The sequence below is a fragment of the Indicator indicator genome, chromosome 20 (assembly GCF_027791375.1).
Source record: "Indicator indicator isolate 239-I01 chromosome 20, UM_Iind_1.1, whole genome shotgun sequence".
NCBI classification, from domain to species: Eukaryota; Metazoa; Chordata; class Aves; order Piciformes; family Indicatoridae; genus Indicator; species Indicator indicator.
Window position 1 is genome coordinate 17,571,245 of NC_072029.1, and position 140,656 is coordinate 17,711,900.

Genomic DNA, 140,656 nt, shown 5'->3' on the forward strand with positions numbered 1-140,656 from the left:
TTATTAAATTCAAAGGCTCTTTAATTTTATTATCTTATAGTTGTTAAGGCATTCTTATTGTGAAGGAATTGAGTTCCCTGGGTTCCAATGGAAGAGAGCTATTGACTTCTTCAGTACAACGCAGACTCACTGGACACCTATCCAAAAATCTAAGGGAGTGTTAGTCAAAACTAACTGGCTCCTCCTACCTGTCATAGCACTTCTAAGGGAGGAGCACCAAGGAAATTAAAATTAAAAATTATTATAAATATTATTTATTTGCAATCAGTGTTTAGACAGTGTTGATTGAAAACAGACCCTCATTATTAAGTATAATTTAAAATTCATAGCAAAAGAGAGTTTCTGTCCAAAAAGCTCACAATCTGAAGAGATGAAGAAGACAGGAAAAGAGGAAAGTGACACAAGGCAGGACATATAACTGCCACCCTCAGGAATACATGCTGAAGAGAGTAGGCAACTCGTGGAGCACACAGTTGCAAAACCCAGTTTCCTTTTTGGCTGAAATCAGTGTGAAGGGAAAAGCTCACCTGAGCCTCACCAGAACCTGCCAATTCCAACAGTGACCACACAATTACAACCTTACATTTAAGACAAATAAAAAAGCATCTTACACTAGCTCATCTGCAGTGTATTTAAAGTTGACATCAGAAACTAAAATATGAAGGTTAATTTTTGACTACGTCTAGTGCGCGGCGAAGGATAACACAACAGTCAATAGAGAGCAAAGTGCATCAGCTGGAAGGATCTCCAAAGTACATGTACAAAGGAGAAAAGACTGCATACTTTTTGGGTGTGTGGTTTTCAGAGAGGCTCAAGCTAGTAAGGACATGAAGAACAACAACGAACTTTGTGAGGAAAATGTGATGAGGATCACAAGAGACTACATGCACACATGGTTTCATGAGAAGTAGAATTTAACCCTAGACTCAAATGCTTCAACCTAGATTTCCTGGTTGTCCCCATGACTTGTACCTTATCTTCCTCTAATCTTTGCAGGAGAGAGAAAACTGGTCCTCCCATCAGAGAAGCACAGGCAGGAGGGGGAAAGTCTCTTACCACCAATGGGACACCTCTACCTTAGGTCACAGCCTTATTCTATGGCCATGGATGACTCACCACCATGATCAAGAGCAGCTCAGATGGAGCCCATGTGGCACTCCCCTACCTGGGTGTCTGATCTCTAAGGGAGTGAGTGAAGTGATGCTGCCAGTTTCCTCCAAGCAGAAATGCTTATTTGTGTCTTTTTCTGTTTCATTGGCAGGAATGAACTTGAGTGTGAAATCACCATTCTGTGAAGCTTGAGGAAAGTGTGTAATAAACACAGTTTGGTATGGAGTGACTACCATACAGCATGGCTGCCTGCACCTCTCTGCCAGAGGAAACCAGGTTAAAATGAATGATCCTCACAGACAAAATACGAAGCAAAGTTGTACTCAGCTCCATACAACTTCTGTAGGACTGAGTTGCATTTATTATTTCATTCATCTGCAGTAACATAACTACAATAGGATACATGCCATGACCTGATTCTGTAAATCAATCATGTTGGAAGAAGTCCACTACAGTGTGGCATACCTGTGGATCATGCAGTGGCTATGTTTGTGGTACAGCAGTCCTCAAACATACAAAAAATAATACAAATAAATCAGTACAGGTTTATAATGAGAGCATCGATTAGGAATGGACTAAAGCAAACTTTAGCTCCTTTCCTTTCAGTAATTTATCTTAACACTGCCATGTTTTTTGGTTTCTTTTTTTTTCTGTTCTTCAGTAGATCCATAGGTGCTTGGGCTTTTATCTGCTGCTTGAGCTGGGGGTAACGTCGGCAGAGGTTACCTGTCACTGCTGGGAATATGCTACTGCACTCAGGTACTGTGGGACTGGCCTTGCAGTGGGGTGCCCTTGATCAAACAAATCCAAACCCCTTCTCTGCATATGTAGAATACTAAACAAAGCAGAGCTAAAGGCTGTGGCTTAGCACCTACCATGGCTAACTGATCCCGATCAACAGACATGGTTTAACAGGGAGGCTGACTCAGCTGACATGTATCAACTGCTGTGGATATTCAAAAATATTACTAGCAACAGTGTCACCAATGAACTATTTCATGTCTGGAGCTGGTTGATTACCTGCCATTTCTCCATTCTCAACCACCAGATTGCTACTACTAGCTCTTGTGACGCTGTCATACGATGGAGGAAAGGATGCCGAGGACAACGTTTCAGACTTGTCAGGACTCCTACCATAGTGTTTATCCATCATAGCTGCAATAAGTCCTTCTTTTTCTGGAGCACCATCTCCAAGAGTGTCAACACTGCAAACTCTGTGATGGTGCAGGTAAGAAGCCTGCTTGATGGAGCGCAGGAACAAATGACTCCTATAGGCACGCTGGATGACAGTGGCAGAAGCCTCCTCTTGTCTGTGTCTGAGTGTAGTAGAGATTGGCTCATACAATTTTTTGGATGGATTGGTAGCCATGAATTTCTCCTCCATTTGCACTTTTAGAGTATCCAGCACCCCAGAATCTCCTAACACTCGTTTGGTAAAGGCAAACAAGATATCCAAGCAGTGGATCCTGTCTCCACTGACCATAGGCAAGTCCATTGCTATGAGTTCAACTTTGTTTGGTTTTGGTACACGTAAAGGTTCAGCTAGAGCATCTGCAAAGTCTGAAAGCTCAGAGAAAGCTATAAACTGAGTTGCCTCAGGATCAAACTTCTCCCAGATTTCATAAAAGATGTCAAAATCATCTTCCCCTAAAGGCTCTGTACTTTCCTCAGTAGCAGCATTGAAGTTCTCCAGAATAACAGCTATATACATGTTTACAACAATGAGAAATGATACAATGATGTAACTTACAAAATAAATTATACCTATGGCAGGTTTACCACATTCACCTATAGTACCATTTATGTTTGGATCACAGTATGGTGGCCCAGTGTTTAAAATAGGACTGAGAAGCCCATCCCAGCCAGCTGATGTGGTGATTTGGAAGAGACACAGCATGCTGTTAGCAAAGGTTTGGAAGTTGAACATGTCATCAATGCCATCGTCCATCTTCACATAGGCAAAGTTAGCCATGCCAAAAATGGCATAAATGAACATGACCAGAAAAAGCAAGAGGCCAATGTTGAACAGAGCAGGCAGGGACATCATTAAGGCAAAAAGAAGAGTTCGGATTCCTCTGGCAGCCCGGATGAGCCTTAGGATCCGGCCAATCCGAGCCAAGCGAATGACTCTGAAGAGTGTAGGTGGTAAGATATGTTCAAATGCTTTACCAATGGTAGAAAGCAGTGAGGCTAAAATGGAAAGGATAACAATTGGTTAGAATATCACATTTCTGCTTGACTAGTAAGTAGGATGAAATGATAATACCTATACAGTTGAAAAATATCTGATGTGTATGCCAGGACCCCAGGAGAACAACTTTCAATAGAAGCTAGAGTTGGGAAAGAAGAGGCAGAAATCAGCAATTATAAACTGCATCCTTCAGCCACCAGAATACAGTGCTAAGGATGGCAAGCACCTTCCTGTGTACAACTTCAAATATCCATCAGTCGACACTCACAGACTGATGGTTTTCTTTGACATTATTTTAGTGAATACTTCAGCAGGTGAAAGTTATGTATTTGCCTTCTGTATTTGACTTCAATTACTGACACTACCAAGCCAAACAAAGAAAAGAAGATACAACAACAATGTCATGTTCATCTTTTAAATAACAAGAGATGTGTAAGCAAATCCAGTGATGAACATGGAATTTGTGCTTGCCACTCTACAATGGCTGGAAGTTCCTCCAGGGCCATAGGTGCACATGGATGTTATTTTATCTTTAGTCTACATGGAAAAAAAAGTAACAGGTCTAGTACCACTAGAAGAGGTTTGACTTTTCTGAGACTAGATATTTTGTATGCATTTTTCTGGATTTGTCCTTGTTTGCCATATTATTAATTTCATAAATTCACAAATTCTGTAACAGTCCTCCAGGAACTGAATTTCTCAGTGAAAAAACATATTCTTACTGGAGTCTTACCTGCCCAAAATATAAATCATACTAAAGATACTAAATATTTTTTTTCATGCAAATGCTTTCTGCTATTTTGGCAGCACTGTCCCCAGGAACAGTTAAACTGGCAGAAGAGTTCAAATGGGTGGAAGATGCCTCTACCCCATTCTTCCACTGCAATCTCTTCAAATAAAAGTCAATACATTTATGATGTTGGTTTCTACTCTGTTACACACTGTGAACAGTTATTTTTAATCAGCTATGCCTGAGTTTCCAGAAACTGAATTCTATAGTCTATAATCTAATTCCAGTCTTTCTATTCTCTCTATATTTTAATTCACTGTTATAAACACAGTGACAAAACCCAGTAATTTTTATCTGATGAAAGATTTCTTAGTCGGCACTAAATTTGTAACAATAGAAATTACCATATAATGTGGTACTGGTATGATGCATTATTCATTCTGTCTTTCAGACTAGGGGAAAACCACCTAAAGAACCAACACAAAAGATTTTGCATAACACAGCTACTTTTTAATCCTTTTAATGCTTTTGCTGATAAAAAATAGCAGAAGTTAAAAAAAATCATCTTAATATAATCATGGTGGGGGGTTTAGTTCTTTTTCCTCAAGACTTCACAGTATTATGATTTCCATTTCAACATTCATTTGCAGTGATAAATGTTACTTTTTTTTTTTCCTGAAGAGAATAATTGATTTAGTAAAGTATTAACCAAACCAGTTTCACTTACCAACAAGTGACATGATCACCACAACTAAATCAAATATGTTCCAGGCATTTGAGAAATAGTACTGCCTCAGAGCCACCAATTTCAGCACACATTCTGCAGTAAAGATGGCAATGAAGAGTATATTGAATTTGTTAAGTATGTTAGTCTTCATTTCACTTTGCTCATAGGTCTCCACCATCATGACAATCATGTTGAGGCAGATGAGAAACATGACGACAACGTCAAAAACTTGGCATGTTACAATATCAAAAAGGAACCTTTGGTATTTGTTCTAGAGGAAAAAAATACATCAGTTACAGAAGTAAGGAATGCTCATCTGTACACATTTCCAACAGCTCCACTTCTTATGTTGCAGTCACTCGACTGGAGCGAAGTCAGAGAAACTTAAGAAAGGCAAAATATAAAAATGACATTAAAAATCCCTTCCCATCCTGAAGTTTAATCAGTTCCAAGGTGAATCATAGAATGGTCCAGGCCAGAAGGGACCTCCAAAAATCACTTAGTCCAACCTCCCTGCAGTCAGCAATGACATCCCCAACGAGATCAGGCTGCCCAAGGCCTTGTCAAGTCATACCTTGAGTATCTCCATGGAAGGGGCCTCAACCACTTCCCTGTGCAACCTGTTCCAGTGTTCCACCACCCTCATAGTGAAGAACTTCTTCCTGATATCCAATCCGAATCTCCCCTTCTCTAGTTTGAAGCCATTGCCCCTTGTTCTGTCACATATGTAAGTCCCAACAATATTTATGCAAGGAACTTAATAAATATTTAACCTGTAAAGTCTTCCAGTGTAATTTCTTTGGTATGGACTTGACCTTAGTCTGAGTATCAATGTAAAGTATAAATAATTTCTCTCCAACATACACACTTTCCAGTGAGTTAAATGGCACTTTTGCAGTATATTTTCCTTCTGAAGAATTCATGTAGTCTTACCAGTGGTCTTGGAATGGGTTTTTGAGGTTTCTTGGATCCCAACTTTTTCATTGCATTGTAATATTTTTTCTGTTCTTCAGTCATAAAAATATCCTCCCCCCCTAAGTATATAAATAAATGGCACTGTTATTTGATGAGAAAATAGCATTTTTGGTTTTGTAGTTGCAAAGTCTAAAGGCTAAAATGCTGGAAATTAACATTCCTTCCTTTTTCGCATCTTGCTGCTACTGACCTTTCTCATAGTGTGTAAATGTGTCTGCAAAAAAGAGTGACACAAACCATACATTCACAGAGCAGAGGTCCTGGGGTGAAACCCAGGTAAGCTCAGAAAGTATGAAAATAGAAAACAAAACACCTACTGAAAAACTGGAAACTGAAAAACTGAAGAACAAATCTTTCCCTGGCTTGCCACATCTTGATCTTGCTGAATAGCCAAAATAGTCACCAAAGCATCTGTACCAGACTTGCTAAATAATGAGGCTCTGTCATGTTCAGTTCCAAAAAAAGACTAAATTTGCCTCTGAAATGCTGGGGAAAGTATTAGGTGTTCAGGGTAAGGCAGAAAAGAAAGGAGGAAGAAATTGACCTTGGGTGTTACTTCTGATAGCTTAATTACAAATGTTCTTGCAAATGCCAATAGAAGTTTTAGATTCTATATGTAGCAAAGACTTTGCTCTCTAAAGGTGTTGCTTGAGATAGAACAGGTGCCTGGAAGCACAAACAATATACTTATCTTTTTCTTTTGTTGGTTAAAGTTGTCAATAATAACACCCACAAAGAGATTCAGGGTAAAGAAAGATCCAAAGATGATGAAGGTCACAAAGTAGAGATACATAAATAGATTGGACTCCATTATTGGCTGCTCATTTTTCTGCAAGAATGAGAAGCAACATGAAAAATGACCAATAACAACATTCGGAATAATCTTCATTCTGCAGACCCTCTTACTTATTGAATCCAGAAAGAACTAAGATTTACAACCCTACTGATAAATCTGGTAAAATTAGTAGAGTTTCAAAGTACCAGTAATGCATAAATCCAAATATTAAATGTATACAGCTCTTTTGGAAGGGCAATGGAATGGTGGAAGACAATTACATTCATACCATGACCACTAGATGCACCAGAATTCTAGGACCTCATAGGGAAATTATTGCTCAGATGTTCACTGCTATCCCTTTTGAAATTAAACATGAACCTTTCCAAATGATACAGCAAGCACACCACTTGGGAGAGAAATGACCAGAAAATAGGGCTCAAAATAATAACACTACACTGTGTTTATTCTCTGGCAATTTGTTCATCTGAGTTCTTTTAGAATCTTGGTTTGTGTAGCTTCTGCAGAACAGGATCATTTCATTAATGCCGATATATGTGCATGGAAAAAACTTGTAGAGCAAAACTTAGTCTTTGACTAATGCTGAATGAGGTTTGCTTTTATGTTAAAATTTTTTTTTTCATGAAAGCTGATTGAGGTGGGTTTTTTTCCCTTTACAAATCTGGCTTAAAATCCTGCATTTTGCAATTGATTGAGGCCCCACTAAAGTCAACAGAAACAGTTGCTGAATTGGGCATTCTTGACATGATTTTCACAAGCATTTCAGAAGCATCAATTCAGCTTTTTCCAGTAAGAGCAGGAGCTGTAAATTGCTCATCATCACTTGAAAAATCAAGAAAATGATTCAGAAGTCTAATTCCAAGACCTTGTTATTAAAAATCTTGGCCTAGATTTTTTTTTCCCTTCTTAGTCAAAAAATTCTTCTATGGCTATTACAGATAAGAGCAAAAACAGAACAATAAAAACAGTTTTTCAAAGTGAAGCACACAAAAGTGCCCCATTTTTATAGATGGCTACTTTTAAATTCTTTGATTCCTGTGAACTACTGATCAAATTAAGATATCCTCTTCATTTCAAAGTCTTTGCCTCCAAAGACATAGGACTTTGTTCTGTATAACATTGGATGATACTTCTGATAAGACAGCAAACACAACTGGCAATATAAGCAGCAGACAAAATGCTTCTAGTAATGCCTGATAAAGTATTTTAAATGGTTTCTCAGCCACCATAGTTTGAGTCTTGATGAAGTTTGGGTTTATGTTTTGAATTAGACTTTAAAATACATTACTGTAAAACGTTCATGTCTACTCCAAGCTTGAGGTTCATAAAAGATGTGAGAAGTGTAAATGGGAACTCTCAACTCCCCTGCTAGCTGATGGATGTCCAGTTATTAGTAGAGTCAATGTAGCATAAAAAGGTGCTCAGCTGAACAATATAGATATCCAGGGTGAGCTGAAATGCTCCCTAGATCCCTATGAGCATACTGAGTAGACCTCCATTAACCCTAAAGGGCATTTAGAGTTGAACTTGCATGGAGACCTTACACTATATGTAACTGCATATAGGTGGGGTGGAGTTGGAGTGGAATTCATCTCCCCATTACAACAGATTAACTTGAGAGTACTATGAGTCATTTGCAGGTGAAATGTTTACATCAGCTGAAAAAAAAAATAATTACTGTAAATATTTAGCATAGACAAATAGGAGATGTGAAAGTGCAAAAATTGCAACAATTTTGCAAAAAGCAGTTGTGTTAGCAAAAAAACCTCTGCATTTCCATATAGTGACTGACCTCTCGTGAATCCACTGCTGCATACATGATGTCCATCCAACCTTTAAATGTTGCCTAGAATGAAAGATTATGAAGAAACAAGTTAAACTTTCAAAGTTCACAAGTTAAACTTTCAGGGTTCACAAGTTTTCACACAATTTGCAGTATGCAGTTGGCAGTGACTGGAGTAAAGATTAGCCTTTGGTGTGGTCACACATACAATGCACCAAGCTCTGATTTCAGGGAAACTTGCTCCTGCAGTGTGTGTGGTAGTCTCAGCCTTGCCAGGATGTGAAAGCTTGCTTGACTGGGAGAGAACATGTTCTACTAGAATGCTTACAGAGCAAACTTTCATTAGCATGGTTTACTAAAGGTAGAAAAAAAAAAAAAACAACAAAGTGTATTTTGCAGTTTAGGTCAGTATTTGCCCCTCAGGCTCATGAAACTGCTGGAGGCTGAACAGTACTTGTCCACCAGATGCTTACTTTATCACCTTGAAAATCACAGCAAAGTCTTGTCCCCTTTTTCCACTGCTGTGCATAAGCAGCCCTAGTGTGTAAAAAGACAGCTACAAGGAAGAGCAGGACGTATGATACCTCTCTTTTCCATAACCCATAGAGATGAGTTAGGAGTTGACAGGTGGTCAAGCCTGTCTGACGTGGTGCTTTCTAGTGAAGTCAAGTGGCACTTACCACCTGAAGAAGAGCCAGGTAGCCAGAGCCAACGTTATCAAAGTTGACTTTAACATTGACCCAGAATATTTTCCCTGTGTTATTATACATTTCACAGTCTCTTTTGTCATTGATTGAATCATTCAATTGCGCATCTTCTTCTGTCATATTAACACACTTCCCAAACTTCCCAGCAAAGAGGTTCACTCCCATGATGCTAAAGATGAGCCAGAAGATGAGGCAGACAAGCAGAACATTCATGATTGAAGGGATTGCTCCCAGCAGGGCATTGACCACCACCTTGGATGAAATGGGAAAGGAAAAATACACTTAAACAAAGAGGGGCTCCAATATTTGCTTAGTGCAATAAGCAGTCACTTAGTCATCTCAGCAAACAGAAACCTAAAGTTTTCCATGTAAATACTAGTCTCAGGTGGCATGGGTACCTTGAACAAAGATTCAAAAGTCTATATAATCTCAGTCTTTCAATGAACTTGTTGATATTTCTGGGGTGCTATGAACCAGTATACTGCAACATGAGTCCATCCTATTTTGATGACTTTCTCTTTGTTTTGGAGTGGGGAATGCTTGGAGTTTTGTTTTAAATTTTTGTAACATAAAATTTCCACAAGCACATCTTCCGTGTTCGAACTTGAACATAGAAGATTTCACCTCAGCATGAAGAGAAACTTCTTTCCAGTGAGGGTGATGGAACAGGCTGCCCAGGGGGGTTGTGGAGTCTCCTTCTCTGGAAACTTGCAAAACCCACCTGGATGCATACCTGTGCAGACTACCCTAAGTGGTCCTGCTCTGGCAGGGGGGTTGGACCTGATGATCTCTTGAGGTCCCTTCCAACCTCTGATATACTGTGATACTTGTGCAGAGTGCTGCATTATTAAGCCTATATATAGCAAGTAGTTTTTAAAAGGACCTGTACTAACTCTCCACCAGTATTTCACCAGATCTATTATTTTTATAGTAGATTTTGATTGAAGTCTTTAGACCAGACTTTTGCCCAAATACCACTGTAGTGATGACATTGTTTCACATTGCAGTGTACAGATGCATTTGACATGTGAGACAATGGTAGATTTGTAATTAAGGTCCAGCAGCTTCCTTGTTCCAGGAAGCATAGATGGGGAAAAGGCGGCAAATATTGTTCAGGGAAAGAATCCTGGTTTTTGAAAGAGTAACTATATTTGAACAATACTTTGAACAAGTACCTCTTACTAGTCTCTAGATTTTCTAGCTCAAGCCAGTAAAAACTTGTGGAATGGAGGTGATTCTTTTTTCAGGATGAGGTTGCCATCAGAGTTCAACAGTGAGAATCGTGCAACATTTCTTATTCTCTATTTTGTTTATGGCTTTTTCAGTAATATGGGAAAACAAGAATGATTGAGCAGCAGTGGAACAATGTTCTGCCTAATCTAGTTTTAGTTTCAACCCACACTTAGGAATGATCACTTGAGGGAAGTCTGTGAAGAGCAACCAAGTACAGAGGAGCACAGCAGAGGTGACTTCTAAAGATTCGTTTTATAGGTCCTAAAGTGAACTTGGGGCACATATTTGAACTCCATAAAAATCACAGTCATGACTTACAAACCTCTTATATGCTTGTAAGAACAGATAAGTTTTAATTTGTACTCAGTCTTACCCTCATGCCCTCAAACCGTGACAATGCTCTTAGGGGTCTCAGAGCTCGGAGAGTCCTAAGAGATTTCATAGGACCAAATGAACTGCCAAAGAGGTTTATTAAAGAGACCTGAAGGGGAAGAGAAAAGAAAGTATTAGCAATATCCTCATGTCTGCTTCCTTCATTCCTGTTTAAATACAACCAATCCCACATCTCCCCATATTTTCAGTGCCTGGAATGCAATACCCAGAAATCATGCCCAAGGGAGGTAAGCCAAGACAGTGGTCTTAACTTTGCATCCAGGAAATATTCAGTAATTCTGCCACAACATCCTGCATCAGGATACATATGGAAAAAACAAGGTAGAACTTACACCCACAATGAAGAAATCCAACCAGCACCAGGCATTGGTGAAATACTTCTTGAAGCCATAAGCCACCCATTTCAGGATCATTTCCAGAACAAAGACGAAAGTAAACATTTTGTCAAGAAATGCCAACATATTTCTAATGCTTTTTCTCTCATTTATATGAATGTCCTCAAATGCCTGAAATTGTAATATACAGAAAAATGACAAAAGTCAGATGAGCTTTGTAAAATGAAAGTCTATCCTCATCAAGACCCCTTAGTTATTCAAGGTGTTTTACACAGATCTAAGCATTAACTTTTACTATGTGTAATTCTTCATATCCCTTTCTCTTTTTCTCTGTAGAGTACAGCCCTAAGGACACACACATCATGCACACTGGAATCCTAGGAGGACAGTATGCACTTTTAGAAATTTATTTCAAGAAGTTTATACATTGAAGAGGACCAACTCCCTTTCCCTCCCTCCTCCCAAGTACTAAGAATCATTTATTTGTTTTAATGATATAAAATCTCCCTTGTATTTCATGGCTGTTAAATAACTTCCTGAGAAAAATCCAGTATACAGTGAAAAGGGAAGCAGCTTTTGAGAGTTATATATTTTTAGCTTTGCTCATTCTCTCTTAAAATTTTTAACAGTATGAATAATAGATCTGTAATCATTACAATAGTGAATAAACAACTGCTATGTGAAGCCTCTTCTGTTTTCTCCTGATGGGTTCAAAGATATTCACTGTGTTTTCTGCTAAAAAACAACTTATATTAGTGCAAATTAAGGCTAAAAATCCTTCTAAATAAATATGTGATACTGCTACACAAACCAGGGCTCCACTGCTCAGAAGAATCATGAATATGATGAAGGATTCGAACCAGGAGTGTTCAACAATCTGGTAGCAGGTTTTTCTCAGATTCCACCATGTTTCTCTTCCAACCTTTAAGGTACTACCCATGTAACAACGGAAAAATCGAACACAACCTGAAAGCGAGAGGCAGGAATGAATGTGTGGAAGGAATGCACATGTGAGCAATTGGTGTCATTGACCAGGACCTGAGCAAAGCCTTCCACACTGTCCCACACCACATCCTGGTCTCCAAGCTGGTGACACATGGGTTTGATGAGTGGACCATGAGATGGATAAAGAACTGGCTTGATGGCTGCACCCAAAGAGTGGCTGTCAATGGCTCCATGTCCCAGTGCAGGCCAGGGACAAGTGGAGTCCCTCAGGGATCAGCCCTGGGACCAGTCTTGTTCAACATCTTTCTCAGTGACATGAACAGTGGCATTGAGTGCACCCTCAGCAGGTTTGCTGATGACACCAAGCTGTGTGCTGCAGCAGACAGGCTGGAGGGAAGGGATCCATCCAGAGGGACCTTGACAGGCTGCAGAGCTGGGCACAAGCCAACCTCAGGAGGTTCAACAAGACCAAGTGCAGGGTCCTGCATCTGGGTTGAGGCAATCCCAAGCACAAATACAGGATGGGCAGGGACTGCCTGGAGAGCAGCCCTGAGGAGAGGGACTTGGGGGTGCTGCTGGATGAGAAGCTCAATAGGAGCTGTCAATATGCACTTGCAGCCCAGAAAGCCAACCAGAGCCTGGGCTGCATCAGGAGAAGTGTGGCCAGCAGGTCAAGGGAGGTGATTCTCCCCCTCTGCTCAGCTCTGGTGAGACCCCACCTGGAGTACTGCATCCAGTTCTGGAGCCCCTAGTACAAGAGGGATCTGGACATGCTGGAAGGTGTCCAGAGAAGGGCCACCAGGATAAGCAGAGGGCTGGAGCTGCTCTCCTATGAGGAGAGACTGAAAGAGTTGGGGCTGTTCAATCTGGAGAAGAGAAGGCTCTGAGGTAACTTTATTGTGGCCTTCCAGTATCTGAAGGGGGCTACAAGAAAGCTGGGGAGGGACTTTTTAGGCTATCAGGTAGTGACAGGACTAGGGGGAATGGAATGAAGCTGGAAGTGGGGAGATTCAGAGTGGCCATGAGGAAGAAGTTCTTCCCCATGAGAGTGGTGAGACCTTGGAATGGGTTGTCCAGGGAGGTGGTTGAGGCCCCATCCCTGGAGGTGTTTAAGGCCAGGCTGGATGAGGCTCTGGCCAGCCTGATGTAGTGTGAGGTGTCCCTGCCCATGGCAGGGGGTTGGAACTGGATGATCCTTGTGGTCCCTTCCAACCCTGACTGATTCTATGATTCTATGTATACATCTATACATGCAATAGGATGCAATACATGTAAGCAATTCAGGTCATCTTTCTTTCAATAACTCCAGTAATGTGGATCTGAGATGTGAGATGAGGCAAGGGATGACACTTGCACAATTTTGTGTGCAGAAACCTGTTTGGTACAGATTTGCTGCACTCTCAAATTCTTTAACAGTTTGGCCGCATCAGGCACAATCCAGCCTGTGACTGTGAAGCACAAAACAAAACATTTCACATTTCTTCTCTGGAGCAAGGAAAAGGGGGGGAGGGAAATTTTAACATCTTTATTTCTTTAATCCTAATGGCTGTACTAGCAAAAAAATCCATCAATAAAGCAGTTTTGAAAAAACTTCTGTAGCTCAGAAATCTGAGGTCTGCATTATTAATGCAACATTTGTGGGGCTTTTTCCCTGGAGAAAGCAAACTGCAATCTAGGTACAGTGGATCTCTCTCAGGATTTATGATGTATAACGTAATAGTAAAAACATCTATATTATTACTACACAGAGAATACTTTGCATTCAGATGCAACACCTCTCCATCTTCAAATGATTTCTACATGCTTCACTATTATTGATTCAAACCTAAAACTATGCATTAGAAGTTTCATTGACCCAAAGAGGGCACAAGAAAAAAAGAAAAAGTCCAGCTCTGCAGAAGAGGCCATTGAGGGGATGGGAATAATTACAGTCAGATTTGATTTATTGTGTTCTCATCAGATAAGTGGTGCTCAGATGGGGAAGGCAGTGATGAGAGAAAGGCTCTGCTTTTGGGAGCAGAGGAGGAAAGAAGGCTCAGAGAGCTATGGGACCTGCAGGACCTGCTAGGCTGGAGAAGTCCCTCCTGATCACTCTGTGGTACTGGGAAACTTGAATGGGCAGTAAACAGCAGAATTAAATAAAACCTGGGGGCTGGGTGCAAATAGTGGTGGTCAGCCAGGCTGTCTGGGTGAGCAAAGATCAAGCTGCAGCATCAGAAAGAATTTCCTACAGTTAAAATTAGTTTAATATAACAGACTTGGAAGAAATGAGCATACAGACTGACTTGATATAGTTTGTTCTCTCACAACTAGTACCGAGTGGGTAGTGATTGCCCCTGGCCTTCAGTACCGACAATCATTTGGGAATAGTCTCAAGGGATATTTCTTTGTGTCTTATGAAAACTACAATGTTGTTACATAACAGCTTATAAAGCTACATGTTGCATGATGATTTGAGAAGGGATTCCCAGATTATCACAGAATTATAGAAAGTTTGGGGTTGGAAGGGACCTTCCCAGTTCATCTGGTCCAACCCCGCTGCAGGCAGTAAGGACATCTTCAGCTAGATCAGGTTGCTCAGAGCCCTGTTTAACTTGACCTTGAGTGTTTCTGGGGATGGGGCTTCTACCACCTCTCCTTGAAGGTTCTCTCTGCTTTTTTTCACTCCTTTGTTTCTTAGAGAAATTGTTCATAAAATGCTATTCAAGGAATAGCAAACCATCAAATCTGCTGTACCCAGTGCCTTGTTACCAGTGGCCGTTTTTGGGTCAGACCTGATTACATGCACTTTTATGTTAAGTCCAAAAAGTGACTTGGATGTTATCCACCAGTGTAAAATCAATCCCATTTCACCATAATAATATAATTTTTTTGGGACTAGATCTATGCCCTTGCTCAGGTTACAGTTAGAAGTAGTTGGATTTAAAGGGAGGTGGGTTTGTTTTTCAGGTGTCACCATCTCCCTGTTGATTAGAGAAGGATGATGATTTGGACTCTTTATCCTATTTCTAGAGAACTAAAATGAATTTAAAATAATCTGACACTATAGGCTCAGCATCACTAGAGAAACAAGTCAGGTTTTAATCTTCTCACTTACCAGTAGTGAAACCATGAGGGTCTTACCTTCTGGAAAGCAATTTTCTGGAGTCTTAAAGTCTTCAGCAAGCTCTGGAATCTGCCTCAAAAGATCTTCGGGATTTGTCAGATCTACTGTGCTGCCTTCAGAAGAGCTGACACTGCAAAGCTACTCAGGTAAAACATGGTCAGGTTCAAATGAAGAAATTCACCCATGAAAAAAATAAAATTCAGAACTTGGCTATGTACTTGTATGGGTTTCAAGTAGCATCGGTAATGGATCAGATTTGAGATTTTAGAAGTATATGGGCTTTGAAGTACAAACAGGTGCATTGAAACAGGGACCAAAGCTATATAATTACAGTATCTATCTGCCTGGACCAGATGCAACTGCCCATTAAGAGGGCAAACTGAAGAGCTTTAAAACTCCTTATATGTCCTCAAAGCTGGATGGACTACTTGGGTTGAAACCAATGACAATGACAAACTCGTTTGAGTATTACTTTTCCTGTAACTGAGATACTTAGAGCACAGACAGACTTGCTGGAATTTCCCACTTGGAAGCATATCTTTCTTCTAATGCTTCCTTTTTTCCTCATTTCCTGGTTTGTGTGTGGGGTTTTTGGTGGTTTGTTTTTGTTTTGTTTTGGGCTCAGATTTCAATAAATGGAAAGTAGCAGAGAGAATTTTGTAAATTATTTATTTGAATCAAATTATTTTGTTGTTGTTTTTTTTTTCCATTTTGGAACACTCTCTTTCCTGTACATACATTTGTCTTCCAAATCAATACCAAGAAACCCAGCATGGTTTCAATTTCATTCACAGATTTCTGTCTCCATCATTGAGCAGCCAGACCAACTACTGCAGGCTCAGAGCCACTGCTGCCACTAAACTCTACTCCAACAAATCCTTGAGGAGAAACCTACCCATGCTTGATCAGTATTGGAAAGTCAATGCTATAGAAAGACAATTGTTACCTCTTTTTGTTCTGGTGATGAGGGTTCAATCTTCCTATCCTTTCCTAGGTAAAGCAGGCTGAATTCTTCAGAGGAAAATCCTGATCCTTTACTCCAGCTGCCTGAATGTTTCGCTCTTTCTCCTCTTTGCCTCAGGTGGTTTTCATCCTGAAAATAATGAGTGGATTATTAGAAGGTTGCCTCCCCTCCCCATTCCCCCTTTTTTTTTTTTTAAGGAGGGAAAAGGCTGAGGGATTTGGGGCTTTTTTAGTCTGCATAAGAGAAGACTGAGGGGGATCTTATTGAAGCTTATAAATATTCAAAGGGTGGGTGTCATGAGGATGGGGACAATCTTGTTTCAGTGTTGCCCAGTGACAGGACAAGAGATAATGGGCACAAACTTGAACATAGGAAGTTCCATCTAAACGTGAGAAGGAAATTCTTTGATGGTGGTGGAGCACTGGACTAGGCTGTCCAGAGAGGTGGTGGAGTCTTCATGTCTGAAGTCATTCAAAAGCCACCTGGATGCCATCCTGTGTAATCTGCTCCAGGTGAACCTGCCCTGGCAGGGCACTTGGACTAGATGGTCTCCAGAGGTCTGTTCCAATTCTGTGAAATGGACCAACATATGGCACCCTATTCTGTTGGAGCGAGTCTTCTACCCTGCATGCATCCCTCAATAGATATATCATCCCAGTCTTCCAGCACAAAGAAATCCATTACCTGTTTGCTGTATTCTGAGTCTGTACACATGCTCAGTTTTTCATCATCTTCAAATCCCTCACTCGTGTTCTCCTCCTCAGCAATAGGGACACAAACAAATATATTGGGATTGGTAACAAAATCTTCAAGCCCTGAACATTTGTCCTCGTTTTTCTCAACCCATTCGTTATTGTAATTCTCTTTACAATTTCTCATTTCTTCAGACTTGAAGCCAAGTGGGTTCTGTGCAGTCAACTCAATTTTCTTCCTGAGGGCTTTCTTTCTGTGCCTGAGCTTTCCACAACAGGTGTCCCATGTAACCCTCTTCACAAAGTGAACTCCCCTGTGAATCCGAGCAAAAGCAATTCGAAGGTTGTTCAACTCTCTGTCATCCTCTGCTGTCTGGAGACAGTCAGCACTGAAAGAGTTCAGCAGCAGGGCAATGAAAAGGTTGAGAACCTGAAAGTCAATGAAAGAATAGTAAAATTAAAAGCCAGGAGAGAAAGCATTCAGAAATCTAAATTCTGACTTTGAAGAACACAGATACTGCCAAAGTTCACTCTTACTGAACAAAACAAAACAAGGTGATGACTGTGACTTATCACATTGTGGTTGATGAAGTGAACTTCTCTCTCAGAAACTTCAATGTTGCCATCATCATCTTCCCCCAAAACATTATCTAAAATAGTAGCAAAACCAGGCCTGTGCATGCCAATTGTGTTATTTGGCCAAAACCACTTGTCAAAGGTTATAGTAGTAACAAAGGCTATCAGTGTGGCTTGTGAGTTTAATGTCTCTTCCTTCTTCAAAGTAGAATTAAATCAGGCCTCTGTGGAGCTGCTTCCAATGTCCTGTGACACCAGCTTCAGGCCCAGCAATTCCATAAAATATGCAATACTGTCATAGAAATCAAACCTAAGAGAAGCTCAAAGTGAGGTTTCCTCCCTGCTTTTGAGTACATTTAAATAAAAGACTTTTTTTTAAGGAAATGGGAGAATTTTTTTTTCTGTTTCAGTTTGAGATAGGACCTATATATCTTAATTTTTACCGTGTTAGAACTTGGCAAATAGCACCCCTGAGTCATCCATAGACTACAGTCAACGGAGAACATTAACCATCCAGAGACTAATTCATCCCATCAGTTTTAGTTATTGACCTTTGGTTGGAATAAATCTCACTCTCAGATACCTCTCTTTCCTTTGATAAAAAGAAAGCCTAGACAATGGGTGTAGGCTAAGCACTTAATTGTTTGATATGAGTATTACATAATTTCATGGCTGAAATCAATCACTGTGGTGTAGAACAGGCAGGACTTTAAACTGGTCAATTTGGACTTCAGCCACAGAGCAGGTATTTCCCATAAAGGACTGCCTGAACTTAATTCTTTTCAGTGGTTTCTTAAATGAAACTTGGTATAGTAATGATAATGAGAATTACATACAAAACAAAGCTACTAAGATGACATTTATGGTTTGGGCATTAAGAAAAGACAGGACAGGACCAGGAAGGCAGCCTGCCTCTTACACCCTGGTGCAGGCTGGGCAGGTTATGCCAGAGTAGGAGTTAGCTCTTGGGTGTAGATTCTGCCATTTGCTGATAAAGCATTCAATGAGATCTTAATAAAAATTAAAATAAGCTTATTTACAAAAGGACTTCAGCACTTAGCTTCATTAATTCAAGCAGGTAAGCCATAATCCTTCCTGATTATTTACATCCAAATCCCAAGATGTGAAGAAATGTAGCTGCCTGTGTTGTATTTACTGCAAAGATATTCCTTGTCACATTGCCTCATGGAAAGGTCAAGTGATGCTGTGTGCAGAGCACACGAAACGTGAAGATATGGAGAGCAGCTCAAAGGTGAAAGGCAAAAGAGGCTTTTGCAGGCTATAACACACAGGTCATGCCAACCGTGTTTAGGGAAATGACCTTTTGTTGAAAAAATGGCAGTTAAAAAGATTCTACCCTGAACAGGAGAAGAAAACATTGGAAAACTCACCACTAAATTTCCTATTACCATGACCAGCAGAAAGACCAGAAGGCACAGTGGTTGTTCAGCAACCACCATGCAGTCCCACATGGTCTCAATCCATTCTCCACACAGAATCCGGAAAACAATGAGGAACGAGTGGAAGAAGTCCATCATGTGCCAGCGTGGGCTGCCGGTTTTGGTTATTTTATACCTGTTCTCCCAATAGCTTCTCCCAAAAAGCTGCACCCCTACTATAGCAAAAATGAAAACGATGATTGCCAGGACAAGGGTCAGGTTACTCAGTGCTCCCAGGGAGTTACCAATTATTTTAATCAGTGTGTTTAACGTTGGCCAGGACTTTGCCAGTTTGAAGACCCTCAGCTGTGCAGAAACATAAAACATAGTGTTAGACTTTGGTAGTGGTAACCCATAACTGCAGCATCCAAACTCTGCAAAACACATTTTACAGAAATTCTGAACTATTCCAGTAATGTAATATTTGGGCACTGTGACACTATCACTTTTTTGAAAAGTATTTATAGATTTTTTTTTATCATTACTATTGTTTATTTTAACTGGGTAACATTGAAAACATGAACTAAACAACCCTTAAAGGTGCGAGCCAACTCAAGTCCCTGGTGAGCATTTGACCCACCTCAGTGGGTACCCATACAATGCACTTGATGCAGATTAAGGTGCTTGACTTAGGTGTAAGACCTGCCTGCTGTATTACTGTAGAAGGAGTCTATCTTTTGCTAAAGCAACCACAATCAGTCCTTGGTATGTGATATGAACACCTTAACATCATTTCATGCCTACTTCTAAGTCTTGTTTTTCTGTATTTGTACTCTGTCACATTTTCCTTAAATTTCCTGTGCTAGTTTTTAATTTTTGACATCGGTTTCCCAAGATGTCTACTCTGGAATAACTTTTCCTGTAAATATTTCTTGGTATATTCAAAATAAGTATGTCATTAAACACCGTCTCTGACATCACCAGGAGTTGAAGAGTTCATTTCTTATTCCTAGTGCCATGAGGATCCTATCTGCAGGCAACAGAAGCAATCTCTACCATTTTCATAAAATAAAGCTTTATATAAGTGACTAAGCATGAGCCATTACCAGTCTGAGGGATCGTAAAACCGACACGACTCCTCCTTTTCGCCTTTCTTTCCTGCTCTTGTGTTTGGGTAAACTGAGTTCAATTAAACTCAGTGTGACAATTACACTGTCAAAGATATTCCATGGCTGCTGAAAATAATAATAGGGATCTAGAGCAATGATTTTTAAGATCATTTCTGCAGTGAAGATCCCTGTAAAAACCTGTGAAAAAGAAACAGTAGCATCAGCCTAAAAGTAGCCATGAACTTATCTTATCTTTAGATCATGTTCTGACAAATGGCATTCATGGATAGGTCAACAAAATACAGTTTTATGAACTCCTAACACACTCTCAATTAAAATAGGAGGATTGTTTTCTGCCTTCTTGCCAATGTGTTATATCATAGAATCATAGCAATATATCATAGACTCATAGAATGGTTTGGGTTGGAAGGGACCTTAAAGATCATGTTGTTCCAACCCTCTGCTGTCAGCTGGGACACATTCCATTAGACCTGGTTGCTCAAGACCCTGTCCACCCTGGCCTTGGGAGGCAGCATCCACAACTTCTCTGGGCAACCTGTTCCAGTGTCTTGTCACTCTCAAAGCAAAGAATTTCTTCCTAATATTCTGTCTAAATCTATCCTCTTCCAGCCTAAAGCCACCCCCCCTCATCCTATCACTACAAGCCCTTGTAAAAAGTCCCTCCCTAGCGTTCTTGTAGACCCCTGTCAGGTACTGGAAGGCTGCTATCAGGTCTCCCCAGAGCCTTCTCTTCTCCAGGCTGAACTTTCACAGCCTATCCCCTAGGGGAGGTGCTCCAGCCCTCATCATCTTTGTGGCCCTCTTGTAGACTCACTCCAACAGTTTGATCAGTATCAGTAAAATCTGGGAATTGTCTGTGTTGGAAATTTAGAGCTTATAGATGAAGAGTTTGCTAGTCTTTATTTTTTATAATTACTCTTAATGTCTCAAGTGAAAACATCCATCAATCAATCCTTGGTATAAAATGTCACATAGCTGAAAATTTACTTACCAAGTTGCCTACATTAAGCATGAATTTAAAGCTATCTGACATATTATTGTGCTCCAGTGCCATGAACAAAGTGTTCACCACAATGCAAACAGTGATGGTGAGATCAATAAAAGGATCCTTTATGAAGGCAGACACTTTTTTCTTGATTCTCAACCAAAGTGGACAACAGTCCCAAATTAGGTACTTTAAAGCTAAATCACTCAGGCATGGTGGACATCTCCGCTGAGATGCTTCAAGTTCTAAATGCAAAAAAAAAAAAAAAAAAAAAAGTCCACTACAATTAAAGAGTAATCACTGAGCAAGATGAGGAAATAACAACTTTAAGTATTCAACAGACTCGAGAAGAAAAAAAGAAACCTCATATTCCCCAGAGCCCCAGAGCTTCCTTGCACCTTCTACCATTCATGTTGTCCTTATAGCAGCCAACAAACTTGAAGGTAAAACTCAGAGAAAATTTAATTCCAAATACATTGATGCAAACTTCAAAAACCTTTGGGTCAGGTTTTATTTGCCTTAGTCTCAGACCTGTCCTGCAACCATCTGACTAAACACAAATGTTTATGATGCAGAGGCTACTCTGCAGCTTCTCACACTCTTGTAGGTTGACATAGTAGCTAAAGCCTTTTTCATCTTATCCCTGTGGAGAGGTCTAGGGCACTGCCTGCATCACACTCAATATATTTTGTCTCCTTTGACTCTCAAGAATCAAAGTCTACACTCAAGTCTAGAGTGTCAATGGCAGCCGCAGGACTTCTGATTGCACATGAGGCAAATCTGTACTACGGTGCCTGAGATTTGGTCTTAGGCAACTTCTACCAGAAAGGTCCTGTCTACCATTGCCCAGGACTTGCCACAAATGGTTTTGCTTGCATAATCTTGTTAATTCTGCATGCCTATGGCATCACAAGTCACAGGGTCAGGAAGAGAAAATTATAGCCCTCCCACAGGTCCCACAGGTACTCAAGGAACTCCTTCCACCTGCTCTCTCTCCAGTCCCCTTCACTCTCTATCCTACGAAAGGAGAACTTACAAATAGGCAAAGGAGGTGCTCCAGTACATGAAGACTGTGTCATCCTGCATTTTTTTTTAAAAAGAGCCAAATTAATGACAAAATTCCTAACGACTCACCTACAAATCTCTGTTAACCTTTAAGAAATGTATTGACATTTTGGTCTTTCATGCTAGCATTACCTTAGGATTGAAATAAGCATAATGAGGAACCACTTACCCTCCAAGACACTGGTAATTATGCTGACTACACTTGCTGCCCTTTGTCTCTGAAGTGCCTCATTAAAGTGCTCCACTGACAGATGAGGAGGCAAATGCATCATGCTGCTCTCATCATTTACAGCCGCCTGCTTGAAGAAGTAAACATGATTAGGGAGATACCATGGGAATAAAATGAAATAGAAAGTGATGATGGGTAACTATGAAAGTTAATAGGAACAGTGACACGCAGCCAGAGAAATGCACCTTTTTTTTTTTTTACAAGATGTAATAGATGTTGAGAATGAAGGTCTTACTCTGCAGCAGTAAAGCTGCAGTAAATGGATCCTGCAAGCAATAGGGCAAGCAGAGAACTTGGAAATCAGTGTATGAGGAGAAACAGGCCCAGGAAATACCCTAACTAATGGAAAAGGAGAGAGATTAAAGATAAACTGGTAGAAAAGCATCTCTATCCACTTGGATCACAGGATGTTAGGGGTTGGAAGGGACCTCCAAAGATCATCAAGTCCAACCACCCCCCAGCCAGAGCAGGACAATAGAATCTAGCAGAGGTCGCACAGAAACACACCCAGATGGGTCTTGAAAGTCTCCAGAGAAGGAGACTCCACTACCTCCCTGGGCAGCCTGTTCCAGTGTGACCCTCACAGTGAAAACTTGGAGAACTTACAAAGCTTCTGCATGATGCTAAACATGATAGGAAAGAGAAAGACATTACAGGTATTGATGAAAATTACTATCTTGGACAGGACATGGGATAAAAGGGCTTCTTGGTAACACATAATCCCAGCACTAGGAACCTTCAAAACTATGTTAGCATAAATGGCAAATAGCAGAAACATAAGTTTATAAAAGGAATGCTGAAAGAATTTATCAGATTATTAAAAATAACTTTCTAGCGACATCTTATAAGCCATTCATATCAGCAAACTTCATTTCAGATGACTTTGGAACTCTTAAGAGATGAGAAACTTGCCACTTTGAGAAAAAACACAATAGGAAGCATAGATTTAAATTAGTATCTTTTCCTTACCAGATCCCCTTTTCCCAGGTCTTCCATTACTGGTGGGAGCATTACTCCTTCAGAAGACACTGGATCTAGACTGTGCACTCTGCTGCTTCCCCCTCCTATCCCTGAAATCATCCCATTGCAGTCATCTGTGTTAGCCCGCTTGCTGCCCTGCAGGTAGTTGGGGGTAGCAGGGTGAGAGCTGTGTGCCACCAGACTTTGGATGCTGGAGCGTCTTCCCATCTGTGTGACCGACAGTGACCGGCGCGGGATCTCGTGTTCCCCGGCACCGCCTGATTCCTCATCGCCCAAGTCCATTCTGGAATCAACTTCCAGAGCAGGTGTTTGGAAGTTGAACACGCTGCCATGGCTAGGTCTGCGCTTCGCCTGATGTGCATACATCAGGCCGAGGAAAGACTGAAAGCCCAGGAAAAGGAATGAAGAGAGAACATCAGATCACAGAGAAACTGTCGGGGAGCGGTCAACGTTCAGAGCTTCGGAACATTTCCTATCGACCATTGCAAAGCCAATTTTTTTAATTTGTTTTAGATTTTCCAGGAAGGAATCAAAGAATGGTTTGGGTTGGAAGGGGCCTTAAAGATCCTGTAGTTCTAACCCCTGGTCATGGTCAGGGACACCTTCCAGTATATCAGTTTGCTCAAGCTCTTGTCGTACCTAGCCTTGAGCACCGCCAGGGAGGGAGCAGCCACAACGTCCCTGAGCAAGCTGTTCCGGTGTCTCACCACCCTTTACTGTAAAGAATACCTTCCTAATAGTCAGTCTAAATACACACTTAAAGCCATCCCCATCTCATCCTATCACTACAAACACCTGTAAGAAGTCCCTCTCCAGCTTTCTTGGAGGCCCCCTTCAGGTACTAGAAGTCCTGTGCTTAGATTTTAAAAGGGAGATAACAAAATCCTATCCGCTATAGCAATCCTCTGTATGAGAAGCTTTATATTTATTTTACAGTAAAAAAAAATTAACTGAGAATGAGGGCACAAAAGTTAAATTCTGATAGTCATTCACTTGCTTTATTGCTCAATATTCATGTATTTTAACTGTTCTTATAACTTTCCTTCCATCCTTTGCTTCCATTTCCTTTACAAATTAATTTTGACATATAATTCTTCCTTATCCCAAAAGATTATTTATTTTAAAGACTTAAGAGTGAACAGTGTTTGTAATAGGATTTGGTTTGTGCTTTCAAGCAATTTATTTTAGCATTAAAATTGGAAAATCTGTAAGGATCTCAGACTCAGACAATAGATTACCAACTTTCGTTGATTGTCTGTGGACTGTGATTTGGGGAATTGGTGTTCTTCTTCATTATCTTCTGTCCCCAAGGATTTCTTTCTCTTTTTTCTGTTACTTCTTTCTTTGATTTCTTTGGTAGACAGAGGAGAGGCTTCAAGGGAGCTAACTGACAGGATATCAATACCTTTAACAGCCAATGACTGAAATTAAAAGAAGAACATGGATGGTATTTTTGCTGGGTACTTTGAATATAAGCAGAAAGAAAACACTTCTGTGCTCTGTGTTATTTCCCCTTAACAATTTCTGTTTCACAAAACTCGTTAAAAACCTTCCAATATGCGATAACACTAAAAGAAAGAGGAAAGAACATCCCAGCATATGGAGCACTGAACAATTTGCTATCTGCAGTATGTTGCATGATCCCATGTATTGGGCCTGCCAGGAGCAAAATAATCACATTATAGCTCCTATTCCTCCGTATGGCATATTTGCTCACAATAAAAACACTCGGTTTGAAAATGGAGCTGTAGGATATACCCATTTCCCCAAATACATGTTCAAACAGTATTAAAATGATGCCTTTTCATTTGGGACCCCTGGGACTTTATTCACTCTTTGGCTAACTTTCTTTCCCATACTACTGAATTTAGGACAATGTTTTCAAAACTCAGGATTATCTTGTTCCAGAAGCCTCTAAGACATTTGAGTTACCCAGAGACTTTTCATTCAATTGCAGTTGATCAAATAAATTACTGTATATTTCTCTGCTCAGCAGCTCACAAGGATAAAACAGAATTAAAAATTACCAAAAAAAAAAAAATCCCAAACAATTACAATTTTCTTTTGGAAAGGTGATAGCTGGTGGAATTTTCTGTTTTCCAGATTTTCAAATACTATTTTTCTTACAGTAACAGCAGCCTTTAATGCTCTTTATCTGCAATAAAATTTATTGTTTCATAGGAAAAATACAGAGCTAAACAAGGAATTGCTCCTGTGGCTCTAGGAATCACTGCTTTCAGTAAGTCACTCCCATGGCTGACTACTATATACAGCTCTACACAGGGAGTGATGCTTTTTCTTACATGACTGACAACAGAACACTGAGACCAATGATTTCAAGGCAATAATTTACATACCTCCTGCTCCTTCTGTAATAATTCCATGGCTTCACGAAGTTTTCTTTCTCTTGCCTCTGTTTCAGCAATGGTGGCCTTGTTCTGGTCTTCATATGCCATTGTTACTACAGCCAGAATCAAGTTGACTAGATAAAATGAGCCCAGAAAGATGACCAGCATGAAGAAGAATATATACACCTTCCCAGAAGCTCTGAGGGTCTGTAAGCAACACACCCCAGAGATAAAAATTACCATAAAACATATCAAATAAGATTTCTCCATGTCTCCAAAATTCTTCAGAAGTACTCAGCTTCCTATAAGCAATACTTCAGGAAGCCTAATGGAAATATACCTTGCTTAGCTCTTCTTCCCTCTCTTTTTCTCTCTGTGATGGTTTGAAACTGTTTTTTTAATTTTTCCTTTGCAAAGTTCAAGCAGAGAAGGTGAAAGTGTAAATAAGTCACTATTGGGTGTAAGAAAGCAAAATAATGATTGTTCTAAACACTTCCATTGGATAGATAGAAATGTTTAAGAACTATTACTCAAAAAAAAGTGGGACACTCTGCACTCTGCATTCTGCAGTGGGGGCAGTTGCTGGGCTGTTTGGCTGCTGTTTCTTCTTCTCTTCTAGCTGAAGATAACACACACTGACCTTGGCAGCTAAGTTAACAACTTTCTGCTTTAACTAACTCTGCTTTCTGTCCAAGGGGGTCTAGGGGGAGGAAGCCCCTGGGAGAGAGGCCCCTTGGGAAAGGTCCCCTTTGGGGGAAAGCAAAGGGATCTTGGTTGTGCTTTTCTGTTGGTTGTATATATTTGTAAATGTTGTGAATTGTGTCTATTTGTACATATTCATTGCATTTCATCATAGATTGTAGATTTGCTTGTAAATACAGCTTGCATTTGCTTCCAGACTGAGCTAGCCTGGTTATTGTTGGGGGGGGATGGGAATTTCAGCTCACACTGACACACTCTCTTTCATGGTTGCCTGTGAATCACTGATCATATACCCCATGAGGACGAGTGAGGAGGCATTGTTACATTTCTGAAGGACTGCAGAGGACCCTTTCAGCATTTTCTTTACAGTCCCTAAACCAGCAGGGTGATAGGGCCATTGCTGTGCAGCACTTCAACATTGCCTTTCTAGGAGTCAGATCTTGCAGGAAGGGAGAAGGGAGGATATGGGTTTCATGACTAGTAGCTGTTGCTTTTATTTGAGGTTTCTTGTACTGATTAAACATCTTCTGCTTCAGCTATTGCTGTGCCTGGAAGACCAATTGTGAGCTATGCACAAAGCTGGTACCTGCTGGTACAGCCGCTCCCAGTAGTCCTGGGTCATCAGGCGGAATAAGGAAAGAAAAGCCCAGCCAAACGTGTCGAAACTAGTGAAACCATGGTCAGGATTTGACCCAATTCTCAAGCATATGTAGCCTGGAGGACAAGTCCTAGAAGTAATCATAAAAAGTGGAGCTCTTTTAGCTGTGCAGATTTCAAGGAAAACCACATCTTTTGTGAGAGTTCTGATTATTATCCAGCTCTGCATTTTATGAGGTTGCAAAAAGAGTTTTCTGTTACAGCTAGCATTGGATGGAAAGCAGGATGCAAAAAGCAGCCCCCACAACTCAGCAACAAAGGAAGACAGCTGGAGCAGACCACCAACCCAGGAGAGCTCCCTCATCACCAGCCTGAGGATGAGTTCTCTGCCCCTTACTGCAAAGCAGCCACATCTCTCTCCTTGCCCAAACCTGCCCTTCAAAACCCATGTTTACTTTTTCCAGTGTAAAACACAGAAAGGAGCATATCTGTCCTGTGCTGCACCTGACATCTCCCTTCTCTTCAGTTCTCTTGTATGATCATGGGGCAGAGAAAGATAACACTTCTGGAAAGACTCAAAGGAATTTAGACCTGGACAATCAACAGCATGTTCATACTGTTAATTGTTACAAATTATCTGACTGTTTCCTCCATTTTATTGTCTGCATTCCTATTACTGCATTCAAGTAAAGCTTGGGATTTCTGCTTTTGTCTTACGTAACTCAGCAAATATAGAAGCACTGAGGCAGAGAAAACTTACAAAGAAGGAATATTTTTAAGTGCAGCACTTACCCAGCACCAGGACCACATAGCAAAATATCTGGGGTGCCCTCTTTCCTAGCAAAGTATTCTACAAAAAAAAGAGGGGGAAAATTAAAACCAAAGCACTTTCTAGCCTGATTCTTCTATCCTCTGATATGAGCACTGAAGGGTGAGCAGTGACCTGTAAGCGTGTGTGCACAGACATAGAGAGGTTTTCAGTGCTCAGAGTAACTGCACCAGATTGGAAGATGTCCTGTCCTCATTTATAAACAGCCACATGTGTATGCACAAGTTTCAAACTCAAGGCAGTCCTTAAAAGGGCAGTTTTAAAACATCATCACAGCTTGCCCAGGGAGGAGGTGGAAGCCTCATCCCTGGAGGTTTTTAAGGCCAGGCTGGATGTGGCTGTGAGCAACCTGATCTAGTGTGAGGTGTCCCTGCCCATGGCAGGGGGGTTGGAACTGGATGATCCTTGAGGTCCTTTCCCACCCTAACAATTCTATCATTCTATGAAATTAATAATTGAAGGCACAGGCTCAAGCACAGTCCCTGGTTTGGTAATCATTAGCACAAGCTCTGACGTGGTATTGGCCAGTAGCAATTTAGTCCTCTCCAGGACAGCATACAAACATCATTTGGGGCAGCACAGACCAGTTCTGTTTCCAATGAGGAAAAAAAAAAAAAAGAAAAAAAAGAAGAAAAAAAATTAAAAAAGAAGAAAAAAAAAAAGGAAAAAAAAGTGCCCCATTTTGAGGAAGAAGAAATAGTGTTTGGCTGTGAAGATATACACCATGCCATGTCACTGCTCTGCTGAGCCAAACAACAGGTCCTATCCCTGCTGAGTTGAGAAATAGAGATTTCTCCGTGAGGATGCAAAAGCTGTGCCCTTTTTGACACCTTCCTCTATTTCCCTTAACATGAATAACTGGTATCTGAGAGAGCAGCAAAGCAACAGCTTTAGTGCCAAGAGCTAATTAGCCCCATTAAGGCATGGGTTTATTATTGCAGAGGCAAGGCAGGTCTCATGTCTTTCTGGTGCTTCTCAAGCCTGAGCTGTGTTTACCAGGTAAGATGTCATGGTTCAGAGCCAGCAGGAATCTTCAGTATCAGCTGTACAGTACCATGTAAATGCTAAGGAGTCACTGTCTGGGTTACTCTCCACCCAACTTTTGTTCAGCTTTGTCCTTGCCAACTGAGAAAAACTTTAAGCAGATTCAGTGATTGAGCTTCAGAGAATTATAACAGTGGGGAGTTCTTCACATTGAAGATGGGAATTTCCCACAAAATGAAAACCAAATAACCCCTTAAAATCATATACAATAAATCATTTAATAGAAAACCAGGCTTATAGTGCTATAATCCTAAATCCTGTAGGGAAGTCATTTAACTGTCTCTAAAACTGTGTGCAAATCACCCAGCACACAGGATGTATGGCATAGGATGGGAACAAGCTGGTGAAGCAACACAGATTTTGCAGCTCTTAAGCCTTGCTTTCTCCAGGGCATTGCCTTTATACAGCTGCAGTGTTCTGCATTATAAAATAAATTAAAAAGAAATCAGATGGGTTTGTTTCCTGTTTCTTCAGCACATAAAATTAGTAGATTTAGCCAAAGTGTGTTATATCCAAGGTCTTATGTGGTGTTCCAGTCAGTGCCTGGTTTGTTTTGAAGTTTGCTTTCAATTGCAATTTTTACAGTATTCTGTACATGCAAATGCCTTTGTTCTTACATGTGTTTTTCTGTTAGGTGCATGAGTTTCTTGCAGAGAGTTTTTCCTCAAGAATCTTTTTTACAAAGATTTTTCTCCCTCTGGACTCTGCAGTTATTAAAGAAATCCTGTCTGGACAAATCTTTTGCACAGAACTTATGCAAACAGCATCCTGCTTTTGTCCCTGTACAACTGCTGCTATGTCAGAACTTGCTGGTGGAGCTTTTCTTCAGTAATGAAGGCTTCATATTTCTGGCAGGCACATTGTTTACTTTGAGTGCATTATTTCATGTATATTGAGGCTTTTCCTTTAGCACAGGGTTTATCTTTTATGAATTGAATCTTACAGTTGCTGTTTCTCTGAATGCTTTGGTGTGTTTTCAGGTCTCTGCTCTATCCCTTCCATCACCAGCCTCATTCCAGATGTATACCTGAAAAATGTATGTTGTATGCATCTTATGTAAAAGGTAAAATAAGATACCTATGATATGAAGAAGTAACCTTGTCTCTGAACAAATTCCTCTGTTTCAAGCTGAAGAGTAAATCACTGGGCAGCAAAATGAAGATGTACAAACTCTTCAGCATGTAGTGAAGGGTAAACATCAGAGAATTACAGCAGAGAATGAGCTAATGTTATTTCAGTTATTGTCACATCATTCTGGGAAACCAAGCTGGATGTTACTGGAAAATCTGGGAGTGCTATTTCTTCTAATGAAGGGAAAGGGTGCATTCCTGGATGCCTGCAAGATGCTCTGCCAATCCAAAAGCCATTATCAGGTAGTTACTCTTCAAAATACCAATCATCAAAGCATCAATATCATTCAAGGGAAGTGGTTACACATGCATGCATAGGGGTCTGTACTATCAACAAAAAAAGAACTAAAGAGAAAAGTTACCTGTATTATTAGCAAACATTTCATAGAAGTCATATGTTGTATTACTGAGCTCTGTAGAGTTCTTGGTGCACTTGTATCTCAGATTGCCCTTAAAAAGCTGGAGGCCTATGAGGGCAAAGACACTCAGGCAGAAAACAGTCAGAATCATCACATCAGAAAGCTTCTTAACAGACTGGATAAGTGCCCCTACAATGATCTTGAGTCCTAGGAAGTCAATATACAAAGGGAAAACGGGATGAAAAACTGAAATTCATTTGTCATACTTGATTAGAGTTAAAGCAACATATAACAACCAATGTCCTAAAATTACTGGGTAATATCTCACAAATGTATTTGCAACACAAGTATAGTTTGGATGAGAGAGCAATTAATATGAAAAAATTTTGCTTTTCCTCATTTGATTCACCCTACAATTCCCAGATGTTCATTTAGTCCATAAATTCAGCTATGTCTGCAATCAGTGATAGATACAGGAAAAAAAAATAGCAAAGGCAAATGCCAACATTTTAATTGGAGCAAAGAATCAGTTGTAAGTAATAGAAAATATTCAGCACATAGGTTTTCTTACCTGGAATTACTGAAATGGTTTTTAAAGCTCTCAGAACCCTGAAAGTCCGAAGGACTGACACACTCCCCAAGTTACTAACTGCTCCCACATACCTGCAAAGTCAGGATGGGATACATCAAGTGGTTGAATGGAGTAAACAGAGCAATTATTTTACAGTGGTTATTCTTAACTGTCAGTCCTTCCAAGCCTATTTTAAGTATTAATAAACTACATATCAAGGATTTTTCTGGAGACTCAGAAACCCATTTCTTGATTATTAGTTTCCTCATGAGGTAGCTCTTGACTTGTGCACAACTGCTTGTGTGTCTGTATCTTAAAATACCATGCATTTAAAATATAAACAAAGATAACATTCAAACTTACTCATTTCAAGCTGAAATGCTAACTGAACTGGTTGGATCTCCCCTCTGTAGCTGCCCTTACCCAGTACAAAAACTTTCTAATTACTAAAAGCATAATTAGAAGCTCCAACTACAATTTTTGGAGATAAAGAACCCAAATTTAATCACTGTCCCAGTATCTCAAACTTACACTTCCACTCACAGGATTGGTATGTATGTATTTGACAGCCCAGCTATTACAGTTCACCGACTGAAATCCATCCATTCATGTACACCCAGTGTGTGTAGAACCATAGAATCATTTTGGTTGATAAGACTTTGAGGAGTATCAAGTCCAGCTGTCAACTCAGCACTGCCAGATCACCACTAAACTGTGTCCCTCAGCACCACATTTGCATGTCATTCAAATTCCCCAGGGATGGTAATTCCACTGCTTCCCTGGGTAGCCTGTTCCAGTGCTTGACAACACTTTCAGTGAAGAAATTTTTCCTAATATCCAACCTAAACCACCCCTGGCACAACAAATCTCTTGTTCTGCACAGCTCTGCTCCCTTCTTGAAAGACTACTACATAGTTGTTACACAGTGGGTGATAAAACAATGGGAAGAGTCAATGTCCTGGGGAGTTTAAGGTGCAATTAGGACCCACAGAGGCAAGCAACCTTTGGCACCACAGCAACAAGAACTTCAAGCACAAGCACAGGTAATCCGTATTTTATCTGTTCCCACTTACGCCATAATGATAACAGTGAAATCCAACCAGTTCCAGGGATCTCGAAGGAAAGTGAATTCATTTAGACAGAAGCCTCTTGCCAATATTTTTATCAATGATTCAAAAGTGTAAATGCCAGTGAAGGTAAATCTAAGGGGAGAAAAGTGCCAGAAGGAAACACCAGCTATATTAACAATTAACAGAAGAGGCATAGGCAAACTATTTACTGTCTAGGACAACAAACCAAGACAATGCTGCAGAGAAGTACTGGAAAAGCTGCTGTTGATTTCAGTGTATTCTGTTGGCATCTGACTTATACAGTTTGAGACTGCAGTCTACACATGGCTATTAACATGAATGCTTGTGACCTGGTTTGGTTTTTTTGTTGGCATTTAACAATTTTTTTCAAACACTTTCACTTTTTTCAAACACTTTCACTTTTTTTCAAACACTTTCATGGTGTGATTCCTCACAATTTAAAAACCATGAAACTCCTCGTTGCTTGCTAGAATAAAGACCCAAATTTGTACCTTCCTCTGGTTTCAAGTGGCAAAGTGAACGTGTGAGGCACTGTGTATTATTAACTTTGGGCACATGGCATCCATTTCTGTGCAGAATGTTTTAAACACTTAGGGAAGTACAAGAGTGCAGGATTTTCAATTTCAGATGGCAATTATTCTTATTAATGGAAAATTATCAGTAAAAGCTCTTCTGGACTTACTGAGTGCACTTAGCATTTCAACAAGGCAGAGATCTCCCTATAGATTTCATGAGGCATTCAGTCAGTAGTCAGCAAATGCTCTAAGAAGTGATACACATGTAGTGCTTCCCTTTCCATTTGGAAAGAGGTATTCTGAAATTATTATTGAAATGCATTTGAACAGCAGACATGATGCCAACAGTAGATACAACTCTTATCAAACCTTTAATGGTCTCATAGGTAAAGAAGTATCACAGAATCACAATAAGGTGGGGGTTGCTCTGGGTCACCCAGAGCAGGTTGCACAGGATTGCATTCAGGCAGGCCTTGAGTATCTTCAGAGAAGGAGACTCCACAGCCTCTCTGGGCAGCCTCTTCCAGTGCTTTTTTCTTATGCTCAGACAAAACCTGTGTTCCAGCTTGTGTGCATTGCCCCTTGTCCTGTCACTGGGCAGCACTGAAAAGAGTCTGGCCTCATCCTCTTGCCCCCCTGCCCTTTAGATACTGATAAGCACTGACAAGATCCCCTCTCAGTCTGCTTTTCTTCAGGCTAAAAAGCTCCAGGTCTCTCAGCCTTTCCTTGTAGGAGAGATGCTCCTGGCTCATCAGCATCTTCACAGCCTTCACTTGCAACTCTCCAGTAGTTGCCTGTCTCTCTTGAACTGGATACAATACTCCAGATATGGTCTCACTATGGCAGAGTAGAGGGGGAGGAGAACCTCTCTTGACCTGTTGGACATGCTCTTCTTTATACACCCCAGGATACCATTTGCCTTCTTGGCCATGATGGCACATTGTTCCCTCATGGTGAACTTCTTGTCCCCAGGACTCCCAGGTGCTTCTTTGCAAAGCTCTTTTCCAGTTGCTTTGCAAAGTTCCACTCCTAACCTGTCCTGGTACATGGGATTATTCCTCTGTAGATGCAGGACCCTACACTTACATATCTCAGCATCTTCTAGACATATCTATATTGATACCATACAGAGTCTTGTTCCTGGATGCACGAGAATTTGCCATTTTCAGCTGTTTCAGTCTCATGTAACACAAGATAGTCAAAAATAATTTTAGACTTCTTTTTAAAACTAAGTATTTTGAAATCTTTTCCTCTGTATTAAATTTTCTAACATTTTTATCTCAAAATGAAATATTATTTTTAAAGCAACAAAAACCTTGGGATTATCTAGTTCAAACATGACTACAAAGGCATGGATTTATTGTGATTTAACATTGGCAACACTAAAGAAAAGAGCTTTAGTTTCCAACAGTGTCCTGAAGGAGAGGAACTTCTGACAGAAGGTTTTATTAGAGCAGAATTCAACATTTGAATATTATTTAAAAGAATTTTAGAAGAAAGCTCTTGTGCTTCATCAGTGTCAGTAACACTGGGAAATGTGTTCTGACAAAGAGCAAATAATTACTGAGTTCAGAAAGTGGGATAACAAGCTGGAGCAATAGGGCAGACATGAGGCAATGGAACTTAATCTATACTTAATTTCTCCTATAATACCATTATTGTAGGTGTTGAGTTTAGAAACAAAAATACTCCCTCAAAGCAAAAAAAGAAAAAAGTCCTAACCCAAGCAACTTTCGTTCTAAATGCCTCATAAACTCTTGAGTGAAAGCACCAAGATAAGTCTGAAGAATTCAATATAACTACAAAATTAAAAAGCATACATACCCAAAGATACTTACTCAACATACTTATTCCATGAAGCAGATGAATAAGTCTTAGGGGACTCAGTCAGAGCCATAAATACACAATTGGTTAGAATAGTGCACGTGATAAACAAAGTGAATAATGTAAATCATGGGAGTGAAGGCAAAGAACGTGACATTGATTCAGAAATGCATTTAGATTGTCTGTCAGTCAGAGATGTAGTATCTGGTTTTGATTTTAAAGCACATATAAGAACAGCATGCACAGGTGTTTGTCCATTCTGAGTCATGAAGATGGCAACACACAAGCATGGTTATTCATGCCATATGGATTTCTGCATGAACTAGAGATCTGCTGCTCTAATCATTTGCAAACTCTGTAAAGGATCCTCAACCACTCAAAGAGCAGGAGAAGAGGATGCATTGTTTGTTTCATTTTATAGCATAGAAGTTAAAAACTCGCCCAAAGTCACACAGGTGAAGCCCAAAGGTGACTGCACTCTCGTGAAGGAGCAGCATGAAGTCTACTTGGATACTTGCAAATGTCTCCAAGAACTTTAGATGCCCATGTTTAACCAACTCTTGAGACTGCCCAGCTGCTCTGTGGGATATGCTGACTGTAGAATGTGAATGGGAACTTCGCTGCCTAACTCATGTGTAGACAGGTCCTGGCTCCAGAGGTGAATCTCATGCCTTTTGTCATACCACACATTTTGGCAATCCAGGAGGTAGATGTGTGTGGGAAGGACATCTAGCCTTTCCATCATCCATATTCTTCACTCCCACAAAAATCCCCTGGCTTTAGTTCTAGACAAGGTCAACCTATGCCCAACCCAGGAGACGGACTGTTGAAACGCTGGTGTTGGCCAACTTACTGCCTCAGGTGTGAGGCATCACGCTTCCAGGGATGTCTGTACCCTACTATGATGAAAACTTCAGACCCATTGTAGGTAACTCAGCACCACACAGACAGGAGATGGCTAGAAACCTAAAATCCACACAGGGATACTGCAGACTCTCTGTTGGGCTTGACTCAGCCTTGAGCAACAGTGTTATTATTGCTCTATTCCCATTGCCCAGTACCAAAATGGAGCAGGAAAGCAGTGATTCCTGACATCTGACACAGGATCTGTACCACCTTTGCATTCCAAAGGCATTCCCTGCAAAAGCATCCATGGAAATGTTCCTTTTTGCATACCAAAGATGAAATATTTTTAATCTAATTTCCTGAAGAATAAACTTGGTGTGGTTTTTCTTTCTCTGTGTTTTCATACACCTGCCTGCCTGTCTCAGCCTTTTCCTCTTAAAACTGGTCAATGGCTGATCAGCTTTGAGTTGAATTTAATTCCTACAGCCTGGGTGAACAGAAGATGAGAAAAAGGATAGAGGTCTTATTAGTGTTCTCACTGAGAAAGGCTTCAGCATGTGACACTTGTTTGTGGGACATCAACATCAGAGATCAGCCTCAAAACACAAATTAGTAGGAAATCAGGCTTCAACAACACTTTTATGAGTACTGAAGTACTCACAAAACTAGTGATTTCCACACAGCACAAGAGCACCAGGACAATAATCATTTCTAAGGTAATTCATAAAACAAACTAATCTGGAGAGAGGAAAAGAGTAGATTCATTCAGTGCTCTGAAATACAGTAGCACAGCACTACTGGAGGTTCCATGATCAAATAGAGCAAATAAATTGAACAAAAGGATATGAATGGACTAAAATTTTAATTGCTGTTCTTCGGATGGGGTGGAAAGGACTGAGGATCCATAAGGCACGAGTAGCAGTAAATCTGAAGATTGTTTTCTGCTTGTTTAGCACTATGAAAACCTGTTTAAAAAAAGAAACATGAAATAAAGTTTTCAGGAAGTCGAGCAGAGAACTTATTTTTGTGCTGTATCTTGTTGCATCAGTGATGAGCAAGAGCTTGATTTTTACTTCAGTTTGTTTAAATGGAAAGATTCTCTACAATAGTTTGCTATCCTTTTGTCATAAAATGATGAAAGAGTTAATGCCCATTAACTGCCAAGCTGCAAAAAAAATTAATCCTCTGCATGAGCTTCTTTTTCAAACCTTGAGAGTTTGAAAAGGTTGTGCACAGAACTAATCTTGCTTGTGACTATTGTCTTAAAATGAAGCTATCATTAAACCAATATACACAGAGGTAGAAGTGAGAATTGCAGCCTTTATCATTATTTGCTGTTATTGGTAGTGATCCTTTAGCTCTAAGACTGCAGAAATTAGATCACAGTATTAATCATTTCTCAGTCAATAAGCATAATTTCCAATGAATTCATTTCCCTTTCTTTGCTCCTGATTAAAAATAATATTTTGCAATACTTCATGACTAAAACGTGGTGCCTGAATAAGTAGGTTTTAAGAATTCATAAGCAAATGTTTTAAATAATTTTTCTACTTAGGTGATCATTTACTGTACATGTAAGGGGAGCATGATAGGAACACAGTGATTCAAACTGTAGAATTTAAGAAAAATTACAAAATTACTATCATTTCTTGTAGATCTGAGTCAAACCCCATTTTTCTTCCTTCATCCATTTCATTTTTTTCTGCTTCCATTCTCATTCAAATGTTAATCAAGTTCATATTATTTAATTCCTGTAATTCCAAATTAAGCTGTTTTTAAGAAGATTACAGCTTGTCATTCAGCTGTGCCAACTGCCTGCATTATTATAACCTAGAAAGGGATGAAAGTTTTTCCAAAGGGATGTAAGCAAAACTATTTGGCAGATTATTCACATAAACTCTTCTTGTCAACACAATAACCCAAATTAAAACCCAAGCATCTTGGTTGGCTCTGACCTTATGATCTTCGTAGTATGGGTCGAGATCCTCCAGTGGTTCCCCAATGAGCTCTGGAGGAGGATTGCCATAGAGAGCTGGTAGCTTTTGGAAAGCTTTTAGGTCAAGCTGAGGATGTGGTTCCTCCTCAGGTTTCTGGTCTATAGTATTTCTTCGACAATTCTTCTTGGCAGCAATTCTCTTTTCAATAGCAGCCAAGGATTCTAAAGTGAACTTACAGAAGCTGTTGGTACCAGGTAGGAAGAACTCAGCCATTTTTCATTCTTTTCCTGTCACTAGTTCTGTCCAAATAATAGAAAAAAGTGGAAAGGAAGTAACTGTAACCAGGAAAGTTATGAAAATTAAACATCTGCTGATGTTTAATAATAAAGTAAGACATAAAAATAAACTGAGACATAAAAATAAATTGAGACATCAGCTTCTAAACTTACTCAAAAGCTCTATATAGAGGTTTCTTCAAAATGTTTTCTTTGATTGTGACCTCTGAGAAGACACTGTTGATTCAGTGCAGAGTCATAGAACTACAAAGCTAGTACAATTCCACCTGCAGATTGTGAAATGATCCCATCTGGAATGGGATCACTGCTCAGCCTGCAAGGAAGGAGAGCACAGCAGGGACACACAGCCTTTCCACCCAGAAGCTGCCACCACCAATTCAATGTATTCTTCAAAGCTGACTCCATAAATTGCAGTCAGAACTTATACTTGAGAAGTTGAAGCTGTCCTCACAGGATGCCTACCAGATGACCTCCTCTTTCACCTTTCCTTTCCAAGCACTATGTGAAACATCTCAAGAAAACAGAAAGTCTGACTAAAAAAAGGCTTAGTTTTACTGCCTGTGTGCTGGCTCTCTTCATCTTCCCTGCCATGCAATGCCGTTTCATTTCTCTCCAGATACAACATGATTTCTGTTGTCCTCACATTGCTGTAGGAAGCCACTGTTGTGAGAACAACATCTGAAGCCCAGTCACAAACTAACTGCAGTGAAATGTCTTCGTTTTTGTAGTCTGCCTGCCTCTCCATTTCAATAAGCTCACATTATAAATACAAAAAGTAACCCTTGCTGCCAGCACAAAACAGAAACATTTCTGGAAGAGAAACAGGACACCCAGGCAAGAATATTCATTGTTCTGCACTTTCCAAGATCAAGCTAGCAGCTGGAAGCTGTGTGTAGTATGGTAGCAAAAATGAAAACCGTTAACATCTACTCCCAAGTTTTCAAGTCTTCAGCTGGCCAAAGTGGGTTTTGTTTTGTGGATGCTCAGGGTAATTTAGATGCTGTGGTATCAGTAATGAGAGCTGTGAATGATGCATGAAATGACACAATTTCTGTGCAAGGCACAAAGGGAATACAATAATTACTTTATTTTGCAATGTGCCAAATCATCCAGGCATACCATCCCTCCACCCAGCACTTCCATAAAAGTCTACCTAGTTTCAAAAGTTCACCATTAAAGTTCTGAGTTTGTAGCAGACTTCTTTGTGGTTTTTTTTTTTTTCCTCCTCTGTTCTATGAAACCATCTTTCAAATCCCAGAAAAGAAAGTTTGAGTGTCACACCATTCTCCATCAAGACTACCTAGGGGGACAAAAAAAAAAAAAAAATGTTGCTGGCTAAATCCAAGGATGGAAAAATAGGAGGAAACATGAAGGTAGGTGGACTCTGCAGATTCTCACTAGAGCTGGAGTCCAGGCAGGGAAGTCTTTACTGATGGTTTTATGAATTTGCTCCACAGGTGAATAAATACTAAGGAAAGGAAATAAAGTCTCATGCTTGCTCTGTCACATGTCAGTAGCAAAATTTCCATTTTGCTGCTGCAAGCTGTGGAGTAGAAGGCTAGCCTACACTTTTTATTCATGGACAATTCTGAGCTACTCAACCTAGACCTGAATAAAATCTAATAATTATTTTTCAATGCAGTAATCTGGAAAAAAATGTTCCTGATTCATTCAAGCACCTTTAAAAATATTCCCATAATAATTTCTGCCACTCATAGTCTCAGGAAGGACAGCATACAGAGTGTAGATGAGATATATTTAGTGTTTTATGTGGCCAGATTCAGCAATTTGACCAAAAGCAGTAAAAAGTGTTAATGTAAAACCATTTTTGCCCTTGATGGTGTAGAAGCAACAAAGTATCATTTGGCCTTGCCTCAAGGCTTAAAATACCTGCAAAACAGTGTGAGATTTGATCTCTTTTTAAAATGTGCAGTTCTCTCATCCTTGAACTGACTGAAGAGCAGACAATGCTTGAATGAAATCTATGTGATTAAAGATGAATAATAAGAAAAGCAAAGGAAAAGCATTTAGGGTTTGTTCTTTTAACTACCAAACATATTTTCTAAGAACTATTTCTCAAATCCTAAGACATGTAGCTAGACAGCTTTCTGAAGTAAGGCTGATTTCCTCCAAATGTGTTCTCCTCTTTAGAAATATTCACTGTGGCAGGCTGGGAAACAAAGTTATTGTCAAAGTTGTTGACTCTCCTTTTCTTGCTGTTAAAGTCACCACAATTCAATCCTCAGTTAACAAGCAAAAGTTGTTCTCAGTTATTTAATTTCCTGGCTTCAGGATCTAGTGTGGAAAGAGATGAAAATGTGTTGACAATGTAACCAGAATGACCAACGTAATTAGTAGGATCAGAGCGGCCAGGATTCTCTTTTTACATTTTTTTTTTTAATCTTGGATGATTGCAACTCTTTCCTGTTAAAACTATCCCTTTGGTTTAAAAAGAAATTGTCATTTAAGTAACTGAGATAACAGTTGTTTGAGGACTGTAAGTGAAAGGCTTTGTCCTACTGGAACAATCAAAATATTATTCTCTTCAGTGTAGTTTATTTTTGTACACTCCTGCAGTACACTTTTATTCAATGGTAACATCCAGTGCCTGGAGGGACAAAGTTAGAGACTCTAGATTGATCCAGTAATTATTTCAGGAGTCAGGAGCATCAATATGGCCTTAGAAAGACATGCCACCTGCACCACCCAAAGTTGTTATTGTAGACTTGTATTATGTTGCATCTTTCTACATCATAATTTCCAAGACAAATCTTTCTAGAACTGAATAAAGAAAGATTTTGTTAGCAGAAATGCAAACCTTCTGTAGAAAGGTACTTTCTTCCAAAACTGCTATATATTTTGAGGCAGATGATTTAATCTGTCTAAACTGACACATATGAAAATAAGTTTTGTATGTTAACACATGCAATTTTTTTATCATCTAATAATTAAGATTGTAAGGGAACTCAAGAGGTTTCTAGGTCTCTACCTTTACCTACTCCTCAAAATGGTTCTGCTTTGAGGTCATGGATTTATACAGGGAAATCTTCAAGGACAGAGATTGCACAACTCTTTGAGGAATCTGTTCCCACACTTGACAGTCTCAATCCATGTGGTCCTCTTGTGGTTTCAAACTATGTCCCTCACCACATTTTCTCACTATGAACCACTGTAATAACAAAACCAAAATTAAATAGAATTTGAAAGGTAAAAGGCAATCTCCCCCATCCCTTAGTGCCTCTATATAAAGAAAACAAGTATCATACCTATTTCAGACCATTTAGTCTGCTTATTTATAACAGCCTACAGGGTCTGAATGACACCATCTATTGAGATTGCCAAAGGAGACATTGATCAACACATTTGCTCATTAGTTTCCCACTTTTAGAAACATCACACCTTACCTGAAGCAAGCTGGGAAACAATCATTTGACTGTTCCAAGTTTTCTTTACCTTCCCTAGACAACCTGACCAAGAGCTCCAGTCTTCTGAGTCTCACAGCAGGGCATCTGAATGAAAGGAGATGTCAACAGCTGATCTAGCTACTCCACACCCTCTTTGCAATCAACAAAATTGAGCACACAGACCAGCTAATGATAAGTAAATTTATAGATTAAGACACAAAAGTGATGGAAAATGTAACTGATTTTCTTCATTGCCTATGAAAGGCAATCTAAGATAAATCCCATTCTTTTGATCTGGGATTCACAGTTTACAGTCCCCAGACCTGGGGAATGAAGGTAGCAAACAGTATGGAGATTCATAAAACAATTTAGAAAGGCCTAATAAAGCCTGTCAACATGGATCCAGAACTCCCCTTTGGGTGGGATTCATCTCACTTCACTAGGGCCATCTCGGACGGCTCCATCTCCCCTGGCTCTCCCGCTGCCTGCTGAGACATCTTTCCACATTTCTTTCAAAATGCAATGAATCACATCTCGGAGTGGCAAGTGGCTACAACGGATGACTGAGATGTCTCAAGTGAGATGAGATAAATTCAACTCTTTGCATCCTTTAAGCCTACTCCTCTTGCTGCCTCAAACGATGGATAGCTGCTAAGCTTTCAAAGACTCAACGGTCAGAGGTAGGACTGGGCAGACATCATTACTCATCAGCAGCCTGTGAACACCTACAAATGCTAGGATCTCCTTATATTACATTGCTTCCTTAATGACTACTTACAGGACAAGCCTACTTAGCAATTAGTGAAGTGTTAAGTCACATTTTCTTCCACATGGTAAGGATGGACTAATTTTCAGCTACTTTGCAATCATAAATAATTTAAATCTGTATAGAGATCATTTTCTGTAAGTGCTTGAGCAGTCAATTGACAAGTTGTCAAACGGCCAGTTGCAAGCACTTGAGGAAGTTAAGAAACTCTGTGGCAGCACAGGGATCCAAGAGAAAAGAGCTGAAAAGCTTTTAATGATCATAGGCTAGTCCATTGTTGTATAATTTAGGAGGGGAAGGGGGGGAAAAAGGGGAAGGGGGGGCAAAAGGGGAAGGGGGGCAAAAGGGGAAGGGGGGAAAGGGGGAAAACGGGGAAGGGGGGAAAACAGGGAAGGGGGGGAAAAGGGGAAAGGGGAAAAATCATATCATTCACTTCACCAAGCTTGGCAGGCTGGGTTCTGCCAAATGGATAACAGCGGAAGGAAGGAGCATGTGCTGCAGGTTATATTGTGCAGACAGGTGAAGTTGTGATTTTTAACCAGATATGTTCTGTACTGAACCATCTGCAGATTTTATGGGAATTCAAGTGTTGCAGCAAACAAAGGGAATTTGAATTCTCTTCACCCTTAAGGAATGAGAACAAAGCTCTCACTGCCTCAAATGTACAAGGAGCTAAGGACACCTGGGTAAGAGCTGCTGCAATTGTATCCACATGACATTATTAAATGGTAACTTTATTTTTTTCCATTTGAGATTTAGGGCTCTAAAGTCAGACTGGCAATACGTCAGATTTTTCCTTTGCCACATGTAAGCAGTGTTTAATGTGATTAGCAGCTCTATAAACTTTGGGTTTACATGAGTATGACTTGAATACAACAAACAAAACCCATAGAAACTCAGTGAAACACATGAACTGGATTTTGGACAGTTAACATTAACAAAAAGCCCCAAATGCACTAAATGTATCACAGCTCTGCCATTTTGTAGTTCTGAAGGTTGGTTTCATCATGTGAATTTGCTACAGAAAGCTTTCTTAGCAGCTGAATATATGCTCTGGTGGACAAAACTTCAGAGACAACATAAGAATGACTTTTTTTCCCCAAAATCATAACAGAAGTCAAATTGTCCATCAGATAAAACCTGAAAAAAAAAAAAAAGAAAACAAAACCAACCTTCCTGTTAATGAAAGACAATGAGAAAACTTCAAGCATGCAAGTTAAAAAAAAAAAAAAAAGCCAAAACTTATCTTCAGTACAAAATCCAGATTTTAACTGTAGTTGCCAGAAGTGTGGTGGTTCCACAAATTGTATGACATTTTCAAATTATATGATCTTTTGTCTACCACAGAAACATTTTCTAAGTAAAACTCTATCTAATCAAAAGTCAGTTCCCAATAGCCTATTTGCATTAACTATGCCATTTAATAATGACATACCTAATGTCATTATTAGGTTGCTCACTTTCCATGATTAACTTCACCCATTTGTCCTTTTTTTCCTACAGAAAGAAACCCACATTTCAAAGAACTTTTCTCCATCGATGCGGAAAATGTGTCTCAGATCAAGTCAAACAATTGCAAAGGAAATGAAAATGTGATGTAAGAAAAAGATCAAAACCTATGAAATATGGTAAAGGAACAGCACCATCAGAAGAACTTCTGAAGCACCTAGCAGCATTATGTCTGTTCTGGTTACCCCCAGTTTGTCATCCTTATAAAACACCTTCATGGAATGTAAAGCTTTATTCCACTTGAAATCATTCCTCTAGAGGTTTCCTGCTTATCTCTGAGGTGAACTGAAGACACCTAAGCTCTTAGCTGCTTCAAATGCAAACCTGAAACATTTAATCTCTTCTGCTTCATAAAAGCAAAGAGACCTGTTTGTGCGAGTTTTGAAAGACTGTCTTCTAGTCTGTTGCAAATTCACCACCTAACACCCAAATTTGTATTCTCCTCTTGATTGCATCTTTTGTTAATCTCCTTCCCCATCAATATCCACTTCTTAGTTTATCTGCCCCATATTTTACCATGATAAAAGCACTTAACACACTCTAGTGTATACCACCAACCCCCTGCCCAATTTAATTAAGCCTTTTTAAGCAGAAAATAACTATTTAAAATAAGATCCATTCTTAAGTCTCAAAAAAAATTAATATTTGTCTTTATTGGAACAATATTGCTAAGCATAAACATAGAGCAATGTCATAGAACTTCAGGCTGTTGAAATTTTTCTTTCTTTGAAATAAAAATTAAAACCAAAGAATCTGAGCTTTGTATATAAAAGAAAGATCTCTGACATTCTTATGCACAGAAGAAAAGCTTCCTTATACAACTACTTACTGTTGCACATCTTATTTTTGACCCTAGTTAACTCATTTCAGCAAAATAACAAGGAAAAAAATAATAAAGAAAGAAAACTCTCGTACAAACATACTGCACTGGAGGGAATAAATACTGAATTCTCCACACCTCCATTTTCTTTACAGGTCACTCACCTTAGGGGGAAAAAAAAAAGTTTCTGCTCAGGTTTTTTAATGTATTTTAGGCAAATAAGAGGTCACTGAGTCCTGTAGAAGACCCTACCACAAACGACCTTTTACATAAGAAGCGAAAGTGCAGAAAACCACAGGACTTACATTATTTTCCATCCCCTCTAAGTGAAGGTTTGAGGAGTCACTTCTTTCTATGCAAGAGGAACATAGCTCAGCCCAGTTATCTCCCAGGAAGTACCTGAAAAAAACCTCCTCGCTGTCTTTATCATCTCTCTTTCTCCTTTCAGGAATCCCTTGCCCCTCTGGCAGTACTCTTCCTTCAGGAACTGTGTTATTTGTACATGGGGGGTGTTGAGGGAGGTGCCTAGTTAGCCATTAATGTAACTGATGTGATTCTACAAGGTCTCATGGGGAAGGCTTTAACCTCAGTAAGCAAAGCTGGGCAGGCTGTCCAAGCTGAGCATTTCTTCAGGATACTGTTCCATTCCTGCTTTCCTGAGCCTTTTACAGGCAAGCAGGAGTGGAGCAGAACAAAGAGGACGGGAGACATGGTGGCAAATGTTTGTCAGCCTCACAGTGAGAGCTGTTTCTTCTACAGCAGGATTTTTTTTTTTTTTTTTTTTTTTACAAGAAAGCATTGGCCTTTATATTTTGTTAGAATATTTCAGTTTCAGTTCTCTGCTTGGGAAAGTCAGAAAACATGCAACTGAATCTATTAATTCCACTGAAAGCCTAAGACTGAAGCTGGGGAGAAGGCAGGAAAACTGATGACTTCTCTGTGTCTCTGTGTGTGTACACATGTGTGTATGCACATAGATATAAAACAAAATGCCAGTGCATATATATAATTCCAGTTAATTATATACATGATGACACATGCAAGGAGTAGATGAGGAGCTGGAAGAGTTCACCCACTCTGTGTGTGAGGGAGAAGTGGGACATGGTAGAAACAACCACGTAGATGGTTGGAAGGAGTGGAAGAGACATGTCAGAGCAGCCAATCCCCCCAGCCCATGGTGAGACAGAAAGCCATACACCCCTCAGAGATAAACAGTGGAACAAACTTCTACCTGCAGCCTGTGGAGGAGCCCATCCTCTCCTATACTAAACACAATCAGCATTAATAGAACATTTTTTCCCCCTCCATCTGCATTTTGTTCTTGACAGCTTTTCTTGAGATAGAAGAGAAACTTTCAAGGAAAATAGTCTTGCAATATACTGAGACAAATCCTGTTTTATTTTCTGTTGAATTTGGGTTAATGAGAAAGAAAAAAAAGAAAGAAGAAAGAAAAGTCCTGACAGTACACCAGATCTATGGCTCTGATATGTTGGCTAAACATTGCCATCTTTTGGCAACAGCTTTGGTTCATTAGGCTCTGAATGTAATGAGTGTTGCTGCAAGAAGCTGCAATTTGTCTTGGATGCTTTAGACACAGCATTGTACAGAAGGTTTAATTTCACTGGAAGAAGCACATCTCTGGTGCTCAGGAAAACTATATCCCCACCCCCCACCCCAAAAAAATAAAATAAGGAACTTTCATGGTCAATTAAATTAGATAAAAGATTTATTAATCCATCTGACTTCACAAACGTCACCACTATCATACTTTAAAGTAACATCACTTATAGGAAGAAGCATATTCCAAGAAAAGTATATTCAGACCAGTCATATGAAGCTCAGATTTCATGATGCTAATTGAAATCATATTATCTCTTGTTCTCTGCAAGCTCTCTGTCATAGGTCTTACAGAGCTTTAAACCCATCTGATATTAATGTTATCAAGTTTGAACTGTTTGAAGTTTTTCCTAGGTGTCTGTGAATATGCATAAAGTTCACCTCCTTCATATAAACACCTGCACTTTTCACTCATATGGCAGGAACAGACAAATAAGGGTAGATTTTAAAATATATTCATGCCCCTCAAAGAAACATAGAGATGCTCAATAGGTTTGGCTTCCTCCCTATGAGCTACTCTCCACTGCTTTGGGGAAAAGATTACCTACAGTTTTCAGAGACAAGAAGGGAATTAATGTTGTCTCTAGGCAATGAAAGCAGGAATGGCACCTCATGTTTATCTCAGGTTTTTCCAGGCCCTTGTGCTAACCTTGAGATGGGCAGGTTACTTGTCAGGTCTGGCTCAAGGCTGAGTCAGAGACAGCTCAGATGTTGTTAAATAAAACTGTTCCAGGGTGTTTTCTAAGGGCACTTTATTTTACAGGTTGCATTCAGGGTATATTCCAGGGGTATACTGAGTTATCCAAGCCCATTGACTGCTCATGGCAGGAGGTAACTAATTCAGTGGCAGCAGTCAGCCAGTTTTATCCCAAGGATTGTTTGAGAAATCAGGAGTCTAGTATCATCTGTGCTTACAAAGTGGTCTTGGTCCACTACCACCTGTGTAGCCTGCAAATGGCAGCAAATCCATGAAAAAGGGAGGAAATGTTGAATTGTAGTAGCCAAACAAAAAGCATGCTTGGTGAGAGAAGCAGCTCCATTGATTATGCTGATGAAATCTCCCCTGAAATAAGTGGAAATGTAGACATGTCCACCTCTTTTCAAATGTATTGGGGAAAAACAGAGATTTGCTGCTGGAAGGGTGAGGCACCTTTGGCACTGACATTTGTTTCCCTGTTGAAATCAAATCCTCATTTCACCCATTGTAGTCACAGTAAGGCTGTGTGTGTCCACTCTCCTCCATCAGAAAGCAAAGTGAAGAACCTCCAAACTCAAAACATTCAAGGCAATGAGAGCAGCTGGAGAGAAAATGAACCACAACCTAAAAGAAACTTGTAAAAGTAAGAAAAGCTACCATGACAAAATCTCAACTTTGCTAAATGAAGAAGAAAAGCCAAAAATCATTCCTCATTTGTAAAGGAAACACATGGTATTAGCCTGTAAAAGGTCATGGTGTTTAGAGCAAAATGTATAGAGGTATTTAACAAGCTGAGCAATATCTGCATTTGCAAATGATACAGAAATGGCTTAATGGAAGTGGGCAAATCATTGACATTAATGGATGTTTGAACTTAAGACAAATTAATACTTAAAGACAAGTGAAACATATTCATGTGATGTATGTTTGCTATTAGAAAAGAAGAATATTCATTAAATGTAAAGCAGTCTAATCTACAATAAAGCTGAACAGTCAGCTTAAAGTGAGATTCATATTGCCTTTTAAGTTTTACCCTCCACAGCATAGCAATAACTTTGGAGCAGGGAATGGTTGCTTAATAAGAGTAGAAAATAATTTAATTCTTAGTTCTTTTAAAAATAACCACCAGCTTATTTTGGGGGGATTTCTTCCAATGCTGTAATTGGTATGTGTGTGCATACCTATCTGGTATGATAAATTATGCTCTTTTATAGCAATTTAAGAAATAATGAATGGAAGGTAGATTGTGAAAAATTATATATCAGGTGCAGCAATCAGTCAGCATCTGTCCAGTTTTTACCTAGATCTCATTGCTATAGTAACAGGGACACAATAGTGAATACAATGGCAGCTTTAATTGAGAGATAACAGATGAGTTGCACAACTGCAACCATTTTTTAATATGTTTCTGGAATCTTACAACATCACCAGATGCAGCAAAGATTAATTTCTGGTCTTTTCTGAGAAGCTAGATATGATTTGTAAATCTTAACTATAAATTCCTTTTGCATTTTGCTATCATCTTTTTTTAAGGACACAGCATGGGCTTTCATTTTGTAACCAATCATAGTTTTTTGTGTCTAAAAAGATGTATCAGTCAGAACCATTTCAGCAGCACACTATGAGAGAAAGGGGACAAAAACCAACTGGCAAGTGCTAATATCTAATGTTTAAAACAGACCTGAATTCGCCATGTGGAGAAAGGAAAAAAACTACCAGTGTTGTGATACCTTTCCTTCAGTGTGGCTAACAATATTTTGTGTTAGGTTCCTGTGGCAGATTTTAGATATGCAGTGCAGAATGATACACAGTCATTAATCAAAGGAAACTTTGCATACTCTGAGCAGCGCATTTTTAACTGAAATAATAAATGATAGCATTTCAGTTGCAAGTGTTGTGGTTTCTAATGCCAATCAACACAGACTGGAAAAAGTAGCTTTGCCACCCCCAGGTGTGTGCTACTTCAGTGCAGCCATTTCAGTTCATTTAGAATCACTTACCTGATACGGTTTTAAACAGATACATCGAGGACTGGATCACCCATCTTATGCTCTCTCTGTCTGCAAAGAAATCATCATGATAAGATTTGTATCATCAAATTCCCATATTTTTGTGAGGTGTTATTGGTTTTATTCTGTCATTGAAAGTATGATATGGAGACTACCCTCCAAAACACATAACTGTTTGTCAGATCAGGAGCTGTGTTCATCGATACAATGTTCCTGTGACTTTACAAAACTCAAACCTTTTCAATGTGATTTTTTTTTTTCTTTTTTTTTTATGACACTCTTACAATACAATGGAGACTGAGAGTTTCTGGTCAAGAGGGGAAACCCTCATAAATTGCTGTTTATGGGACAAATATTAACATATGTGTGATTCACAGCCCAGTCTGGAACTGAAGAAATGATGCTTCAGAGAGCTTTCAGTGATTTATGAAGGCCTTTTCCTTGCACAGAGATTAGAATAGCTTTTACAATATATTACATTGCTGCTTTATTTTAAAAGAATAGCTGAAGCCATTTTCAGATTCACATAATAGTGAAATCTAAATGGTATAAAGTAGTTAATTGGCATTTTTGTCAAAATAAAGACCTAATATAAAGGAATCTTATTTCCTTTTATCAGAGAATGAAATAATATATTTTAAAGAAATCATGGTGATGTAAAATTCAGACTCCTTTGAATGCATAATTGGTATTCCAGAGTAACAGGAAATTGCTTTCTTTGTAAGTATGTATTAAAATCATTCTGATACATATAGTAATCTTCAGCTTTCTAAGTGGTCCAATGCACATTTCAATCAGGAAAATTTGCTTATCATCCACTCAAACAGAAAAAGATGGATTGCTCTTTTCTCTCTCCTCAGTGGTCTATCAAAATAACACTAAGAGAATTAGGGTGGTCAAGTAAATCAAGCTGGAAAATTAATATTCCTAATACTATTTCATCAGGCAGCATTAAGTATTCTCTGGAGATTTCCCCAGCTGTATCAGACACTGGATATTTACTCTTTGAGAAACTCCTTTCACCCATTGTATTTCTATTTTTTATGAAGAAACAAAACACAAATCCTTGATTATCTCATGGAAATCAGAGGTCACTTTAGTTAGCTGAAGATATGATGCTCTGGAATGAAGGTCCAGACTGGCAAGGCTAAACTATAGCTTCAGAAGCAGCCAGCTTGAAGGATCTATACAGAGAGTACAAGTGGATAAGATATTTAATACATAATAAGATGATTGACTAAAGCATCTGTTTGGCAGAGCACAGTGATATAGAGACTGTATTATTCATCACATTAGAATAGCTGGAGAGAAAAAAAAGAGTGTCTGTCAAGGGTTAGGACTGAGCCAGCCACTAGAAGACAGACAGACACTCTATGAACCCCACTCCCTTCCCAGAGGGGAAAAGAAAGGGTCTAAGGCAGAGATACTTATGGATTGGGAAAGAAAACTAAAGCAGATGGAATGAAAATCATATCAATAAAATGAAATATCCACAAACACATACAAAATCAATATAAAATCCAGGCTCCCTGATGGCAATTAGTTACCATCAGCACTGATGATATGGGAAGGCACTGTGGAAATCCCAATCTGGACTCAGCAGCAGATTGGAACCAGATTCAGGAGCTGAATTCTGAAACTGGATTCAGAAATGCCTGGATCAGAATAGAAGACAGAAGGGAGAGAGTCCCCCTTGGACACTGGCCATTGAAGAAGAGAACTTGGCCCTCCTGGTCTCTCAGTTTTATACTGAATAGAATCCTTTGTTTCCCAGTTTAGAGTCACCTGTCCTGTCCACTCCTCCCTGTAGGTCTGACCTCTTGCTTACTGCACCCCCAGTATAGGGCACAAGGTTTAGCTTACAGCAAGTGTAACAAGAACCATTCTGCACACCAAGCCTTGGTAGTAAGTGTAAACATCAAGTGCTAGAAGCAGACACTGCCTGCAAAAAGTATGTCATTTTCTTTAGAAAGTGCAGTTACTTAGAAGAGATTGAGCTGAAAAGTAAAATCACTGAAGAGAATTAGTTCTGGTCTAGCTCAAATCAGGACAGTGTCAAATACTGTTTGGAAAATGAAGTCCTTTCCTGTGTGCAAAATAGTTGTAAAAGAAGGTCTAAATTAGATAATCCCCAACAGCTTGTTATGCCTGCTACATTCTTTATTCTTTCCACCCTATCTGGAACAAAGCAGTTTGTCACTGCTTGTTATCTTCAGCAGTTTTCTGCAGAAATGTTCACTTTTTCCTTTGATAACACAATTCTGGGTCTATTACATGTTTTGGAGCGGTCTTCCTTCAGCATCTCTGCCTCTTATTTTTTGGTTTCCTGTTTGATGACAGTCATCCTGGATTGTGTAATCGCTGTTGGAAAAGAACTGAGCACCCAGGGGGTTTTAATTAATTTCTTGTACTTTACCCTAAACTTCCTACATAACAGGAGTGTGGAAAGAGGCAAATTCACAGCCAAAGCACCAGTTCACTACTACAAGGCTTCCCAGCCTGGTGTCTTAAGACATTTGAAGAGCTCTAATCCTGTCAATTTGAATTAGGCACATTCATTCCAGGTGGGATGTCTAAGTCCTTGGACTGAAGAACCAAGTAGCCGCTCTTTTGCATGGGCTACCACAAAATCTGGAAAGAACAGAAGAAACTATTTGGTGAAGGAAGAAAAGCTCTGTATACAAGGGGCCACATTAATCATGGGCTAATTGTATGGATACTTGCAAATTGAGAAATTTGTATTCTTTCAGCCAGAAATCAATTTGATCTGGTGATGTTAAAAAATAATTAATCACCTTTTAAAATTATGGGAATACTTTCAGTAATTCTTTTATTTTAAGCTATGCTCATGTGGAAGAAAGTAAGATCTTCCAAACACCAAGATCTTTCTTTAAGGAACAGCAGGAAATGACTAATACAAATATACAGTGAAACCATTTGGTTGTTTACACAAAGGAATCTTCCTCCAGATCTTTAATGGGACTAATGCATGCTGAATTGTAATGGGGCTAATATGCTCAACACCTACTTAAGGAGGAGATGCAGGGTGCCTGATTTTTACTCTCTCTTGGGTCTGAGAAAGTAATACATTGCCTACATGAAAGCATCTGTGACACTTTGATAGATCGTGAGCTGCGGCCAATGCATAACTGGATGATGCCAAGAGAAGCATCTGAAATTGCCTCTCAGAAGACACACTTTAAAAGTCTGTCACATCCAACAAACAGAACTGAAAAAAAAAATCTAGGATTTGTTTCATCACTCATCCCACCCTCATCTTTTAAAGCTAAAACAAGAGGTTTGCATTTGTGGAAACTGAAAGGTCAATCTGTGGTGATGGAAAGGTCAAAGAGACCTTCTCCTGCTATTGGAATGTGTTACATTCTAAGCATTTGTGCTATGTCAGCTGCAAGTATTTTTGTGTCAAAATAATGTAAAGGCCAGAAGAAACAATAAACTGAAATAACATCAGTGCACAATGCATAGATTTGATGTCTTTGCCTCGAGTAAATCAAATGCCCTGTAGCTGGGACCACACTGTAATGTTATTTTATAAGCACCTTCATTCTTATTTACTTTCAAGAACACAAAGCCTTTTTTAGGTACCAGACACAAAACACATACAGCACTAGATATTTAGAGGCTGGTTTAATTATCATATCTTAACCATAATATTTTTATCCTGCATCTTCTTGCAGGACATATGCCATAAAGAAAAACTAATGTTGAAAAGGAAACAAAAAAGGTAGAAAAAGAAAAGGCAGAGGAAGGAAGTGTTTGTGTTTATCTACAAGTTTCCTACAGCATCTTATTCAGTTACTGAAACAGAATTCAGTTTCTTTTTCAGTGAGGAAAGCTGATGTTTGACATAAAGGATCTTTTCCTTTGAAAATAAAATCATCTATAATACCAGAACTGGTGCTTCAGGTAGGGATGGCTTCTTAAACTAACAACATCTGACATTATTACACACACACAAAAAAAAGACGACTTACTAACAACCATTACTTTGGTATGTTAAATATTTGAATTTTTTAGGTGTTTGTCCCATGGAGACTAAAAATGTCAGAAAAGCATCAGATGGGTAGTGTTAATAGCTGGGTTTGATTTCATCCAAAAATCTTGACAATATTGAGATTTATGGGAATATGCAAGCATGCTTCCACTCTTCACTTGCAACACTAGGCAACAATAAGAATGTCCTTTTTATTAATTGGGGAGGGGGGCATATATCACTTATCATAGCATTGCTGAGTGTTCTGGCCAGGACAGACCTTCTTATAAGATTTCTAGGGATTTACTTTTCTTCCTAGAGTCTGTGGCCAGCCCTAAACTTTCCTCTTTACTGTGGAAGACGACTTGGGAATTCAGCTTTGCATTTAGTAGGACTGGCACCAGCAAAAAGCCAGCAGCACTATATACCTGTATGCTCTTCCTGTATGCTCTTCCTGTATGCTTGGTCCCTTCCAACCCTGACTGATTGTATGATTCTATGATTCTTCAACACCATGAAGAGATGGAATAAGATAGAAGCCTTACAGGAAGGATGGCATGACATTTGGTTATGGAGAAAAGCTGGTTTACTAAGTCACCTTCAGAAATCAAGTGTCTCTTGAGGAACTGGCTTATTACTCCATAGGCATTTACAGTGATCCCCTGAAATAGGAGACCTGTTTAAGCAGTGGTCCCAAAGCCAGATTTGAACCATTGCATTTTCCCATGAGAAATGGCTCATTAGACAGAGTGGGCTCTTAGATCATGAGCAGGGCCACGATGTGGCACTTGGAAATAAAAGCCTCTGCCAATCAAAGCCATTGTTTATCCTTTACTACAGCTGGATGTAGTATTCAAATCCACTAATCAGCATCTATCTATGGAGATAGATTCCTCTTCTTATATATTATTCATGGTATGCTACAAAGCATTATGAAGTTATTTTAATTGCACTGCAATTAAAATACCTGTTTCTGTGCACACAGATAAACGTACAAAATGCATAACCTTAAATGAAGAAAGCTCTTGTTACTGTCCCTATAATCATTAAGATGAGTGAATGGCTTCTAAAATTGCAATTTTTCTTTTAGCATTGCCCCATCTTTATCAACTGGAAGAGCCTTTGCCTAAATGTTTGGCCATTTGTATTCTTGCCTGTGGATAATTGCAGAAGGAACAGCTATGCCTGGTTGGCAAAGTCCAATAGTCTCTGTCCAGATTCTTTGAGATATTCCATGCACAAAGAATGCTTAGTACCCAATTTGCTTGTTTGAGGGTTTTTGGCTTAGCAGAGTGACACATAATACGCTGAAATCACAATACAAGTTTAAGGTTACACTTTGAAAAATACAGCAATTACAATATGCAGGTCAATCACAATACCAACGGGATCTCTGTTACCTTCTCTGTGATATGCTCACCATCATCATGCTGGACATCCCCAGCCACCAGGGAGGAGTACATGGGTTGTAGCAGCTCACATCCATTGCTCTCTTTGCAATTCTTTTGTTAGTTGCTCAGTTTTTACACTCTCTGTTGGGCTGAGCCATGTATACATTCCCCCTATAATGTTCTTGCCAACTTTAAGGAGAGACTCCCTTTTCATGAACTCAGAAAGGAAAATTTACCCCACCAGCAGATCCACTCAGCTGTTGCTTGATCCACTTGATTGTTGACAGCTGAAACAAATGCCACCTTTGGCTTCTCTTTGTGCTGAGACGAACTGGCTTTCCTTGCAACAGCTTCTGGTCAGTCACATCATACCTTGGCCCTGAGCTTCTTGGGCACATTACTCTTGCTCATCCCCTCTATGGCTTTACTCATTGTAAGGTTTTATTGAGCAGTCCTGCAGGAAGAAAGTACCTTTGTCTCAAACTGAAAATGGGGTAAATGTAGAAAACTGAGTTGGGCAATAGCAGTTTAACAAATAAGATTCTCTTTTGGCAGTCAGGTAGGTCTGTGCAGCTCACCATCTGCACAGATACACCTGAGGGGTGGGTGTCAAGTGCAGGGGGCCAAGCTCTCTTTGGTGGTGCACAGTAATAAGACAACAACAGGTTCAAGCTTGAACATAGAAGATTTCAGCTCAACATGAGGAGAAACTTCTTTACAGTGAGGGTGACACAGCACTGGAAGAGGCTGCCCAGAGAGGTTGTGGAGTCTCCTTCTCTGGAGACTTCCAAAACCCACCTGGTTGCATTCCTGTGGACCTGATGAGCTTTTGAGGTCTCTTCCAAGCTCTAGTGTACTGTGGTACTGTGATCATGCACCAATGAAATAAATATGCCATAATGAAACAAAACAACTGAGACAAATTTTGATTTTTAAAAACAACTTCTATTTTATTTGGTGTAGCATTCAGTTTGATATATCTTTTTAAGCATTTATTAGGGAGTGTGGATACAGGATGAGGGGTAAGGGTTTCAAACTGAAAAAGGGTAGATTAGGTTTTAGGAAGAAATTCTTTACTATCAGGGTGATGAAGCACAGGAACAGGTTGCCCAGAGAAGCTGTGGATGACCCATCCCTGTAAGTGTTCAAAGAGAGGTTGGATGAGGCAACCTGATCTACTGGCAGGTGTCCATGTCTGTGGGAGGGGAGTTGGAAAAAGGTTATCTTTAAGTTCCTTTCCGACTATTCTGTGATTCTATGACTTTCTATGCATCTCATTGTCTGTGTTATTACTCCAGCCAGAGCCACACAATAAAATAGAAACCTGAAGTACTGGTATGAAATCTTTGCTGATAAATTCTAGAGATAATGCTAAGAATGGTAACATAGTAGTATTAAAATACTACCTCTGGTTCTACTCCCTTCAAGAAGGATATGAATAAATAAAAGAAAAATAACATAAGAGCCAATCTTACCAGTGGCTAATTTATCTTTGGGTACAAATGCTTCTCAGTGTTTGGGCAGCAAGGTAGGGTGCCTGCTGTTTTAAGATACGAATCTTTGAATGCTCCTGTGTAATTCCATCTTCCCTGGAACCTGGTGAGAAAAGGAAACTGCATTGCCCTCAATTTGCCCAGAACTCCAGTATTCTACATTAAGATAATGACTATTATCAAAAGCAGCTTGGCATCTCTTGCCTTAGCTCCATGGAGCCACAAAGCAGGCACCTGCAATGGATTTGCCCAAACAGCTATACTTTCCTGAGGGGCTGCCAACACATCTCTATCACCCTTTCAAAAGTCTCTGTAGATCAATAAAACCACTTACTAAGTTGATGCCTTCACTTATTTTCTCTGGAATTGGCAAAGAGCCTAAACTTATACCACCACATTCAGCTCTGAAACCATTCAATGCCTTTATTCAAATATTTATAACGGATGGGGCTACTGAAGAAACAGTTGTAGAAGTTAGAGGACTCAAAATTTAGTTCCTAGGGTGGACAAATAAGAAATCTCCCATAGAGAGACTAGAACTGCATACCCAAAATACTACTGACAGGTATGGATTCAGACTCCCAGAGAACACAGATGCCTGTTGATGTGGCCTGTTTATCCATAATACTTAAGTTTGAAAAGCTGTGTGGCTACTGTCATGGAACCAAAGAGTACTTCAGATTGGAAGGAACCTCTTAAGATCAACTAACCCAACTTAAGGCAGATACACCTTCAAAGGTAGATTCAAGTTTGGAGCCAGATTAGGCTGGTCCATGAATCGTTACATCAAGTCCTGACTTTCTTTAAGGACATAGATGCCACAGCATGTCCTGGCAATTTCTTCCAAAATTCATGATACTATCTCCTAAGTTATTTACAATTAATTTAATACCTGCATGCTCAAGTGTATGAGCTCGAGATCAAGTTTACGTCGGCCACATCCTGAAACGCAGTAAATGCTGCCATCTAATGGCATCTGAGCAGTGAACACAAGCTATCGGCTCCTTCCAGCTCAGAGCAGAACACAAGCTTCACCTCAAAAGGATTACTGGGCAGGCACCACAGACACAAAAAGAATCCGAGCTGGCTAGAAGGCAGCCTTAAGCAGACCCAAGCATCTCTGCATCCCTCTGCTGACAATCAGTGCAAATTTCTGAGTTATTCTAAGAGGTCTGCACAGCACCTGGGTCAACAGTTTTCAAAATAGAAGCCGGTTCTGGAAGTAATAAAGCCACTTCAGATTATACTGTACCTGACCTCTTTTTTCTCTCAGCTTTTGTGTGCCTTTATTTGTCCTTCAAACAGCTTCAATGTGCCTATACCTGCCATATTTTAATAGCATTTAACAAGGAAATTATAGTAGCAATAGGTTATGTCTTGCAATAAACTGAGGATAGCTCTTAAAAAAAAACAGAAAAAAACGCATCTCAACTCTTTATTGAAGAATCTAAAATAGCTTTTTTAGTAGTTCTGAGGCCACAATGACACTTCACCTGACCAACTTAAACTAGAAAAAATGCCAGTAAAAGTAATCTTAATACAGATCATTCATACACGTTTCATTTTTCAGCACCAATGAAATAAATACTTCCATTAACTTTGACAAATGTTGTCCCCCAAGATATAGCATGAATCCCCTTTCAGATCACTAGGTAATACCTTCTTATGACAGTAGGATGAAGTAAGTATATTGATGACATTTTATGTACAAGAATTCTTCAGATCTTCTGGAAACAATACCTGTCATGTAACAGCCTTTGATTTTGGTAACTATTCTTCTCATCATTTTCATACACTGAATGATACAAGGAACAAAGTATATACAGCTTTTAAGCACAGACACCTGAGGCTGGTATATTTAATCCCTTTGGGTGCATATGTAAAGACACCTTGAAATTTTTAAGCACAAACAAATCCATCCAAAGGCACCGGGAGGAAGATGATCCCAAACAACACAGAAAGTAGTGGTTGATTATATTCAAGTGTCTTGAGTGAGACCTTTTTTACAAAAAAAAAAAAAAATGCAGTAATAATTTTATTTTGTATGTATACAATAACCAATTTTGCACACCAGGCTGTATCTCTAAAGAGATATACATTGTTCTACAGCCTTCTGTGCTTGGAAATCATATTAGTTTTCAACTGATCTTTTACAGATTTCTTCTGTAAACACAGAAGTAGGAAGCAATTAAAAAAAAAATGACAATTGTGGAAAAATTAACTCACCTACTCCAGTAGCTAAGGGGCAAAAAAAAAAAAATTAAAAATCCATGGTTCCATTTTCCTTTAATATTTATGACATGCTCGCACAAATCTTAATTAAGAAGCATTTGCAAAACTGAACAACCACAATACTTAAAGGCTGCCACCATGATTCTAAATTTAGAGTCATTCTAAATTCTAAATTTAGAATATTACCCTATGCTTTGGCAGGGGGGTTGGACCCGATGATCTCTTGAGGTCCCTTCCAGCCTCTGATATACTGTGATACTGTGAAATCAAAATATTTCCTCCATCTGAAAATAACTGATACTGGCTTAAATAAAAATGCTGCAGCCTGGGGCAACCTTATGTGCCCATGTTATTATCACTATCTGTTTCAGCAATACCATCATAACATAAAGGGAGAGATATGGAAGACATAGTCCGTGATTTGTCTAGCTTCCCCCCATTACTTTCATTAGACATTGATGCAATAAGACCTTCCCTCTCACGTGTTTCTTCCTCAAAGACAGCACTGCTATAATGTTTCTGACGGTATAAGAAGGATTTCTTTTTAAAGGAACGCTGCACCAAATACCTCCTGAAGGCCCTTTGAATGACAAGAGCTGATACCTCCTCTTGTTTTCTTTTAAGGGTAGTGGTAATTGGCTTGTAAGAAACTTTAGATAGATTGGCAGCCATAAATTTTTCTTCCATGTGTAATTCAAGACCATCCAGATCTCCAGATTCTCCCAAGACCCTTTTGGTGAAGGCAAGCAAGATATCCAAGCAGTGGATCTTATCTCCACTAACTATAGGTAGGTCCATGGATATGAGCTGAATTTTATTAGGCTTTGGAATGCGTAAGGGTCCTGCCAGAGCGTCTGCAAAGTCTGGAAGAGCAGAATACTCAATAAACTGTGTTGCCTGAGGATCAAATTTTCCCCAGGTCTCATAAAACATATCAAAGTCATCCTCACAAAGAGGATCTGTGCTTTCTTCAGTGGCAACACTGAAGTTCTCTAAAATGACAGCTATGTACATATTGACAACAATGAGAAATGATATGATGACGTAGCTCACAAAGAATAAAATGCCGACCCCCTTATTTGTGCAATTGTTTCTCTGTTCATTTGTTAAATTTAAGTTGGGAGCACATGAATTAGAGCTTTTTAACACAGGGACCAGAAGCCCATCCCAGCCAGCTGATGTTGTAATTTGGAAGAGACAGAGCATGCTACTATCAAAGGTTTGAAAGTTGAAAAGGTTGTCGATCCCACCTTCCCAGCCAACACAGGCAAAGTTTGCCATGCCTACAATGGCATAAATGAACATAACCAGGAAAAGCAAAAGGCCAATGTTGAAGAGTGCAGGCAGAGACATCAGTAATGCGAAAAGGAGAGTCCGGATTCCTCTAGCTCTTCGAATTAACCTCAGGATTCGGCCAATTCGTGCCAGACGAAAAATTCTTAAAAGTGTAGGAGAGAAGAAAGCTCGAAAGGCTTCAGAAAGTCCAGTACCTTTGAAATGAAAAAGAAAACAAAATGTGGTCAAGCCATACCTGCAAAATTTCCCACCTATGTCCACTTTGTTATATTCTGTTCTTTAGGTGTTGAAAGTAACATTACTCTTATTACATCACTTTCAACAACACCACTACCATCAATACTCCGATTGCTTACAGAAGAGCTTAGGAAAAGACAAATTGCAACATCTTTAAAGAGGCATCAAGATTATGTGTAGCTTGGAAACTGCATTCTCTCAGATTACTCTAATTTAGGGGATGAAATTACGCATTGCTCTAGTACTTTAAAAGTCCTTTTAAATCCATTCAGCTTCTGTGCTGGAAGCTATGTGGCTTGTCTCCTAGCTGCTGTCTGATTGCTGTTACCTCTACAGGCCTAAGAGACACACTACGTGTGAGACTTTCATTAATGCCTATTACTTGAACAAGATCAGAGAAGAGCAAGATGAAAATAAAGGAAAATTGTCTTGCACTATTTGTCCTCCATTATACCTCATTCTATATGATCAGAGTAATGATAGAGCAGCAATGTAAATGATTACAAACAGAAGATTTAAGAAGTCAGCATTTTTCTGGGTTGCCTGGGATAGCAAAGGGATACTGTGCTTAGGGATGAAGCAGAGAGATCAGTTTTTCTTTTCTGTTGTTTATTCTATGACATAACCTGAGCCCAAGTAGGAAGCACTGATCAAGTAGTGTACAAGAAACAGAAGCTATGTATGACCCTTTTTAGAGGAAATGATAAGCATGTAGCAAAAGAAAACCAAACCAGTTTTAGTAAGATTTTTCACAGTCACAAACTGTGGCCCAGATTTAAAATTGTGCTGAGCAATTAAATTTTGCTGAGCTTTCTAAATCAGCCCTCAGGATCTGATTTTTGAGAAGAAAGTCCTGAAAAATGGAATACATCTTTCCCATTTTTTCATACAAATGTACTTTTAACCTGAGCTTACTTTTACGTGGAAAACAACAGTTGATGTGATTACATGTAAGTCAAAAGCATAAAAAAGTAAGACAGTTTAAGTACAGTAACTTAGGAAAGATGCCACTGCATTAAATTCCTATCCTTAATTAATAAAACTCTGCTTCATCCCTAAGCACAGTATCTTTTTACTATCCCATGCAACCCAGAAAAATGCCTTTTAGCACTCTGAGAAAATATAAGGGAAAACAAAAATCCGTCATTTTAAAGCAAATCACTCAGCATATAGTTTTGAAAAGTACAGAGAATCTGGAATTTGTTCATCAGATACATGTGAGTGGTTATTTTATACTGAAATTTAGCTTTGTGTTGGTAAAACAGATTACCTGAGCTAATAAAGATTGATACTTACTAACTAGTGAAAGGACCACAACAGCTAAATCAAATATGTTCCAGCCACTGGTGAAGAAGTATTGCCTTAAGGCTAACATTTTGATGACACATTCTGCAGTAAATACTGCCACAAAAAAATAGTTGATTTTATTAAGAACATTCTTGATGCTCTCCTGGTTAGTTTCTGCCATCATAACAAGCATGTTTAGACAGATGAAGATCACAATGGTAATGTCAAATGCTTTGTGTGATACTATATCAAACAGTAGTCCTTGGAATGCATTCTGTGGAGAGAAGGAGAAGAACTGCTTAATGCTGCTTCTAAGACTCAGGCTACACTCAAATATTGATCAGTAATTTGTGCTTAGAAATAGAACTTAAGAGAATATAAATTTAACTACAAGCTACTAGAAGCATTTTTAGGTGTTTTCTTTAGACCTACAAAGAAAACAGTACTCAGCTAAGTATTTTCCAGTATCATGCAACCACATCTTATACAGCAGGAAAACACTCAGAGCACATTGTGATTGCTCCTTTAAGCAGACATTCCAGGATAAGCAATTCTAATCAAAACGTCATAAGCAAGGAAAACTCTGAATAGTTACTATGTGAAGCCAGACCTGGAATTAAATTTAAGAGACTGTAAGAACTAAAGCATAAGAGTATTTAAAAGTAAATAGCAGCCATGGGGCATTCTCACCTGCAGTAATCCAATCTAGTCGAAGTAATATCACATAAATTAACTGACCAAGATCACACTAGGAATATCAAATACTTGGTATGAACCTTTATGAATAGGTTATACAATTTAATGGGTGATAAACTTCCTTAGTTAGAAAATGAGTTTTAGAAAATTTCCTTAACTCATACCCATATAGGTTGTATTAGATGAAATTAAGAAAATGAGAGTAAAATGTAAATACTATACTGAGTGAGAAAGATGATGTTCTCTAATGTGAAGTTTATTTCCAGTTGTCTGGTTACTGGAAATCACCACCTTTATATCTCCTATCATATTCCACTTAATATGTTCTCACCAATGGTCTTGGGACGGGTTTTTGAGGTTTCTTGGATCCAAGTTTTTTTAGGGCATTATAGTATTTTTTCTGTTCCTCAGTCAAAAACAGATCTTTTCCACCTAAGTAAAGAATATTGTAGTTCAGCTGAAGTTTAAGCAGTCAATTAAATAAACAGCAATTTTAAGTAAAAACAAACAAACAAACAAAAACCCCCCCAAGAAGTTAAAGCTGTCATGAGTGGGATCTTTGAGAGGAGAGACAAGATGCCTTCACAATTTCTCCTTTTCCCCTTTTCTTTGAAAAGATGTACTGCAAAAAAGCTGCCTAGGGTTTGATCATGAAAGTGTAGTTTAGGCACTGCTCCCCGAGTCAGTTTCCTCACCTTTCTGAAGTTTTCCACACCTATTCCATATTTTTTAAATGGCCCAGGACTCATTAACAAGTAGAATAATTTCCATATCTATTTTTGGGAAAAGTAGGAACAGAAATACATTGCTGGGCAAACAGAGGATTATGAATAAGCACTTTAGGATCAAATTCTACAGGGGGTGGGGTGGAGGTCCTGATAATGAATTCCTGGTGCTCATCTTATTACCATCTACACCACCTGAATTACTTAGCAATCACTTTGAACTGAGTATTCGGGAGAAGGCACTCATAAAAGCAGTGAATGATTAGCATTTTGTGAAACACACTTAAAGTTCCATTCTGCACTTTGGCAGAATCACTCTGGCAAGACCTCTGCAACTGAGTTTACTTTCACTACATGAAATCTCAATGAAAATCCCCATGAAATGGCAAAGAAATTAAAAAGAAAGAAAAATGGCCAATGACAGCATGCACTGGGAAAAGTTGTTTTGTTCACATCAGCGTCTAGCAGGTGTTCAGACTCATAAACTACTTAACCAGTGTTGTTTCTGTCTGTTGGGATTATTATAATTTCCTTTGATAACAAAGTCCCAATTAGAGTGAAATTGGACTGTTGTTCCTCAACCCCTACACATCCTTTCTGTGTTCAGATAGGGCAGAATAACTTCTGGTAGGCCTCATTTCTACTTCTCTCTACCAAGGACATTAATTCTTTGACACTTGGTGTATAAGTCAGCCTATGGAAACAATAAATGGCTCCCATAGACATTCTGTCTTCCCAATGTGAACCTTAAAATTGTAAACCTACTGTTGGGATCTGCTTTTGTGGCCTTTTTTTTAATGAGTCAGATGTTTACTTGTTTTGAGACTTCCAAGTGGATTAATTGACTCAATTTCTCATGACATTCTGGATATTGAAGCCCCTAAATGTATCAGGGAGAAAACTCAATTGACAAGCAAACTTGGCACACAAAAGCAGAACCATACCAGGGAATGTTGACTGTTGCTTTTATTTTATTATTGCATTTTCCATTCTAAGAATTTGCCTGATTAAAAAAGAACAGAGAATCTAACAATTATGAGGAGAGAAGTGTAAGCAGTCAGTGCTTCACGGGCTTTAGGAAGCCTTCCTGGGGCCATGGCTTGGATCTCAATGCAGAAAGTTTTAAATTCATCTGTAGGGTTATTTCATAAAGATGTGAAGGATGAGTGCCAAGAGGAAGGTGCCAGGCTCTTTTCGGTGATACCCAATGACAGGACAAGGGGCAATGGGTGGAAGTTGAGGCATAGGAAGTTCCATGGAAAGAGAAGGAAAAAAAATTTCACTGTGAGGGTGATGGAACACTTGAACAGGCTGCCCAGGGGAGTTGTGAAGTCTCCCTCTCTGGAGATACTCAAAACCCACCTATGCATTCCTGTGTGATCTACTCTAGGTGCTGGCAGGAGGGTTGGACTGGATGATCTTTTGAGGTCCCTTGAACCCCTAACATTCTGCAATTCTGTGATTCATTGTCAACAAAATTTTTAAAATGTAAGTAGTTTTAGAAGAAGCTCTGATAAACAAGACCTTTTCAAGCTTCTTTACCAGGGAAGCAGTGGCCGCCTCTTCGATGAGCAATAGTGGGTTTTGATTATCATTATCACGTTTGTGAGGTGTTTACTCTCAGCCAAAGAGACTGTCCTCCAAAGTACAACTTCAAAGCAGAATTCCACTCTCTTGTAGCAAAGTCTAAATAACCTTTTTTTTAGCTTCTCTTTTCTAAAACTACCCACTCCTTCCTCACCCTCCTACATGGAACAAATTAAGGACTTGGCAGGAGAACAGCATTTACATGTAAATTACTAAAAGCTCTGAGGAGCCCTATTTTCAAAACGTGCTATCCAAACACTATTTTAAATTTCTCCAGACAAATAGTTATCTGAATATGTTACACATCTAAGTCAAACCAGCATTCACATAATCAAATTTGGATTAGAAGAGATGCTGAATTAACTTATGTGGTACTTATCTTTTTCCTTTGTTGGTTAAAATTGCTGATAACCACTCCAATGAAAAGGTTCAGCATGAAGAAAGATCCAAAAATAATGAAAATCACAAAATACATATACATGGCTAAGAATGCTTCAAACTTTGGCTGTTCATCCACCTGTTGAAAAAAAAAATCAACATAAAAATTATATTGGTAAAAACCAGATAATCGCAGGTTTGTAATTTCCAATTTATAATATCAAATCTTTCTCTTGTCAGGAGGAATAAATTATTTCTACATCCAAACTTTTATTTAGATGTACAAGTAGAACAAATGTCTTGTTCTGTATTTTTGACTAGATATTGCAAACAAAGCTGGAAAATTAATTCTGTGGATAGAAAGAGATAGAAGGGGAAAGAACTAAAATTCCGTTTTAGTGACATACCCCACGTGAATCCACTGCTGCATACATAATATCCATCCAACCTTTAAAAGTTGCCTGAAAAAAGTGGTTATTATAACTTAATTATATATATATAACTTAATAATATATATATACATATATATAAAACTTTAAAATATATATAAAAAATAGATTAGGTAGATATGTATAGGTAAATGTGTTGAGAAGTGTGTAAAACTGATCAGTGTGCTATTAAAAAATGTGTATCATGTCTAAAGATATGCTTGGAAATAGTCAGTGAAGCTTAGTAAGGAATAAAAAAAACCCTGAAAATGAAATTAAAAAATAAAATAAATTTTAAGAATTGCCAGGAATCCTGTGAAACATGTTTTAGTGTTAACCCCAGTTAGAAAAAAGCAGTAGAAGTTTTGGCTAGCAAATATATCCCAAACTGTTAAAAAAAAAACTTTCTGAGAAAAAAGCAAACAGTTCCTTCCTGCAATCTTTAGGAAGTCTGCAGAATCACAGCACTCTTAGGAGGACACAGGGCAAAGAACTTCCTCTAGAAAAGATACAGGGATAACAGCCACTTTAAAAAACATCTTTCTCCCCTTTGTTGTGGTATTAGGGAGAGTTATACAATAGCAGAAAATATAGAAATATAAACAAACTGCATCACGCTTTTCCACCCACATTGAACTAACTTCTACTGAAGAAATTTAGAACAACTTTAAATCTGGTAACATGCAAACTATTTTAGACTGAGGATTTTAATCAAAACTGCAAAGCCATGAAACTCAGTTCTTGATTTTAACACCAGGTTGCGTATGCTGAAGTGTTCTTTGGGAGGAACAGAGCAACTTACAGACAGGAGAAATATTTATGGAATCCAAAAAAGAAAAAACATCCCCAATTTCAGTGCAAGAAAAAGAAGTACAATGGGCTTACAGTACCCACCTCCAAGATCACCAAGTCCAACTGATCAGCCAACCCTATCTAATCAGCTAGACCATGGCACTAAGTGCCTCATTCAGGCTTTTCTTAAACACCTCCAGGGACATCAACCCCACCACCTCCCTGGGCAGCCCATTCTCTTTCTGTGAAGAACTTCTTTCTAAGATCAAGTCTAAACTTCCACCTCAACACATCTGCTTGAAGGAAAGAAAAATGAGCATGATTTTATACAACTTACCACTTGGAGGAGAGCCAAGTACCCCATCCCAACATTATCAAAGTTTACATCACTGTTTGTCCAGCTTCCATTATAGGCAGCACAATCATCAGTGTTATTAATTAGATTAATATTTCCTTTCTGGAGTACACATTTTGAAAATTTTTTTGCAAGTAGTTTTACTCCTGCAATGTTAAACAGGAGCCAGAAGACAATACACACAAGCAGAACATTCAGGATTGAGGGGATAGCTCCCAAGAGTGCATTCACAACAACCTTCAGTAAAAAAGAAGGAAAGAAAAGAATGAATTATTCACATTCAATAGAACACCTTTGCAGAAAACCTTTGCTTAGTTTATCTTCTGTATCTCTTTCAGATTCTCACTCATAAATCTAGGAGATGACAGATGTAAAGGCAGCGTTCAGCCCAACTTCAAGCTTGTCCTAACATGTAAGTCTGTGGTATCTATACTGCCTTTTGAGGGAGGAGGTAAAACAAATGGCAACCAGAATCACCCTTGGGTCTAAGACATACACAAAATTACGAGTCTGCAGCATCTATCGGGTCTGAAAATGAGGTACAGGGGAATGGGTTGTGTAATCTGCTTTTACTGCAATGCCATAAATAACCTTCTCTTTCATTTTGGAGGGGCTTTGTAAGAGAAGGGCTTGCTCTCCATAACAAAATGAACCTCACTCAGTGACCACTGACAACTGTCTGCATGCTGCATAAGGTAGAGAAGTTTGGCCTGCAGAAGACTGAGCTGTTTTGGTCAGCAGTTTTCCTTCACTTGTGTGATGGTTTGAAACCGTCTTTTTAATTTTTTACCTTGCAAAGTTCAGAACAGAGAAAGTGAAAGAGTGTAAATAAGTCACTATTGGGTGTAAGAAAGCAAAATAACGATTGTTCTAAACACTTCCATTGGATAGATAGAAATGTTTAAGAACTATTACCCAAAACAAAGTGGGCACTCTGCACATTCTGCATTCTGCAGTGGGGGCAGTTGCTGGGCTGTCTGGCTGCTGTTTTCTTCTTCTTCTCTTCTGGCTGAAGATAACACACTGACCTTGGCAGCTAAGTTAACAACTTTCTGCTCTAACTAACTCTGCTTTCTGTCCAAGGGGCGTCTGGGGGGGAGGCTCCTGGGAGAGGGAGGCCCCTTTGGGAAGGGTCCCCTTTAGGGGGAAGCAAAGGGAGATCGGTTGTGCTTTTCTGTTGATTGTATATATATGTAAATGTTGTGAATTTTGTATATTTGTACATATTCATTGCATTTCATCATAGATTGTAGATTCTGCTTTGTAAATACAGCTTTCATTTGCTTCCAGACTGGGCTAGCCTGGTTATTGTCGGTGGGGGGGGAATTTCAGCTCACATCTGAGGACAAGTTGAATGCAAACCCATGATGAGCAGTAATGGGATTCTCTTCCAAAAATGGTACCAGTGAAAACAGGATTCCAGCTTTTCTGTGCTGGTGATGTGAAGGGATCTGACACCAGCAGTGATAAGAACATTCATTTGATGCTGACATGCAGGATTACACTTTTTGCCAGTGGGGAAACTGAGGACTATGATCTATTTTCACCATTCTTCACTACTCTTTTGTGAGGTGCAGTGAAAATCTCTTTGGAAGTGTTTAGATCCTATCATTATGAGAAAATTCTGAGCCTTTTATCTTAGCCTTGGATAATATTTGTACAGTAGAATGACACAGAACAAAGCACGTTGGAAATGACCTCTGAAGACCAGATGTGCCAACACAGATCAAGTTTCTTGGCATCTTGTCCACTCATGTTCTGAATTTTCACAAGGGTGTAGATTCAACAACCCATCTGGACAATTTCTTGCAATACTATATACCCATACTGCCATCTTTTTTTTCCCCAGATAGCTAATTGGAATGTCCTTCACAGCTAGTACATTTGCTCCCATTTTCTCCCTATGGATCCACCAGAAAACTCTGAAAGTGCTAGGTCTTATTTCAAAATAGCAACTATAAGATGTAAGTAGGCAGGCAGTCTTGCACAATGCCAAAGTCCCAAAATATGAGATTCAAGCTGTCATTTTCACAAAACTTTCAAATGCAGCTATTCCAAAATATGCACACACACACTCTACCCCCTTATATCCTCACCTTTATTCCTTCAAATCTTGACAAAGCTCGTAGAGGCCTCAGTGCTCTAAGAGTCCTGAGAGACTTCAGGGCACTCCCAGAGGAACATGGTGATGGGTCTTTGGAAACACTACTTAATCCCCAGGAAACAAGTGACAGCTGTGTTTATTGAATTGAAACTTGAGATTATTAAATGGTACATGAAAATTTATTTATTTATGTCAGTAGACAATCACAGGCTGATTGTCATAGTATCTTTGACCAGGAACTTCAATTAAGGAGATGCACATTTGAAGTTATCATAATATAAATTTACTTCATTCTTTCCTAATATTTTTTATAAAAATGTAATTCTTTCATTCTAATTTGAAACAATTATTTTCTTTCTTTTTTCCCCCCCCTCATTTTTTTCCCTCCCCAGTGGGGTTGGACTAAATGACCTTTGGAGGTCCCTTCCAACCCATATTATTCTATGATTCCCAAAATTTTTTCTGGTTGGAAGGTAAAACATACTTTCCTACTTCAACTCTCTGGTAAATTATTTTTCCAACAACACTTTTCCATTCCCTTTAACATCTACATTTCTTCTCCTTTAAAGAAACAGTTTTACTTTTTTGTTTGTTTCTTAATGCTGGAGCTAACAACAGTGTAAATTTTTCTACCATCTTAATATATTTTAATTTCTGATCACTAATCTCTACACTCAAAAAGCTTTTTATAACCAACATGATCCTCAACAATAGTGATACCTAATGAAATCACAGAATTATTGAGGCTGGAAAAGACCTCTGAGATCATCAAGTCCAGCCTATGACCTAACACCATGACATCAGCTAAACCATGCCACCAAGTGACACATCCAATCTCTTAAAGACCTCCAGTGATGGTGACTCCACCACCTCCCTGGGCAGTCCATCCACTGCAGTGCCTAATCAACCCTTCTGTGAGGAAGTGCTTCCTATTATTCAACCTAAACCTCCCCTGGTGCAGCTTCATACCATGCGCTCTTGTCCTGTCACAAGTTGCCTTGGAGAAGAGCCTGACCCCCACCTGACTACAACTTCCTTTTAAGTAGGTCTAGAGAGTGATAAGGTCTCCTCTAAGTCTCCTCTTCTTCAGGCTGAACAAGCCCAGCTCCCTCAGCCTTTCCTCATATGACTTTCCCTCCAGCTCCCTCACCAGTCTGGTTGCTCTCCTCTGGACCCACTCCAGCATCTCGATATCAATTCCCTTAAGGATCTTCTATTTACTACTTACAATTTCCATTTGTCCCTAAACTCTCTTTGGATTGCACGTTTTTCCAGCAATTGGAAACTGTCTTTTAGACTTGATCAGATTTTACATGTAGTTCCCTAGATAGAAATTACCAAAATTCAAAGCCATACTTACACATACAATGATGAAGTCAAGCCAACACCAGGCATTTGTGAAATAACTACGCAAACCATAAGCTACCCATTTCAGAAGCATCTCCAACAAAAAGATGTAGGTGAATATCCTATCAGCATACTCTAGGACAATTCTCACTCTTTCTCTCTTATGCAGGTGAATATCTTCAAACGTCTGGAATTCAGAATGTAATTGTCAAACCAGTTTGAATAGTTTCAAGGAAAGCTATTTTTAAACTGAATAGTAATACAATTTGGCTTGCTGTAACCATTTGATATTGAAATTATGGGCAACCACCTCTTAGTTTTATACTTAGTAGTAAAAACCTAAATTGTCAAGTAAGTACAATCTCATTTTGAGTTTAGCTGAAAAAATAGCATGATTTCAGTTCTTTGCACTCAACATTTCTTCAAATACCTGATGAAGATCAGATGTGCCACCCAAAATGCACACAGCACTGATTTCATTTGGAAAATTCTGGCATCTACCATACAGATCACTTTCATACTAGTTGGTTATGTTCTTTCTGCATTATATCATGTTTTATATTAACAAATTCAGTTGACTTAGTGACCATGTTTTGAAAACAAATATACACAACATAAACAAATAAATGCTTTGATATAATCAGAGTAGCAACAAAATATTACGCCACTAAAATCTTTAATTTTAGATTCTGATCATCATAATGCTTGGATGATTTTAAATCTAAAGTTTTACTGAGCAGTTGCTATGCTTTACAAATTTAGAAGTACTTTTACTAAGTTTTCCAGAGCCCCTGGTTTAGCCTCCTAATCAATCACACTAGCAGTGTATGAAGAAGCATATTCCATGAAGAGCTAAGACTGTGATTCCATATATTTAAGTATCTTATCCAATTCAAGGAGAATCTTATCTTTTATAAGGGATATGTTTAATATATTTTTCCATCTTGCTGATGAAAGGAATGTTAGAGTAAAAGAAATAAATTCTATATAATAATATGATTTTTTTCCTTTACTGACAACCAACAATTCAAAACTGAGAAATTAAACTGAATTTACCAGTGCTGCGCTGCTCAATATTATCATAAAAATTATAAAATTTTCAAACCAGCTATGTTTAACGATTCTGTAGCAGGTTTTTCTAAATCTCCACCAAGTTCTGCCAGGAAACTTAGTGACATCCACTGCACAACATGGGAAATATTCAGCACAACCTTGAAAAGAGAAAGAACAGCATTTTAGTTACAAGGTAAGTGTACAGACACAGAATCAAAACAGTGTAAGACATCTTCAAATGAGCTTCTACAGGCTATACAAAGAATTTGCTATACAAAGAATTGCTCTGGGGGGATGCTGTGGCTGAAACAATTAAAAGCTCAGAAAAAGAAAAATGAAAAAGAAAACAGACAAAAGTTGTATGTAAACATAATCTTTTTAAATAGAGCAACTCATACATGTAAAAAGCAGAGAAGCTTGTGCCCCACAACCCCCCATGACTTCTCTCTAAAAGACTTGCTTGTTTTGTTTCCTGCATTTATTCTTTTTGTTTTGAAAATATATAATATCATAGTAGTGGTTTAGTTAAATTATTATTTTTACTGATTAGTCCACTTGACTGCACTGCAGAGAAGCTACAACTAGATTCTCTGTTCACTGTGTTGCACCACAAACGTTTCTTCATTAATCTGTAAAGACAGGAAGATTGAACTATGAGAGTCTAAGGAACCATTTAGGCAACCAGCAGTAGGTGTCCATGTCAGAATGAGCTGCACAGCCTTCTGAATTCCTGTATTGACTGGATATTCATCCACTGTACTGGGAGCTCAGACAAATTCAGCTGAAGTGTCATTTAAAATACCAGCTATCAATGTGCATATCCTAACTGACCTCCAGCTGCCTCTTTAGAAGTGCTTTGAGTTCCTCTGCTCCTGTACAAATACCTACAGTCTAATGCCTCAATTCAAGACTGAATCACACTCCAAAGATAGCATTTTGTTGCCTAAACACAGGAGTTTAGAACCATTTTAGGTCTCTTCAGATACCCTGCAGCTTCTGTGACAGTTCAAGCGTTTCACAATACTAAAAGCCTGTGTTCAAACATCCTAACCTTGCTCTATCTCTGTGCTAGCTTCAGTTATATTTAACTGAGTTTCCACATGTATAAACAAGTGTCTCAAGCTGTTTCTGACAATTCAGAAATGTTCCAATCAGGTATCTCTGAATACTGGTTCAGTGTCACTGCAGTATATAAAATTTCTTACTTTCTCCAAAACAGTCCTTAGGTAGGTATGACTTTTTTGGCTGGGAAAACACCTCCAGAAGAATAACTGGATCCACAGTGCTGGCTTCAGAATAGCTACCAGAATCACATTTCTGCACAGGAGAAGGGCAAAGAAGAAAATTTACTTGCTTTTCATTATTAAGGCTACTAAATAAGGCTTATTATCCTCCCCTAAAAAAAAAAAAATCTGCAGCCTATAAATTATCTTCATGTTGCTGAACTACCAAAATAATATGACAAATAATAGGACAGAAAAGCTGTGGCAATTTTCATCTCCAGACTATTCCACCAGATGACAGAAGTTGCAATTACCTCTTTTGCTCTTTCTTTGGGTGTGTTTCTGAAAAAACACTTATAGTTTCAGAAGTCCCAGAAATCTGACTGAAACCACTCGAGCTCTGGCACTGTTCTCTATGTCTTAATCTGTCTCTCTGCATGAAATAATGTGAAACAATTGATTTTCCACATTTTTGTTCCTGTCAGTCATTCTTACAAGTCTAAATTCTTTAGCAGAACCTAAAGCATCCACAAAATGCAGCATGTTTCCCTTTTTACAACTAATTAAATGTTATCCCTAAAAAGTAGGTAAATGAATGGTTTCTTCCTTGATTTCAAATCCTGTGGCAATGTATCATTGCTCAAAGCCTACATTCATCCCACTGATGGATTCCTTCATCCAGTTCACTAAGTTCTGATGAACTGGCTCAGTATCAATCTCTGTAGCTGGACTCCAATAGTCTCATGTTTCTAGTTACAGGCAGAAGAACAAAGTGACCCCACTCAGCCCTCAGTCCTTTTGCCACTACAGATTCCAAGCAACAACAGATTCCACTGCAGCAGGGAAAGAATTTCTGCCATCAAATGCTTGTAGACAACATATTTCGAGCAGCCACAAACAATCCCAAAGTGATCAGCAGTTTTGGCTTCTTTGAGAACTTGTCCAAAGATATTCCACTGGCAATGTCTCCCCTATGACCAAAGCCACAGAAAATGGATCCTTACAGTCCACCTAGACAGTGATAATCTATCCAGAAATAGCACCTGCTTTTGATGCTACTGACATGGCATAATACTAGGAAGGAAGGGAAAACATTCAGTCTTGAGTCTTCGAGATTATATTTACACATGCAAGTTCCAGTAATTTTTTTTTTCAAACATTAGTAGTTCCTTACCTGTTTTCCATAGTCTGTTTCTGTGCAGGCATTGTGCTTATCATCACCTTCATCTGTGCACGTCTCTGGGGCTTCAATGGGAACACACGTACTACGACTCCTTAAAAATCCTCTGTATCTCCTTGTTATTGAGGAACTCTCTTCAGTATTGCAATAGTCAATGTCAAAACTACTGTTGTCTACCTCCTTTCTGACCTCTGTCATGGCATAGTTATTGCTTTCTATGTCTTTGACACTAATCTTCACCAAAGTCTTCCTTTTGGCCGTTGTTTTGTGTCTCCGTTTCATTATCTCGCCACAACGATCGCAAATTCTGTCTTTCACAGACTGCAGGCCCTTGTAAATCCGTGCAATGGCAATTTGACATTTGGTCTTTTGTCCACGTTCCTCTTGTCCCATCGAGGAGTCAGTACTGAAGGAACTCAGCAGCAAGGCAATGAATAGGTTGAGAACCTTAAAATAGTTAAAGTAAGTTGAAGACACTACTGCTAGCAGAAAAGACATTTGAGAAAACCTTCCTAAGATTTAAAAAAGTCAAATTCTCAATCTTACTTTCATCAAATTATTCACTATCACAGTGCAATACAAATATAGTACAATATGGCTCCTGGAAGGAATGGCAGGACAAGAAAGAAGTGAGAGTTTGGGTATATCAGATATATCTTCACCTGCTGTGATGTTCATAATGTACAAGGAGGAAGATATATTGTTAAAAAAGCAAAGACAGCTTTTAATATCATTAACTATCAAACAGGATCTAGTACAGACCAACAAAACAAGCAACATCAGATTGATGATGTATATATACATTAGGTCTGATTTGTGTGACATACACAAGAATATCTGGGTACTAAGTTGATAAGCAATAAAAGCACTGAACAGTTTGCTTATTTGATCCTAGCAACACACAGGAGGTAGAACTCAGACACCAAATTATCAAAAGCATAGCACTTCTGTACTCTTGGTAGAAGGAATAACTTTGTGTATTTTCACCTATCCTGTGAGGACAGACTGAAAGAGTTGGGGCTGTTCAGTCTGGAGAAGAGAAGGCTCTGAGGTGACCTTCTTGTGGCCTTCCAGGATCTGAAGGGGGCTACAAGAAAGCTGGGGAGGGACTTAGGATACCAGGTAGTGATAGGACTAGGGGGAATGGAATAAAGCTGGAAGTGGGGAGATTCAGGCTGGATGTGAGGAAGAAGTTCTTCCCCATGAGAGTGGTGAGAGCCTGGAATGGGTTGTCCAGGGAGGTGGTTGAGGCCCCATCCCTGGAGGTGTTTAAGGCCAGGCTGGATGAGGCTCTGGCCAGCCTGATGTAGTGTGAGGTGTCCCTGCCCATGGCAGGGGGGTTGGAACTGGATGATCCTTGTGGTCCCTTCCGACCCTGACTGATTCTATGAGTCTATGATTTTTCTTAGCACCTGTCTCTTGTGTGAGAAAGCGAAAGAAAGGGGAAAAGAGAAAAAAAAAAAGACAGAAGAAAAACATATATTTAGTAACATCCAAAAGAGAGTATAATGTGAATACTCTTCAAATGATAAAGTTGGCCTAGGGGAAAAAAAAATTGCCAGCATAACAGGATGCACTCAGTAGGAACTGAAATGTAGCTTGAAACTCACCACCAGGTTTCCTATCACCAGGACTAGCAAGAAAATGGGAAGACATAGCCCTTTTCCAGCCACTTCCATACATTCCCACATGGTTTCAATCCATTCTCCACATAATATTCGGAATATAATCAGGAATGAATGACAAAAATCTTTCATATGCCAGCGTAAATTCCCATCAGTGCTGATTTTAAGGCGATTAGTGTCATAGTAAGTGCCCAAAACCTGCTTTCCTACTACAGCAAAAATAAATACAGTGATAATCAAAACCAGAGTGAGGTTACCCAGAGCACCAACTGAGTTTAGAATTATTTTCATGAGAGTATTTAATGCTGGCCAGGACTTTGCCAATTTGAAGATCCTGAGCTGCAAGTAAAACACAAGAGAATAACATGAGTGGCAAAGACTGAATAAATAGCACAGCACACATAAAAGCCAGACCCTGTACTTATCATGCTGTCTTCACTTCAGTAACATCATCATAAAATTCCACCCAAAGAAAAGTTTTCAATTGTTTTAACCTAAACCAGATGGTTAAGTGTTACTGAGAACAGAGGACTGCTAAAGGACCTCAACAGACTTAAAATAGGGTCTGCACCCTCATGATTAAAAAGGACATTTTTAGTCAAATTAGCATTCAGGGCAATTAAAATCTCCCAGTCGTGGTACTCAAGATAAACCACACTTCAACTGAATTTCTAGATTTCATGACTCTGAAAAGCTACAAAGAATGTTAGAAGTAGATAGTAAATATACTATTCTAAATACACAGTAAGAACATAAGCAAAAAAAAGTAACATTATACATAGACGCTTCAGAGCTAGTCCTTCTTTTCCCTAAGACAGAGGAAACCCTTGAAGAGACCTCAAGGCCAAGTCTAAGCCTTGAGGAAAGCTACATTATTTAACAAGCCTCAAGTCCAAAGAAAAAGCTGTAAAGAAACTTTTGCTATCCTTAAGCTCATAAAAACACTCAGGTAGTATATTTTTGTAAGTGTGAAATGTAGTCAAGCAGTGCCACTGTACAGAACTAACAGAACAAGTGAACTCTCTGCTGAGTCAGAACTCCAAGGCATTGCACTGTGCCAGAGGATTTGTAGTATCCAATACACACAGTATGATAAACTTATTTAAAGTATTCTTTAATAGTCATTTCGTGTTCATTCTAATTAACATTCATGGTGGCTTACTATTTACTAACAAATTTAACACATTCATCAGTAAAATAATTTGAGGCTATTTCCCTGTAATCTTTTACAAATCTATGCAACACATGAGCTTTTTAAAAAAAAAAAAAAGAAATAATTACCAGCCTGAAAGCTGACAGATTTTCTTGAAAGCTTATTAGGCCAATCATAACAACTATGCTGTCAAAAATATTCCATTTTTGCTGGAAATAGTTGTAAGGATCTAGAGCAATGATTTTCAAGACCATTTCTGCTGTAAAAATCAGGGTGAAGACCTGAAAAGAGAAAAAAGAAATTCAGCCAAAAGCCACTCAAAAAAGTATGAGTGCTTGTGAGTTACAACTCCATAGTCATCCTAACATAGAGCTCATTTACCTTGTCACTTATATAAATCATGGTTTTGTATTCAGACTGCAGGTCAGGGTGCTCCAGAGCCATGAAGAAGGTATTGACAATAATGCAAACCATGATTAGGAGATCAACAAATGGATCCAAAATTACCAATTTCACCTTCTCTTTGACTGCTCTCCAGAACGGACAACAATTCCAAATGAGATACTTCCGAGCAAAACGTTTCCAAAATGAAGGGCATTTCAGTTTTGACTCTTGCAGTTCTAAATGACAAGAAGGGAAAGTGGCATAGGAATAATTTTACCTGGAATAGCATAGTTGGGGGGTGGGGGGGGAGGAGAGAGTGGAACCAAAACAAAACCAAACAAAATCACACACAAACACAAACCCTAAACCAAAACAAACAACAACAACCCAAAACAAACCGAAGAGCAGTCATAGAACAGATTGAAAAGAAAAATCAATTTTCTGTGAGCAGAATGGCATCATCAAAAAAAAAATTGTTTTACAAGCTAATCACAAGCTATTTGTCACCCTTAACAAACCTCAGAAGTACAGAAATAACTGGCATTACCCTGCTCCGTGTTTATTATACTATTGAAGGATGAGAAAGGATCTACATAAGGAGAAATAACTGTCTGGGAAACTGATAACATGTTTTCTGTGAGGTGCTTCTGCACAGTCACAGATGCAGCATGGGTTAAAAAAAAAAAAAGTCCAGGATAAAGTGAAGAAGGGCATCCCTCATATCTTGGTGTCCATTGCTGAGGATAGGGTCATCTCATAAATCACACTGAAAAGGGACCTCAGGAGATCTCTGGTAGAACAGCCTCCTCAAAGCAGAGTCTGCCATGGTAATATCAAAGACTGCACAACCTGTTCCTCTGTCTGACTGTCCACATGGTGAAAGCTTCTCCTTACACACAGTTTGAAGCTCTCTGTTGTCTCATCTTCCTACTACGTGCACCATTGTGATGAACCCAGCTCCATCTCTTTGATAACATCTTCCTACACGTTGGAAGGGTAGCATTATTTTCCTCTCAACATCTTCTTTTTAGGCTGCACCAGTCAAGCACTGGGTAAGTGCTCCAGCCCCTGACTTGGTGTCCCTCTACTGAACTCTCTGTACTTCTTCTACTGGGCTTGGCATGGGAGTGGAAACTGGGCACAGTATGTGGTCTAGCAAGTGCTTAATAAAGGGTAATAATCACCTTTCTCCTGGCTATTCTTCTTTTAATATAGTCCAGGAGATTGGACTTGCTGCAAGGGCATGGTGCTGGCTCAGCTCACTGCTCCTAAGGACCCACAGGGTCTTTCCTGCAGAGCTGCTTCTCAGACAGCCAGCTTCCAGCCTGTATTGTTGCAAGTGGTTCCTGCAGATATGCACAAGTTTACATTTGTACTGGTTGAATTTTCATAAGGTTCCTGTTGGAACTCCTCCAGCCTAAGTCCCTCTAGATGGCAGCCCTTACCTCCAGTGTATCAAGTGGATCTCCCTTGGTTTGATGTTATCTGCAAAATTCATAAGCAAGCCCTTTGTTGCCAGGTCATTTAGGACAAGATGTGTCCTAGGATATGCCCCTGTGGGACTCCACTAATTATATGCCTCCAGGTAGAATCCAACCTCTTCACCAGACACTCAAAGCCCAAACATACACTCATTATCATTTAGTTCTGGGCCCCTCAGTTTAGGAAAGATGTTGAATTGCTGGAGCATGTCCAGAGAAGGGCAACGAGGCTGGTGAGAGGCCTTGAGCACAAGCCCTATGTGGAGAGGCTGAAGGAGCTGGGACTGTTTAGCCTGGAGAAGAGGAGGCTCAGGGGAGACCTCATTGCTGTCTACAACTACCTGAAGGGAGGTTGTAGCCAGGTGGGGGTTGGTCTCTTCTCCCAGGCAACTAGCACCAGAACAAGAGGACACAGTCTCAAGCTGTGCCAGGGGAGGTTTAGGCTGGAGGTGAGGAGAAAGTTCTTCACAGAGAGAGTGGTTGGCCATTGGAATGTGCTGCCCAGGGAGGTGGTGGAGTCACCATCCCTGGAGGTGTTCAAGAGGGGACTGGACATGGCACTTGGTGCCATGGTTTAGATAGTCATGAGGTTTAGGGTGACAGGTTGGACTCGATGATCTTTGAGGTCTCTTCCAGCCTTCTTGATTCTATGATTCTATGATTATTTTGTCCAGCTGGTGTTCCACCTGTGCAGACCCTAAAACTCTAAGTCGGATGAAAAAATGCTGTATGAGACAAGATGGTGCTGAAAGCCTTGCTGAAGTCAAGGTAAATGAACACATTGCTTTCCCCTCATCCACAAGCCCCTGTCATTGTACTGTACAGGACAATCAAGTTGGTCAGGCAAGATTTACCCTCAGTAACTGGAAGTTATATTTGTGTGATACAAGAATATTTATTTTATTGAAAGGTACATTTGATTGCAGCGTTTCCCCTAGTGACTTTTAAAGTAACGCTGATTGTTTATGACATTTTGATCTCTCAGGTCAAGTTACACAATCACTAAAACTCTAAAGAATGACTTACCCAAATTATCTGTAATAACAGTGGCTGCACTCATTAACCTCTGTCTCCGAAAAGGATCACTAATGGATTCCACTGACAATTCATAGGACAACAGTATCTGCCTCTTTGGTTAGAAAGACAACAGAAGGTAATAGAACAAGAGAATATGAATAAATAGTAATATAAAAATGATGTCCAGCATAAGATAAATGTGCCTTTTAAAAAACACATTGTAACAAAGCCTTGCCTTGCTGAAAGAATATCAAACAAAAATGCAACAATATCAGCTGTTTGCCTTTGAAGGCAAGGATATTTAATCAAAACCAGTAATATTTTTTTCTACTGGTGTACATTTTGAACCTTCTTTTCAGTTCTATACAGTGCTGTCCTCCTCTGGATCCAAAAAAAATCTACATTTTATCTTGCTTTAAAGAAAAACAAAAACATTTAATATAATGCAGGCAAGAAGGGGAAAAAAATAAACACGGAGAAAAACATTGCAAATAAAGGAAACACTTTGGCTCATCAACTTGTCATATCACATACAATCCCAATGAATGTATCTTCTATTTTAAATACTTACAAGTTTCTTCTGGCAGTGACCAGGCTGCGACTGAAAGACATGCTCCTCTTGGCCACGATCACCTAAAATTAAGTTTTGTCTTAAAACAGGTTTTTCTTGCTTCATCTCTTTTTCTTTTGAATTTTCCAACTCAGCAAATGATGCTTCAGAACTGACATTTAAACCCTTATTTTCTCCTGCAGCCAACATCTGTAAAAGAAAGAAAGAGCAAAAGATCTGTCTTAATACAAGGCAAATGGCAATTCATGGACTAAGATCATATACAGTTTAATAATTTATGCTATCTGAATGCTTTGCACTAACATTTCTTACCTTTCAAATATTAAACTACAATAAAAAGATAGGATTACAAAATGCTGCTCTGAAAGATACTGAAAGGTAAAGCAGAGTTACTTAGCAGCTACTGTAATTAAAGTTTGTTCTTGACACTTCAGATATTGTATTTTGTATCTGAATTACAGAATGTTATGGTGAATTCTTTTAGCCTCCTTTTCTTGCTTTGGAAAGGTCCTTGAGCCTAAAGTCAACAGAAGACTAAAGACTCAAACTAAATCCTAAAATGTTAAACCTTTCTTAACTACTAATCTTGTTGAAAGGAAAACAGAAGGAAAAAAGCCTGAGTAAAGCCTAGTAAAGCTAAGTAAAGTAGAGTCTCCCCAACAGCTGAAGAGGAATAATTTGCTAAACTGGTGATGCCTTTCATCTTAACGATGAAATTGGATAGTTGCTAGAGGATACTTGTATGTCCTCTTACGAGTCTGACTTTTCTGACTTTTGGAGTAAATCAGGTGTATCTTTTATAAAAAGTTAGAAGATAAAATTTACAATCTATCTTGTTGCCTTAGCTCAGAGCTTCACTTCTCAGAAAGGAAATAAAACCAAGGAGATCCCTGGTCCCATACTGGCCAAGGAATGAATAAATCAAGGCAATACTGTGCCAAGAGGAAACATTGCAGAAATCTAACCTGTGGCTATTATCTCTCCAAACCAACAGCAAAGAAACTAATGCAGTCTCTGGATGTCCTTCTACATTAATATGGAACCAACAGCATTAGCTTGGCCAAAGACTATTCCTGCTCTTGTCACTTGGTAGAACTCCTGCATGCAGTCACTCAAAAAGAGGCATGACACCCTTTAAATAGATGAGCACACTGGCTCTCAGGAAGCTGGCAGCTTCCAGCTTCAGAACTTCCAATCTCAGAGAACTGTAGAAATGACAATATATCTTATGGATGCTCATTTATCTGCTCATACTTCCTTCATCAGACTGCACACTAGCAGCAAGAAGGAATATCCAGAGAAAGGAGTCTGCAATACCATAAAAAGCTATGTACTTGCCACCAGGCTGCTTCTATATAATGTCAGGTCTGCAAATCCTAAAACTTGGTAAGATTTAACTTGGACTGATGCTGTTTGTATGACAGAAATATTTACGTAATTATATATATACACACACACACATACAGAATCACAGAATAATTCAGGCTGGAAGGGAACTCTGGAGATCATCTACTTCAACAGCCTGCTAAAACAGGATTGCCTGGAGTGGGTTGCCTAGGATCATGTCTAAGTGGGTTTTGAAAGTCTAGAGAAGGAGACTGCACAAGCTCTCTGGATGGCCTGTTCAATGCTCTGCCCCTCTCAAAGTAAAAAAGTTTTTCTTATGTTGAGGTGGAACTTCCTGTGCCGAGTTTGTGCCCATTGCCCTTGCTCTATCACTGGGCACCACTGAAAAGAGTCTGGCTCTATCTTCTTGCCCCTCACACTTTAGATATTGATAAGCATGGATAAGATCCCCTTTCAGTCTTCTCAAGGCCAAACAGTTCCAGGTCTCTCAGCAATACATACAAATCATAGAAAGAGGAAGAAAAATAAAGTGTGAGAAAGTATTGTATGAAGCACATGTTTAATTAAAAACCCTTTTTTTACACAAACAGAAGAAAATAAATGAGCTACATTATATATTATATATAGCAATTTACAAACCTTTTCTTTCTCTAGAATTTGTTTGGCATCCTGAAGTAATTTTTCCTTTGTCTGTGTTTCAGTGAGAGTAGCTTTATTTTGCTCTTCATATGCCATAGTTACTACAGCCAAGATCAGGTTGAAGAGATAAAATGCACATAAAAAGATGACTGCCAGAAAAAACAAAATGTAGTTCTTTCCAGATGTACGGATAGTCTGTGAGGAAAAGGTAAAGGTAGTAATAAATACTTCACAAAATGAATATTTACAGCACTAACCAACTAACTTGAGGCAATTTATTTTCCTATACAATAGAAACATCCAATATACTGCATGGTTTTCATTGAACAACAGTAGGATCTACCTCTGCTCTAAGTTATACAGAAGGTCTAGAAACAAATCTAGTCAGGAATTCCCTTGGCCTTCAAGTAAATAGTCTTCAGCTCTTCCAGACTTCTTTGTGACTGTACAGTGTTTTCTCTTTATGTAACACACCATCAATAATTCCTAATGATGCCATGTACTGCAGAGAAGAACTTAAAATTAAAAGAAATTAACTCCCAGCAAATTGGGCAAATACTCATCAGATTTTAATTTATGAGAAGACAATTTCAGCTGTAAAGAGATTTATGTGTGACCACAGAAGGAACTCATAAACCTCAGTAATAAGGAAGCAAGCTAAGATTATCTGAACAATCAGAATTAGAAAATCAGAGTCAATATTTAGACTGATGGATTATTACTTTTTTTTTTAATGGCAGCAGAAGAGATGTCTTTAAAAAAAAAAGGATACATCTTTTTACCATTTGGATGTTACATGGTTTTCAGTTTTTAATGTCTCAGAGTTTAATTTGGAGTCAAGTCAGTTAATAAAGGTTGCTGGAAAAAGTTAGTGGACCATGGGAAAGCTACAGAATAAGACAGTGGGTAATTCCCTTCTAGCAAAGGCACTGGATAGGTGTAAGGGATCCAGAGAGTTCTCTACATGCAGTTTTTGTATCATTTTTGCCAAACCCAGAATTTTAAAAGTTCCATTCAACTCTCTGAATCAAACTATAAAGACTCGCCATTTTTAGTACCAGTAGTCAAAAATTATCTGAAATGAAAGTGTATATGTTGAGCCAAAAGGTTTGGTGGAGTCAGGACTTAAAAGGAAGAGAAACAGAGTATGTAACAAGTCCTCACACCTTCTGCAGCAGCAGTGAGATCACTAGTTGGATCTGCTACAAACCCCAATCCTCTGGTATTTATTTACATGTTAGCATTTAACCATTAATCACTGACCCAAGTGTGTTCTCCCACAAAACTATTAGCATTCACGGCAGGGTTGCTCTCATCTAATGTCACCTGCAGAAGGTATCAAAACTTAAGTCAGCTGAAGCTACTTAACACATTAATTTTAAAAGAAATTTGGTACCAGCAACTTTAAAACAAGTGCAGATTTTTCAGTGGACGTAAAGCTTTAAATTACAGCTCCAAAGTCTCTCTAGGAGGTAATAAAAAGGCCTACTTGTCTGTAGAGGCGCTCCCAGCAATCCTGTGTCATCAAACGGAATAAAGAAAGGAAGGCCCAGCCAAAATGATCAAAACTTGTGTAACCAAAGTCAGGATTCTTCCCAATCTTCTCACAGCTGTAGTTTTCTGGACACTCGTTTCTGACCACGAAAGAAATGTTAAGCAATACTTACTTGCAGTGTTAGATTGTACCTGGAAGCATCCAATACACAACATCAAATCTAGATGTGTTCAGTTTATCTGGAAGTCCATTTTTTCACTCCCCAACACAATTCTTCCAGAAGAAACTAGACCAAAACTCTTAGTTTTGTCTAGTTTGTGATTAGACAGAAACTGCCCAATGATGTAAGATACATGCAAACAAATACATAGAGGACAGAAAAAAAGGAAATGTTTACTTTTAAATAATTTACTGAGATGAGGAGAGTTTATTAATACCTCATTACTGATTTGTTCTCTTCCTTTGTATCATTCTACATTGCCAGTGGTTAGCAACAAAGCACAAATATAATTACTCACACCCTAGTACTTTACTTCATTCTTTCTGATGTGAAATATCTAGTTATTAAATTAAGAACACACACACACACATTCCACCCTCCTGAAAAATCATCACCATTCCTCTAGGCCAAAAATAAAACAGTACATCTGGAGGTAAAAATAAGAAAATATTAAAGCCGTTTCTTTCACTTACTTAGGATGTGAGCTGAACCCACAGAGCAGTATTTCAGAAGATTTATTCATTCTGTAGCAGATATCAACTAAAAATATTAAGAAGGAATCAGAAGTTGTCAATAAAAATCAGAAGCTGTCAGTTCCTACAGCACTCTGACAGGAAACCATACATTACTGCACTCTAAAAAACACTCTGATAGACCACATTTGTGTGATAGCCTCCTTCCATTGCAAAGGGCATACAGGGCTGTTTCTCAGCAGATCTGTCCCAACGGCAATTTAAAAAAAAACATAATTTATTAACTGCACAACTCACAAACTAAGATTTTATTTGATCTCCATTAAAAATAAGAATCTCTGTGATAAACAGGCAAAATCCCATAGATTGAGTGATGGAAAAATTCTCTTTTTCACAGTATCCTTCAAATTAGGATCCCCATGCAATATGTGTAGGTGAAGAAGAAAATGCTTATGGCAAACTCAATTCCCTCTAATCCCACAGACTGCTAATCTTTTCCAAATCCAAGCTTCACTAATCTCACACTCAGATGCCCCCACGGGCTTCCTGTTACTGCTTGTGCAAATGGAAGAACATATCTGCTTGTGAGAAATACAATGCAACTAGATTTTCACATCTGTGTGAAAGCGTAAGACATACACAGGAAGATGCACAGAAAGAATAAATTTTACCTCCATTATTTGGTACATATATCTTGGCATCCTTACACAGTGAATCATTGTATGTCACGTTACTGAGGACACATTTGGATGTTAAATTTCCCATAAAAAGCTGGAGGCCTATTAGAGCAAATACACTCAGGCAAGAAACAGTCAAGATCAGGACATCAGTAAGTTTCTTCACAGATTCAATAAGTGAATTTACGATGACTTTCAGACCTAGAGAGATAAGATTCAATCATACAAAAAAAATGAGCTGAGCAATGCAGTAGTGTTCCCATATGACAACAGACAGCAGTTACAAACAATCAGGGCAAATGGCATTGCAACTTTAGAGTATTCAATGAGATCAAATAAAGCACAGGAATGAGCATGGTATTTTTACTTACATTTCCTAATCATAAATTATTTGTCTTTCACTTCCTTCTAATACTGCTGAAAGAGAGAGGAAATTAATAAAAGATGTTTCTTACCTGGTATTACTGAAATAGCTTTCAAAGTCCTCAGTACTCGGAAAGTTCGAAGAGCTGAAAACTTGCTCGTGGTGATACACATAGTAACATACCTAAAACATTAAACCACCATAGAACTGAATGGCAAAGATTTAGCTTTTCGGAGCACATGCACACTGAGCACACAGAAATAAGTTAACTAAACTTAAATATGTACTAAATTGAGAATAATCAGTTCTAAGATGATCTTTGCATTTAGGTGTCTTCCTTAAAGATCTATGACCATTTTCCTCTTTGCAGCTATGCAAAGGGTGATTCAAGCACAGTAACTCTCAGGCAGGCAGGATGCCAAGCACTCTGAAGAGCTTCAGCAATATCAGATACCGTTTTATCTGCATGTTTGCCCCTTGAGTGTAAAAGCACAACTGAGTTTTACTTACATTACAATAATAACGACAAGATCCAAGCAGTTCCATGGATCTCGAAGAAAGGTAAATTCATCCCAAACAAATCCTCTTGCTGATATTTTTATTAATATTTCACCAGTATATATGCCAGTAAAAATATATCTGAGAAGCAAAATGTATATTAAAGTTATAAAACTATTAATGAGATTGAGACATGTTCAGGCACATTTCTACCTTTTCTATGGTGATGCCGCTAAAGCTGGAAAATTTTAAGTAAAATAGGACAGGGTACATTATTTTCAGAAACGTCATGGGTATAAGAAGATGTCTTTCTGAAATTCATTAAGATTTTCATGTAAATCTATAAATATTCCCATAAGCATACAATTTCTGGATAAAGGATAGCTCACACTTCCTCATGAAAAACTTTAAAATTGTGTTTATGTTCAAAGCAGGCTAGAAAATTTCAAAACCTTAATCTTTTGGCACAACAATAACAGCAAAGATTTGTTTTAGCCTGTGAAGTTTGCACATTTTATACATTTATTCTGACACATACTCTACAACTGAAAGAAATTAAACTTGCATTATCACCACACCATACTTACCTCAAAGTAAGAGGAATTAAAATCATAGAACCTCTGAGGCCCCAGGCTCATTTTCAAGATTTAATTCCAGAATGTTAACTAAAGTTACACTGGATACAGTGCACAATTAAAAAAGGTAACAAGACATTATAGGTAGATGGCTTCCTAATGTGAACAACTAAACTAGGAGTATCCCCAGGAAACAGCAAGAAAGAATGGAATATTTATCCCTTTATACTTTTTGAATGAACTGGCCATAACAGGCTTTCAGGTTATTGCCTTACAACACTAAGTTAGGGCCCTGTTGCACACTCTCTGCAAAAGGCTTAATCCTTAGAAGGAAAAATGGGACAATCTTCTATGTCAGAGCAGATGGAAAAAGAGCCAACGTAAAGAAAAGTGCTTATGGTGTAAGCCTCTAAAAGGCATTGAAGCTCCACAAAGGACTGTGTGATATAATCATCATCATCGTCATTCTAAATCTCCTTCAGAGGTGTGTCTGAAATTTTGAATCCCCAGAATTACTACATTTTTCTGTACAGCATGTTGGTATTCTTAGAAAAACAGTGAACAAAGGCAACTTACTCAGTCCAGTTGAGATTTTCTGGAAAACTATTTACAGCCATGGAAGCACAATTGAGTATTACAGTACATGTAATAAAGCAAACAAATAATGTGAATAAGAAGTTAAGGACAAAGTGCTACGTTATATAACAGTGAGATTCAGAAAAGTTGCTGATTTATACATAAAACCCCTACAATGATATTCAAATAATTAGTTTTGAATATGGTCAGGACTTTTCATGTGTTTTCCAAAGAAAACCACAACAAACCTGCTCAGCTGGGTAAATGTCATGATTTAAAAATAACAATGGGTTATCTCCTTGTGGAGATAGTGTTGGAACTTAGGACATTGATAGGACAAAACATGTTTTACAGAAGAGATGAGGAACGCAAATAAATGGGGGAAAAAACATCTGAGTCCTCTGCAGTCTGCTGCTGTTTGAAACTTTAGAAACCTCCATTTCTTCCCAACAGGAGCATGGAATAAAGAGAAATGGACCACAACCCTATAATAAGTATGGGATCTACACCTAGGAAAACCAGATGAAAAAGCTTAATTTTCAATAACCAGGGAAACAGGGAGTCCATATATATGTTGTTACAGGAGACACCTATGCTCTCCCACAAGTTCAAAAAAATTTCTTAATGTGCCAGGTGATGAAAACATACATAAAAAAACCCTTCTCTTATGCAGGTTCTCTTGTCCTTTAATAAAATGTGTTTGCTTTTCAACACTGGACTGAATAGCAAATTTAGTAATTTCTAATAGCATTTCATACAAAGTCAGTCACTAAGTTCGCATAGAAGGTTACATTTCTACAAATTAATAACTCCAACTGAAAAAAGATGTTTAGTAGATGGAGCAGCAACTAATCACCCTATGGGTTTGCACCTGCATCCCTTCACATTTTTACATTCTCCAAGCTACATTCATATTTTTGCAAAAATACAGAAACTGGGGATTCTTCAGGACTTTCTAAACTTGAGTGCAAAATACATTTCCTAGGATAACATCAGACTCTCAGAGTAAAGCACTGCCACGAGTCACAGCTTTCATGCTTAAGTAACTAGACAGTAACTGGTTTTGGGGGTTTTTTTGAACACTTTAAATTTGTCACCACAGTAGAGATTTGGGAAAAAGATAAAATATGAAACAACATTTAGAAGCTACTCAATGATCGGCAAATCTGACTTTAAATATTAGCTTTATGAGATTGTTACTTCTACCAACACCATGTAAATATCTTGGCTGTTGTATAACAACATTCAGCATAACCTTTTAAAGATCTTCATCACAGCCACATAGACTTACATTTACATTAACATGAAGAGAGGCACAGAATAACAGAAAAATAGTAAAGCATACTTTAGAAAAAAAGAAAAAAGTAGCCAATAAAAGGATATGAATGGGTCAGAACTTTAATTGCCATTTTTCTGACTGGATTAAAAGGGCCAACTATACACAAGGCAGGTGTGGCACTAAACCGGAAAATAGTCCTCCTTTTATTTATGACCATAAAAGTCTATAAGAAAAAGGTTCAGAGAATATGAAATATTTTAATGAAACAAAATTTCCCCCCAAAATTAAATGCTTAGGTTTGAAAATCCACACCTAGAGCTTTGTCTAACTGCAATTATGAGTAAAGTTTTCCTGTACTCTTACTAGGATCTGTGACCCAATGATACTACATTTTGAAAGAAAGACACCAGCTAAATAAAAGTTCATTGTTGCCTGTGAGGGAATGAATTTGAAGACCAAGTGATCATATTCACCTGGTCAAAGTAATTAAAGGATACTATTCTAGGACTGCAACAGTGGTGTTAATCATACTCAAAAGCACCTTACTCTTGGATAGTTTAATAGGCTACAAAAGGTTGTTTACAAAATACATATTGTCTGGGACATAGTGTCAAGTAACTCTAAATTCCCTCTAAACTACCTTAAGGTTCATGCAGCTCTGTAGTTTTGCCACATGAAGCAAAAAATGAAATCTCTTAAATCAAAATTTAAATCAGTAACCTTTATGTAATTTTTTTCAACTGTTTCAGATTTAGTTTCCCTTTGTGAAGACTATCACTTTGATTTCTTTGAGGGGAAAAAAATAATCTTTGGAAGAACAAAGCTTTCTGCATGTTCTCTGATTAAACTATTATATTCTAATGACTTGCTGACATATATATAAAAGGCAGCAACAGAGGACTGGGTAGAACCCTCTGCTCTTCAGCTGAAGTCCCCTTCAGTAGTGAGCAATTATCCTAGAGACATTTCAGTTGGAAAGGATTTTTTTAAAGCATCTACTTTGCATACTCCTACAGGCAACAACACAAACAGCATGCAATACAAATATGGTACAATAAACAGAGATGATAAGACACAAAATAACAGAAAATTAATTTACAAGGAAGAAAATATCTTGATTATGTGTCTCTTAATTTGTATAATATTTTTAAGTCAGCAAAAGCAGTAGGTCAGCAATTCCAGTGTGATCTACTCTTTGACAGGCACTGTTTGTATAGGAGACCTGAGTTCAGCCCCACAGACATCACAGAAACTGCTCTGGAAAACAAAGCATTGGTTATCCCAGTATGTATTTCCTATCAAAGCATGTCTTGTTTTCATAATTAATTCTGATCACTGACTGGACTTTAAAATACCTTTACATTACATAACATTCAGCATACCTTACCACTCCTGCCCATGAAACACTAGTTAAATATTCAAAGATCTGTACAGAACAATCAAAACTCGTCACCTCCTGAACAGAGCTTTTTATTATCTCCTAAGAGTTCAGCAGAGAAAAGTAAATTAAAGAAAAAACAAACAAACAAAACCAAAACAAAAACCTTTGAAACTTTTTAAACCTTGTGATCACTGTAGTACGGATCAAGATCTTCCAAGGGTTCCCCAATGAGTTCCACAGGAACATCCCCATATAGAGATGGCAGTTTTTTGTAGGTTTTCAGATCAAGCTGAGGACTAAGTTTTTCTTCTTCAACTTGTTGATCCTTATGCTTCTGGTTAACTGCGGCTTGCTGCTTTTTTTTCTCAGCAATTCTTTCCTCAATTGCTGCTAAGGACTCAGGGGTGAAACGTCGAAAGCTGTTAGTTCCTGTTGGCCAAACCAAGGGATCCATTTTTCCTTCTGTGTTTTTGTTTCCAGCACTAGAATTAATTTAAAAGAAAAGATGCTTGACAATTAGAAAATTACAGAAATAATACACAAATTGAACCTAATACCCATTAGATAAATTATTTCTTCCTTCTGTGAAAACAGAGTAGAGTACAGAATTTCATCTGGAAGGGATCTGCAGTGATCATCTAGTCCAACTATCTGACCACTTCAGGGTTGACCAAAAGTTAAATTATGTTATTAAGGGCATTGCTCAAATGCTTTTTGCAGACTGACAAAGGGGAAGGCTGGCAAGGTAATGGGAAGCACTGAAGTGACTTAAGGCAAATCATTGTATTGATTTACTAATGTCTTCCAGTCTGAATTTACCACCTTTCTTGTAGAAGACAGCAATTTACATGACTGCAGTTCTCATCCACAAAAGATGAAGAAAATGTTGACCAATTACACAATGATGTGTTCTTTGTGACAAAAAATAAAGTGTTTTCATCTAATAAACACTTTCAGTCACAAACAACTCTTTAAAATGCCACATGACTGCCCAAGGTCCAGTTGCACTACTTTGTTTTTGTGAGCCCACATGTGGACCATGTTAGAGAATCGATGTTCTTCTGTTATGACAGCTCTCTTCCTTAAAAATGTATATTCATTTCAAATAACATGCAGTTACCTGAAGTCGGAATGATTGTACAATGATTTTGTTTTGGTTTAGGGGATTTGGGCTGGTTTTCTTCCTCCTCTGGAACTTTACCAGCAAGTTCAGATCTATCAGGGATGACAACTCAGAGATCAAAATTTACCACGGTAACAAACTGATAATATATAATCAAAGAGCTGTTACATTGCAAAGCCACAGACCCATTTCAATTGAAAGCTCAGAAGTTAAAAGCAAAAATCAACATGCCATCCCCCCCCACCCCATTTTTTAATAATTCTAAGAAGATTAATTCAAAGCAGTTTCAAGGACAACAGCAAGACTGAGCTTTTAGGCAACTACATTGACTGTAGTAAATGAAGCAAAGACAATGGTTATAGTAAATAAAGACATTCTTTAGTGTTAAGGATTTGGAAGTTGATTTTTCAAAATTTGGGGGCTCAATCTCTCAAAAGCAATGATCAAGAGCTAAAAACTCCTACACACCCCCTTCAGTAGCACTGACTATAAATTATAATGAGACAAACATTCACTGATGAGAAAATACTTCTGCTCTCTGTTGATCACTTTCTTTCCTAATTAACTACCAATAATTATCCACAGATTTAACAGATTTTAGTCCTTTTTAAACTCAAACTTGGACACTTTATTTGACTACTGCTGTTTCTAAAATACATTGCAATTTCTTCCACCTAGCATTTTGTCCTTGGTTCTCCACTTCCCACACATCCCCTGCCTCAACCAAATAATTAAATATTTCTGTCTGGATAAATATTTACCAGTGGGGTTTTGATATTGCTTGTAGGGGTTTAAGGTTTTGGAGGGGGTTGTGTTTTGGGGGTTTTTTGTTTGTTTTTTAATAACAGATGTAAAAAGTTATTCACAATATCAACGTAACATAGTATTATCTATTACCTTCAAAATCAGAAAGGTATGCAACAGGCTAGACTGTGAAAAATCACCCTGAGGAAAAAAGAAAAATCACTCACCAGAATTTCTTTGAGAAAAATATTTTGGGTTTGTGCAGGTAAAGAGATTCTACTATGTCAAGATAAGCAAACCCCAGATTAGATAGTTCTAAAGCCAATCTGAGAGCTACTGTGCATAAACTGATATAACAAACCAACAAGACAAAAAGTAGTCACTAATTAACATGAGAAAAACATTAATTTTTAGTAAAATGTTATACTGCCACAGACAAACTATAGGAAAAGCTACATGTTTACACCAATATAGTAGTTGTACATTAAAGGCACATTTTCTTATGTACAATGCTGCCTATACCTAAAATAAAACCACATCTAAAACTTGCAAACGTGTGCATCTATTTTTTTCATATGCACCTATATGCATACATTCCTGAATATTCTGATCAAACATACACAGATTTAAATAAGAAAATTATTAGTTGAGATTTTTCATAGTACACAAATATTTATCAAAAGCAAAATACTTACAACATACCCTTGAAAATAGAAACCCTTCACAATGATTTCTTGAGCTAATTTTGGCAAGCTGGTATCCTCAAAGAGACAGAGTCTTCATTTTGTCACCTTCACCATCCTGTTCGAATGAACATCTTGCCTAACCAGTCATTTCCCATGCAGAAAGTTTTCTTTTGTATTGGGATGCCTCGGGGAGGGATGGAGGGAGGAGCTTGGCTCCTCTTCTGACTAGTAAATGAAGCTTTGTGATCTCACAGGGAACACCGTCAGAAAGAAAGAAGCGTGTGGATGATACCTTTGATGAATAATCACCTAAATCTTAATTATTTGCTTTCTGCTGAAATGCCAGACACATTTATGAAAAGCAAAGAAGGGGTGTTTTTCATGACCTCTGAGCGTCCCTTCCAACCTGATGCAATCTGTGAATATAAAATTCTACGAAAGCAAAAGCTGTTCTGCTTCACTTTTCATTCTGAGGTTTTAACCAGCTGGACTGCCCAGGATATATTAAATATTGGCACAAATTTTGCCCTTCATTAAAAGCTTTTGGTCAGAAATTAGTTATACCTGACTTGTTTTCATTCTTTAATTCCTATTACTTCCAGGCTATGATTCCTAAGTATGTTCATTATGCTTTACAGAGACATATTCTCAGTGTCAAATATACTATCCCTTAGATGGCAGAATCAGAGTCAGTATCACATTGTGCTTTGACTTCTGTTAAAACATGCAAAGCTTGTTTGAGCAAGCAAAACCCACAACATTTATCCTTGTATCTGAATCTTATATCTATTTAAATATAATTATTATTTAACTTAGTATTATATTGTTAAATATTAAATATAGTCTTGTGAAAAATGTTATTGTATTTAAATTAAGATAAATCATAACTATCCGGTATCTTTTTATATTTATATTTAAATAAAAGTTTATATTTAAATAAAAGTTATGCAAAGTGCCTGCTAGCAACAGGTACTGGATAATAACAAGTATACATTGATGATAAGCTAAGTACAGCTATTACTGACACATTACTGTCCTTTTTTTTTTTTTTTTACTGTTTATTGAGTACATTCCAAATCTTTCCTGTTGTTTTTCTGATGCTATGAGAGTTACTATGGGTTTTGCTGGAAGAATTCTACTAAAGCAACAACCTCGTCCTTAAAAGCCAGGCAGCCTAATGCACGCAAACAGAAAAACAACTGTGATCAAACACTTTGCTTGATAGATATAATCAGCAAAGGAAACAACTAAAGATGGTTTTAAAGAAATAAAATGCTAAGTGTTCTGTGCTGCAGGCAACAATGAGCCATTTTAAGTTGCAGAGTAAGTTATTTTTCCAGAAGGCAGCAGCATGTTCTTGAGATAAGTACAATTAAGAGACCACAATTTTAAAGAGCAGTAAAGCATTATCCTGTAATGGCACTGTATCTGCTATGGTAAAAAGCAGGCATGTTTACAATGCTGTACCAGCTAGTATCACTACAAAAAAAGCTCCTTACCTGGATGTTGTATTTTGGGGTTTTTTCCTGCTGTATCTCCTTCATCGATGCATCCCTGTGAAAAATGGGGCTCAAGGAATAAATATACAGAAGAGTGAAAGGAATTGCACTCCTCTGTCCTTTTGTCACACTGTAATATCTATAATCAAAGAAGAAGAAAACATGGAAAACAAGATTTTTATCTGCAACTGCTAAAAAAAAAAGCCTTAGATCTTGCAGCTAAGATTAAAACATTTAAAGAAGTAACTTTTCTTGTGTTATTACATAAGATTTACTTTCTCCTATTAGAAAGAGTTTCCTAAAGGCAAGGTAAGAGGCAGAAAACTAGCTTCAGCATCAGGGCATTGTTTCATTCACAGTTTCATTCACTATTCTGCAGTATAATGAAAAATAAAAGAAAACAACAAAAACCCAAAGGAAACAATAAAAAAGCCAAAGTTTAATGACAAAAAGATAATGTTCATCATAGAAATGACTGTTAATTAGTCACCATGTTCCTGACATGGATCTGTCTCTTCCATTAACTGTGAAGTTTAGCACTCTTCTTTTTCCTTTTTATTGCCAGAATATAAAAAACCCTATTTTTTTCTTGGTAGCATTAGTACACCACCATTAGTCTAATGACTAAGAGTCTGCCGATGTCAAGAGCTGAAAACCCAGATTTTTGCATAATTAAATGTATCTTGAGGCTGTGCCATAATTCTGAACACTAGATGCTGCTTTAAATTGCTGTTCAGATAAACACACACATTAGAGATATCAAGGCATTTGACAGTTCATGTACACTGCATGACCCTCATCCTCTAGTTCTATGCCTCTCCATTGTCTGCTAGTGTCTAGCCACAGAGAAACACTGTGCTACAATCCTAGAAATACAACGTGTGCCCCTGTCTTAGAAAGATGAAGGTTCATACAAGGTTTCTTTTCCTATTTTTCCCATTTATTATAGGAATGAGACTGCTATTTCCCCAAAATTCAACACGCTTTCCCTCCTTTTCATATCTGATTGAGAGCTTCCTTCAATAGCTCCTTGACCAGGGACCCCTGCTATCTGTGAGAAGTCTGAAATTTGGATCACTGATAACCTAATCCTTCTCACTCCATCCTCCTTTAAGACACACCTGTATCTTTCTCTATAATTGGGTAGGATTATAAGATGGACACAAGATGTGGGATGGATACAAGAAGGAGTAGAACTTAAATCTCAAACAAGTAAGTCCCTATAGTCAGCTGATTTATCTGTGAATCTAATTTTGAAATTTATATACTGGCCCATTCAGTAGCCTATTTATTATTCACACAAACTCAGGCACAGAAAGTGTGAGTTAAAAAAGTAAAAAAACCACACGTACATTAAAAAAAAAAATCAGTGGAAAAATCAACACTACTTACACGCTAAGTCATAAAAGTTGGAAGGAAAATAACTTGAGCCTGAGAAAGATGTTTCTTATTTTTCAAGAAAACATGGTTGTGTGTTTAAAGGGAGATAAGCAAATCAAAACCACCTTAGTTACATCTTTCAGGTAAATATATTTGAAAAATCTAGGGCAGGATAAACCAGCAGATCCAGGGACAGTTTCCACTGTATGCAATCATTCAAACAAGAAGAGGAGACTGGGTTTGATCATATCATAAGAGTTTACAGATCAATAGTGGATGGTTCTTCAATCCAGCAAACAAAAGGTGAACTTGAAACTAGTCAAATGTGGACCAAAAAAGCCCAGCACTCGTATTTAACAGGATGGACAACTAAGTACTGAAACATCTTGTGGACATTTCTGATCTTCTCAAATACTCAAAATCATTAGTGCTTGATTACATGAAATCTTTGTTTTCTAATCCTCAGCTTCAGGATTCTCCTTAATTTCAAGAACTAGATGAGATTCCAGGAATGTTTCTATAAAATATCATAGCCCTGGAGCAAGAGTAGTAGGAGTGAGAAATGTAGTAGGGAAATACATCTTCTTTCTTGGAATGAAATACATCTTTTTTCCTGGAATGAAGAATAACTAAATATTACATATACAATAAAACCAACATGCATACACAGAAAAACTATTATATTATACAAAATACCTAAAGGTATGAGTTTGATACAGAAAGAAAATGAGGGGTCTGGCTAATAAGTATCTCTGAGATAAAGGGATGCCCCAATCTGTCTTAGAAAAGTGTAAGTGTAAGGTACATGAGGTATTTATCAAGATAATAATTTATATGATTGCCATTTCCCTTTTTTCATGCTGCCCAATGAAATAACAACATGGAATTAGCTATTTGGTAATAGCTAATTTGCTTTACAGAATAACAGGAAATAGCTTTTATGGTAAGTACACATTAAATGCACTGTTACACAAAGTAGCTTTCTGCCTAATGATCTAATGTACACTGAATAAGTCTGAAAATTAGCTCAGTGCCTAAAGTTCAAGTTACTCCATCTGTTTCTTCTCAGTCTCTGAAAAATAGTGTTAGTATTTCTCTGAAGTAAGATGCTAAAAGCACGCAAAATGTTACTACTACAATCTCTGAAAGATTTCCAACATTTCTGATGCAATCTTGGTAACAATTTATTCTTGAAGTCTCACCTTTTATGGCATGGCTCCAAACACGGCCATGAAATGACAGATGTAGGAACACTAGCAAAGATTGAGGCATTTGGTTTCAAACCAATTTCTAAGGTCTAAATTTCACATGTCAAGAATGGAACTCGGAAAAAGCCATGTAACATCAAACAGCTTTACAAATTAAAACCAACCAAACAATACATGCTAGGGCACGAGAGCACAGTATTAGATTCATGCAAGAAAGCAATAATAAGCAGAAATAATGCTGAAATAGAAATTTGTCTCCTTTCTCCAAAGCCTCCTGGACTTCAGCTCTGTCTCTTTTGCTAGATGGAGTATCTGATTTATCAAAATGGCTTGAAAATTTAGTTTCCCCCTTTGCTTCCAGTTGCCATCACAGTGGTTCCATATATCCTACTTACAGTAATTGGCAGTCATTAAGAATCACAGAATTGTTTTTGTTGGAGAAGACCTTTAAGTCTGTCAAGCCCGACCATTACCTAACTCTACCAAGTCTGGTGCTAAACCACATCATTTCTGCTTCTTTTAAACACTTTAGGGATGGTGATTCAACCACATCCCTGGGGGGCATGTTGCAGTGTTTGAGAATCATTTCAGGGAAGAAGTGTCTTCTAATATCCAACCTAAACTTTCCCTGGTGCAACTTGAGGCCATTTCTTCTCCTCTTAGTAGTTGTTGCTAGAGACAAGAACCTGACACCCGCCTCACTACAATCTCCTTTCAGGAAACTGAATGTCTGTGCAGTCACTGTTTTGCTATCACATCTGCAAAGCCTTTGCTATCACTTCTGCAAAGCCTTTGCTCATACATGGCCCAGCTGTGATGCACATTCAGACATGCCAACTGCCTTAGTGACTCAAGGAAGTCTGTCTCACTCCTCTGTGTCAGTGGACAAACCAACGTCTCATCCGTCAGTCAAAACCAGAGCAATTGTGAACTCATCTGCAGTATTTTTCATTAGATTTCTACAAATATTCCCTCACTGAACATGGTGAAAAAGAAAAATAATAGAGAAAGTCTGGTGTTCTGCCTGTCTGTCATCTAAAATCACTGTTTTATTCCAAATTATATTTGGCAACTTTTCCAGGCTTAATCCAGCAGCATGAGGCAGTTAAAGATACCCCACTTCCAGAGAACCACAGGGAAGACTGCTTACTGTACATTATTCTGTGAATGCATTTTTGTGGCTTTTACAGCAGATTTTGGACATGAAAGAGTCTAAACCAGAGGGTTCTATTACTTGAATGTCTTACTCATGCAGACACATAGAATATGATATGTCAGGAGAATTTAGTTGCACAATAATGTTAAATAGGACTTATGATCACCAAGTTTCACATCCCATAAAATACAGACCAAATACAGTCATTTCAATTAGTTACATCTGAGTCATGCCTATAAATTATATATAGGCTGCAACACTGAGTTTCAAGCTCTGTAGAACCTACCATGTCCTTTGGGAATTTTCCCCAGTGATTAGCCGTCTTTAAAGTGCATGTCTTCTTCATATCTTGAATTTATGTAGCTCTTATTCCAACTACAGAACCTATTACAGCTTTTCCTGGAAGACTAACGAGGCCTTTGTTTATGAAAAACATTTCTACTTGTGGTTGTACAACTATATTTTTTAAATGAGGTTGGAAGTGGTGTCCTAAAAAGCTAACTAGTTCACACTGCAGCTCCAAACACCATCAGCTCTACTGAAGTAAATCCTGGAGATAATTCGAGTAGTCTCTTGTTACAGCAGATGGTGATTCCAAAATCTTCATATGCAACATATTCTACTGCTTCACTATTCTCACTGCCAAAAAAAGGCTTTTCTTCTTCTGTGCTTCATCTCAATTTCCTGAACTGCAAACGCAGCCTGTTATTTCATTTCACTCATCACAGCCATGCAGATGAGTTTATTCCACATTTCTTATTTATTTGAAAATTGCTGTTGTGTTTCCTTTCATCTTTTCTTCTGTAGACAAAATCCATCTGAATTTTATATTGTAATTTCTCAGGCTCAAATCTTTCTTAACAGTTGTATTTCTAAATTCTTTTAACATTGTCTTTGAAAGCTGTGACTGTGAAAGAGGGAATGGAGAAGCAGACAGAAGCAGCTGGGAAATTCTATAGCATTCTTGATCTTCCTATTATTAAGGAAGTATCACACGCTCTGTATACTCTTGCTTTTTACAGTTATTATTCACTCAATGCATTCTTGGCATTTCCATCCTTACTTCTCTCTCTTTATCTCAACATCCTGGTTTCACTCTTGAGACATGTTTGGCTCTCCACCATTTTCTTTTTGGCTCAACAGCTGTTTGTTTACTCTAGTGTTCTCAGAAATTCCCAGTTTACCAAAGATGATCAGATTTCATGGAAATTGAGAAAGAATCCCTAGACTCAGGTATACATCATATTTCTTCTCTTTCAAAACCAAAAGCATACAGCTCACATCATGAACTAGATCATCTTATCACTTTCCTAAAAATGACAAATGTGATGATTTAGCTTTACCTAACATTTTTTAAATTTTTTTTTTTATAATATTGCCTTTAATTCAGGCTTGACAAACATACACACAGAAACCAAAAAAATATCACTATTAGAATATTCCTGTTTTGAGCAGCCCTCAGTAAATATGATCTTTGTTGGACTAGGCAATCTCCAGAGATCCCTTTCAACCACAATGGTTATGTGATACAAAGGGATCACTGTACTTTTCTCCCTTTAAAGGAATGAGTTCTTGATTTGAAAGGTTGAAGAAACACTGTGTTGTATATATGAATAGCTGTGACTATCCTCAAAAATTTCTTTGATGCACAAAAGAGGAAAAGCAATTTTTAAAATGCATAACATAAAACATGAAGGTTCTCTGTTCATAAACAAATCCAGTTTTAAATTAAATGTATAAAAGATGTCTGCCCTTGAAGACATTGTACTAACTTTACTCAATGAATAATCCATTGGTGATTATGGATAATGAAATGATGATTAGGGTTTATGAATGACATTATTATTTCATTTCATCAAAGAGTAACACAAAAATAATATAAGAATTTCAGTATCTTTAAGAGAAAACAAGAAATTACTTTAAAGTATGCATGAAAATTGTTGCATTATGAAAAGAAGTCATCAACCTCTTAATGGACTAATGCACACTGAAATGGAGTAAGGCGATTTGCTTGGTATTTACTTACAGAGAAAATTTCACTCTGTCTCATTTTTCACCAGTCCAGAATCCAATAAAATTACATACTTCATGCATGAGAGCATCCAAAACACTTTGACAGCTACCATTAGCCTGAAGCCAGTACACTGAACAAAACGAGCCTTAACTGGTAAAAGGTCTGGAGCACAAGCCCTATGAGGAGAGGTTGAGGGAGCTGGGGTTGTTTAGTCTGGAGAAGAGGAGGCTCAGGGGAGACCTCATTGCTGTCTGCAGCTACCTGAAAGGAGGTTGTAGCCAGGAGGGGGTTGGTCTCTTCTCCCAGGCAAATAGCAACAGAACAAGAGGACACAGTCTCAAGCTGCACCAGGGGAAGTTTAGGCTTGAGGTGAGAAGTTCTTCACAGAAAGAATAATTGGCTAGGAGAATGTGCTGCCCAGGGAAGTGGTGGAGTCACCATCCCTGGAGGTGTTAAAAAAAAAGATTGCATGTGGCACTTGGAGCCATGGTTTAGTCGTCATGAGGTGTTAGGTATTAGGTGATGGGTTGGACTTGATGATCTCTGAGGTCTTTTCCAACCTAGTTGATTCAGTGTGATTTTGTCTTTGGAAAAAAAAAAAAAAAGAAAGAAGGAAACTTATTAACAATAGGCACATTTCACATCTGTCTTAGGAGACACCTTAAATCGTATGCTTCCCACTGCAGTAACAAGATAAAATAGTAGAAATACTGCAGTTAAGGAAGAACTTTGGTTCAAGGCAGACCCCATTTAAGAATCATACTTGTAACTGTGATGAGGGCACTACGCATTCAGCTAAAAAATGTGTGTCAAAATAAGCAAAGCTTACATCAGCAAAAATGGTCATTACGTCTTCTGCTTACCATTGCAACCAGCAATGAACAAGAATATGAACACCTGAATCTTTTCCTTTTATCTCTTTACATATTTTTTCTCTCACGGTAACCTTTTTTCACTAATGACTCTTAGCATCTTTCCTGTTCTACTGTAATGAAGCAACCAGTGCAATAAAAAGGTTTGCCAAGAAGTTAGCCCTGTACACTTTTTGCATTAAAGTGTCAAAGAGATATTAAAAAATCGGGGGGCAGGGAGCATCTCTGGAAAACAGTATTAAATTTCATACCACCACAGAATAATTTTCAAGAATACTTTTTATTAGACAATGTAACACTATTATAAAAGAATACAATCTTCCCTGGTCCTCTGGGGAAGGTAGATGAGTTTTAGCTAATCTATTAGTTCAGCTGTAGCATCCTCAAACACTTCAGAAGCAGGATCTTGGTTTTAAACATTTGACCCACACCACAGACTTAAAAAGAGCGTGGATCTGGGCACTAAAAAGGTACGTGTACAGCCACCAGCACTTCAAACGCGCTGCCCACCACACTCAGCCTCAGGCTTTGAGCCGCAGCACCTAGCGCCAGCCTTATCTGAATTCTTCTGCTCTGAGGAGACCCCTCCACAGAGGACAAGCCACCTTACTCCGCCGGCCCAGCCTGCTTGGGGAAAACATGCCCCCCGGGACACCACAAGGAGAGAGGTCGGCCCATAAGCAGTAGCATAAACAAAGACAAGACCCCAGCTCTTCGCAAGCACGAACGAGCACTCCTTCGCGCAGAACATGGCGTACGCCCCACGCAGGGAGACCCGGAGCAGGACTCCGTTCCCCTGGCAACGCTCGAGCGGTAACTGCCCCCGCGCTGCGCGGGCTCGCAGTAGGAGCGGACAGGACTTCCGGGCCGGCTCTCCTCCTCGGAAATGACATCAGAGTGTCAACATGCAAGATGGCGGCGCATCATCGGCAGAACACGGCGGGGCGGCGGAAAGTGCAGGTGAGGGCGAAGCGGGGCCCGGCGGGGGCTGTCGAGGGGCGCTGCCCTGGCAGGACCTAACCCTGGCACGGCCTGGCCTGGGAGAGGACAGATCGCAGTGGTGAGGCGGAGCGCGGCCCGAGAGAGGGGCGGTGGCGGGGGTGGGGTCAGCGGGCAGGGGCGGTGGTGGGGGGCAAGCGGTGGGGAGTGGCGGAAGGGCACCGGACAGGTGAAGGTTTCCCTCGGGAATGCTCTCGTCCTACCCTGAGGGGCTGCGGCAGCGGCTGCCCTCGGCTGGGTGGGAGCAATGGTTGGGGGTTTCTATGGCAACGCAGTCGCCTCCTTCCTTTTCCTGGCAACACTGCGTTGAAGGGGAGACACCCCACGTGCCCCCAGTGCCCTTCTACTAACTTCGCTCACGTCCTTGGAGGGGGCGAGTGGCTGCCCTTGGCACCGCGGCCTGGCCGGCCTAGAGAGAAGTGCTACTTGCTGCTGAACGGGGTGAGGTTCCCGGGTCCGGAGGAGACAGAACTGCACCACACCGGCCATGTACCCTTTCCATCTCCGGTCGGCGTTTCTTAAAGGATGACTGTAGCCTAGGCAGCCCGATGGTTGTAAACTTTCTGAGCTCACAGACCTCGTACTCATACGTAATTATAGGGCCACTATTGTAGTCTTGGTAGCGACTGGAATTACTGAAATGTGTGTCAGAATCAGTACTTTTTTAACAGCAAAAGTCATGAAGATGGTTTCATTACAGTCACCACCTTTTTTTTTGTTGTTCTTGCCCATGGTACTACCAACATTCTTACAGCTTTCACTATGGAAAATATTTAATGCTTTATCAATGTGCAAAGCTGCCTACCTCTAGTGGCAAGTGCAAGTTTCATCTCTGTCCACTGTGATCCAAAGAAATATTGATTAAGACTGAAATAGCATTAGAATCCTTCCAGACAGTGGTGGGGTTTTGGTTTGAACAGACCTTTTATGTTTTATCACACAGAGGAAAGTGTGCATCTTTATAGCGTTGTGGTTAAAGTAAGCAATCAATACTGTATAAAGAATTCCCTTGTCCTAAAAAAAAAAAAAAAATCCTCTGATGTTCTTTAAAATAAAAAGAATCCAAATTATTGTATCCCTTTGTTGACTTCATTGTCTGTTCCATAAACAAGTTTTTGCAGGTTGTTCTCCTAAGGAGGGGGATTTTGTGATAACTTGGTATTACTTTGATGTAGTCCTGTTTCTTTATAAAGTATTATTTGCCTGACAGCCACATGCATCAAAGAGTTCATTGTTTCCTTTTTTACTGCTACATTCCTTTTTGAAGCATTACTTAGCTCATGAGCTTGTATTTACAGGTAGATTTGTGCTGGTTATGCTGTGTTCTCCACTTTCATTGTAAACTATGTGTGGATTTTTTTTTTCATTATGCTGATCTGTCTCAACTAGTAAGTACATCGTAAGTCTAGATCTGCAAAGAATAACTTTGTTTATATTATAACTATAAAGCCTTGAACAGAAGGTAGGCATTTTCTTAAGCTCTTATTACTTCACCTAATTGGTTAGAGAAAGGATTTTCTTCATGTAATGGAATTTTAAGTGACTGTTGTATCCATCAGCTGCTGATGGAAAATTAAAACCACTAATGATTTATTTCGCTTCCTAGTGGCTGGGAGTTTAGGGTGCTGCTACCTCAAGCTTTAGACAGAATTTGATGGAGGAATTTCTCCCAAACCTATGAGGTATGGGGAAGAAGCTTTTTAAAAAATTACTTATCAGGCATGGAAAAGCTTGATTCTTTTCCATGGCAGGAGAGCTGATGGAAGTTCATGGAAAGTAGAGCTATTATTATCTTGGATATACCTGCTTTACTCAGAACCATCCAAAATAATCAGTTTAGGGTATTTCTGCATATAATTGTACGTTTCTAAAGGTTTAATCAGAATAGATGTTCTAGGCCTCAAAATAAATTCCATGCATAAAAATGTAAGCAGCATAATTATTTAAATGTAAATCAGGCATTTGAAATGTCCAGTGGCAGTCTGTTGGTGTTTCTTAAGCTTAGCTATGCATGTCTGAAGGCTGCAGTAGTGAAGTTGTCTGGTTTTGGGAAGGGAATGGGGATGCAGAGGTTATGTCAGACAGTGCTATGTGATGAGAAGCAGTTGTCCATATGAAGTAGCTTTCAGATACATTGCTGTGAAATCAGTCAAAATGAAACCATTTTTCAGCAGGTGGCTTAAAGCAGCTGCCCCTGAGCACCTGCATTGTAACTGCTCTCCCAAACTTGCTGCCTGGCCAGAATAAATCCACCCTGACACTCAAACCTTATTGACAGAAATGGGAAGGTTGCCGTATGTCTGGATCAGCATCTTTCTTACCAAATCATTGAATTAATTTGAAGTCTTTTTTGTCCTTAAGTCTTGTGTGCAGTGAGAAGATCTTTTCACACAGACTTTGCCACATTTATGCATTAATAGTGCATTATTAATCCTTCCAGTGATTTTGAGAAATAGCTTTTTTTTTAATTGCTGACAATAACATTTTGTCTCTGAAATTTTTCTCTACTTACAAATAAGGAATGAATGCTGTCAGAGCTTGGCTGTTCACTGTTTACCATTCTATCCATCTATTAAGACAAAATACGTTATGATGCATGTAATGCAAAAAGGCTAATGAGTTCTATGAAGGAAACACATCCTAGATCTTGTAAGAAATTTGCTTTGTGTGCTAAGTGTTGACAGTGAGTTTATCTTAGATAGTCATTAAAATAATCAGTCCTTATCCTTTTAGGGTATTGAATCCCATCAATTCTTTATAATGAGGGTACACCACTTTGTAATGTTTGTGTACTGCTGCAGTGAAAGATTCTTATTCATTACAAGAGTTTATAAAAGCTACAGCAGTATAAAAGTAAAAGGCCTTGGTCATTATTAAAATATGTCATATCCCACAAATCTTACCCCTCCCAGACCATCATGGCAATAAAATGACTCTGATCTCTATCACAGTCATTATTATCTTTGTGGTTTGCAACTGACTCCAAATTGGAGCATTGAACACAACAGTAATGTGCTCTCAGCCTGCCCTGTTTGCAGTGGATGCCAGTTGGTGCTGAAGTCCTAACTTCCTGGTGACCTTTGCAGTCCTCTCCATGCAGAATGGAGTGATGCAGATGTGCATGCTGTGGGTCAGAGTTGAGTTCTATCACAGCAGTTTCTTCTCAGCCTAAAGCCATGTGCTTTAACCTTGCTTAGATGTGTTTGTGTATACACATACTTGTGTAGTTACTGTATTTACTCATGGTTCTAATATTTGAATACTCAGTAACACACCAAAAAAAAAGCACTTTTTTTTTTTTTTCCTCAAAAATAAGAATATAATGGAGAGACCTGAATTGTTAGCAACCTTCCTTTGTTCATCTTAATGAACTTTAGTGAATTATCCACTGCTTTTACAAGAGTGTCAGGTCTTTTAAATCAAGTTACTGTTCATGGAATCATAGAATGGCTTAGGTTGGAAGGGAGCTTAGAGATCATTTACTCCAACCTCCCTGCCATGGGCAGGGATGCCTCTCAACTAGACTTGGCTGCTCAAAGCCTCATCCAACCTAGCCTTAAATACCCCCAGGGAGGAGACATCCACAACTTCCCTGATCAACCTGTTCCAGAGTCTCACCACCCTCATACTGAAGAACTTCTTCTTCAGATCCGGTCTAAACCTGCTGTCCCCTCCGCTTAAAACCATTCATTGATGGACACCCTTATGAAAAGTAGCCTCTCCAGCCTTCCTGTAGGATGCCTTCAGGTATTGGAAGGCAGCTATAAGGTCTCTCCAGAGTCTTCTCTTTCCTAGGCTGAATGATTGCAGCTCCCTCAGCCTATCTTCATACCAGAGGTGTTCCAGCTCTTGAACCCTGCATCTTTGGGGTCCTCCTCTGGACTCACTCCAACAGTTCTGTGTCCTTATGATGGGGACACCAGAACTGGATGCAGTATTCGAGGTGGGGTCTCACAAGAGCAGAGTAAAGGGGCAGAATCACCCTTCTTGACATTCTGGCCACACTGCTCTTGATGCAGCCCAGGATAGGACTTGCCTGCTGGGCTGTATGAGTGTACTACCGGCTCATGGTGAGCTTCTCATCAATCAATACATCCAAGTCTTTCTTCAGAGCTATTCTCAACCTGCTCTGCACTCAGCCCGGATTTGTGCCTGGGACCGGGCCGACCCAGATGCAGGACCTTGGACTTTGGCTTGTTGAACATCATGCAGTTGGCACTGATTCTCTTCTGAAGCTGTTGCTTTTATTGATCCACTCTAAGTTCCCTCTGTTAAGAGAGTAATTTCAACACCCTTTTAACAGATTTTATGGAACCCTTAATTTGTCCCTCTGTGTTACTATATAATTAATGTATTTGAACACAAGCCTGGATGCTTCTGGTGTTGCACCTCTTTGTCTAAAGGGTTCCATATGGTGTACAGCAAATGCCTAGTGAGGTTATTTTTAGTTTGTCCACATATTCTGCATGTCTTGTTCTAGTTTTTTAGTATACAGAATGTTTCTTTCATTCTGAGTGACTGGTTTGCAGGGGATGGACTATTTAACACTTTTTGTTTTGAACGACGAGAAATTTATTTTCAATGTAAGCAGCTGACAGTTACTAGAATGTCTTTAGGCTTGTAATGGGAATTCATTTTTGTAGCATAGTCATAATTTTCAATTAATATTCTCTTCACAAAAAGGGATTTGTCTCGTCATTACCTAACTGCTCAAATAGCAGTATTCATTGGAAATGTTGATGTGGTGTCAAATAAACTTGATGACTACAAAGTCATTTTCTTCTCACTTTCTCCCTTTAGTACTAAAAATAAAAGAATTTTAAGGAATGCATTTTAGTTTGGATTAAAATCACCTTACTGTTCTCTTACTGCTCTGCACTGGGATGGAATAATTCCACTGAGGTGTTGCCCCATCCCCCCATTCTTCAAATGGTCTTGCCAGTTCTTTTGCTATAAAGACTGAGACGTCGTAAAACATCTCTTCAAAGATAAGGACCACCAAACATTTTGTTTAATTTGTTGGGGTTTTTTTTTTTGCAAAACTGAGGTCTGCTGTGGAAAACGGTTTTTTTATACTGCTATAATGCAGTTATTGGAGTGAAAAATTGCTTTCAGATTTCTAGCCCAAGACTACTGCTTGAAAATGTTTTCAAAACACTGGTACTTATGTATCCAAATGATTCCTGCTGTGGGCAGATTGGATTATGCCAAGCCTAAAATTTTCCTTTGTTGTCCTGATTATGTTTTACAGAATCTGGAAAGAGACATAGCTGGCAACCTCCCTTCCTTTTCTCTAAGTGGGAGGGCTTTCTTCAGAGTAATGCATAAACCCTGTGGTCAGGAGAGATGCAGCACAGTGTGAATGGAGTAGATCTGAAAGAGCTGCAGCGACTTATAATTGTGTTATAGCTTTTGCAGTATGTCTCCTTAAATCTTTCTGGTGTTTCTGAACAAAACAACGAAATAACCTATATGCAGGGTGCTGTGAGATGCAGAAGGAAAGAAACTAAAGGAATAATTTGACTGGAAAAGCAGTAAATATTTGTTGTTCTTATTAAATTAGAAAGTAGGTAGTTGTTTAAAAACTGGCTTCAGAATAACAGTGACTCCTGAAATAAATAGCTAGAATTTGTATCTCTGGCTTTTCAATGCTTTGTAATCCTTAGTGACCATATCCTCTCCCTTGTGTGCTGTCATCCCAGCTACAGAAACCATGAAAACTGCTTAAGAATTGTAGCACAAATTCTATTGTCCTAAGATCACCCAGAATATTTGTGCAGAGCAAGGAATTGAATTAAGGGTTCTCTGCGTCTAAACTTGAGTTGTAATGATTAAAAAATCCTTTGGGCTCCAGTTCTCTCTCTGCTAATCTCTTCTCTATGGTTCTTCCCCATTTTCAGCAGGAGGTGGAAAAGACTGAGGTGGTTTTGGTAGCTCTCAGACTGACAGACTTTACTTAATGCTTGTAAAGCTCCTAATATTTTCTACCCAAGAACCTTAAAAATGTGAAATGTTAGAATTTTATGGCCAAGTCAATATCTTAATGCCATAACTGGATTTTTTAAAATGTATTTTAGGTCTCCTATGTGATTAGAGATGAAGTGGAGAAGTATAACCGAAATGGGGTGAATGCACTTCAGCTGGATCCAGCATTAAATAGACTCTTCACAGCAGGGCGAGACTCTATTATAAGGATATGGAGTGTCAATCAGCACAAGGTGAGTTATGAGAGGATTCCTATGTCTAAACCTACTTTCTTTTCAAGTTATGAAACTAGTAAGCTGCCTACAGGTGCGTTTCTGATTCTATTTCTTAACAGCTGCCAATTACTATGATAGATGAATGATCAGATCATTCTGGTGCTGCTTGCTCTGTGATATCTTACATACCTGTGTGGTTTTCATGAAAACATTCTGGAAAAGTGACTTCAAGTGAGACTGCATTGGGCAACTTTAGATCCATTGGAAAGATGAGGAAAAATACCACAAAAGGATCTGATAGTCGCAATCTTTTCCATTTGTCATGAGATCTTATAATCCCTTTTTTTCCTTAATTTGCAGCAAGACCCCTACATAGCATCTATGGAACATCACACAGATTGGGTAAATGATATTGTGCTCTGCTGCAATGGTAAAACATGTAAGTAATTAAACTACAACATTCAGAAATTGTGCATAAAAACGTTTTAGCTGCTGCTTTAATTATTTTCTGTCTGCTCTTAGCATGTAAAATTAATTGGTGATGTGTACTGTAAATTTGACAAATGGTATCAGGAAAAGTTTTAATGAAAATGTAAATGCGCAATTAAATGATTCTTTTTGAATCATTTTGATCTTTTTGAAAAGAAAATCAGTGTAGTACAAAGTGCTTTAAAGTAACACACATGCCATTCAAGTTTCCTCTTTATTCTTTCCAATGTAGTGATATCTGCTTCTTCAGATACAACTGTGAAAGTGTGGAATGCACATAAGGGATTTTGCATGTCAACACTAAGGACACATAAGGTGAAAAACATTACCAGTAAATCCTGTATCTTATCACTGCCAATCTTTACAATATGAAGGTGTGGATTTCCAATAGACAATGTTGATCCAGGTTGTTAAATTTGCTTTGTTGTAGGATTATGTGAAAGCCTTGGCGTACGCAAAAGATAAGGAACTGGTAGCATCTGCCGGGCTGGACAGACAGATATTCCTCTGGGATGTAAATACTTTAACAGCACTGACTGCCTCAAATAACACCGTAACAAGTAGGTACCTAGGGAGGGAAGGCAAACGCAATGTATTTGATTGAGTTGCATCATCTGTGAGATCAGTTTAAAACTACAGATACTTGTGTCTGACTATACATAAAAAGTGTACAGGAAATTTTAAGGTGATGTTAGTATGTACTCAGTCCATTTGTTGTGTTATATAATAGCTGGAAATCTGGAGCAGCCAACAGTCACAGCATTTCGACTAGAGAACAGGTCTCTTTGAACATTTACTCCTGAAATACAGTGTGCTGCTATTCTCTGAAACTTGATAGAACTTGGGTTTCAGAAGCTTTTTGCTCCTCAACTAAACTCTCTTAGAAATTTTCCCTCAGGTTATTTTTCAGTGCATTTTTGTTGGGTTTTGAGGGTTGTTTTGTTTATACAGGTGCTGCAAAAGGTGCAGCACAGCTTCTAAAGTAGAATTGGATTTATCAATTTTATCATTATCAAGCATTTATCAACTCTTAATCTGTCAGAAGAAGTAAGTTACTAGATGAATTTGAATTAAAAAAAGTGTGAAGTAGTAAGCACTGATTAGATGTAAGTGATAGCACACTAGTGAGACGTAACTCACTACTTAGATATTAGAATGCAGGGGGTAACTGTCCATAGATTATCACAGCTAATCCTTAATGCTATCAGCACCTTTTAAGAAGTGGTCTGTTCTGCTTATCTATCCCAGTAAAAAACATTCTAGTAACTTATGGGATACTTTCCCACAGAACAGTTCCTGCATGGCTTTCTTAGAATTATGAGGGTAGAGCTAGTTCAGTTTCTCTTCTGGGAAGTATGATACCAGTCTTCAAGTTCAGTTAGGTTTGATTGCTCCATGAACATCCTGGTTTGTATTGGCTATTTAGCAATATATTTTTCAGAATGAGATCCATTTTGGCCACACTATAATTTACTGCTTGTAGGCAGGTTGGAAAAATAGTGTTTTAAGTGACTGATCTCTTTCATTTAATACTTCATGTTTGATCCCTGTATCAGAGTCTCAGATGTATGCTAGTTTTCCTCAGTCCTTTCAAACAGTATTGATTTTTTTTTCAGAGTGCAAATAAGATTGTTCTTGTGCATTAATTTCCTATCTGATTACAAGGGAAGCAGTGTCACAAGCCAGACTTTAAAAGGAAGCCTATTTTTAAAGAGTCTCTCAATCAACATAGCCATAATTTAAATTAAGTGGAGAGATTTGACTTTTGAAAGGTAGTCCCTTCCAGAAGAGCTTTACTTCTGGCATGAGTTTTGCTCCTGTACTCTTAAGATTCTCTCTTCCATTCCTTGCGGTAACTCTGTACATTATCCTTTCATAAATCATTATGGTTGTTGAACAGTGTGCAAACCTTCAAGAGCTTTCAGTTCAGCTTTTTTGCCTTCAACTATTATCTGGGGATAATGGAAGACTATCACTTTATTTTGGCTACAAATAACAGATTCAATTTGAAAGTTTACATTTGGATAGCCACAGCTAGTGGTTAAGAGGACCCTTAAGTAAAGCTGCATTATTCTTTTGCTGTGATAAAACATACATGACATTATTTATGTTATGAAATACTGTGTTAGAAACTTATTTCCATAATATACATAAATCATTATACAAAGTTTCACATCTTTGCTGGCAAGAGTTGCTGCTATTTTCAGCCTTTTTGGCATACTGATTTGTATGGGTTTGAGGCTTGATGAAATACTTCAGTGGTGCTCTCTGAACAGATGATTTTCGTTTGCTGCCTGTGTGCTTTTCCTGGTTGAAGGATTGATACTTTAGCTTGTCCAAAAGTGGATTAGATGGTACTGAATTCCACAGCTCTGATGCTAGATGTGATGGGAAAGAGTTGCCATATGGTTTTCACAAACACAGAGATAGCATCTGTCTTCAAGTAACACATTTCAGCACTGCAGTGTAACTTCGGTAATGCATCTCTGCTGAACTAAGAGAAGAGCCTTTAATATATCATGTGGAATTTCACTGCTAGGAAGAAAAGTCTCTGCACTTAAATCCAAATGCTGTGTATTACAAGACCACACAGAAGTATCAATTCTCTAATAAAGCAGTTGTGAAGAGCAGGAGTATGTTGATGCTCCTGCAACTGAATTGTGGTGTCAAAAGGACACCAGGATTGTAATGACCATAACTCTGAGGTGTTACTTTGTTTTTATGCAGCAGTAGGTTAAGAATTGGGATGGTGTAACCCTAGTACTATGCTGTCTACAATGTCTTTTTTTTCAAAGCAAATATATATATGGAGTGGAGTAGCACTATTTTCATGGACCAAAGGGCATTAAAATACCCTAAAATAGCATTTTTGAACGAATAAATATGTTTTTCAATGTACAGTATTAAAGTTGAAAATGTACATTTTATTTTGAAATAGCTTCTTCCCTGAGTGGGAACAAAGACTCTATCTACAGCCTTGCAATGAATCAAATGGGAACAGTTATTGTATCAGGGTCCACTGAAAAGGTAAGCAAAAATCTGGTAAGGCTCATTCCACTTCAGTTCACAGTTCAGTATAGAGACAACTTTTTGATTTTCAATATCATGTCTGCAGCAGCTTTTGTGTTTTTAATAGTGAGGGTAGACCCTTTAGGGGAATGTGTAAGTGTAGGATACAAATACCTGCCTCAGTCTGAAGTTGTTTATATATCCATGTAGTGTTAATTCACAGAAGAGACAATCAGATCATCTTGTGTAACCTTCTCGCTATCAGAGATGATTACATTTCACCATAAGAGCTCTGATTTTGGGGGGCACGTTATTCAAATGGTTATAAAAACTGAAGCAGTTGCCTTGAGTAAGGAAGAAGTGCTGCTAGGAATTTATAAGATCGCTGCAGGAGTTGGGAAATGAAGTGAGCTGATGAAGTTCAAGTGTTCCCAAGAGACAGCCCACGCTCTTTTTTTGTAAAGTAAAGGGAAATACCCAGAAGTCTCCTGCAAGTTTTTTTGTTATTATTTATTTTGTGGGGGTTTTTGTTTGTTTAGTGGAGTTTTTGTGGGGTTTATTTGTTTGTTTCTTTCTTTTGTTTTGTTTTGTGGGGGTTTTTGTTGTTTGTTTGGTTGGTTTTTTTTTACCTGGTCTGACCTTGGGAGAATTTTATTTCTAGGTCAATTTAAAAATGAAAATAGGATACAGATACATCAGTGAAGCATCTGAGAGAATTCCAGGCATAAGACAGAAAAAGGCAGAGCGAATGAAATTAAAATCATGAGAAGAAAATCACATTTGATTATTTGAAGTGCATAAGATCCAGTTATGTCTATCTTGTTCTCATAAAGTATCATTCTGGGGATGGATGTCTGTGTGTTTGGAATTAGTGTCAGTCTATTCAGAAAGACTTAATTTTCTGCAGAGAAAATGCATTGCTGGGAAGAATGATGTTAATGCCAGTTATCCAATGTCTATTTACATAGGTTCTAAGGGTGTGGGATCCAAGAACTTGTGCAAAACTAATGAAACTCAAAGGGCACACGGACAATGTAAAAGCTTTGTTGTTGAACAGAGATGGCACCCAGGTATGTGCTGTAACTTGAGACAAAGGCTTTTTACAAATGTCATTAATCTATTTCAGTATAGTTATTTTATGCCATGGATTACAGAAGGTAGCTGAACAAGTATTTTACAGATACTTAGTCTTCAAAGGAGGGAGAGTGCTGGGTGAAGGTTCTGGTTTGTTACAGGTCCACCTAGTTATGGAGGGGGCTGGTTACTTAAAACTGGCTGAAAATTGTGGTAGGAATTGTTGACTGCCAGTCTTTGTTTAGCACCATCTTAATGGAAGACAAAATAGAACCACAAGAATTGTTAAAGCTCTTTATGGAAAAACACAAACATGTTTTCAGACTTGCGTACCTGCTTTAAGTGTGATGGTTGTTGCTCAGTGTCTTTCAGGCAGCTCTGATGGGACCATCCGCCTGTGGTCCCTTGGGCAGCAGAGATGCATAGCCACATATCGTGTCCACGATGAAGGTGTTTGGGCTCTGCAGGTCAATGAAGCCTTCACTCACGTTTATTCAGGGGGAAGAGACAGGAAGATTTATTGTACAGATTTACGAAATCCTGATATCCGTGTGCTTATCTGTGAAGAAAAGGCACCAGTCCTTAAGGTAAATTGAATTTAATTCAGACAATCACAGAGTGGTTGAGGTTGGAAGTGACTCTGGAGGTCATCTGGTCCACTCCCCCTGCTCAAGAAAGGCACTGAAAGCTGATTGCCTGGGACCATTATCCAGATGGCTTTTGTCTGTCTCCATAAATGGGGACTTTGCAGCTTCTCTGGACAACTTGTGCCAGTGCTCAGGCACCATCATAATGTACAACTGTAATAGTATTGCATGTTGGCTGATGAGGTAGCAGCCTGAGCTGCAAGCAGATAGAGCAATATGTGTTGGGTAATAAATGTTTACTATACCACATCCCTTAAACTGCATCTGGAACTGAATTGTCTGAAGAAGGTAAATGCCTGGCAGCTACTTAAAATATGTAAATTCCAATGTAAAAAATGAAATATGCATCAGACATCAATAGTTTTACTGGACTCCAGTAAGCTGGCATCACTGCGGCTGTAGACAAAAGTGGATGTTTCCTAGCACATGACTGTGTTAGAATATGTTGCATGTTAGTGGAATGAAAATTTGTTTTGTTTGTTTTGAAACCCTGAACATGATGTTTTGTTAACTGGAGAAAATTGCATGCACAAGTCTGAGTCTTTTGCAGAGGCTGTTTTCTGGATCATCTTTTTTGCCATCTGTGACTCTAGATGACATGGCTTAGGTGTATAAGGAGTGTGTGATTGAAACGTATACCAGTGTGTAAGCAAATCTGGCTTTCCTTCCTTAGCATTTTCAGATAAAATCCTGGGTATATTAATGTAACATTTAGAATCTGAGCAATTGCAGTTCAAAATGGAAAAAAGCTACTGTAAGCTGAACAAAGATCAGAAGGGGTCTCCAATAGTGACAGTGGTTTGTTACTGTCTAGGAAATATAACAGCAGAGCCAAGTGTATAAAGTTCTGCTTTTTGCTTAGTACAGAACTTCATATGTTCTTTCTTTAACCATGTGAAGTATCTGAATGCAAAGCAATTCAGAAAATGTTGAACTTACCAAACTGTCCATTAGTGTAAATTGCATCTTGCTAAAAAGCCACTTTAAATACTGAGTATTACATCTACTGCCCATGTCCAGAATTTGTTTAATATTTGAAACAGTTTCTCTGGAGTTTCAAAAACTGCAGCTTAGTTATTTTTGTATTCAAATTTTTGTCTTTCTCTACCAAAGCGAAAATTGTGGTGTTTCTGAGATAAATCCAAGTGTGAAAGCAGGTCTACACAGAGCAAATATTAATTGAATAATGGAAAATTAAGTTAAGCATGGCTGAAAGTGTCTGTGGTTTCATTGTTTAGATGGAACTTGATAGATCAGCTGATCCTCCTCCAGCAATTTGGGTCGCAACAACTAAATCCTCTGTGAATAAATGGGTAAGTGATCTGTTTTGCACTCTGAGTTCAATTAAGTAGTCATGGAATTTGCAGTCTTGGGTTGGGAACTGTTGAACCGTTGCATGCAATGTGACTGTGCCTTGCTATGATCTGTAAGCTTTCTTTTAAAAAAAAGTCATAAAATACTAATATTGAAATTGATCAAGAAGCATTAAGCTTTGAAGTGCTTTGCTTTCTTTGCCTGTTTATGCTGCTCTTAGAAATAAATTATCTCAGTCAGATCTGGACTGTTCACATCTAAGTAGCAGCATGAACTGGCAGTTGTTTCTCATAGATAAAAGCAAAGGTTTTAGATTATTACGAATGAGTCATTTTGTTTCTTTCTTTAGACTTTGAAGGGAATTCATAACTTTAGAGCATCTGGAGATTATGATAATGATTGTACCAATCCTATACCACCCCTGTGTACACAGCCTGACCAAGTTATAAAAGGTAAACAGCTGTTTTCCAGAGCACCTTAGAAAATCTGTTAGCAGAAATGGTGGATGTTGAAAACTAGCTCAAATTTTTAGATACTTGATAATGTGATTTCCACCTAAACAAAGACAATGTGCTTATCACCTGTCTAGTGTTAGAATAGTGTTTAAAGATTCTTGCATAAAGTAGTGAAACGAGAGAACAATCACATATGGTATTCTAGAGTTTAATGTAATATTAGAAGAAAAAAAAATCGTCACCTTAATTCTTGTTTGTTTGCCAGGGGGTGCTAGTATTATTCAGTGCCACATTCTTAATGACAAGAGACACATATTAACCAAAGACACAAATAATAACGTGGCATACTGGGATGTCTTGAAGGTAAGTATGAAATTTTGGATTAAGCATCTACTGTTGGATGATCAATTATTTTGCACTTTTTACTACCTTATTTTTTTTTTTTAGTCTGTGAAATGCCTACAGTAGAAAATAAGTCAAATTTCTGTCTCAAAATGTAATGCAAGGATTGATTTTTGAAAGAGGAGGGGGCATTTCTGAGCTGTTCTGCATCTTTGCCCTGGTGTGAGGCTGATCTCTTGTTTCACCTAAATTCAGTGAAGTATTGACGTCTTCATTTACCTCAAATTGTGCTGCAATACTGATACTGGGGGGGAGAAGAAGGACAAAGGATGCTAGAAGACAGTTATTTGCTCAGCGGTAGGGAAAATTGCTTTTTATTGGTATGAAATAATACTTCCATACCTCTCCACCAGCTTGATGCCAGTACATCAGAAATAAATAATAAATAAATTACTTGCCACATAAACTACTGTTCCATTTTTTTGAGAAAAATGTGAACCTTTAACTTTTTCATTTCTGGACTGCAGTACTCATGGAGAAATCATTCCAAGTGTATATGAAAGTGAAGTAAAAGAGTTGAGGTTTTAACATGACTTAATAATCAGGACGTAAAAACTTGTTTATTTCTGTTGGTGTACAGGCATGTAAAGTTGAAGACCTTGGGAAAGTAGATTTTGAAGAAGAAATTAAGAAGAGATTTAAAATGGTGTATGTACCAAACTGGTTCTCAGTGGATTTGAAAACTGGGGTGAGATACAACTCCTTAATCTATTGTTCCAATACCATGTTCCTGTATTTTCATGTACTGTTTATTCACAAAGGTTTTAGTATGTTACAGCCTTTGAGATTTATTTTGAAGTAAAATACCAAATCTTACATCAGTTACTAATAATCTCAATAACAATTTTTAGTGTTTTTCTTCCTTTTTTTTTTCTGTTTATGTTCAGTTTAAATCCACCAGTACCAATTATTAATTGATACAGTTTGGTAAACAAAGTGTTCTATCATGCATTTGGAAATCCCTTGCTTTGTCTTCCCAGCTAAGTACGAACAAAAATTAATTTATAGACTTAGTTTAATGCAAAACAGCTATTGCATTCCTCTTCCCTGGTGCTCTTTTTCCAACAGATGTTGACAATTACTTTGGATGAAAGTGACTGCTTTGCAGCCTGGGTGTCAGCAAAGGATGCTGGATTTAGCAGCCCAGATGGTTCTGATCCAAAATGTAAGTTTTAACTAATATTAGTGTTATATTGAGACATAAAATTAAAATAATTCCAGTGTTTATGTTTCAAAGTATTCCAGTCTGTGTACATCAATAGCTGGTTGAATTTTAAGGCTTATTTTCTTGAGACTAAACTCTGCAGTGCATTCTGCAGTAAGAATGTTTGGATTTTTCTCTGAAACATTTCAGCCGTGTTCACGTTTTCTATTTAACTTGGGTTTGAACCAAAGTAATATTCTTAAATATATATATTTTTTTTAAAGTAATATTCCTAATCTTGAAACTGTTACCTAATTCTGAGAATGTGATTGCAAGTGAGTGATCCAGCAGCAGTGATTCTCAAATCAACTTTTTCTGAAAGATAGTGACATATAGTTCTGAGAGGGTGAAAAGCAGGTGCCCAGAAGTAGTTCATTTGGGGAATAGAGAGATTCAGGCTTTTGGGACAGTGTTCAGCTGTGGGTGAAAAGCAGAATATTGTCATGCCAGAAGTTTTTGTCTAACTGAAGTTCTACCTCACTGTGTCTTGACAGTAAACCTTGGAGGGCTTCTGCTACAAGCACTTCTGGAGTATTGGCCTAGAACACATATCAACCCAATGGATGAAGAAGAAAATGAAATAAATCATGGTTAGTACTTAAATATTTTCCTTTTTTAGGACTTGTTCTTACATTCTGTTTGTTTATGTTATTATTTTTTTTTGTTAACAGATACAACTTGTCTGTCTTTTACCTATCATTGTATTTATTATAGACTGATGTCTTTAAAATGCTTTTAAATTTACTTTACACCAAAATCTGCTGAGTAGCTTTCTTCTGAAAATATCAGCAAAAAGCTTAAAAACACCAGTTTGTAAAAAAAGAGATGAATAGATGATTCTGAAGTTACAGAAACATGATGCCTTAATGGACAACAATTACTGACAAAACTAAGGCTTGACTTGGAAAATAAACAGCCTAGATAATGACAGCTAAGAGCAATAGTTCAGTTATTCAGCATTTGCCAATATGCTCTTGATATAATTCCAATTTGTTTCTAGATATTATGAACAGCATAAAATAAAGGACAGATTTATTGGAAAACAAAGTATTCAGTGGGGTAGGTCTGTATAAAACCAACTTAGAGTGCTGTTTCCAGGTAATAATGCTAAGTCTAATCAGGCGTGAGATAAAAAGCACAGCTATGAAAAATGTAAGAGTGGCTGAATTTGGTTAAAGAAAAGAGACTGTGTAACTCCTAAGGTTGTGGATTACTTTGAAATTAGTTCAACCCAAATGAGAGTCTTGTCTGTGGCAATGAAGAAATTTCCTTCTACAAATAATCTAATTAAGCAAGCTATAAGTTCAGCAGTGCCATGCTATTTTGTGACAAAGACCGTGCCAAGAGTTAGTTAATTTCTTCTTTCAAAAATGATTCCATGGAGGGTTGCAGCACTTGGCAGATTTTCCTGGATAGCACTGCTGATTCTCACTTCTGTGTATTGGCACTCTGCAACATGCGAGCCAGACAGTAAGTAAGAGGTTTATTCATCTCAGGTTTGTGTTACTGTTCTAACACTCATGGTGCATTACTTATGTCTGTGAAGTGTTGTGGATTAGTGGAATATTTAGACTATTCACAACATAATCAGTTTCCCTGTTTAAAAGTAACAAGAAGCTGGAGAAAACTGGTAATCAGGTTCTGGCACATGAGCTCGATTTCCTTTTTCTCAAAGGCTTTTTAAACAGGCCCTCCAAAAACCTGTATTGATTGTAGTTAGTCTCACAATATTCCTTTTTATATACTTGCTGTGTATTGGAAATTGGGGGTTTTATGAATCTTATGATTTTATCAACATGAAATACATCAGCTGCAGGTGGAAAAGACACTTTCTGGTCTGTATATGCCCAGTTTAAGGCCTAGTGCAGTCTCATTTTTTTTTTTTTCAACAGTGAATGGTGAGCAGGAGAACAGAGTCCAGAAGGGAAATGGATACTTCCAAGTGCCACCACATACACCAGTCATTTTTGGGGAGGCTGGAGGACGCACTTTGTTCAGGTATAAAAACGCAAGGGCCTGAATTCAGTGACTGTAAACACTCCCTTCCTTTATGCAGGCAGAAGTGGTTTTAGAACGTGATACCTGCCTCCATTCTGTACTGAACATTCAAGACATGCCCTTAACAGGCAAAATAAGCAGCTGTTAGTGAAAATTTTGCATTGTCCAACTGTAGGTGAGTTTGAACACCAAAAGGTGTGGAATATTTTTTGCTGTATGTTGTAGCTTTGAGATCTTTTGGGGGCATCCTCTTCCTGCAAACTGATTAACTGCACTTCAGTTTAGAATGAAATTTTGCTGCTTCAGATTCTTGTAGAACTTCTCTTGCACGTCTGGTGTGCTGGTTTTTGAACATTAAAGACTCGGACAGGAGATCTTCACTAGAGAGTTGGTTTCTGCTCCCAAAATTATAGCTGGTGACCCATTAGAAGGTGCTAAGCTCTAGAAAGTTAGAACATGGGTTCCGTGTGGTAATGTGTATATCCTGGTTACCCCTCTATTTCTTTTGATTCTTCATTGAAAAGCCTAACTGTGATATATGGTACACCAGAGACAGTTTAGTAGTGCTGCAAATCAAATGCCAGGCTTTTGAATACTTTGAAGCATTTGATATTTACTGACAAAGTGGATTTTAAATTTGAGGGGTGGAAGATGTCAGATTTGTTAGGTTTGTTTCCCAGGCTGAATAGCTCCAAAAAACTATGTAACTTTCAGTTCATGAATTGGTCAGTAAAACAAGGTAACCTTTTCCAGCTTTGATGCTTTTTCTGCAATATTTATCAATGTATCATTGTATCTGGAGCTTAATATTGGCATCCATACTGTACTGGTGGATCTTAAGCTTGTTCTCAAAAAAACGCAGGAAAGATGTCACTGGAGGACACAAGCCATGCTTATTGGACCTAAAAGGTAGCTTGCAAGCATCTGTGACAAAATAGTTAATGGGAATGTATAAAATTCTGTGTGGTTTTGTATCAGTATTCTATGTGCCACTTCTTAACATTGGTTTTGTGTTTCCATCTGGTGAGGGGTTAGCAGGTGCTTCACATGCAAAGCTTATTTTTCCCAAGCAGAAAAGAGCTGCTTCATGCCAGGTGCTATTCCACTTCTCCTGACAGTTTTGTCCTTCAGCACAACACAAACACAGTGCACAAGCAAAGTTGTTCTAATTTCTCTGTGCCATAGTATCTTGAGATACTTCTTCCTCTTTCTGCTCCAGAGATTTATCTTCTTCCTGCAGCTACTTTTTCTAGTCTTCAACCAAAAAATACTTGATCACTTCCTCAGTAAGTCTCATGATGTGAAGAGCCAGCTAACCAAGCTCAAGCTCTCTGCCAATTAAAAGGGCAGGTCATCTCCTGAAAGCTTTTTAATGCTCATTACAATAACTGTTTTCATTCACAGAGGTTATTTCTCTGTGTCTTAGGTTATTATGTCGGGATTCAGGTGGTGAAACTGAGTCTATGCTTCTTAATGAAACTGTGCCACAATGGGTCATTGACATCACTGTGGATGTAAGTATCACCTGTGTAGGTTTTCATATTTTGTTGGGTTTTTTAAGGTGAACTACAATGTTTTTAAACTGTACAGCATCTGAAATTGCATTTTAAAATTTTGCTCTGTTTGTATTTAAAAGAAGTGCTCACAAGGTCTATATATAAGACAGTTCGAGATTCGTTATTTTTTGGTGTGTCCATTTAAGGCATCTTAATTTTCCTTTAGAAAAGGAATCCAAAGCACTCTGCATCCTTGGTATCCTTTTTCAACGTGGAGCTCAGGAACAGAGAATACTCTGCAATCTTCTGATACTATCTAATTTCCTTTGTAATACATGATAATTTATATCCACAAGCTGGCTGATCTGTGCATCATCTACATTGAAGCATTTCAGCAGTATGAGTAATTTGAAAGTTGGCTGTGGTGGTGATGTTGATTAAGAATCTCTCTTGGGTTTTGATAATTAGAAGCTGAATGTACTTCACATACCAGCTGGTGGAAGCAGGAGCTGATGAGAGTTTATCCTAAATTAACGCTTTGCAAATTTTTTTCCTCCTAGAAAAATATGCCCAAATTCAATAAGATTCCCTTCTACCTCCAACCTCATTCATCATCAGGGGCAAAAACTCTAAAAAAGTAAGTAATGCATATTTGACTCTCAGACCTGCAGGTAGAGAATTGCAAGCTCAAAAAAAACCCAACCCCACAAGTCTTCCAGAGAATCGTTTTGTGCATGTTGAATTTGCAAAGTTTGAATCATTTAAGCAGCATCACTCAGAAGCATTGAATTATACCAGAATATAATAGGCAGTTGCTTAAGTTTATGCTAACAGATGTCCAAGAACTAACTACTGAAAGGAAATTTTTCTGTCTGCCTGCTACATTATCTGTAACTGGGAGCTACAGAGGTTAGAAATCAACGCAGGTCCTCAGACAGAAAGTCAGGGTCACAGACACTATGCCTCCCATTTATATACAACAGTATTTGGTCTTTCCCACAAATGTCTGGTTCCTCTTTAAGTCTTACTGAATTCTTCATATCAGAGACAATTTGTGAAGGAGGAGCTTCACAGGCTTTTTTTGTACTTTGTGGGAAAACTGCTGCTGGTTTTCACTTTAGAATTCTGTTAATGTAGCAGAGTGAAAAGCATATTCTGACTTACTTCTTTTATTGCTCTATATCCTCTGTCCTCTTAAGAATCCCTTTTCTGTTGAAAGAATGAGGGTTGTGTACAGTACTCTTCATCTAAAGTCTTATTTTTCATTCAGTCTTCTGAATATCCTGCCACTTTCCTGGGTCCCTGCTGTGTGACTCTTTGGAGAAATAGCTGTTATCATGTTGTTCTGGGTGATCCTGATAATTTACTATTAAACTTCTATTAAAAGGTTATTTGTGTACTTTGCTACAGATGAAGATAATGTGAAGATAAATAGTTTCTCAAGTTTTTTTTCCTGCCAAACTTTGCTTACCTTTATATAGAGATCGATTGTCAGCAAGTGACATGCTGCAGGTGAGAAAAGTGATGGAACACGTGTATGAGAAGATCATTAACTTGGATAATGAGTCTCAGACAACTAGCTCTTCCAATAATGAAAAAGCAGGAGAACAAGAAAAAGAGGAGGACATTGCTGTGCTAGCAGAGGAGAAGATTGAACTTCTGTGCCAGGACCAGGTAAGTTACTCTGCAGGTTTAGACTGCAAACAAAACCCATGTGTAGCAGTGAATCAATTGTGAATTTCTGAATGCTGAGCTTGACACTGTTCTCTACCTTTGCTATCAATTATCTGTTAACTTTAAAAGTAAGTAAATGTTTTGACATCATGTTAACTTACTGCTGACACAAGTTCAGAGAGCAGCAGGGAGCTGGATCACAGTACTATGTACTGTGTAGTACTACACAGTACTATTACGTACTATGGCTGTTGAATTTGGACTGACTAGAAGCCTTTATAGAATTATTTACTCATACTCAACAAACAGGCTTAACACAACCCCATAGAGCTCTTATTTCTAGCATTTTTGGAGTGTTTTGAATTGTATGTTTCTAGCAGAGTTTAAAATGTGTCCAAAATTGTGAATTGTCTAGTAAGTGTAGTAAGTGCATGAAGATTAAATATTGAAGGGGGTGCTAGTAATGTGAAGCTCAATGTTATATTGCTAAAATCTTTCAGTATTACCTCAGGTTTACTTGCTAGTTGAAAAATCTGAGCCTTTTCATGGCTCATCTTTGCTGCCAGTTTATCCATCCACGCAAACCAGAGGGCTCTACCTCTGTAGATTTCTGTCAGTCTAGCAGATTAGTGGAATAAAAAAAATGAATTTTTTCCCTCTTCAGGTTTTGGATCCAAATATGGACCTTCGAACTGTAAAGCACTTCATTTGGAAGAGTGGTGGTGATCTGACACTTCATTATCGCCAGAAATCAACGTGAAGGCAGTGAGGAACCCAAATGGTTACTTATTTACTTGACCATACTGTACTGGTTCCAAGAGTAGTACTATAGAAGCCCACTGAACCCCTAAGGTAGATGAGACTTCTAATGACTCAGTATGGATGGAAAGTATACATTTAATTGAAGTGACTAATAGATCTGTAATATAGAGAAAAAAAAATCTATATGACTTAAACTAAAGTCTCTCCTAGTCTCAGCCAGTGAGATGGGAAGTCCCTGAGTGGTTCGTGTTGTGTGAGGTGTACAGAGAACAGATGATAATCCAGTGCAGACTTTTGCTTCCTCCTTTTGCTCCTTGTTTTTCCACAACATAATATCCTGATCTGCTCATGCTTGATATGAAACTGTTTTGGCCATCTTAATCGTTGTGGTCACAATATAATTCAGAACTGCACACAAGGTATTTTTAGTACATTCCATTCATAAAGTTCCTACAATGATTTCTCACAGGTTACTCAAACATTTCTGCCACATAAAGAGATTTGGAGAAGAAACCCAACAGCAAATAGACCATTGTGAATGAATCAGCCCATTTAATTGCAAAGGAAGGGTTAACATTAGAATCATGGTAATATGCAAATAAGAACACTAGATAAATATTGTAGCAGGGTCAGTCCAGTGATGCTGTGCATCCTAACAGAGTGAACATGCTTTGCAGCAGTTAAAGAGAGTTTGTTTGTTTGGTTGGTTGGTTTTAGATACATATGACTACTTCCTGCACCGTGCCCTAGGTGTTCTAAAGACACCCCACTTTCATTTCTGGTAACCGTGCTCCAAAATTATGTGACATTTATCTTAAAACTTCAGACCATTCTGAAAATAACTTCTTATGTTTAATGTTAAACTTTAGAAACTTCTCAGCAGATTTCATATTCATGATATAAAAATACTTAGTTCTTCTTTTCCAAAGTTTTATATGCAGTTATTCTTTTGTTATAGATTGACGTGGATCTTCTTTACATTGCTATTTCTAAAACTCTGTGGCTGTCATAGACTCATAATAGTCTTTTATAGAGTTTAACTTATTGGGGGGAGGGGGTAAAGGCATTTTGGCTTTTCATGAGATAATGTGGGGCTGTCCCAGAAACCCATTTGTAGCCAGAACAAATAGAATCCTCATAAAGAAATGATGTAAAAATGAGTCTTGTCTGAAGCAGAAGCACAAGTGCCTTCAAAGGGCAGTATATTACTCAAGTTTCTTCAGGAGACATATGCTCTTGCCCTTCCTGTATCTTGCTATCAAGATTTAGGTTGAGGCCTAAAGGAATTCCCAATAAATTGTATTACTGGGATTGTATTGGTCAAACAAAAAGCATAATATTTTTCATCCTATTTTATTTAAAAAGAAAATAGTCAGGTCATTACCTTCTGCACTCTTTAACCCAGCTAAACAAATTCATGGCTTAAACAGAAAACGTGGTTCAGAACTAAGCTAGCATGCATTTTCCCTGTCTTTTGAGTAATTTTCAGTTTCTAATCCCCATTTCTGTGTATGCTGTTTGACACAACTGTGCCACAACTGCACATTTGTATTAGTATTTGTGAATTAAATAGTTAGAACTGTAACTTTTATTGCTAAATTGTTCTGACTTGTATTTATTAATAGCAAGGGTCTACACTTGTTCCAATTGGCATTGTTTGGTTGGTTTTTTTCTGGTTGTCCTGCTGTCCTGTTGTATACATTGGAATTGCTCCCAGTAACTTTGTTTGAAATCAGTCAAGGTTGTAATTTTTCTTTTTTTTTCTTTTCCTTTCTAACCATCCCAATACAGAGTTTCAGGAAAAGATTGACAAAAGAGTCTGCAATGCCAGAAGGGTAAATGATGTTTCACAGTTGTATAGAATAAAAGGCTTTAGTTAAAATATTTTCCAGTTGTTTTGTGTATTGGATCAATGATGCCATTTTAGAGCTTGGACCGTTGCCACCTGATGGTTGTTCTACAAAGGACTTCAAAGTCCTTTGAAGTGTCAAGTAACAGAATGGCTGAAGAAGTGGCAGTGCCTTAACAAAGTCCCTTAAAGATGATCTTATTACATGGTTGGATATAAAACTGAGCAGGGATTCAGGCCTTCAAATCCATGCCCTGAGAGACTGCTGAGATGGAGAACGTGCTCAAGCCATGCCGTTTGCATGGGCACTGCCTGCTTTTGTACTATGAAAACATTTTGTGCTAACACTAATGTGGGACATAAGACAGCCCTGCAACAAATGACTTGTGCCAGGTGGCACTCAGTTTTCTGGATGTGGCAGGGTTATAGCCCTGTAAGAGACAGATGGAAAGCCAAGACTGGATTGCCTGATGCCAGTAGAGTATACTCAGGCAGGTGCTGTGGGGCCTGTCAGCTGAGCTGCTCTGAGACGACAGTAGGTCAGTGACTGAATGTGCTCCCAGTGACTCTGAGCACCCATCTAGGATGGAGTGGCAAGTGTGAGGAATTTTTTTTTGCTACTTCCTTTTAATTTGTCACCTTTTCTGGAGTTGTGCTGTCTGTAAGTCCTTCAGGAAAGAGCAGGAGAGGCCCCTGCACAGTGTTCAGGGATTAATTTGTGAGTCACAGCTCACTGGGACATTGTGAGCAGAGTTGCAGTTTGCCAGAACCAGAAGGAAGGCTGTTGATTTGTAGAAGCTAGGTGAGGTTTTTTTATTTGACAATGGAAATGTAAATCTGTTATTTAGTAGAGTAACCTATCCCCAAAAAAACATTTCATTTCTCTACGACAGGCATTTTTTTTCTCTTCAGTGACAGAGGTGAAGGCATAGAGTGAGTGAACACCTTAATCTGGTTAAAATACTCCAGATTTTGGGCAGTACATTGCACTAAGGTATTGCCTTTTCTTTCACTGAGGTCCCATTTGATTCAAACTTCATCCCTAGAAAGTTCTGGAACTTGACATGTAGCATCAGTCTTTAAGCACATGACATTACACTTGTGGCTGTGCTGATGGGTCCCAAGCATAACCAGGTGGAATTCCCACCCATCTAGGTAACAGAACTGTTAAAAGCACATGCACACTTAAATATCCAGAAAGTGATTGACTAAATAGGTTCCTGTACTATGTTCTGAAGGTTTTTCTGTAAGGCAGCTGTACAAACATCATGTAGACCAGAGGTGCTGATTAGAGACTGGGTGAGACATGCCCAATCTCCCTCTTGAGGGTACAGTCACACTGTTACACTGTTCTGGCTATCTTTTTCTGGGGACTGAGAATGCTAAATTACTTAGAAATGTAATTTAAATCAAACAATTGCTTTGAAATTGCCTTTACAGCAGAACCAATGCAAAGTGGTATTTGCTTAAGGCAAAAGCATAAAGGGAAGATGTGTGGAAATTAGTGGCAATGCCCAGGAAATAACAGCAGATTAACACAGTCAAATCAAATGCAGCAAGGAAGTTGTAGCTGCTTTCACTTAGAAGCCAGAGGCTGGTTCTTTCATAACTGCTTGGAAGTGGCAATATTTGCCCATTTGTGGGGGAATATGGGGGATGGTGAGGGTGATGAAGGGAATGCTAAATTAAAGGCTGCTCCCTGGGAGGCTGCCTCTGCTTTTCAATTCTGCTAATTCATGTGCCGCAGGAGCACAGGATGCTGAAACAGCTCAAGTCTCCCACTTCCCCAGTTAGGGATGTAATTCTTACTGCTAGGTGAGGTTAAATTCTAAAACAGCTGGAGGCAGCTGGAGATATGCAATTCAATCCCATCATGTCAATGGTGGCATTCCTATGTTGTAGTCTCTCTTCCTGCAGCATTCCTCATTTACAACTAAGAGGAGTTCAACTAAGTGAAGTGTGGCAGCTTGGAGGAGCAGCTCCTGAACATAACCTAGAGAAGTACAGCAGAAGATTCAGTAAATATCAAGCCTACTGTGAAAGTTTAAGAGGGAAAACAAAGTTCGCCACCTGAATTTGGTATTTCAAAAGTTCTTGCCAGTAGTTGTTCACCATAAAGACACTAAGTACATTCATTCACACATTCAAATTCAGCTAACTCATTTATTACTGTGACATTTGGAATTTAGTAAGAGTTTTGACATTCCCTGTTCCCTTTTACACTCCAGCATCAGTTGCATGGGTTACTACCAGCTTAAAAACAGTTTTGACAAAGGTGTAAGATTAGAAACTGTCTCAAATAAACACCAAAAACCTAAACAAATCACTCAGATGTCTTAAGTCATCAAGCTCTGAGACCAAACTTACCAACAGCTTAAGTTACATTTATTATTAGTGTTTGGCTGTCCACCCCTGCAGCAAGCAGTTGAAGGAAGAGAGAAAATTTATTTTAGCAATACAGGAGAAATAAAACCTGTTCACTATTGACAGACTGTTCAGCAGATCAGATTTCAAATCTCTTTTGAACTCCCTGCAGTCAGGGCTTAATGCATTCTTCTTTAAAGCAAAAGAGACTTTGACCATCCTGGTCAAAGCTACTGTATTTCATGTGAAAACATTATTTAGGAGTAACAGCAGCAATGAAGGAATGTGAAGGACAGATTTTATGTAAGGGTTTACTCTTTTGAAGACCTGTCTGGCCTTGTAACTTCACCTGTACCATTTTGCTGAAGCTGAGCTGTCAAGGGCACAGCTGTGTGAGCCAGACTCCCCCTCCTGCACTGTGACTGTGTTTCAGCCTCATCAGTCACTTCACTTGCTGATGTGCATAGAAAACAGGTCAGGGGACAGAGTAGAGCAAAGGAAATCTGGCAGTATTGTGTTAACCAAGTATGCTCTTGTTTAGAGCTTAAACACACACCTACCTCATTCTCTTCATTTATGAAGGATTCTCACCACACCAACTGTACCAGCTATAGTAAAGCTATTCCCAATCAGTAGCTTTAAAATTCCATGATAAATCACTGCCCTGAGAGGCATAAAAATACCCATATTTCTTTCATGTTAATTTCATGTTTCCTATCACATTCAGAAACTATTTGAAAACAAATGCAAACAAAACAACAACAGAAAAAAGCCTACAAAAAGCAGTAATGTTGCTGCACTAACCTGCTCCATCCCCGTGTCTTAAGATCAAAATTATTTGTATCAAACCAGAAATGGGTAAATATAAAAGCACAACTAATTAAAAGCTATTTCTCTGTCACTACAGAAACCAAGACTTCTTCAGCTCCACTGAAAAGGTTCAACACCCTGAAATCACACAGGCCTGAAATCTGTTTTAAATGACCATCATTCCATCCCCACTGTTTGGTTTTTTTTTTTTAACTGTGAGACCACCACATGATCCACTGAATAGCTGAAGTGAATGACAGGACCCACCAACATGATTTTGCCTTACCTATATGCTGCAGTTTCAAACCATATGATACTTTACTTCCTGTAAAAGTAGCTGTAGAGAAGATACGTGAAGAACTGTGACAGAGAAGGGACTGTAAAACAAGAATAATAGTTTGCAGAGTAGTAAGTAGAAATAAAGATTGCTTAGGGTAGGCAATACCTTAAAAATCACAGGAACTAATTGAGGTGTACCATTAAAAAGCTTTCAAGCAAGCCAAAACCATAAATTTCTTTTCAGTGCTATCAATCACACTGAGAAGATCATCATTAAGTGTCACTGTTCAGGCAGGTTGCCTTGATAAATACATTCAGGAGCATTCACAGACCTGTGAATTCAGGAACTTGACGTTTTGCCCATCTCCAACTTGTTTCTGCTTTAATTTCTCCATTAATTTGGTCATTTTGCACAGCATTCGAAGCCTGAACACAGATCAATCCATTAAACAACGATTGGAAATGACAGTAAGATTTGTATTTCTTTTATAATATTGTCTACACTAACAAAATAGAGTAACTGTAATTCTTTCAAGATCACAAAAATATTCCAAGCTGTAGTCTTACAGCATGTGGCAGTCTGTAAACAAAAGCAGCATCCATTTCACTCATGCTCTTGTGCAGCTGCTGCTTCTTTCTGTTCACATGCTGCTTCAGCATCTAGTTTCACTGGACTTGTGGTTAATGAGCTCTCAATACTGTTGAAGAGCAGCTTGGTTTCCTTGGTTTCTGGGTTATCAGGATCAGTTCCGAGTGTTGGTTTTGAAGAAATTTCATTAGGAAGAGCAAAAGAAGGTAAAGATGGAACTGAAGGCAGGAGGTCATCCAGCTCAGGCTGTTTGACTGAGCTTTCAGAATGCATGGTTACATCTTCAGGGTCCAAGGCCGTGGCATTTTCTGGGAAACGGAAATAATTGGTAAAAATCCCCAAACTGTCAGGCAAACAGAGACAGTTACCACACATCTAGAAAAGTCAGCTGAATGAGATAGCTCGTGCAGGCAGCAACCAGGCACACAAGTGTCAAACATGGGCTGTGTCTGCTCAGTTCTCCCCACATCCAGAAAAATCTGATGGTGCAAGCAGGCTCTTCAGAGACCACAACCTATTTGTTCTGCTCTATTCTTATGTATGATTTCATGTTACAACTCTTAGCCACCCCTCCTTTTAAAAGGGAAAGGTGTCCATAACATGAAGCTTGTTGGCTTTTCTTATAAATAGAAAAATCACTATGAAGATGACTGCAGTTTTGTTTTCACAACTGAAGTCAAGCCTGTGGCACACCGATTTCAGAAACACCTGCTTTGAAGGTCAGTTTAATTTGGATCTTCAACATTTTCATTCAAAGAAAAAAGACACATTCTAAAAATCTTATTTTAAAAGACTATTAGCTTTTGTCCACTTCTACACCTGATTTCTGCTACCAATCCCCTTCCTGATCTTTTCTTAAAATTGGCTTATTTCCAAAAAGCACAATCCTGTTGACTGGCAGGAGCTGGTGCCATTCCAGAAATTAAGTCAGAGGCCTAAAGGAAAGCTTGAACACACTTACCAAAATAAGCAGAAACATTCAGCATTAACTTCTCAGTGCCTACTGAAGCATCTGCTGCTGGCATGGTGGAGGAGGCAGCTGAAGACATGTTGGGCACTTTAGTTAAGTTAGTGAGTTCAGGAAGTGAAATATCAGACATATCTAGAAATCCTGAAGGAGAAAGCAAATGTTACAGTACTGGGTTAGATATAACACAAAATATCCAGACTGAACTTCCCTCCCCACTTAATCCAAATGAATTTAACCTAAATGTTAGCCAGTGCTGGTGGAAAGACTTCTGCAGAATGTTAACCTCAATCAGGTTCCAAGTACCCAAATCCTGCAGCTCTGAAATCCAGGGAAGTCAAAAGCTTCCAAGGAAAACTCCTCTAATTCCTTCAACAAGTCTTAAACTTGTTGAAGACCTTATTAATTTACTTAGATGTCCTTTAAAGAACTGTTGAAACAAGCACCTAAGAAAATATACCTGGATCCATAACTCTCTGGAGAGGGGGAGGAGGGGAAAGTGAGCTTTCTGGTGAATAACCACTCATTTCTTGAGCTGTGGAATGATCCAAGTCCATAACCGTTCCTGAGTTGTCACTCTGAGAAGTAGGTGCCAGTAATGGAGTCTGAAATAACAACAGTAAGAAGGAAAAGCATCTTTTTATATTGAAAGCTTCACCTGAAGATGACCTTCCTATGAAAGCAAGCATTCTGCCTCAGTCTCCCAAGTACACCAATACAGAGAGACTCTACAATGCAGAAAATGAGTCAACACAATGATCAGGATTCCAGAGAATATACCAGAGATAGGAACTTATTTCTTGCATACCTCTGTGTAGCCATTAGTAGAAGGTACAGGAGTTCCAGCTTCTGGTAAGGGTGAAGGTGGTTTGCTCTCTGGCTTTTTCTTCGATGTTATAGCCTGCGTGGGAATTCTGTGCAAATAGCCATAGCCAATGCCACATCCTAAACTGTACAACAAAAGTAGGACAAGACTTGAAAAAGAGGTGTTCTTAACATGTTTTAATGTTAATGTTTTAAATTTTTACTCTTTAGTACAAGAGGAGTGTAAGTCTTCATTCTGTAGCAATACCCAACTGCAAGGATCATTTCACTTAGAGTACTGAAGGAGCACTTAGACAAATAGAGCTTAGCTTTTTTACTTGGTTATTTTTATATCCTTACAAAACATGTAATCTGATCTGATGTGGATTTTGTCATTTAACTGAAGGTTTGACTGTGAGAATGTAGCTAGTGAATCTGCTACCAACGTAGGTTGTGCCATTGGTTTCAACTCCCAACAGGATTAGATCCAGAACATGCATAATTCCTAGTTCTAAGCTAATTTTTTTATGGAAAGCTGAACAGTTTTGTGTGACAAGTGTAAGGAAACAAGGGTAAACGTGAAAACAGGCAGCTGTAATCAACAGCAATAATACTCTTAAGAGGAGCTCATATCCAGTGAGTGCATGACCGTCTGGAGATCAGTACCTTCCTTCTCCACCCCAAGCTCCATTGGGAGTCACAACTACCTCTCGAATGGAATCAGCTTCAGTGTTATAAACCATCAGCTTCAGTGGCTTCCCCTCATGGGATTCAATCAGTGAAAAGAAATCCTCTGACTGAAAAAAAACAAAACAACCAACAAACAAATAGAGTAGTTATTAAAATCAAAAGTGCAAGACAAGGAGCTGAAAGCAAAGTTAGCATTTTACATAGTTGCTGACTTTGATGTGAGATTCTAAAAACCCAGGTACAGACTAAAGCTTTGCTAGAACAGACTGGTCTTTAGGGCCAAGTTTGTTTTTTATTGCCACATTATAAAAAGAGAATGTTTCCCTCAACCATAAAGCATCTGTCATAACCATCAACTCTCCCAAACACTATCCGCACTGATTTATAATACAGCCAAATCCTACAGCATATGCTTGGAAGGCAGGAAGACAATCACTGCTTAAAGGAACATGCAGCCTACCTCCTGAAGAATCTGATCAGATCCAACAATGTAGTCTGTGTTCGGCTGGAGGCCAGCTAGAGCTGCAGGAGATGCAGGTTCAACATCCTGTGAAAGAATGAGAGGTCTCATCTGCACTTACAGCAGGATAAAACTACCCCCAAGTAAAGGTAACTCCAAAAACAACAGAACGTTTTGTTTATGGGATGAAACAGAATTCCTTGAACAGTCTACACCTAGGTGTGACATCTTGTGAAACACACTCAGAAAGATCAAGATGCTACCAATTCAAAAGGAGACCCAAAGATGTTGAGAAGTTGCATTTATGTAAACAACCAGAAACGTAAAAGTCTGTCCTATTCGATTCCACTTTCAGCTCTCCTTCTTAATATCATTTTTTAGTGCTTTATGTGACATTAATATCAATTTAATAAAGTTTATGCAATACAGAGATGCCAATGAGGTCAGAATCTTTTTTTGCTTTTGCCATTGATTCTTCAACATAACAGCAGAAAACCTTCTCCCCATCACACACTCTTTGGTCTGGTTGAGACAGTTATTTTTCATAGTTGCAGGCAACAGTAATAGTCACCCACTGGCTGTCCCTATTCACATAACTCAGACAAACCTTCAAGGCCACATTCCCTTCTTCTCAGCATTGAAACTCTACATACAAGTTATTTCTAAACATTACACTTTACAACAAGATTATATGAATGCCAAGGAGCCATTGAAGAATTCTCTTACCAAAACATGCCACACATGTTCATTGGCTCCCTGGAAGCTGCAGAACCTCACACTGGCTCCAAGAAGGCCTTGTCCTCCCCACATATTACTGGGGATCACCTCCACCTCTCTTATTTTCATTGTTTTGAGATTATACACCTCCAGCTTCACTACTTTTTCAGCATTTGCCTTCAGCAGATCTTTCAACATATTGTTTTCTTTATTCTGTAAAGCACAGAAAAAGACAAATGATTATTTCTAGTTGTTCCTCTATGTCGTACCTGTGGCAGAATTTGAATACAAAAAAACAAAACTGTCAACATTTAGGCTTAGTTTTTCATGATCAGTTCCAGCAGTTCCATTTTGTTTATTAGAAAGAAATCAGTACTGTCCCCTGACATGAGTGTTACTGTTTCATTGCTTACCTTCCTGTTCTTCATAACTGCTATGGAGTAATACCAGCATTATTAGATCTCAACTATCTAGTCTAGCAATAAGCATTTTACTTCATGCTTCTGATCCCAGTCCATCTTTTTCATGTTTTATCAAATGTTGAAACAAGTTTGTTTAAACAAATGTTGAGCTCTTACCATTGACTCACTAGTTCAATATTCACCTTGTGGCAGAAAATATGTATAAATGAGTAATATCATAAACATTGTGTTAATCTGTTACAAAGCTAAGGTGGCTGAAGGCATAAGACTCTTTCCTCACATCTGGATCCAGTCAGAGAGGAGAGTTTGGACCCCACCAAGCTTCACTTCACCTTTCTAATGCCATATGCTATGCCCATTAAGAAAATCTTTCTTTACTGTGACAGCTTTGACTTCTACTTTCTATCATTACAGTACCCACATTTCATGCAGGAGAGAAGAAAACAACAATAAAATCTTTTGAGGCTTACAAGCCTTGTGTGTCCTATGGCAATGATGAAATCAAAGAAAGGTTCCAGTCCTCCTTGCTGAGCTGGGGAATTTTCTTGAACCTGCAAAACATACATTTGTTACACACTGATTGCTACTTACACGAAGTGACAGTGTTAATCTTTACACTTGATTAAATATTTACTTTTGAGTTGAGCCACAGATTAAGATATCAAGTGGCAGACCTGGGAAAGCAGTTCACAACTGTGAACTCATTTTTATAAGACTATGAACAACAGCTGTCCAAATGAAGCTGTAAAAAGCAGGTTTTGAACCCCACACGTGACACAATTATTGTTATTCAGAGTGCACAGCATGGGATTACTAAATACTGAAGACCCTAGAGAAGGACTTAGTTTTCAAACTGCTGTTACAGGATTTTCTTCCATGCTGCCAACAGCCTGAGCACATTGAGAGTTCCCCATGATATCACAGTCATTTTTTTCACATAAAACCAATTTATAGTCAGGTTCCCACAATTTCCAGCACATTAGAATAGAAACTCTTGAACAAGTGTTCTATAAGCACATGGCTAACCACAAGTTCTGGTCAAAAAAGATTGCCATCACTTAAAAAATATTCATAAGAATTACAACATCTCAATTTCATGATAATCAAGTTATTGTAAAACAGATGTAATTTAAAAAATAGAGAAAAATACCTATTGAAGTGCATTCACACCAGGATAAAATCCAACAAAAGTTACACAAAACTTAATGTATGCAGAGTACCTGAGAGTGTACACACTTCAATGTATACTAACAAAGCACCATGAAGGGGAACCACTGCAAATGTGCTCACAGTTTGTGCTTTTTGTTAACTTAGAAGTAGAGCTGAACTACGTGGAAGTTATTACGGAGCTCATGACATTGTTATTCAGATGCCTAAAGGACATACAGATTCCCATATGAAGCTGTAAGTTGCAAAAACTCTGCCATATTTGGTTTTCAAAACAACACCATATCAAAAGTTGCATGAATCCCCAGGAAGAAAGTAATTTTTACTTTGTCTCCTGCAAACTGTAGGTCACCAAAATCATCCTCTGGTACAGAACATTGAGCAGTGTCCTGCTCAATGCACTTAATATAAATAACGGAGGGGACATTTCATGAGCAGCTGTCATTTCTGATGGAGATAACTCAGTTAAGGAGACTGACAAAAGCAGATCACATCACAACACTTGTACCCCGAACACATCTTTTGATGTTGAGAAACAACTGCTGTCGAAGTGGAAAGCAGCATGTGGCAACGGTTCCTCTCTCACTTCAGGGAGGCAGACCACCAACTAAATGAAACATTAACTGAAGCAAGAACTGTTAGCAGCAATACCTCTGCCTGCCTTTAAGCTCCAAAATACACAGTCAAACCGATGTGTGTGCAGACAATAAGCCAGGTAGAGCAGTTATAACAAACTTCCATTCAGACACAACACCGTGAGACCCAGCTCCTCAGGAAAACACTGGAGCAGGAATTAACGCTCAGGCAAGGTGCTCTAAAGGTCCGCTGAGAGATCAGCCACATCTTCAAGTCAGGGGAATTTGCGTGGGAGAAGGGAGGGAGGGATACACTACTCTTAGACTATTTCAGATCCCTCGAAAGCTGCACAAAAGGGTCCCCTCGGCCGTCCGGCAGCCAGGACATAGAAGGTCGAGGTTTCGAGACCGGTGAAACCGCTGGAGCAGGTGCGAGGCCGCGCCGGGCGGGCACCCAGCGCCTACCCGGACGGCTGTGGGTGCTCCTCCCCTGCCGCCGTGGCAGTTCCCTGGACGGAACCAACAGGTAAAGGACCAGTGAGCCTACAGCTCCGCCGCACCGAACCCTCCGCCTTTCATGTGCCAAGGTGGGGACTCGTCCTGCCTGGGCAGGAGGGGGAAAGCAGGATCCCCGTGCTCTGCAGGACCCCGTCTCACGCCCGCCGCCCCTCACGGCCCTCCTCACTCTCCCCACGCTGCGGGCCCGGCCGCAGCCGCCTCACCCCGTGTACGTGGAAGCCCTCGGCGCCGCCGTCGGGGACCTCGGAACTCGAGCCCAGCCCCATGCCCACCACGGCGGGACGGGACAGTACGAGACGCTCAGGTAGCAGCGGCGGAGGCAGCGGCAACGAGCATCACGTTCGGGCCACTCCCCCTGCTGAGCGCGCCGCAGGCCTGAACAAGCGAGCACCGAGAGCAGCGCCCACGTGCAGCGGAGAGAGCCGGGCTCTGCGCTCCTCTCCTCTCCCTGTCGGCCTGCGGGCGGGTGACGCCCCCAGCGACAGCGATGCTGCCTGGGGCAGAGAGAGAGCACTGCGGGACCCGCGCTGCGGGAAGGCTGCTGGACATGAGTGGGCAATGTGCGATCGCAGCCGTGAAGACCAACACTACCCTGGACTGCATCCCCAGCAGCATGGGCAGCAAGCAGAGGGAGAATTGTTTTTACACTCAACGTGGTGAAACACTAGCACAGGTTGCTCACAGAGGTGGTGAATGTTTCATCCTTGGAAATATTCCAGGTCAGGTTGGATGGAGCACTGAGCACCTTGCTCTCCCCTCATGCTACCCTTGTGCTTGAAATGCCCTGAGTTGCTTCAATGTGGTATGAGGATCAGGATGTTGCCTGCTAATCATCAGTATGCAGCTGAGTGGCAGTCTGGGTCTCGGAGTCTTTTTTTTCACATACATTTCTACAGATATCTCGGGAGGGGGCAAGGAGGAGGGGAAGAAACAAAAGAAAGTTCATTCCAAGAGCCTTTTAAAAATCATACTCCTGTTAGTAAAATCCAGAAAGAGATTATTATTTTCTACCAATACCTACTTTACACATTTGAAAAGAGCTAGTGTTTCTGCCTTGTTCTTCCCTGTAGACATAAATTATGAATTGTGTTTACGAAAAGTATTTCCATCAGCTGAGACAACTTGCAGTGTTAGAGCTGGGGAAGAAAATTAATGGTCCAGTGTTGCTGTTGTTTTTCAAGGCATAGGTAGCTTTGTGTTTAGGTAATTACTAAGAAATGGTGATGCTTTTCCCCTGGAATTTCATATTTGCTCTGCTCTGCTGTACTCTAGGGTGAATTCTCTTGATTCTGCCTTTTAACTTCCTAATGGAAAAGTTCTGAAAATTTTCAAAGTGGCAATAATAATTTGAAGCATTATTGTATTAAGAAAGTGCCAGGTTTATGTCCTGTGTAATTCGTTCCAGGATAAAAGCATCCATTGTAATAAAACTCCTTGGTAGTTACTGCTCTCACCTCTGAATTTTTTCCAGAGGATCAATGCACATGATTTCTGTGGTTCAAGAGTAATGCATAAAGACAGGAAAGAAAAAAGCTGTTTTCTCCAGTCTCTGCCTTTACTGCCAAGTAAAATACTTTTAAGTTTGGACTAGAGAAAACTAGGAAGGGATCTTCCGAATGCTTTTCAATATCTGAAGGCTAAAGAGGTAAAAGGATGGGGTCAGACCCTTTCCAGTGGTGCCCAGTGACAGGACAAGGGGCAGTAGACACAAACTAGAACCCTGAGGGTTCCATGAAGAGAAGCTTGAGAGTAAGGGCTTTTTATTTTTCCCCCTGTACTTTTTTACACATGATAAATTTCAACAGTCAGAAACAGTCCAGTGTTTCTTCCATTTACCCAGGTTAAATTAGGAGCTGTAGAATAAAGAAATCTAGATATTAGTTGATAAATGAATGTAGGTATGTTTTAAGTAATACTTTAGTTTGATAAATAAAATAATACCAAAACCAGTGTTGCTGTCACTAGAATTACTGGGAAAAACACCGTAATCTGCCCAGGACCACTCTTCTGCAATGTATTTTTGTTTATTTAGAAAATCCTTTAGCTCATGCTTATTCTACACTTAAACTGCATTTCCATATTCAAGTTTCCAACTTACACAAAGCAATAAATTATTAAACACAACACTGCATAGCAGAATTCATAGTGATCTTTTTATGGTATTCTCATGAAAAGAAAACAAGTCTTATTTTCAGGTAGCTACCTTCAAGATGATTCTGAAGATACATTTTGACTACTTATTATGGGTATTTCTAGAATATTCTAGGATGTTTCAGGGGAACACTAACTAATAGCTATTTCTTCTATTAGAGGTAAAAAATTTTAGGAATACAAAGATCCTGAGAGACACACAGTTACAGCTCACACAGATGCACAGCAATTGAGACTGAGCTGAAGTCCCATGAAAGGTAATGGGAGAATTGCATTCTGTATCAGGGGAAAATGGTATCTTATTTTCCAGTGTGCCTTTGAGCAAAAATAATTAATTTTTGACAAGGCATAATTTCTAAAGGTGAAAAGTTTACTAACTTACTTTCCTATCTGGCAAATGCTGGACAATTCTGATTTCAGCAGCACAACCTGAGAAGCTACTTACCTGTGGTTTTCAAGGCTTAGGAAGCTTGTTTCATTTGACTGCTTTTGTCATTACATGACTTTTCAAAGTTTAACACATTTAGTACATTTTTGATGGAATATTTGATTTAGAGCTGGGAAACAAAAACAGGAAAAATGCAGTGACTAAGGAATTATATTATGCAGGAATGTTTTTATGCCTGATAGATAAAAATGGTGAAGGATTTGGCAGAATGCTGAAGATGTTTCCTGGATCTAGAGAGGTAGTGTATAAATGGTATTTCACCCATAACAAGACAGAAGTTCTCACTGTTTAAAGGGTAAAATGAGATCATCAGACTTCTAGCCAAATAAAAGAAAACATAAATATGCAAAATATAATGTACACTGTACCTAAGATTATTATTATATAGGTTACATTTAATGTTTACTATAAAAAACTGAGTACATTATTTATTTATTATCCTTTTAAAGTGCCTATTTCTACATTAATGCAAACCACTTTTTCTATTGAGGAAAAACGTTTACTTTTTTCCTACAGTGCAAAAATAAAATAATGCCTGGGAGTAAAACTGTTTCATCTGGTCTGCTTACATTTGGTTGGAACTTAGGAATTACTTTGATCTCATTGTATGCCAGAGGCAAGGTGTCTGGGTTTAAAAGGCTTTATGAACAGGTCTTACAGACTGCTCCACTAAGAGGCAACTGCTGACCTACTGAGAGAAAGGTACAAGGTGTTTAAGGAGAATTTGAAGCCTGTTCTCCCTGTGTTTCTTTTTGGGATTCTTCTTTCCTCTTCTTTGTGTTTACAGGAAACAGTCTGCATTTAAAAGAGTTTCTGAAAATGCACAAGAGCACAGCTGTCTCTGTAACAATGTTAAGACAGCACTTTCATGTATGCATCATGCATAAAAGATGTAAATTATCATTGCCTTGTTAACAGGATCACCTCTTCACAACTTGTAAAAGAATTTAGTCTTGCAACTCCGGAGAAGCATAAATAAAGATATTTCTACACTTAAAAGTTGCCAGGCACAGGCAAGGGTTCAGCTATATCCAGTTTTGTGGATTGTGTTGTGCTAGTGAGTTTCAACCTCCCTTTTGTGAATTTCCATTTAATACCAATAACACTTTAATATTCACAGGTAAAGAAAGTTGTGGTGTTTCCAAAGCTCCAGAGTGCAACTAAATTTAGTATAGCTGCATAGCATGGTATGTGCTTGTCTTATTTTTCATAGTACTGAGATTTGCAGAGACTCAGCACATTTTTCTTGTATCTCTGTTACTGCACCAGCATGCCAGTGCTATAACAACTGCTCGAGCTGGTAGGTGAAAACATTTCCTGTACAAACAGAGCTACTGGCAATGTTCCAGCATTTGAGCTGCACTGCTGGATGAAGGAGCAGGTTAACTGTGTTGGTAGCAGTCAAGCAATCATGCAGTCACCAGCAAACTGAAATAACTTCAATAGTGTTTGGATTAAGCCACCTCAAAGCTTCAGAAGTGGTCTTCCACAGAATCACAGAAGGTTGGAAGGTTGGAGGGGACTTCTGAGACCATCTTGTCCCACCACAGTGCTCAAGCAGGGTCTCCTAAATTTTGCCCAGGACCATGTCTAGACATAGGCTCCATGGCAAACTACCAGCCCAGTGAGGATGTGTTAGATATTCTGAGACACTTAAAATGGCTGTACAAGCCTACGTTAGAGTGACTTGAGTTCCTCCCAAGAGAATCCAGAGAAGGAGACCTGATTAAATCTTTAGGCTTCAGCCCTCTTATCATCTTTGTAGCCCCTTACTGGATTTGTTCTGGTATATGCATGTTTTTCTTGCATAGGGAAGCACAGAACTGGACTCAGCACTGCAGGGTTGCAGTCTAACAGCTGTGAAACAGAGAAGAATTGCATCCCCTGACCTGCTGGTTACACTCTGGCTAATTTAGCCCAGCACATGGTAGGTTTTACTCACTGCACAGGCTCACTGGTGACTGCTGTTCAGTTTGTTGTTCACTAGGACTCCCAGATCCTTTTCTGCAGAGCTACTTTCCAGCTGGTTATCCCCCAGCCTGCACATGTTTTTTTTCCATCCCAGAGACAAGACTTTGCATTTGCCTTTATTGAACTTCAGGAGATTTCCATTTGCCTACATCTCTCTGTCTCCTCCAACATATCAGCCACTGCCCTGGTTGCATAATATCTTCAAATGTCATGGGAGAGCACTCTATCTCCACTGCTCTGAAGAACTGTCAGAAATTGTTGCAATTGTTATTTCATTTTCATGGCTCTCTCCTACACTGTTCACCAGAGCAACAGGCTTTTGAAATACAATAGAGAACACTGAAACGTGTCCCTTTGGAGCAGCCAGGATCAATTTCTTCTGAGAAGAAGCTAGCAGCACTGATTGATGTCCAGCACTGAGTCAGAAGGGCTATGTACATGCTACTGAAAGCTATAAAAAACATTAACCTGTACTCCAAGAGGTAGTAAAGAAAGTATTTCTAAACATTTCAATCAACATCTCACTCATAGTACCTATATACAAGCGGAGAGAAATTGTTCTGTTAGGGTCGTGTCCTCAAAAATAGAGAAAAGGAAATATGTATTGATTTTTCAAACCCTTAGAATTACCATGGGTGACTTCATAAATCATATTTCTGACATTTGAATGGAATAAGAGCCAGAAAGGAACACAGATACAAAAAGGAAATACAGCCCTGTTAGCCATTTCGTACTGATTTATCCATACAATAAAATGTCTCAAACTGAAAAAGATTTTAAAATTCATGTGTAATATAGTAAATCATCAGAAGATAATATCCTATTGCAAATGTAAAATTCAGGTGGCACAACACAGAATACTGCTCAGGTATGGTTTTCAACTTGCAGTAAAAGGTAGTCCTTAAAGCCCATGAAGGGCTGGTGTGGAAAAACTCTCATTTACATTTGTGAGTGCTGATTCTCAGGGCCATTAACTGGCAGAAAATAGCACTGAATTGGATATGAATTCCACCTACACTTTCACTGAGAACTAATGATATGCAACTTATTGCAAGCTTTAATGTCTATCAAGCAGAGGCAGCTTCATTTAAACAGAACTGCTGGTTGCCTTTTCCAGGATTACACTGATTTTTGAAGAGTGCCCATCTTATTACTGTTACTTGTATGTGACTTCCTCCGTGCTTCCTCGAGTTGTTTATTCATAATAGAAAGAATGTCAGCCCTGTCACTTCAGATAATGAATGACGCACAAGAAAAATCAGTAAAGAATATCCTTTGCTGATTATTCATAATTAGGTGGATACTGCAGTAGTTGTGCTAATGGGGAAATCTATCTTTGATTTAATTATAAAAGTAGGTTGAAATTGCATTGGAAAAAAATTGATCTACTCTGTTTCTGTCTTCTATGATAGAACTCGTCAAGAGAAAATTAGTAGCTCTTGATGCTTATTATAATTGTTATCTAAATACTTCATTTTTAATTACTTCTTATTTTCTCAGATAATTATGAAATTAGCATATTTTAATTTGGGTGATTGATTGTCAAGATCAGATAACTGGTTTCCCAGTCTACATGCCAGCCCATTGTTTTCACACGAACGCACTAATAGTTAAATTGCTGGCAGGATAGGTTGACATCAGTAATTTTTTTCCCAGATAAAGTCTTAGAAAAGGAGTGAAGTAATACTTCAAAAGGCACCTGTTTATTTGGAGGGTCTTAAACCATACATTTATGTTATTCCTCTATATTCTACCCTGGAGACATTCAAGGTCATGTTTGATGGAGCTCTGAACAACCTGATCTAGTTAGGGATATCCCTGCTTGCTGCAAGGAGGTTGGACCACACCTTTAAAGGTCCCTTCCAACCCAGTGCACTCTATGATTCTATTCTATTCTATTCTATTCTATTCTATTCTATTCTATTCTATTCTATTCTATTCTATTCTATTCTATTCTATTCTATTCTATTCTATTCTATTCTATTCTATTCCTGTTCCGTTCATTCAAATCTATTCTACTCTATTCTACTCTATTTTATTTTATCCTATCCTATCCTATCCTATCCTATCCTATCCTATCCTATCCTATCCTATCCTATCCTATCCTATCCTATCCTATCCTATCCTATCCTATCCTATTCCATTCCATTCTATTCCATTCCATTCCATTTCACAAATGTGGAGCTTTACTCATTTCCCAGTTCTGTCTATAAGTCTGGGTAGTACTTAGTGTATGTTTTACCTTTGGATACCTTTGGCCTTCGGGTTTCACATCTAATATGTATCTGTAAGTGATCAAAATACCATTTAACAAAACTAATTGGAACTATATAATCAATCTAACAGTGACAAGTTCTCTTTCCCTTTTACCACATAATGCAGGAGACACAAGCCCAAACTGTTTGTAACTGGAATCTGTTTAACTTAGGTCTTTAGTGATTTCTTTATGACCAGACTGCTCAGAGTAGGTCCCTACAGGCATAAGTGACTGAGACATGTCAAATATGTGAAGACACAACAGATAGTATATATGGCATGGCTCTGTCAGCCTGCACTGGACTGTCTTTGCAGCACTGAATAAAAAGCTGAATAAAATGTTCATTATGTACATGTGCAAAGTTTTCACTTCTGAGCATTGATGTCTAACTACATTATATAAATTCAAGCTCCTTAAGTACTTGCTGTGATAAAGTCCTGCCTTGCTTCTTGCCACATGGTCCCTCCTCCTTCTTTGCACAGGCTCTGAAAATCAAGCAATTCTGTACCTGCCTGATTCAGCTTTCTAAAATGACAGAGCAATAACCATAAAAATAGGAATATATTTTTCCTGGGTTAGTGAAACAAATAATTTTAACCATGTGAGAGGAAAAGCTCAAGGTAAGCAAGGACCTTGTTGCCAGGAATAGAGTGATAACAAGGCACTTTTATTTTGGTAGCATCAAGCTGTTAGAGCAGCTCAGCCATACATATAACATTACCCTTGGCACAGCTCATGGAGCTTGTCGCATCATTGCTTTGGGGCTATGTGAGTGCCTGTAACTGGAGAGCACATGAGCCAATACCCTAATGCTGTATGCTCCTCTAATAAATTCTCCAGTTGCTTGAAGGGATTCCTTCCAGACCACAGTTGTAAGAGGAAATGCTGTTCTTTGTCAATGTTGCTCTTCACTATTTCATTTGTCATCATCACCATAGTCCAGGTGTATCTTTGTGAATTGTGTTAAACAACTTAGGTAACATCTGTCTTGCTTCCTGTTCACAAAGGGAGTAGTGTGCATTCCAGACAGCTAAGATTTCAGGGTGAGATGGAGAGCATCAGCTTAGACATTTAATGTAGAATTTTGGGGCCATGTAGGTGTCCATGTCCCAGAGAGAGATCTGAATTGGCATGTTTCCAGCAACACATACCATTGAATGAATTTGAAATTAATTCAGTACCTAAACAAAACTTCATTAATGGCAGAAATACTTCTTGTCAAAGCAGAAAGTAGGTACTTAGGCATTCCTGATTCAATACATGAGTTGTGGTAGTTGGGGAAAACTAAACAAAGTCATTCTCCTCCTGGGCTGACTTCCTCCTTCCTTGTCAGAGTTTACCTGGCTGGTGCCTGATTTGTCTCCTTTTTAAATGGTTGGGATTGTCTTATCTCTGCATCGCAACTGGCAAACACCTGATCTGCAAAACTGTAAGAACTGTGAAGCTATAAAGGAAGGGATGGCAGAGGTATGAGAAAATATACACACCCATCAATATATTATAAAATAAGTTAAACATCTGGCTGAAGGATTTCATACACTTACTCTTTATAGTTTGCATACAGATGTGTGCTTACTGCAAACATTTCAACTTTTTCTTATTTCAATTCTTTTTCATGGTTCCTTGCATAGGTAACTAGGGAAACTTCATAGAGAGAAGATTGATTGCCCTTTACTCTTTTCAAACAGGCACATGGGACAGTTTAATCAAGTTCTG

General features: G+C 38.7%; 4 protein-coding genes across 7 annotated transcripts; 1 reads left to right on the plus strand and 3 right to left on the minus strand.

The window, feature by feature from the left end:
• Nucleotides 1-2,101: 2,101 nt before the first annotated feature.
• On the minus strand, nt 2,102-37,098 carry LOC128973726 (sodium channel protein type 5 subunit alpha-like). The gene is made up of 27 exons (XM_054390115.1): nt 36,844-37,098; nt 35,735-35,853; nt 34,057-34,164; nt 31,686-31,814; nt 30,613-30,704; nt 30,045-30,248; nt 27,472-27,529; nt 26,669-26,810; nt 25,390-25,587; nt 24,271-24,453; nt 23,021-23,413; nt 21,992-22,121; nt 20,764-21,002; nt 19,749-19,949; nt 18,655-19,008; nt 16,680-17,117; nt 15,978-16,124; nt 15,049-15,169; nt 11,792-11,946; nt 10,978-11,151; nt 10,626-10,733; nt 8,993-9,271; nt 8,322-8,375; nt 6,425-6,562; nt 5,692-5,796; nt 4,759-5,029; nt 2,102-3,300 (listed from the first exon to the last, which is right to left on the minus strand). Exons 1-27 carry the CDS (start codon nt 37,096-37,098, stop codon nt 2,102-2,104), a joined length of 5,994 nt encoding a protein of 1,997 aa, XP_054246090.1.
• Nucleotides 37,099-57,389: 20,291 nt separating this feature from the next.
• Nucleotides 57,390-87,950, minus strand: LOC128973742 (sodium channel protein type 5 subunit alpha-like). Its single transcript, XM_054390139.1, has 26 exons — nt 87,678-87,950; nt 86,220-86,338; nt 84,837-84,926; nt 83,698-83,826; nt 83,279-83,370; nt 82,800-83,024; nt 82,147-82,213; nt 81,448-81,592; nt 79,959-80,153; nt 77,973-78,161; nt 77,411-77,513; nt 74,901-75,139; nt 74,648-74,800; nt 73,352-73,705; nt 71,736-72,188; nt 70,544-70,655; nt 69,342-69,496; nt 68,295-68,472; nt 67,613-67,658; nt 66,931-67,003; nt 64,817-65,071; nt 63,667-63,720; nt 63,257-63,398; nt 60,901-61,001; nt 59,883-60,147; nt 57,390-58,543 (listed from the first exon to the last, which is right to left on the minus strand). Exons 1-26 carry the CDS (start codon nt 87,948-87,950, stop codon nt 57,390-57,392), a joined length of 5,361 nt encoding a protein of 1,786 aa, XP_054246114.1.
• Nucleotides 87,951-99,090: 11,140 nt separating this feature from the next.
• On the plus strand, nt 99,091-120,048 carry WDR48 (WD repeat domain 48). 4 transcript variants are annotated; one of them, XM_054389996.1, is made up of 19 exons: nt 99,091-99,138; nt 105,255-105,395; nt 105,738-105,816; nt 106,099-106,181; nt 106,297-106,426; nt 108,805-108,893; nt 109,844-109,945; nt 110,312-110,536; nt 111,835-111,909; nt 112,260-112,362; nt 112,631-112,728; nt 113,348-113,455; nt 113,836-113,932; nt 114,466-114,561; nt 115,864-115,969; nt 117,396-117,483; nt 118,026-118,102; nt 118,947-119,139; nt 119,804-120,048. In XM_054389996.1, the coding sequence occupies exons 1-19, from the start codon at nt 99,091-99,093 to the stop codon at nt 119,897-119,899; spliced, it is 2,034 nt and encodes a 677-aa protein (XP_054245971.1). In that variant the 3' UTR covers nt 119,900-120,048. The 4 variants fall into 4 exon arrangements, with proteins under 4 accessions (XP_054245971.1, XP_054245972.1, XP_054245973.1 ...); XM_054389997.1 differs by having other exon boundaries at nt 105,738-105,814; nt 106,124-106,181; XM_054389998.1 differs by lacking the exon at nt 99,091-99,138 and having other exon boundaries at nt 105,374-105,395; nt 105,742-105,816.
• Nucleotides 120,049-125,807: 5,759 nt separating this feature from the next.
• Nucleotides 125,808-132,379, minus strand: GORASP1 (golgi reassembly stacking protein 1). The gene is made up of 9 exons (XM_054390194.1): nt 132,317-132,379; nt 130,323-130,403; nt 129,440-129,643; nt 128,714-128,800; nt 128,230-128,360; nt 127,568-127,709; nt 127,220-127,364; nt 126,754-126,903; nt 125,808-126,100 (listed from the first exon to the last, which is right to left on the minus strand). Exons 1-9 carry the CDS (start codon nt 132,377-132,379, stop codon nt 125,808-125,810), a joined length of 1,296 nt encoding a protein of 431 aa, XP_054246169.1.
• Between the last annotated feature and the right edge of the window lie 8,277 nt (nt 132,380-140,656).

Coding starts and splice junctions, on each gene's coding strand:
- LOC128973726 (XM_054390115.1), bottom strand. CDS start 37,098: ATGGCTGAGTTCTTCCTACCTGGTACCAACAGCTTCTGTAAGTTCACT. Junction 23,414..24,270: donor CAGACAATCAACGAAAGTTG/GTAATCTATTGT, acceptor CTGGGCTTTCAG/TCTTTCCTCGGCCTGATGTA. Junction 8,376..8,992: donor ACCTGGCTCTTCTTCAGGTG/GTAAGTGCCACT, acceptor CTTTCATTCTAG/GCAACATTTAAAGGTTGGAT.
- LOC128973742 (XM_054390139.1), bottom strand. CDS start 87,950: ATGGATCCCTTGGTTTGGCCAACAGGAACTAACAGCTTTCGACGTTTC. Junction 83,371..83,697: donor CTTGTCGTTATTATTGTAAT/GTAAGTAAAACT, acceptor TTAATGTTTTAG/GTATGTTACTATGTGTATCA. Junction 67,659..68,294: donor CTTCATCATTGTATGTGTAA/GTATGGCTTTGA, acceptor TGATTTCATTAG/GTATCACTATTGTTGAGGAT.
- WDR48 (XM_054389996.1), top strand. CDS start 99,091: ATGGCGGCGCATCATCGGCAGAACACGGCGGGGCGGCGGAAAGTGCAG. Junction 115,970..117,395: donor GGAGGACGCACTTTGTTCAG/GTATAAAAACGC, acceptor TCTGTGTCTTAG/GTTATTATGTCGGGATTCAG. Junction 117,484..118,025: donor TCATTGACATCACTGTGGAT/GTAAGTATCACC, acceptor TTTTCCTCCTAG/AAAAATATGCCCAAATTCAA.
- GORASP1 (XM_054390194.1), bottom strand. CDS start 132,379: ATGGGGCTGGGCTCGAGTTCCGAGGTCCCCGACGGCGGCGCCGAGGGC. Junction 129,644..130,322: donor CCATAGGACACACAAGGCTT/GTAAGCCTCAAA, acceptor TGTGCTTTACAG/AATAAAGAAAACAATATGTT. Junction 126,101..126,753: donor GAATGTTTCTGCTTATTTTG/GTAAGTGTGTTC, acceptor TCCGTTTCCCAG/AAAATGCCACGGCCTTGGAC.